The sequence below is a fragment of the Anguilla rostrata genome, chromosome 8 (assembly GCF_018555375.3).
Source record: "Anguilla rostrata isolate EN2019 chromosome 8, ASM1855537v3, whole genome shotgun sequence".
In the NCBI taxonomy this organism is placed as follows: Eukaryota; Metazoa; Chordata; class Actinopteri; order Anguilliformes; family Anguillidae; genus Anguilla; species Anguilla rostrata.
Genome location: NC_057940.1, coordinates 29,068,813 through 29,212,991, shown reverse-complemented (window position 1 = coordinate 29,212,991; position 144,179 = coordinate 29,068,813). Strand labels below are relative to the sequence as shown.

At 44.9% G+C, this 144,179-nt stretch overlaps 5 protein-coding genes and 1 long non-coding RNA gene across 20 annotated transcripts in view; 3 read left to right on the top strand and 3 right to left on the bottom strand.

Annotated features, from left to right (window-relative positions):
- Window positions 1-9,796, bottom strand: part of trit1 (tRNA isopentenyltransferase 1) — a 45,855-nt gene extending 36,059 nt beyond the window's left edge. For 5 of the 6 annotated variants that reach the window (XR_010331883.1, XR_010331884.1, XR_010331886.1 and 2 more), the window contains exon 1: window positions 9,505-9,789. Coding sequence is in view for 2 of the 6 variants with exons in the window: in XM_064347587.1 (XP_064203657.1) it covers window positions 9,505-9,660 (156 nt within the window). In the remaining 4 variants the exon portion in view is untranslated. Of the gene's footprint in view, window positions 1-9,504 lie in introns of all 6 variants that reach the window. The other variant, XM_064347588.1, reaches the window with a different exon arrangement.
- On the top strand, window positions 9,653-39,242 carry LOC135261357 (uncharacterized). Of its 2 annotated transcripts, XR_010331888.1 has the most exons (3): window positions 9,653-9,766; window positions 33,556-33,682; window positions 37,041-39,242. It is a non-coding gene; the product is annotated as an uncharacterized LOC135261357 (long non-coding RNA). The 2 variants fall into 2 exon arrangements; XR_010331887.1 differs by lacking the exon at window positions 9,653-9,766 and having other exon boundaries at window positions 29,782-33,682.
- On the bottom strand, window positions 11,448-17,662 carry myclb (MYCL proto-oncogene, bHLH transcription factor b). 4 transcript variants are annotated; one of them, XM_064347589.1, is made up of 3 exons: window positions 17,145-17,662; window positions 15,842-16,501; window positions 11,448-14,085 (listed from the first exon to the last, which is right to left on the bottom strand). In XM_064347589.1, the coding sequence occupies exons 2-3, from the start codon at window positions 16,449-16,451 to the stop codon at window positions 13,451-13,453; spliced, it is 1,245 nt and encodes a 414-aa protein (XP_064203659.1). In that variant the 5' UTR covers window positions 16,452-16,501; window positions 17,145-17,662; the 3' UTR covers window positions 11,448-13,450. The 4 variants fall into 4 exon arrangements, with proteins under 4 accessions (XP_064203659.1, XP_064203662.1, XP_064203663.1 ...); XM_064347592.1 differs by lacking the exon at window positions 17,145-17,662 and adding an exon at window positions 16,803-16,980; XM_064347593.1 differs by lacking the exon at window positions 17,145-17,662 and adding an exon at window positions 16,721-16,743.
- Window positions 39,243-44,929: 5,687 nt separating the features above from the next.
- mfsd2ab (MFSD2 lysolipid transporter A, lysophospholipid b) lies at window positions 44,930-64,843 on the top strand. The gene is made up of 14 exons (XM_064347586.1): window positions 44,930-45,170; window positions 48,172-48,297; window positions 49,737-49,861; window positions 54,523-54,646; window positions 54,828-54,906; window positions 55,339-55,520; window positions 55,815-55,905; window positions 58,255-58,382; window positions 58,571-58,654; window positions 60,447-60,530; window positions 61,148-61,260; window positions 61,591-61,734; window positions 62,215-62,391; window positions 62,814-64,843. The coding sequence occupies exons 1-14, from the start codon at window positions 45,081-45,083 to the stop codon at window positions 62,866-62,868; spliced, it is 1,602 nt and encodes a 533-aa protein (XP_064203656.1). The 5' UTR covers window positions 44,930-45,080; the 3' UTR covers window positions 62,869-64,843.
- Window positions 64,844-66,185: 1,342 nt separating this feature from the next.
- On the top strand, window positions 66,186-74,447 carry yars1 (tyrosyl-tRNA synthetase 1). The gene is made up of 14 exons (XM_064347582.1): window positions 66,186-66,522; window positions 67,165-67,251; window positions 67,762-67,908; window positions 68,311-68,486; window positions 68,984-69,113; window positions 69,737-69,817; window positions 70,143-70,235; window positions 70,524-70,659; window positions 70,828-70,913; window positions 71,187-71,322; window positions 72,353-72,450; window positions 72,619-72,812; window positions 73,043-73,184; window positions 73,478-74,447. The coding sequence occupies exons 2-14, from the start codon at window positions 67,195-67,197 to the stop codon at window positions 73,586-73,588; spliced, it is 1,587 nt and encodes a 528-aa protein (XP_064203652.1). The 5' UTR covers window positions 66,186-66,522; window positions 67,165-67,194; the 3' UTR covers window positions 73,589-74,447.
- Window positions 74,448-74,783: 336 nt separating this feature from the next.
- Window positions 74,784-134,807, bottom strand: nhsl3 (NHS like 3). Of its 6 annotated transcripts, none has more exons than XM_064347578.1 (10): window positions 134,703-134,807; window positions 129,404-129,537; window positions 128,777-128,903; window positions 127,999-128,263; window positions 82,674-82,829; window positions 82,437-82,480; window positions 82,214-82,352; window positions 81,513-81,620; window positions 77,363-81,238; window positions 74,784-77,132 (listed from the first exon to the last, which is right to left on the bottom strand). In XM_064347578.1, the coding sequence occupies exons 4-10, from the start codon at window positions 128,231-128,233 to the stop codon at window positions 77,089-77,091; spliced, it is 4,602 nt and encodes a 1,533-aa protein (XP_064203648.1). In that variant the 5' UTR covers window positions 128,234-128,263; window positions 128,777-128,903; window positions 129,404-129,537; window positions 134,703-134,807; the 3' UTR covers window positions 74,784-77,088. The 6 variants fall into 6 exon arrangements, with proteins under 6 accessions (XP_064203648.1, XP_064203646.1, XP_064203649.1 ...); XM_064347576.1 differs by having other exon boundaries at window positions 127,999-128,258; XM_064347579.1 differs by lacking the exons at window positions 129,404-129,537; window positions 134,703-134,807 and adding an exon at window positions 129,348-129,371.
- Between the last annotated feature and the right edge of the window lie 9,372 nt (window positions 134,808-144,179).

The following is a 144,179-nucleotide window of genomic DNA, read 5'->3' as shown; positions in this document are numbered from 1 at the left end:
AGCGCAGTGAAGGCTGTGTGTGAAGCCCCTGTGTCAGCGCAGTGAAGGCTGTAAGTCAGGCTGTGTGAAGCCCCTGTGTCAGCGCAGTGAAGGCTGTAAGTCAGGCTGTGTGTGAAGCCCCTGTGTCAGCGCAGTGAAGGCTGTAAGTCAGGCTGTGTGTGAAGCCCCTGTGTCAGCGCAGTGAAGGCTGTAAGTCAGGCTGTGTGTGAAGCCCCTGTGTCAGCGCAGTGAAGGCTGTAGTCAGGCTGTGTGTGCAGCCCCTGTGTCAGCGCAGTGAAGGCTGTAAGTCAGGCTGTGTGTGAAGCCCCTGTGTCAGCGCAGTGAAGGCTGTAAGTCAGGCTGTGTGTGAAGCCCCTGTGTCAGCGCAGTGAAGGCTGTAAGTCAGGCTGTGTGTGAAGCCCCTGTGTCAGCGCAGTGAAGGCTGTAAGTCAGGCTGTGTGAAGCCCCTGTGTCAGCGCAGTGAAGGCTGTAAGTCAGGCTGTGTGTGAAGCCCCTGTGTCAGCGCAGTGAAGGCTGTAAGTCAGGCTGTGTGTGAAGCCCCTGTGTCAGCGCAGTGAAGGCTGTAAGTCAGGCTGTGGGGAAGCCCCTGTGTCAGCGCAGTGAAGGCTGTAAGTCAGGCTGTGTGTGAAGCCCCTGTGTCAGCGCAGTGAAGGCTGTAAGTCAGGCTGTGTGTGCAGCCCCTGTGTCAGCGCAGTGAAGGCTGTAAGTCAGGCTGTGTGTGAAGCCCCTGTGTCAGCGCAGTGAAGGCTGTAAGTCAGGCTGTGTGTGAAGCCCCTGGTCAGCGCAGTGAGGCTGTAAGTCAGGCTGTGTGTGAAGCCCCTGTGTCAGCGCAGTGAAGGCTGTAAGTCAGGCTGTGTGTGAAGCCCCTGTGTCAGCGCAGTGAAGGCTGTAAGTCAGGCTGTGTGTGAAGCCCCTGTGTCAGCGCAGTGAAGGCTGTAAGTCAGGCTGTGTGTGAAGCCCCTGTGTCAGCGCAGTGAAGGCTGTAAGTCAGGCTGTGTGTGAAGCCCCTGTGTCAGCGCAGTGAAGGCTGTAAGTCAGGCTGTGTGTGAAGCCCCTGTGTCAGCGCAGTGAAGGCTGTAAGTCAGGCTGTGTGTGAAGCCCCTGTGTCAGCGCAGTGAAGGCTGTAAGTCAGGCTGTGTGTGAAGCCCCTGTGTCAGCGCAGTGAAGGCTGTAAGTCAGGCTGTGTGTGAAGCCCCTGTGTCAGCGCAGTGAAGGCTGTGAGTCAGGCTGTGTGTGAAGCCCCTGTGTCAGAGCAGCACAGAGGTGGGGTTCCCTCGCATCTAAAGCACCGGATTCATGAGAACACTGCTAATACCGCAACAATACGCGCCATTCTACCGCCCCCGTCCTGGCTGAACCGGTCAGTCATCATCAAAGCAACACGCATGCAAGCTTCCTCAGGCCCCGCTCCGCCCAGCAGACCAGACCCATAACGCTGCAGGGGAAACCCTCAAAACTGTTAGCAAAATGGCCGTGAAGCTTTAGATCAATTCAAATAGAAATGAATGGGCAGAACGGTTGTCTAATAACCGTGTGAGTTATAAGTTTCAGGGTTAAAGTTAGCGGCTGAAGTTTGTAACTGTAAACAGTCCCAAGATGCATTTGAAAGTGGAAAGAGAAATCCTACACGCGCAGTGTCCTACACATTGATTATTATTCGGCATTGCATCACACTACATTCACTTAACAGAAGCCGTCATCCAGAGTGACTCAGAACATAGGAGAAACGGAAGTGCATTCACCCAGCTAATATGAGCAACTGTGCCAGACCTCGCTAACAACGTTCCCAGACTATTGAATGAAGAGGCACCCGCGCTACAAAACGAGTGCAAGTTAACTATGATAACAATGAGCCAAATGCATACAGACCACATCCACAGCAAACCCAGATACCCTACCCCAGGAAAATGAACAGAGGGATTAGTATCAGGCAGAAAGACAGTAACACTGCGCTATGACTTATGCACATAACAGCAACAGCGTTAGGATGCACATTAGCATGGTTAATAAGTGTGGCCAAGTTCAGATGTTGGTATCGTGTTGATAATGGTGGAACCGTAACAGGTTTTCGCCGGATGCCAGGTTGTCAACGGAATGTCAAAGTCGCTGCTGCCTAATTTCAATTAAGAAAGAAGGTCAAAGGTTCAGGCAAAGGAAAAAGGCCTCTGATACTGCAAAGAACGCAGCAAACAGGCGGCGTGTTACCTGGAGCGGTTTGCAGTCCCGACTCGAGCATTCCTGACATGCCCACGGTTGAACAGTAACTTCTGCGTCTGTTACACTGAGACAGTTCCCTCAGAATACAGGCCCCCAGTTACACCAGCCAGGTCACTCTGAGTATTTAACTGGAGAAGTAATGCTTGATCCTGGCGTTTCGCTTCTGTATCAATGAACTGGGACATGAGCATCATTCAGCCTTGAAGATGCATAAAATCACTCACTGATAGAAAACCAAAAAAAACAAACAAGTCGAGAAATAAAACTGCAAACACACAAGTGTATGACCTGAACAGTCATTTCATTAGCACCTGTCCTTCTTAATTATTTACAAAAAAAATCCTGCGAACTGTCAAGCCAATGTTGCTATTAAACAGTGACTTTAAATGAATTTGTTGGCTAGCCCATTTAAGAGTAAAGATACAGCAAAGCTCTGTCTCCACTGCTAATCAAAGAGCACGTTCACAGTGTCTTCTCCTTTCAGCCTGTCCCACTGTTGACATTCCCACGGTAACCGGCATCACCGATCCCCCCCCCCCCCTTCCCCACCTACAGAGCTCATCGTCAACCAGGACAAAGTTGGTGTGAGAACCAGCGGCCAGCCGGGACAAGTGGGCCTGGATTAAAGGCTCCCTCTCCCCCCCCCCGCCCCGACGCGGCCCGGACGAGACGCGCCCTCTCGACGAATTCCTCAGCTGCTTAAAGCCATCCACGTCATTATTCCTGGTGTCTGACCCGTTAAATTGCCCCTGGGAACCTCAGACCCCACGCGAGATTGAGGACACACAACCCAACCCAACCCAGCCCAGCCCAACGCAGCCCCCTCCCCTCTTTTTTAAATTTATTCCATCCTCTCAAGTTCCGCTGAACCGCACGCCATTCCCAGAGTTCCCATGAACCCTCAGCCCCGAAGCCCTCCCCGTCGCTTCCCGCTCTGACCGCGCCACTGCAGAGTGTTCGCGACCCGCTGTCCCGCTTTACGCCCCCCTCTAACTTAACACTGCCCCGGCAGCGCGACCCCCCCCCTCAGTGGCTTCTCTCTGCACGGGGGGGTAATAAAACAGGCGGGCGGTGCAGGGGCGGAAGCACCTTCACCACATTCCCCCACAACCTCAATAATCTGCAGTTCTCTGAGTGTTATTTCGTCCATGAAATGAGACTTTATATCATAATAAATCCATCCAGGAAGTTGCTGTTGCTGTCGATAGCTTGGATGTCACGTCTAATTACGGTGTTGACCGGACCGCGGTGGACGGCTGAACACGTTTTTAAATGAAGAGACGCTGCTTACAGTTACCACAGAAATGATTCTGTCCTCCTCACGGTTTAGTTACTTCCTTGTTGATTGTAATAGTCATCTGGGAAATATCTATAAATAAATATAGCGACAATGGGGCAAGTAGCAGCAAAAGTGTAGCGGCAAGGCTTCGTAAGAGCCAGGCATCCAGTGTTTGGAGGCGGAGCTTCAGCACCCAATACACGAAGCGTGTGCACAGTTGTGCAAGGACCTAGATTTCATCCATCTTTTCCCCTGAGAAGTTTGCTCACCGAAGAGCTGGTGTCACCACTGATTCAGGACGAGACTTCTCGTTTACCGTGCGCTCTAATTAATTACCACAGGGAATTTTTTTAAATGCGCGTTGTTCCCAGTGCAAACACCACCACCCCCAGGCCACACCTCTCATCTGCCCCCGCCCCTCCAAACCACCGCCCAAAATGATCATTTTCTATAGGACACACTGCATAACACTGAACACTCATTCAACACACAATTCTCTCTCCCGTCCGCGCGCACACACACACACATTAAAAGTACAATATGCAAGTGGAGCTGAATGAATGAGCAGCAGACCTAATGTGGCTGCAGGGAGGACTGCGAACGGCGGGAATTTGATTAGCGTAACCTAGTTAGCGGTACCAGGTGACCGGTGGAGGGGGGCCTGCAGAAGGAAACTCTCAATGGGGCAGCGCGTTCTCAAGGACAACAAGGAGACACAGTCAGACAGAGACGCTATTAAACTCCCGTACCAAAGAGGAGCCTGATACTTCTCCGGCACGTGAGAGATATAATAAAAACCTCAAACAGAGGGCGTCCATTTCATGCATAAAGATGAAAAAATACATGGAATGGATGGTATTTCTATATGAAAGCGAATGTGTCATCCTAACATATTTCCCCCCTTAAAGATACAGACACACGAGAGCATCGCCTCTTCGGAATGCCGCATTCCAACATGTCAGTCCTGCTGAGGCAAATGAAACGACCTGCAGAAAATGACACTAAACACACATGAGGTCATAGAAACTGCTGAGCAAGACTGCAGCCACCGTAAAACCAGTTTCCTGGGTTCCATACCTCCCCCCCCAGCACCTCGGTAGAAACTCCCACGCAGCGCCCCTTTTCTTCACTCGGGGTGCTGCCCCTCCCCCTGGAGGGTTCTCAGGCTCCGTTACCGAGGAGGCCCGCCTCACAAAGGCTGCCCCGGCCCATGTGGGTCAGCCGCGAACACAGCCCCGGGTCTCCGGGACAATGGGCCGGGGACGGGGCTTTGATCCACGCCCCCCCCCCCCCCCCCCCCCCGCCCCGCCCCGCCTCGATCCCAGGCGCGGCGGGACTGAAGTGGGGAGAGGGCAGGGGCGAGGAGTATGACATTCACACAGGAGGGTGTGTGCAGGGGCCCTGCAAAGGCCATGCACACAGAGCTAGAGGTTTCACCCTACACAGACACACACAGCACAAGTGCTGCAGCCACCTTAGCCAAGAAACATTCCACCACATTTAGTCTCTGAGTCCACCAAAGCATATACCAAAGAGATGTTCATTTAAGCTAAATGGAATTTCACTCGAGATGGGTCACATTTCTCCAATAGCCGCAAAAGTTCTGGCATATTCTAAATATGAACTTTGTATGTACGTGCATTTGATGTCAATGGCTGACAATACTGACAGTACACACTCTCCCACCCATTGTTAAAAACAGAATTTAAATGCTGAATGTTATCAGACAATGACATTTTTTCGTTTTACCTTTCCAGAAATCCCACAAGGGAAGAAGAAAAGAGAAAGAATGAATCGTATTATTGTTTCTGGTGACAATGTTGTGTTTTCGCTCATGATGGAAGCAGCAGTGGTCTCTACAGGATATGAAAGCCCTTGCTACTCATAGCAATAAATTTACTTGGGTGGCCCACCCAAAAAGATTTTTGGGGCTTTAGTTGCTTATTTCTATACGCTACGCGCTATACTTTTGTAATTCATTATTGTTTCTTTTTAAAATATAGGCCTAGCCAACTGTCATTTCACTGCACGAGCCGCCCCTTCCTCTTGTAGCTGGTGCATGTAGAGCAGAGCAGGGACACGCAAACATAATATGAAGGACAACCGTGCAACCATATCAGTTCCAGGTGGTAAAAATATTTAGTTTTTCAAAATCTGTAAAATTTTGAAAACTCCTCACTCTTGACAGCAGTGAGCATAGAAAAATCCTTCTTTAAAAAAAGAAAGCAAGAGGAGAAGGGAGAAACTGCACCACGGATATTGCAAAGATGAGCAGGTGCGCCGCCGCGTACCCAAACATAAAGAGTACGCAGTGCACTCGCACATCTGGAGCCAGAGGCTCACCAAACGGCAGTACCTCCGGTCACCACTGGAGTCTGTGAGCTTCTGGGGGAAAGTCAATCCCTGGTGCAGCTACTGATTCTACCTGGGTATGACAGAAACCATCAGAGGTATGACAGAAACCATAGCACAGCTGGCCTGTCTGTGCCATACCTGTACCCCTCCTGTGCCCTTCCCACAGGTTTTTATTCCACAAGACTCCCAGCTGTAAATTCCCAGCTGTAGGGAATTACCCATAGGGCTTTGCATTACCGCCAGACTTTAGTGACTGGCCTAATAGGAATGGGTTAGTTTGTGGGTGCAGATGGATAATTTCCCACTGAAAGTCAGACTGACTAAAATAACAGTGTCAGTGTTTCTGTGAAATATTGTTTTCATTTAAAAAATGCGTAGGCTTTTTATCACATCTCACGGTTATCATTCGAGCGGCACCTATCGATAATTAATGCCATAGCTCCACAAATGTACAATGCATCTTTATATCCATAACCAGCCTGTTTAGCTTTCGCTCTGTTTATTTATTTTGCTTTTTGGCAAGCATTAGCCGGACAGAACATTCACCCACACATTCATTACAAACAAATGAGGCTATAATCAAGTACCTGAAACAGTCAGACAGAAAAGTGACACATTTTTATTTACTTTAATTGCATCCATTATAGCTGCATCCAAATACAGTTCAGTCAAGCACATTTCTGTTGCACAGACAACCGTGCATAATGTAAGTTACCATATTCTAAACAAACATGTTCTACTTTTAGTATGACAATTACTTAAATCAAGGCAATTAAAACAAAAAATGTATTGCTAACTACTTCATGCTTCATTCAGAAACCTTTTTCTGTGATTCTGCTCTCTCACAAGATACTTCCACCAGGTAGAACTCACATACCGAAATGGTCTGTTTTTCCAGAAGGGATTCGGTACAACCCTTATGCAGTCACTGATCTTTGCACACCATTTGCACACACTCATAGCTCTCAATGATGATTTGTTGGATACGTGTAATTTATAGACACTGTTCCTCCCTGCACAGCGGCTGCTCAGAACTGGTGTGAGGCCAGTGTGAGAGCCTGCTGCCGAAGAGCCCAAACCTGCCCGGGAGCAGCGGACAGGGCAGCGCTGATCTAAACCAAAACCGACTCAGCTGTGCCCCACAGCAGTGCTTCCTGCACTAGGGTGGCCTCTGTCACTTCTGCTCAGAGAAGCCCATCAGAACACACACGCTACCACAGTCTGCACCTTGTACCAGTGCTCAGCGAAGCCCAACAGAACACACACGCTACCACAGTCTGCACCTTGTACCAGTGCTCAGAGAAGCCCATCAGAACACACACGCTACCACAGTCTGCACCTTGTACCAGTGCTCAGAGAAGCCCAACAGAACACACACGCTATCACAGTCTGCACCTTTTACCAGTGCTCAGTGAAGCCCATCAGAACACACACGCTACCACAGTCTGCGCCTTGTACCAGTGCTCAGTGAAGCCCATGAGAACACACACGCTACCAGTCTGCACCTTGTACCAGTGCTCAGAGAAGCCCATCAGAACACACACGCTACCAGTCTGCACCTTGTATCAGTGCTCAGCAAAGCCCATCAGAACACACACGCTACCACAGTCTGCGCCTTGTACCAGTGCTCAGAGAAGCCCATCAGAACACAGCTACCAGTCTGCACCTTCTACCAGTGCTCAGAGAAGCCCATCAGAACACACACGCTACCACAGTCTGCACCTTGTACCAGTGCTCAGAGAAGCCCATCAGAACACACACGCTACCACAGTCTGCACCTTGTAACAGTGCTCAGCAAAGCCCATGAGAACACACACGCTACCACAGTCTGCACCTTGTACCAGTGCTCAGTGAAGCCCAACAGAACACATGCTACCAGTCTGCACCTTCTACCAGTGCTCATCGAAGCCCATCAGAACACACACGCTACCACAGTCTGCACCTTGTACCAGTGCTCAGCGAAGCCCAACAGAACACATGCTACCAGTCTGCACCTTCTACCAGTGCTCAGCGAAGCCCATGAGAACACACACGCTACCACAGTCTGCACCTTGTAACAGTGCTCAGCGAAGCCCAACAGAACACACACGCTACCACAGTCTGCACCTTGTAACAGTGCTCAGCGAAGCCCAACAGAACACACACGCTACCACAGTCTGCACCTTGTATCAGTGCTCAGCAAAGCCCATGAGAACACACACGCTACCACAGTCTGCACCTTCTACCAGTGCTCAGCGAAGCCCAACAGAACACACACGCTACCACAGTCTGCGCCTTGTACCAGTGCTCAGCAAAGCCCATGAGAACACACACGCTACCAGTCTGCACCTTGTACCAGTGCTCAGCGAAGCCCATGAGAACACACACGCTACCAGTCTGCACCAGCAGTCAGTAAGACGTCACAGAAAACTAGAGATCTTCTACAAAGAAAGCAGAAGACTCTCACAAAGAGATGAATAGTCTGGCTAAGGTCAGGGGGTTCTACCAAACATCACTGAACATGAACAAAACACCTAAGCAGATTTCCTCTTGTTAACAGGTGGACATGAAAAGTTAAAATGTTAGTCTGGTCCCTAAGTAGGCTAGATTTCATTTGGTTGAATATCATAACAGGATCTTTCTCCCTTGAACTTTCCCAAACATTTGGAAAGCCCTGGTCCCCTGTATGTTCAAGCCTCTCAACATTCTCCAATGCAGACACACAGACAGGCTACATTTCCTGACAGGCTGCTGAATGTTTGATGTCCCACCTCTGTGTGTTTCCTATACTAAAATCATGAGAGACCCCTACCACCTAGCACTTAAGAATGCTATGGGATCACTGCAGTGAATAACCTTATTTCCCTATTTAAAAATATGTTTGAAAATGTCACAAATAATAATAATAATAATAATACAATGTATGCACTGTGAAGATCAGGATTCTCTTTGCTCTTCATACAAACGTAAAAGGGACTGGAATTCAGAAAATAATTCAAGAGTAACTGAGGAGTATCCGGGTATAACGTTAACTAAAAGAAAATAATAATAAATAAAAACACACAATAGTGAATTCAGATTCTTTAATTTATGGTTTCAATACAAGACATGGACCGCGTGTACAATAATGGCCATGGCTCCGTTATTACTGCACTAGAGACCAAATCTACCAAAACACAAACAGGAAATTGTTCCATCTGCGAGTTTTCAACAAGTATAACGTTAGAGTAAACTAGCGAATACCTAACTAGCTGACAGCGTATCGCAAACCAAATACTTATGTTAAGTAGCAAACTAACAAGCTTGCTTTGACCATCCTACATTGGGTAGCCAGCTAGATAGACGGTACAATTGGCTAACTACTTAGCTAGTTAGATATCATCACGCTAATAAACTAGCTCGTAAACTTGCTATAAACCATGCAGTTTCAAATATTACCGAAAGTGCAAGTTATTCTTTCGGACTAGGTCGTAGTACCAAAACACAATTAGCGTAAACTTCATTGTGTTCAACAGTTTGTTTCCCTGCGGCTAACAGATCTCGCCGGCTAGCTACACATCGATCCCATGATAGCGAGCCCGGGCCAGGCTACTTCTCCTAACCGAATCTCGGGCTGCACGGGCCTTTCACGTGCGCCGCATTGCGAGCAGGGCTTAGATCGTTGTCCCTCTTACCTGCATGGAATCTGCGCTGATTATTTCGCCTTCAAGACGTTTTCCTATTTCAATTGCCAGTTTGGACTTGCCAGTGCCAGTGGCCCCCAGAATCACGACGAGGGGTGGTAAGATACTTCGCTTCAACTTGCGCATGACGAGAGAGGCTGTCGCCATCACGTCAACCCTGCTATACGGCGAGCATCAAGAAGCATGCGGGGAAGGTCGGAGAACTGGACAGACTTATGATTTAGTAACCCGGCAACGAGAAGCTGTTGCTATGGTAAGTGATGGATGCTTTGGCTAACTTGAGCATGGGTAGTTCTCTTATTATTTTTACACGAAAAGTCCTGACGCGGCCATAGACGTGAGCAATTAATGTTCTAAATTTCATATAAAAGTTATACAATTGGCTTTTGGGTGCATACTGCCTATTTTCGTTGCGCAATGCGCAACGAAAGATGCACAAGATGCGCAATTTGATACGATTGAACATGTATTTGCTCATTAGCACAAACGGTGACGGAGACGTAAAACATGACACAAACCTAATTAAGCAGAATACTTGTTGAATACTCATTGCTTGAAAGTAATGTGCAACTATTCTCAAATAAGCCGATTGTGACTAAATTGGTGAAGTGGCAATGTATACGTGGTATTTTGTTCCAACTAATTACCCTAGTTTAATAGGGACAGTTAAATAATTATGTGACAATGACGCATTTCCAAAAATACACTGCAGTGTAATTAGTACATGGCACGTATGCCATTTTCAGCTGTGACGTTTCCCCAGTAATTTTCATTTAAATGGAGTACCATTTAAATTCGTCTAATTAAAAAATAAGAGCGGAAGTTGGGGCAAAACCCAAAATGTGCACGACCTGGAGGACCTAACATCCCCTACCCTAAGCATTTATTGGCGATAATTTTAACTGATGCTGGCATTTGAAACCACGGGGACTGTTTTACACTTCCCGAAAGAGAAGGTATGAATAGCTCGTGCCCGGTTGTCATAGAAACTGAACGATTCTTTCTTTTGGAAAATGGAGGATGCGCGTTGCTATGGTGAAGAGGTTACGGCGTATCTCAGTGGAAACAGCGTATGGATATGAAAAGCTTGCTATGAGAATGCGCACACTCACACAGGTGCCAATGTAGTGCTACACTACACATAGTGGATGGGAGACGTTATTAAATGCAAACCATTTGATTATTACACAGCCTCATGTCAAACTGAGATATTTTATTTTCTACTGCGTATCTGCAAGCATGTGGTCTTTTGCTGTTCCAAGACACTTGTTTTAACTTGTCCCTGGACACAAATGTGTTCCCACTTTTACAGCTGTCACACAACTGCACATTTTTGTAATGTACAATCTGACGGTTGACTTACCATTTTGTTTCGTTTTTTGGCTGGACCGCAACAGTGGGGCCAGCCCTACAAACGCGAATGTCTGTGACTGAGTGAGTGATGAAGTTACACCATTGGTCGGCCGGATCACGTGTGTTAGGTCCAGCCATACACTAGGTTTTGACCTGGTCTTGTTTCTTATGCGAACAGGGTCATATTTGCACATTCATTCATTAGCAGGTGTAAAATTGAATGTGGCTTTTTACTGATTTCCTCAGTGTCCCTGCAGAAGTGATACAATATTAACTTAGCACACTATACACATTTTTCAGGACATTTTCCATCTATCCCTGACATCTGGTGAATAGGTTTGGGATACTGACTCTTAACTTATTTACATAAGGATACATTTCTGTTTTTAAATAATTGCTATAAAATATAAATTAAACAACCTCTTACCCCATTAAACTGATAAAACACTCATGTTTAAGTGTCATTAATGGTCACTCATTTACAGGTACACTGGCATTATACTATCCATTTCATAAATGTGTCTGTTTTTTGCTCCATAACTCAAATGCACATCAAGCAAAAAGTGGAAATGCAGAACAAATCTTTTTGAAATTGAATTTATTCTTTGTCTGATTTGTTTATAATCTTATGAGGTACTGAACACAAAGTGCTAATTTGAGGTTGCAGCCATTCTACACTCAAACATTCAAGCTGCAAATATAAAACAAGCCAACTGCAAAGACAAATGACAAAACAACACAAAAAAATATGATCAAAACAGTCTTTCCTAAGGGTGTACTCTTCCCACATAGCACAAGGAAAAGAAAACACACTGGTGTGGGGGCATATGCTGGAATAAGAAAGTAGAAGAAACAGGAAGGTGGCCCTCCTTCCAAAATATCAAGCAAGGTTTTGGTGCTCCAAAAGCTAGCTTGTGAGATGGAAATTGGGCTGCACGAACTGTAGACATAGAAAGTGGCATAACCATTGACTTTTGTCAGCTGAAGGAGCCTAAATAAGCCAGGTATTTCATGTATGGAATTAATTTGGAGAAGGATGCTCTGAAACATATTCTTGCTGCACTACAAATAAACCAAAGCTTTAGAAGTGTAGCTGTGGCAAGAGCTATATTACTCCAAATAAACAGCCCTGCCTCCCACCCAAAAACACAAAAACCCTGCCGAAAAAGTGCCATCATCTACATTTCGGTAAAATTTCAAAAGCTTAGGTATCACTATGATAGACGCAATTCAATAATACCTCTGTGTAGACAAGAGGTAGTTTACCTGCATACTGTAAACTGCCAGCACAGAAGTTAGTTACACAAAACCAAAGCAGGCTGAGGTTGTGTGTTAGCAAATAGCTCTTAGATCTTCAAATCCATACTTTTCCTGTGAATGGCTGTGTGACTGGATTGTGCAAAAGTTACATTTTGGAGCATTGTGTGTGAAATGCTTGGGCCCTACAGTCTATTTTCCAGAGGCCTGGCAATGTATTACAGTGCTTTTCTGAATTCTAAGTCTGAGCCAATGAACACAGCATAGCATCGATCCCTCCCACAGCAACCATCAGACCACAACAAATACACAACGACCACAGCCCCTCATACACCACCTGTGAAGCGCTAACATAGCGATGGGCGCAGAATGAGTCTTACTGTTACACACAAAAATGAATGTTGTAGGAAAATATAGTATAAATCTTTCTGCATTTCAAACACTGTATACAAATCAATAAACAACCAAGAAAAGTAAGTACAGGCAGTGAGAAAACAGCATCACAAAGTGGCTAGTGTGATCAAAGTAAAGTACAATAGTGTCATTTTATTTTTATTTTATCTTTTTTTTTAACAAAAATAGAAGCTTTGCAATATTCTTGGGAAACCTGCTGGGCTGACCAACTTTGAGAAAACAAGGGAAACATAGAAAAGAAGTCAACAGTTTTGATTTTGGTTCTTGAAATCTGAAAGAAAAACTATTTACAGAAACTTATATATACAGAGTTTGTCACAGTTATGTACATCTATTTGATAACTTGATGATGTCTATACACACAGCAATGCTGAGTTGTGTCATTCCACTAGTACATAGATGGAATAACACAGGTTTAAAGAAATGTCTTCAAATATAGAATGCTCATGGAATAGATGGCAAAATGCATTTACACACTATTCTCCAAACATGACAAAAGGTACAGAAGAACAACGATGCCAATTCCTCCCGGTCTTAATTACATTCTTGAAATTATTTCCCCATTGGCACATGTGGACTCCTTTCGGACTTTAATTCATAATCATTTCAACAAGTCAGAATCACTTGTGGAATCTGAATGAATTTCATGTCAGCGTCCATTTCTTTTTATACAGAAGCAATGAAATATTAATTGCCCACTGACACACACTGTGGTCCTCCATCCCCATTTGTGTTGGTATCTTCAGATGATCAGAAGCAAATGTGCAAAAAAAAAGAAAACCTTCCCTTCACCCCTTCACACAAAGAAAGTATAGATGTGTAAGTTTCTCCACCTCCCCTCTTGCCCAACAGTGGCGTGTGTGTAAAAGCAGAGTGGGATTCACCCGTTTGAAGTCCCGTGCCTGATCTTTTTTTAGGAACGCTTTAAGTCTGCCAGCTTCCTCAGTAGCTGCAGCTGCCGCGACTTGAGCTGCTTCCTCTCCTGGGCCTTGTGCTTGTCGTTGGCGTGGAGCTGCCGCAGGTACTCCCTGGCCCTGGTCAGGATCACCACCTTGGGCGTCTTGGGGCAGTCCACCAGGCCCGGGATCTCGTCCCGCAGGGCCAGGAAGCGGGAGCGCAGGTCATTGCGCCTCTTCCGCTCCAGGTAGTTGTGGGTCTTGCGCTTGTCCGTGTCTTCGCAGTCCGAGCTCTGCGGGCTGCTCGGCTGGGATTTGGGAGAGTGGACCTGGGGCAGGGGTGAGGAGGGCTCCATGACCGGGGCCGGGGAGGGCTTTTTCTCCGGGGAGGCGGAGGGCGAGCCGGCGGGGTGGTGCTGGGGGTGGGCCGGCTCCTGTCTGGCCCTCTTCCTGGGCGGGTCCGTGTCGGGGTAGCCGTCGGGTGACGGGGCGGCGTAGTTGTGCTGCTGCTGGTGGATGGAGATGTGGAAGCGCTTCATGCAGGGGTCGTGGGGGTCGGCGTGCACGGTTATGGTCACCGGCTTGCGTGCGCTCAGCAGCCGCGACTTGTTCTGCTTGTTCTCCACCGTCACTACATCGATCTCCTCGTCTTCTGCAACGACACCACAAACCAAAAATTAGTCGGTTTTCCCTTCTAGTCTTATTTTACAATTATGCTTAAACATAAATTTAACGGCAAAAACGTAACCCAGTAATTGCAATAACATTGTCAGTGAGACACTATCACTGGTCATACTGCTCTCATAGTCTTTGAAGAGTCCATACAGAAGAACCCATTCAGCACAGCATCACCTTCCCTCAAATTAATTAATGAATGAGTATGGATGTTTTATAAAACACTTCACAAAGTGATGGGCAAGTGCATCCCCATTGCAGTACTCTTTGCCCTTAATGACCATATAGGGTTCTGTTCTTGACCTTAACAACAGGTTCTTTCTGATGATTTAATCCAATTATGTGAAGCATGGGTGCCTCTTTTTAGGTTTATTTTATTTATTTATTTTTTGTGTGAACATTCACTAAACCACTACATTACTGATCCCCTTGATTTTCTATGAATTGGCTAAACCTGAATATAATATGATGAAGAACCATGGCACTTTTCCAAAACCCTGTTTGTTTTACACCAAGAGCTTGCAATGTTTAAAAGGATGTACTCCACCAGTTGTGTGTTCTTTATGGCACTTACATTTTCTGAATGCAATTTTTGGCACCACCCAAGATAAAATTACAATATAAAGCGGATGTGAAAGTGAATTCCACCTGCATAGGAAAGACAAATGCAAGCTCTGGTGCCTTTTACATGAACTTCAAATTTTTCAGCCCTCCTGTTTTGATTGGCCTTCAGACACTTCAATTAAACATTCCCTCATTTAATTGGTCGTCTCTACAACCGACACTACACACCGGTAATGCAACCGCAGTGGTCGTTTCACTAATCAATCACTACGGCAGCGGATGCAAAGACTTCGCGTTAAGTCCTCACTGTGACATTTCACGTTAAAAAGAAAACAACGTGACGAGCCAACAGTAATACACAACGAAGGAATTGTTACTTCAAATATCTGTTCAGTCGATTGTGATCATGATAAGCATGTGCACTTGCATGATGCACCATGTCAAAACAGTCATGTGCATGTGATGTGCGGTATGACTTGCATCCTATCACTAATAGATTTCTAGTATGTACGATTCCCATAGAAAGCACGACGACTTCAGTGACGAGCCAGAGTTTGTTTTGGACTTTTTTGCACTTTTAAGCTCGAGTCGCTGGAACAGTTATGAAGTAAATGTTGAACAACTCTTTACTGACGCTTCAAGCGCTGTGGCGATGTAATACCAAGACCATTTCAAACCATGATTCTAGCAAGACAGTTCTCTGCAGCGACAGATGTGCACATGTCAGCTGACAAGCGGTTACGTACTATTCGTGTAGAACTTCACCACGCATCGATAAAAACAAACCTTTCTGTAGTGCTACGAAGTTACGCACTATATGGGGGAATGGCTAGGAACCCCGTTAACGAGATGCGTAAGCAAGTATTTGCAGAAAGAAGCACGTTTAAATATCCCCAAACACCAATGTAAGCTGACCATTCCTAAAATAAACTGGTAGGTCAATACGTATGGGATGGTGCAGGCCTTTCCACACAAAGCAACGATATCCCTGTGCAGCTAACTACCTTCTAAGCAGATGATATCGTAATGCCAGGAATTTGCTTTTGCTATTGGTAGACCGTCCGGAGTTCTCGTTTTGAGTCAGGAAATTCGCGAGTAACGGCGTGCTTCGAAACAAACTCAGTTAATGCACCTTGCAAGACTACAAATTTTCCCGACCAAATTCTTACCGGAAGAGTCGGTACGAGACTCTGACCCAGATGACGCCTGTTTTTTGCAGCTCCCACTGAATGGGTAGGTGAGAACAGCCGCTGGGTCCACGCAATCTGTAGCCAAAGTGCTAAGAAGGGGCGCGTCCTGGTGAGGGAACTGGGGTTTGTTCGACTGGTTTGTACCAGCCTGGAGCGTGAGGGGTAGTTTCGTAAGCGCCGAACCAGACAAACGCTCACTGACAACTTTCTCCAGCTGATGGCTTGCAGAAAAGCCGCTCCACATGCAGTCTTGAATAATAATGGAACTTAGGTTTCCAAAAATCTCCTCGGTGTCGATTTTGTATTGTCCCTCCTGTTCTTCTTCCTGTCCCAAGACCTGGGTTACCCACTCCAGTTTATCACCTGGCGAAGGATACACGTTGCCGCCGCCACCACCTTCAAGAATTCTGATGGGTGACATGGGCGGGGTTGGTACCAGTTCGAATTTTTTCCAAATGTCCTCGCTTGGTGCAGTGGATTTATAAAAGTCTTCATCCGTCTCGTGGTCATCATAGAAATAATGCTGATAGCGATCGTATTCCATCGCCCAGTTTTCATATCGTTGCGTGTTTGTATTGATCCCCGGCATTTGTGTATTCAGTGCAACTCCAGAGTTTGAACTGGTCACTTTCTCACGATCTAAAAGGAGATTAAACAGAACATTACAAAGCGAAATGCATGATCAGCAGTGCACATATTTTTGTTCTGTGCCTAGAAACGGATTATTGTTATGACGAAAATAATGGAACTACCTAATATTTTGAGAACAATTATCAAAATAAAAAATAATCTAGCTAGTTAGACCGTTAGCGACACAAAAGTAAACCACAAAATACAATTTGTCGTAGTGGGTTATACCTAGCTTCCAACAATTGTCAGAGGCATGCAATCAATTAGCAACCTAGCTAATTACAAAGCTACGTGTGATTTGAGTAATTACCTCCAGATAGCAAACTATATATTGATTGACGTATCTGTTAAGAAAAGCACACTCGAGTGAAGCAGATGTACCCATTTGTTATTATCACAATCGTGTAATCCACACGCACCTAGTAAACTTAAAAGTTTCGCAATACAGAACTATTACATAAGACTGCATTGTAACGCCGCGACAACCGCCTCGGTTTAAACCGGTTCATAGCTAACATTAGGTAGCTAGTCTCTTCCTTTATAGCTAACGTTAGGTAGTTATAGACAGCCGTTAAATATAGGCATTTGCCTGGCTTGCACATCTGAACTATTTTTTTTCCCAGCCAACTTGCTAACTTGCTGAAATACTTACCGGTTTATTGTGCACGCTGATAATATCTGGTAAAGCATTGAGAGATTTTTTTGGAGAAAAAGTATGCTGAAAATGTTGCTAAATGCGAAAAAACGTTGTGTTCTTTTCGTGGCTCCCGGTGTGTTATTATCGTGACTCCTGTCACAAGGAAATTGAAAATAAATCTTTCTTCACTCCCTCCCTCCGGTGGGCAAGAGACAACAAAACAAATGCACATCCAAGACTGGGGAGGAAATTATAAAATGGAAAAGTTTTTCTTTAAAAAATATAGGGATCATCCGTTTATTTCTGCAGGCAGAACTTAAGGAATTTTGTTTATTCCGTTCCCTGGAGCCAGTTTTTCTTGTGGCAAAATGATGCGATGCTTCGCTGTTAGACTTAGCCTTTGCCTCTGACTAAATGCATAATCCTTTAGTGTGTTGCGTCGGGGTGCACAGAGAAGTGATTCGTTTTGACTCGAGATTCTTGCAGCAGCCAGGGTAAGCTGTGATCAGTTTAAAGGACTGCAGCGGTATATGATCCGGGAAAGAGTACAAGTTCATTAGCATAAAAGGCGGGTAATAATCTCGTATCCACGCCCACAATTTAAAGGTACAGGATCCTAGAACTTGCTGTACAGCGAACTATTGGAGTTCAGTCCACAGTAAGTTGAAGTTCAGTATGATTTGAATTCCTTTTATTAATGTCCTTAAATATGTTAAGGTAGACACTTTATTATATAAGAGGCAATGAACTGGAAAATGGCGCTTAATTGAACATTGTCAGCTCGGCCTTTTCTCACATCTTAATTTCATGGATTTTCCTTGCATGTATCAACAACACAAAGGGTTAAGGGTTATTTCCAATTTCCTAGAGAACATCACCAAAATCACCTCTCTCTCTCTCTCTCTCTCTCTCTAACACTCTCACGTTCTCTGTGTGTCTGTGTAGGGAGGTGGGTGGAAAGTGTGAAGTAAGGACAAGTTTTTCACACAATTAATGTGAGAAAGTTGCCTTTGGAAGTGAACACTGAAAACTGACTAATCTCTGCTGGGGCGGCTTTTCTTTAAAGCCTTTTGCTACTTCAGCAGAACCTTAACAACTCTTCATTGCATAGATATTACAGTTGTGAATAATGGCAGCCTGACCTCTTAAAGGATGCAATAACAGCTACGTATCTCAAATCACACATTCACGGTTCAGCAGCAATTTGTCTTTAAATGCAGTGTTTTATATTTCATGGAATTCAGCCCAGCTGATGGCAGTGGGGGTAAAGCAAGCTGCTGGCTATGTAGTGCTAATGTGGTATTAATTCCTGTTTGCATCTGAAAGGAGGAATAGCTGGAGATGTTCTCCAATCTCCGAATCTCTGGGGACAATGGGAGAGGTATGTCAGCTATGGAGCACGCTGGCATCTTTGCAAGCTGTTTGCACTCTGGTGGTGCTAATTAAGAAGTCTGCCTCTAGGCTATTTGCTGTGTCCACAGGGGCTTGCATGGATAAGGGAACACAACATAACAACACAAAGAAATTATTTAACCAGCTTCATAGATATAGCTAATATTCTAGGTCTCGGTGCTTCGGTCAGGGGAGCCCATCCCAATTTCCGAGAATGATGAGAAAAGGAAACTAAATGTTTCAATTGATGAATAAAATTGTCCAGCTGGATAACTTGGAATCCTCCCAATGTGAACCATCCAGTTAAGGAACAAGAGGCAGTAATTTCAGGAATTGAAAAAGAGTATCACTATCACCACCACCACACTCATTTACCTGGATTTTGTGTAGTGCACAGCCCCTTTACTTTGTCAAGTGTAAATGAGGGGACGCATGCTTCATTGCCTGTCTTATGGTTTGGTTGGGGGAAGGGGGCTCTTGGACAGGTTGATTGAGGGGCCAACTGAGGAAAATGAAGGAGACCTGTTAAGGTCAAGCAGAAGTAGTGATGAACAGTCAAGGTCACCTCCAGACCCCATGACCTCCCCACCTCTGTAGTCTGGGAGTCGTCACAGTGATCAATGATCACCGTGTTTTGGGCACGCCCTCCCACCCGCGAATGCATCCTCCTTTAATGAAATCTCTCAGATGAGGCAAGCAGTGACACAACCTTCTCCTCAGTTATGCCCCAGGCGCCTCATAAGTCATTTCATTGATTGGCATCAGGCATCTGTTTGGATATGTAAAGCTGGGTGCTTGACCACCTGCCTGATGATGCTGGAGGTGATTCCTGTTTCCTGAGGTAGTCTAGACTTACATGTCAGCCATAACACAAAGGGCTGGTATCACAAACACAGATTAATCTTAATCGTGGGATAAATTGAGTTCTGTATGGGGAAACTCAATTCCAAATTTAATTTAGTCTAGTACCCTGTTTAATCTGTGCCTGCCAAACTGATTCAAAGAGTTTTGATGGCCTGCTGTATCCTGTATTTTGTCCCTTTGCAGACCTGCTGGATTTTAGAACCAACATATTGAGGATTTAAGCTGGAGTTTTGATTCAGTTTGAGTGATGTCTTATCCATGAATCAGTATTACTTGTAGTCAATTAAATTGCAGGAGGGTCAAAGCCTTAAGTTTCTTCCAATGCTTCTAAATCAATAATGTGCGAAGAAATGGGGGCAGGTGCTGAAATGTCCAAGAAGGTGAATTGTTCAGAAAATGGGTGTAACAAAAAAGTGAAGAAAAATCTGGAAAATTCTCTTAAACCTTATACTACGTTTATTGGGGAACAGCACTAGAAGTTTCAGATCAAATCAGATTGGTTTAAACACATTGGAAGGACACTGAAGTGCTGTTTCTGAACCCGAAAAGTATAACTGAACTAGAAGTTGTATTCATCACTGAATGTGAGGCTTGAGGACACGCATGGGGGCATATTAGCCCAGCCCAGTCAGGAGCCTCTTGGTTTCTCTCATTGGTCAGAGTTTGAACACAGCCTGGCCAATCCTAGCCTACACATCAATGGCTGTGGCCCCTTGCAAATGAGGGGTACGCACGCAAAGGCCGGCCCTCCGCATTGTGTGGCGAGCCTGGCCTTTTCACAGCCAAAGTATTGTGCCTATCAGTCACCAAGCTGGCCAGAGCTTCGCATTGGACGACAGCTCATCTCCCCACTGGGGGACTTTATAAAGGAGCAGGAGGCTGCAGACCAAGTCAAATCAATGCCTCTGTGCCAGACTTAATGCAGCCAAACACACTGGAGTGCATTTGCGCGTTTGTTTCTGAAAAGGCAGATAAGAATTACGTATCATTGCATAATGTGGGCAGAAGCGTGGAGCCGCGGCTAGGGACGCAGGCTGGTAAACAGAACTTGGCAGGCTCCAAGCCTGAGTGACACACTGCTGTGGTACCATAATCCAGTTTTCTGTAGTGAACACCCAGCAATATAAATGCAGCATGGGTGAAATGTTGGCAGCATAACTGAAGCCGGAAAGGGTTATTGGCAAAGAAAATGAATTACTTGATGTAAGGTATCACCGCAAATTAAAGCTCAGATATACAGTGGTATTCGACACTGTACGTGCAAGAAGCAAAAGTGTTTGTTATTGTTCTGCCTCTTTCTGAAGGTTTGCATTTTAACTTCAGCACCCATGCCAGTCTTCTCAATACAAATGAATGCTTGTAATATCCCCTGACTAATCACAATACCATCTTTATATCACACCTTATCTCTGTCATCATCTCCTGGCATCAATCAATCCCCCTCTGTCAATCTTGCTAGCGTTTATAGTGCCAGGCAGGTGGATCATTGGCCTTGATGCACAAAAACGTAATTGTGAAAAGTGGGGCGTCTTCTGTTCAGTCTGCAGCAGTGGCAGCCTGCGACCCATAGCTTTTTCACTGCGTTTTTTTTTTGAAAGACTGAGCTGCGAAAGCGGAGCGGAGCCACGGGTCGCGGGTACGGCGCGTACTTGTTGCGATGCGCCTCTTGGCAGCACAGCGAGCGTGTTCCCTGCTGCCGGGCCTGGGGAAGGGGGAGTCACAGCTTCGCAGCTCCAGCCTGGCGCCGGCTCGCCAGGGAACCGCTTTACATTTTTATTCAACATGAGCTGTGTGTGATCAGAACGCTCGAATTGGCTTTTACCGGCACCTATCAAAGCCGGCCCGCCTTTCAGTGTGGCGCGGTGGAGGGCTGTGCAGGTACTTCATTTGACTGGTGATGGGCTCTGTGAGTGGGCTTAATTATCAGAAACCTGTCTCTCTTTGAAAATGTTTAAAATCTGTGAAATCAGAGCTGAAGTTTAAGATTGCATCACAGTTGAAATGTTGTGCTTGAGTGCACTTTAATAATGTATTTCAGAAACTTTACACATTTTTTGGAATGTGTCGATGGCATGAATCCAGAACATGTTTACAATGTGTTCTGAAAAACATAACTGTTTTTTTTTTTTTTTTTACTGTGTGACGGTTGGACTCGGTTAAGAGCTTCAGATCAGTTCTGCTCAGGCTGCAGTTGAGGGAATGGGTAGCGGTTGCAGTTCTGCTTTGACGCAGGCCGAGCCTTCGATGTGGAAGCGCGACTCCTTCCTCATTTCGGCCACGGCACTTCCATGTAAACGGGGCGAGCCAGGGGGCGTGCGGGCGGGACTGCGGAGGGAGACGGCGAGTGGAGGCGCTCTTTGCTCTGAGAGTGTACTGAGACAGCAATTAGGGCCCAAGCACAGCATGCCCCCTCCCCCCCCCCCAACCGCAACCCCCCCACCTCATCCCCACACCACCACAGCCCTGCTTTGATGCCAGCCCCCTGCGCCTACCCCATGTGTACCAGGACGGGCTTGGTCACATCTGTCACCTTCTCCATCATTATCCCTGAGGTTCCCTCTGATGTCACGATCCTTCAACCGCCCCCCCCCCCCTTCCCCTTCTCGCCCCTGGAAGCCCCCGCAAACAGACAGAAGGGAGACAAATGACTTCATTCTTCCTGTTACTCTTTTTCACTTTTCTGTTCTGCCAATTGTTAATATTGTGTTAATACTGTGTGAAATTACCTTATATATTTACTTATCTGATGACAATAACCCTGGCAACCTCAATAGCCATTATTTTTACATAGCTTGTAAATATTTATTAGCCCATTCATGTGCTGGGGAAATAAAAAGTGCGGCATTATGGGAAAGGAACTGTGCTCAAAACCTAAAATGTATGTTGGAATCCTTGGGGTCACTGCTGTTATACCCTTGAGCAAAGGTCTTCACGGCTTAATGGCTTCAGTAAGTGTCTCGTAATATCATACGCTATGCAAAGTGTGAGAAGTGTAAGTTATCCTGGGAAAGCGTATCTTCTGAGCAGATTAATAATGCATTGTCTTTGTGCGCAGCGTTTATCATAGTCATCGCATCTCAGCTGCTCAAATACTTGTGACAAAGCCACTAATCCCCACCACCGGCTACTGTGGACTCAGGGGTAACTGTGCAAGCGGAAAGATTTGGATGTAAATTATTCAGCCGTGGTGCCCTCCTCCGCTCTCGCAAATGGGCTTTCTTTATGCAGAGACCCCTTGTGGTCAGATACAGTAAGTGCTTCCATCAGTACATCAATAATTAAGCAGGAACAGCTCTTTCTCCGGAAAGAGGAAACTCAGGCACTTGAAACAGATGTCTAACTGACACCTCCGTCTTTCCATGCCATTTTCAGCATACAGTCTTAACGACCCTCACCAGCACAAACTGATTATACTGGTGCTGCTTCTCAGTGACTGCATTTACATTTATCCAAAGCACTTTACAATTGATGCCTCTCATTCACCCATTCACACTCACACTCACACACCAATGGTGAAAGGCTGCCATGCAAGGTACCAATCAGCTCGTTGGGAGCAATTAGGGGTTAGGTGTCCTGCTCAGGGACACTTCGACACGCCCAGGGCAGGGATCGAACCAACAACCCTCCGACTACCAGACAACCGCTCTTACCTCCTGAGCTTACACACACACACACACACACACACTCTTTCTGGAATTTAACCAATAGCCCTTGACGCCTATCTGATCCAGCTACCCGGTAGTCAGTAGCTCAGAGCCCTCAGGATTGCTGTGTTACAGCACATTTCCACATGTTCAGCTCCATACACAGTTGCATGTGCTCTGTAGTGCACAGTCTCGGGTTCACACAGCTGTGATGGGTGTTGTTGAGGACTAAGTGCCACAGTGAGGGCAGGCTGTGGCGGCTGCTGCTGTAGGGTGGTACAGTAGGAAAGGCCTCTGAAAGCCCTGCCCTCCAGCCTCACGCTCCCTGCAAAGGCCCCCTTTTATCCACAGCAACTCAACTGTGAGCATCTGTCGCCTTCCCAATCCCCTCCTCTGCAAGGCCCCCTACGACACACACACATGGACACACACAAACACACGCGCGCGAGCACACGTACGCACACACACAGACACACACACATGGACATACGCAAACACACGCACACACATACACACACACACACATACACACACACATGGACATACACAAACACACGCACACACACACACACGCGCGCGCAGACGTACGCACACACACAGACACACACATGTATGCCCACACACTATATGAGAATTGAGCCCTGGTCTAGATTCTGAAATAAAATAAAAACTATTGTATTTTGGGAAACTGGATTTTGGGGAACTGGATCATTTTTTTTGTAAAATTGTACACTGATAGAATTATGAATTTTAGCTAACGAAATCGGCTATGTTATTGCTGTGTGTGAACATGTCAATGGCAGTGTAACATGATGGGTAAGCTGGTCTTGTAACCTATAGGTCACAGGTTTGATTCCCGGGTGGGACACTGCCATTGTACCCTTGAGCAATGTAATGTATGTTTTGGTGGCTTAGGCCAAAATGAGGTGCCAGCAAAGAAGGATATAGGCAACTGACAATTGAGTAAGAGATTGTTTGCAGTATTGTTACACTCATTATGGAAATGAAATAGATTTTAAAAGTTGTGGAACCTTATTTGTCCTTTCTGCTGACACTGATGGTTGACATCCAAAAACACTGTTCGCTACTGTTTACAGTAGTAAGTAAAAGACTGAATCAGGCGGGCTCTTGTCCCTCACCTCCATTGCCTCCCACTCTCCTTTTCTCTTCCTTCATCTCTCCTCCGTCTCCATATGTCTCCTTTCACTCTCTAAGCATCTCTCTGTCCTCAGCTAACATTTTTGCTTCCCTTTCCTCATTGTTGTCTCCTCTTACCCGCATCTCACCTTTTTGTCCCTTTGACTCTTTTGAATCTCCTCATGTCCTTCATCTGTGAGTAATCCCCAACTGTTTTCTTTTTGTTCTTTCCCTCCCTCTCCCGCCCACCTGAAGATCAGTATTAACAAATGAGGCATTGATATGAGTTTGGTATAAGGGGGGAGGGTAACTGGCCATCTCTGGAATACCACACCATGCATGGAGCTCATCTCACTGCAGTGGGAGTAATAAGGAGATGCAGGAAGAAAGACGGGAGATGGATGGGGTGATGAGATTAGCGGTAAGGACTGAGGACGGATGAGAAAAGAGACTTGGAATGAAGGAAGAAGAGAGAACAAACAAACGGAGTCTGAGGCAACGGCCGGGAGTGTAAGAAGGCATTGCCCAGAACCACATGAAGAAAAGATAACATGAAGATACTTAAAATCATCTCGTATAAAATAGCAAGTTCCACTTAATTGCCATGATTGCTGAAAGGAAAAAAAAAAAGTAATTTATACGGCTCCCCCCTCCCCTGCACAAAAAGAAGGAAATTAGCAGTTGCATTGCCCCAGATACAAAACCATCTGGGGAAATACTGTACCTCAAGAAATGAGAGGAAAGTGGCTGTCCAACTCAGGAAAGAATGCAACAAAAATAGCTACAGACTATGTAATTAACTGCAGCAGATTAAATTGGGTCCAAGATCAGATGGACTGGATCAGAAGCAACAAGTACCTCACATACAAAGAGCGACAATACTTTAAAAGTTCTTTTTATGCATTTGTTCTTCTGATCTATTTTCGGAATTACAAATTCCCATTTGGTTTTGGAAAATGCTATCAGCAAAGAATTCCAGTTCATCCTTTTTGAGAAAACAATTTTACATCCCTTCAGTCCAATTTCATTCCATTTTTGCCTGTCTTGCTAAAATAATGTAACATTTTGAAAATTATGTATCGTGTATTGGTTTATGAAATTAGAAGCACAGTTGGCATTCTAAAGAGCCTCTTCTTTATTTGAGTAAAAGTCATTAGCGCTGAGCACCCTCCTTATAGTTTATCTTTGGGTGGATTCAGCAGTGGAATGGAACCTAAGCGTTCCGTGGGGGAGGGGGCGAGGGGGGTGGTGCCAGGGTAAAAAGGGAAGATCAGAGCTGGAGGGGCAATCAGCTTGGCAGCATAATTGCTCTTAAGCACCCTTAATTGTGCCTCAGGCAACGGGTGGCAGGACCATGCCATGGGCTCGAGGACAGATCAGATCGAGTGGATTTCAACCTGGTGAAAGAGCACAGGCCATCCCTCTCAAAACGCTTCCAGAACCCCCTGTGTTTTAGTCTTCTCAGAACAAGGAAATAATTCATAGGAAACAGGGGGTGGCCAATCCACTCCCTGGAGGGATGCTGTTTAGGGGGAGTTGTCAGTGTTGTATTTCAGTGCTAATAGTCTGGATCGAATTCACCGAGACAAGACCAATCTGATCATATTCGAAAACACTTAAAAACGCTTACTCTATATCCGTGCTTAAGCAAGGCACCCTGAAGGCAAGAAAGTGGGGTTTTAAAAAAATAAAGATCAGGTCACTATTCCCTTTCGAAATATTTTCATGTGTGTCTGCTTTTCAAGACATCTTCCAGGGAAATAAATAAAATCCTACCATGCTGGATGTAAGCCTGGTCATTTACGAATAATGTTCTGGTGCAACCTCGCAGTTCGACCGAGGTGCATGAAACGGAAAGGACAAAAACTACATGCAAAAATTTCAGCCACTCTTGCAGTCGCTGCATTTAGTACTTAGTCTGGTATTTACGCCTGGCATTCTGAGCATTTTTTTTTTGTTGCTATGTTGCAGTCTGCCGTCCTTGTGAGAATTTTATTGGACTTCAGAATAGAAATATTTGTTGTAGTAAATGCATTGCATATTTCAAACTAAGAATCAGACATAAAGGCACTGACGCCAGTCTCAAGGCATGCAGACTGCAAAGCCAAAATGTTGCAACTTTCTTCTTCCATTCTGGGCTTTTGAAATAAGCCATACATGCACAAGGGAATGCATCTCTCAGTTCATATCTAATATATTTTTGTATGAACGCAGCCGTTCCCATTACGAATGCACAAAGTGTTAGTGAAATGCTGGTGTGATGCAATAAAATGTATTTGTCATTTCAGACATTCATTGGTATTGGTGAAAAAAAGAATCCCGCCCTCCACAGATGCTCTGCCCTCCTCCTTTTCCTAAAAAAAAAAAAAAAACCTTCCCTCTTCAGTCATGTTGTTGGTGCAACAATGGTTAACAACAACAATACCCTTTCTCAGGGCAACTCTTCATGTCAACTGGAACTGAAAAGCCTTCAAGTCCTCCAGCCCTCCCCACTGTGTGGCCAGCATATGCTTCTGAAACAAGGTTGGGTGGGGGCGAGGGGGCGTTGGGGGGTGGTGGGTGTGTGTTTGAGGTGGGGTGGGGGTTGGTGGGGGTTGAGGCACCTCGGGAGGGGTCAAGCATCACTTAGCCCGTGAGACCTCAGACATCCTATAGAGCAGATCACCTATTGAGCACTGGGAGGTGGGAGGTGGCGAGGAGGGGAGGGGCGGTCACTGCAGGAATTCAAGTCATTCAGAGAATCCTATTCACGAGGACCCACCCCCACCCCTCTCCCTGGACTGCAAGACCCCCCTCCCCCAAAGGTATAATCTAGAGCACATTGAAAGGTCCAGAGCATCTTATTATACCCTCTGTGGGAGCACATAAGTGGCATTGTAATGTGTGTGGTGGGAGGGCCGATGGGGCAGGGGTCACCGCCCCTGTGGACATGCTGGCAAAAATCTGCTGTCCTACTAATGCGCGCTGGTCTCCCACCTCTTTTTCCTCTATTGCCTTCAAAATGGCTTTCAGTGGGATAAATAAAAACAGTGGCATCACTTTATAGTCACTGGTATACTCCAAACTGCCCTGCTGTCTCTGTGCGGTTTCTCCCTTCGTGCAGTTTAGACAGATTTGCAGGCTGACCCAGGGACACGCCCTGAACCTGCAGGGGAGAGCCGCTCCAGTGTGGAAGCAGGAAGCTGCTCTCCCACCCGTGAGCTTTGTCTGGGAGGCCTGATACAGGAAGTGGAGCTCTTCCTACGAACGCCCGGCGATAAATCCTACAAATCCTGCAGTGGGCTAGCCAGGCCCTGTGGTGATCTGCAGTGGGCTAGCCAGGCCCGGTGGTGATCTGCAGTGGGCTAGCCAGGCCCTATGGTGATCTGTGAGCGTATGGTGCAGCTGGTCATAGCGCCCTCTACAGCGTGTGGGGTAGGGACTCAGCATGCCTCTGTATTATACAGAAAAAGAGCAGAGGGGCTTGCGTCCCCAGTGTGAATGCAGCGCATGCTTGGGGTCCTCCAGAGCCTAATGGAACGTAGGAATTTGGAGAGGAGGCGCATCTCGCCCTACAGACTGCGTGGTCCCTACTCGGCCCCATTATCAGAGCCGGAAGCACACGATGGACCCCTCCATTTCCAGCACTGCTTTCCCATTCAACGCTAGCCGGTTACTGCGCAGGACGGGCTGTGGACTGAGAGCCGCAGTGAGTTGGGACGGGGGTGGGGGCTTTGGTGTTCAGACACCGCTGCACCCCGACACTCCACCGCACCCCACCACTGTATGAGCGCGGTTCAGCTTCAGTTCAGCAGCTTCTGGGCGACTCCCCTTCCACTGTGAAGCCACCCAAAGTGAAACCGGGGGAACGCAGCGTCATGGGCGCCTGTGAGGCAGGGCCGTCCAGCAGGACCGCGCTCCACACGGGCTGAGGGTGCCGGGGAGGCGGGGTCAGCACATCTGTTCTCCTGACGAGATTAAGATGCACCCCTCAGGGGGCAGAACCGAGGGAGCTCTGGGGACAGCCTGCACCCCTTAGGGAATATGGAGCACGGGCACGCAGTAAATCAGAGTGCTCTTTAAATCTATACACGAGGGAGGAGGGGGGCTATTTCTGGGAGTGAGATGGAGGGAAACTTGCAGACTCAGCGGCTGGGCTGGCTCTTCATGAATAAACTGTAACACTAGGATGCTCATATCAAGTGAAGCAGCACAGAGGTCCCTGTCTGCTCCCCCTCTGGAACCAGTTTCAAAGGAGTCTGTGCTTGGACAGAGTCCCCACCCCCCCAACTCCCCACCCCCATTACGGTTGTCAATTGCCATGATTGATCAACTTGCAGCCCCTCCAACCCTCCATCCATCACTGCTTAATTCAGGTCGTTTGTCAGTCCATCACAGTTGTTGGTCTTTCGCTGACCACAGCATTAGCGAGGCTGGTGTTAGGGGCAGAAGAGAGACAACCCCTGTTTACAGGGAAATTACAGTGTGCCGTTCAGTGCTGACACCACACATACGTCACCAGAAATGAACTGAACTGAACCTCCACGGATATCTGCTGTATATCATTAGTTTTCCCTGTGTAAGTTAAAGGACTCTGTAACCCCACATGCACCCATAGTAAGCCATCCACAGGCTAAATGAATGTCATTAACAGATCCACATCCTTATCTATGTCAGACGAGCACGGAAGGATCATTTAAGACAGTTACAATTCAAACAAATCATCGATGTTATGGGGAACTCATGAATGTATGGATGATGAGGTACTACAGGAAAACATGCAACTTGTTCTGGAAATTGGTGGCAAGCTTATTTGAGGAATGTTGTAAAATTTTCAAGCTATGGGTGCATTAATTCTTGTCATCAGTAGGAATGGTTTGCCAATCAGAGGTAACAGAGATGTGAAAAATATAAACACCCTTCCGAAGATTAACTCCTGAAAGAGGAACGGGAGAGTCAGCCCTTAAACTGAATGTGGAATATTTAAAAATATGGATTGAAGGGGATATTTTGGGAGGTTGTGGCGAAGGTGAATATTTCACAGAGGTATGCTACATCTGTTTATGGACGGGTGGGTAGTCAGGACTCGCTGAGTGATTAACCTTTGACCCCTGGCCTGTTAACCTACCTGCTGCTGTGTTAATCCCATGCCCAGACTGGAGCAGAAGGTGCCAGCATCTGTATATGCTGCCAGTGCCAACTGGGGGCGTCGCCGTCTAGGAGACACAAGCTGCAGGGTGGCACAATGGCCCGTCTGCCACACTGAACCACAGGCAGAAAAGCAACTGAGCCCCCTGGGGCCTAAAAGGGGCAACCCAGTATCAGAATTTCATCAGCTTACTCAATCTACAGGGTCCCCTGTTTATCCCATCAAATGAGTGCAAACCACTCACACGTGTGTGCTACTGCCACTTGTAACATCTGATTTATTTTGTTGATGTTTTTTAATCATCCAGATAAGAAGGGAATTTTTCAAACTTTATGAATGTTACTTTCCCATAAACTGTAATTTGTTACCATGAGAAAAATGCTGTGGGGCTGTTTAATCCCACACATATCATATCTGTGAGAGACATAACTCCTCCTCAATGTGTCCAGTTAGCACAGTGCTTCACACCCAAGGACAAAAGATTATTTGCATTGCATTACTTTACGCAAATATGACTGTCAACGACAGGCTGGTCTGACGTGACCGACACTAGCAACCTTACACCACCGCCTAGTGGACGGATTGATGAACGACAAGTATCGCCGCGACAATTTAATCAAACTGCGGCGTGATGCAGGATGCGCACAGCGATAATAACGAATGCAGGTTTGCACGTGTTTTTCTAAGCTTTTCTCCTTATCAATAAGCTTAGTTGTCCTTGAGCAGGTGGATAATTATCACTGGCCTCAGTCTGTGGCAGATTAATGGAAGTGCTGTGCTCGCCACAAACTGCGGTCCCACGGGGTTCATGTGGGCGGTGGTCCTGCGATCTTATAGAGGCTCCACGTCGAGAGTAAAACGTGGCGCCTGACGGACTGTCGGCTCGGTCCCATGAATAATAGAGCAGGGTCGCTAATGTCGGACCGCCTGGACATAAAGTAAGCAAAAATGCACAGGAGGAATTAAATTAATTGATGTCTTTTCTATATTTTAATTTTGAGTTAGCACTACTGTTACTGAGTAGCAGTTTGGCAGTCATTAGATTTGGAAAATGTTAATCCGTCGACAATTATTGATGATTCTAGATGATTATTATGATAACATATTTGCTTACATTTTACATAGGCACCGTTTAATATTAGTTTACCATTTTGCTAAAATGCTACATTCAGACTAGTTGGTCAACCAGAGAGACAGGAAAGGTTAATCAACTTGGAACTAACTACAGTTTCTTTTCAGAATGAAATATCAATATCTGACATCGGTATATAGCCATGCATTACAATGATGTTTCCACTTTATTGTAGAAAAGGGCTTGTCATTAAGAATACAGAAAGGACTGTTCGAGGGAAAAAGAGAAAGATAAAAAAGAGGAGATTCCTTCATCACTGTTTTTGAAGGACAGTAGGTCAAACATGAATTTTTGCCCCTCTCAATTTGATTAGATTTTTTTCATCAGATATGGCACAGCTGTTATAAATCCCATTTTGAGGATGTTTTTATTTATTTCCAAGTCATTTTAGCTTTGTTACTGAACTAGCAATTTGTTTCATTTCACACATTCAGGAATGATAAAGGTGAGGAATTATTGCTTCACATTTCAGACCTGGTGTTGAGTTCCAGCTGCCTCTCCACACCATTTATTAATTTTACCCTTTATCAGTCATCTTATGTTTTCTTGTGTTTTCTTGGACAGTTTTTTCAATTAAATGGACAGTTTTTCAATGAAAAATATACCACATCGTATGCAAAAATACCAAAAATGACCAAACTATTTGGGTAAAAAGTATTACATTTTACTTTTCATGTATATAATTAATTTTCGTTCAAACTCTACTTGCAATCTGTAGGTGGAATGTTGTGCCTTTTTAATTCATCAAGCATTCTGACAATGTTCTTTTAGCACTCCCGTGTCTGTATTGTTTATTAATCAGACTGGCTAGAAATATATATGTGAATGAGGAACAGAATGTCCATATCCATCTGGACTCTAGAGCTCCTAGAACTTCCTGTCCGTCTCGTTCGTCTGGCGAATGTAGTCCGCAGTGCCCCCTTCTGGCGAAGGATGGTACCTTTCGGAGAAGGTGACATTCGCACGCAGTGGGATCCTCATCCTTGCCAGGCTGGCAGATGCTCAGATCGCAGGTGGAGCGCTCACACAGGAGAGGGAGATCCTGCGCTTGTGCCAGCCTACAAACTCACCCACCAGCCTGCCCACATCTCCACCTGCCTGCTGCTTCCCTGACCCCAAGCCGGGTCTCAGTGTTGCGTAAAATCATGCGCGTCCGTAATGAGCTCTTTCTGTCAGCGTCCCCCGCAGATGGCGTAACAGTTTAATGGATTGTATTCAGGCTGACGGACACCTGCATCTTACTTTCTTCCTGCAGTACCATCAAGAGACAATAGATGGCAGTAAACAACTAGGAATCTGCTTAGAGTTCATTGCAGTTGGTCCTGTTTTAGGCAGTATTACATTTTTTTAAGCTCTGTGAGAAAATGTTAAAGTCACTCAAATTCTAAAAACCTGAACTCCAAATTTTCCAACAAGTATTTAGATCACACAGACAATTTGTCATTTTAATGTCTTTTTTGGGGGGGTGTGTCAACCACACTGTACTCGCATAATGCAGTACAGTGTGGTTGACAGTGTCATGGTCCTGTGTTCCTGTCTGCGTGTTTCCTTGTTGGGCCGCCAGATGGCGGCACTTCGGTTTTGTGTCCTGTTTAATTGTATTATTGTTTCCAATTGTCCTGTTAGTGTTTGCTGGTTGTCTCGTTTTCCCCTCCTTCTCTGTGGCCTGATTGTTCATGGTGCCCTCCTGTGTCTCGTCAGTGTCTGTTCTATTTAAGTTTCCCTCTTCCTTGACTCAGGTGCTGGATCCTTGTGGTTATGTCTGGTTGTTTTGTGTGCCCCTACCCAAGTACCTGCTCCATGTGTTCCTGCCCATGTCCTGGTTTCCTGGTGTTTTTTGGATTTCCTGCATTTACTTTGTTCCTGTCTTTTGAAGTTTTCCTTGTTTGTTGAAGGTTGCCATGTGAGGCAACCTTTTTTTTTGTTCCCTTTTGTTTCAAGTAAAGTCTTTTTGTTCTTTCATTTGGAGTTTTGTATTTTTCCACCCTCTGCGTTTGGGTCCAAACCCCCCACGCATCCTGACAGACAGCTCAATTGTATTATCTTTGAATAACTGTGACATACTGTTATTCATACATGTTAGGCTAGGTATTTTTCTTTGGGCAATTATGTATGCTTGAAAAAACACTGCAGGTGTTCATTATTTTAATTCAACCTTCTTTGCTCATCATAATTGTGGAGGGCACCATATATGTTATAATACTTTGATTCGGAGACATCTTTAATGGGCACTGACTTTTCTTCTTCAGATCAGTGATTGTTTTGATATCATCTTCAAGAGCTGTTTCAGATAGTGTAGTGACCCAGAGTGCCACAAATGGGTGAAGTGTATGCGCTTACACATACAGTATAGCTGACATACACTCACCGGCCACTTTATTAGGTACACCTTGCTAGGACCGGGTTGTCTTCTGCTGCTGTAGCCCATCTGCTTCAAGGTTCGAGGTGTTGTGCATCCAGAGATGCTCTTCTGCATACCTTGGTTGTAACGAGTGATTATTTGAGTTACTGCTGCCTTTCTATCAGCTCAAACCAGTCTGGCCATTCTCCTCTGACCTCTGCCATCAACAATGCATTTTTGCCTTGTTTTGAGAACTGCCGCTAACTTGATATTTTTTCTTTTTGGGACCATTCTCTGTAAACCCTTGAGATGGTTGTGCAAGAAAATCCCAGTAGATCAGCAGTTTCTGAAACACTCAAACCAGCCCTTCTGGCACCAGCAACCGTGCCACGTTCAAAGTCACTTAAATCACCTTTCTTCCCCATTCTGACGGTTGGTTGATGTCTACATGCCTAAATGCATTGAGTTGCTGCCACGTGATTTGCTGATTAGATTTCTGCGTTAATGTGCAGTTGAACAGGCGTACCTAATAAAGTGGCCGGTCAGTGTACATGTTAAATAGTTGGACTTAAACTGCAGCCCTACCCTGCTTCACACCCCTGCTTGAAGCTCTCTCTTCTTTTGTTGCCAATTTTGATGTTGGACATTTGTCTTAATAATGTCATTTATAACTCTGCCTGCGTTGTGAGCTTCTTATGCAAGCGCAGAGGATGGTGCATGTTCAAAAATAGCAGCTTCCAACTCTCTCTCTCTCTCGGTATGTGCTTGTCCATACGCACGAGGAACAGGTCATTCAGGACACCCGGGAGAGCTCCGTGGCTATGGATCCCTTCCAGAGACCTTTTCTCACATCAGGCCATGGAGTAACCTGACAGAGGCTCCGCCCCACGCTGATTGATGTCTCTCCCTTGGCATGTGAGTGTTCCTGGCACTAGTTGGATACCCGTATTAGGGCTAAGGTGTCAGGAAGTCCAGAAAGGTGCTAACTTTACTGACAACGTCAACAGCGGCACAGTCCCACGGCTCAAAGTTTGCAGTCTAGTCACGCTAACATGGTGGCAGGATATCACTGCAGCAGGTATTCTTACATACTTACATAGGCATATATTTAGAGCAAAGGCCTATTATTATTATTATTATTATTGTTATTATTATTATTATTATTATTATTATTGTTATTGTTATTATCATTATTGCTGTTGTTATTGTTATAATACATCTTATGAAGCATTTTATAATGTATGTGACAAGCACATAAATAATTATCGGTAATTATAAGTAATTGGTTCATTACTCAACTTAATTGCCGTTTTTGCACAAGAGAAACACACAGAAACTCCTTAAATACACTTTTCACTTTCTTATGGGAAGTTCAATCGGCTCATTGTTCATGCACATTAAATTCATTTCAGCGGATGACCGTGCATGGCGATACACACATCCTGCATGACTGTTGGCCAACTACAGACAAATGTAAATTCCGATCAAAATAACAACACAGACACACATGCACATGTGCATATGCGCCCAAACACCCGGAAATACACAGTGCCGTATGCATGCCTCTGTTTATATGGTGACGTGTTTTAAAGACCTGACACGGAAACTATCCAAAGGTGGGGGTGTACTAATCTGTTCCCCTGGGACATGTGCTTGGCCTGGAGAGAAAATAGTCTGGACAAAAATAGGACAGGCAACAATTGGAAGCGCGTGGTCTGATCTTGAGTAACACTTGCCTCATACCTCAGTCTGGACGTCTGAAAAACTATTTATGCTCATCAAAATGCGCATGCTATCAGCCCGAATGATGGACTGGTTTTAGATCCTTTCCTTGGTTTGGTTTGCCTTTCCAAAACAGTATTATTTTTGTGGTAATAATGTGACTTCACCAAACAATTTTTTTTTTTGTTCAAAGGAAACAATTTAGCAGTTGAGCTAGCATGTGCATGTACAACATAGTGCTATTTATTACAATCTTCTTCTCTTGATGTTAAAATCCAAATGCACCTATTTGCCAGAAGCCAGGGGGCAGGACTAGACACCAGATGGACAGAGGAACTTGTGTGCCGATCCTCTGTGTGTATTAAATGGAGACTGTAATAGAGTGCTCAACTCCGGATACTGCGGACCACAGCGTCAGCAAATATTTGCTCCAACCATGGACTACACCGCCTGATTTCACTGATTACTGTACCTCCTTGGTTCATGAAGCAGGTTTATTAGTGAAATCAGGTGGTGTCGCGCATGGTTGGAGCAAATATTTGCTGATGTTCTGGCACTCAGGACCTGGAGTTCAGTAGCCCTGCTCCAGCACTTCCTTTGTTCACATAAGGGTGCGCAACTCCAGTCCCACAGGGCTGATGTGTGTACTGGTTTTTGTTCCAACCAGTTACCCTGACTTAGCTTTCTGGTTGGCTTTTTCAGCATAGCTTTTTTCTTAGCACTGGTTTACTCTTTTGCCAAAACAACAGTAAAAAGTTTAGGCCCTGTTCATATGATTAACCAAATTAAATAATTAATAACAGAAGTTGGCTCCATGTCCTGAAATGGATCACCCATTGTTGTTCAACCCTGGATAATTCTGAATGTTGAGCAAGTAAATTGCCTTTGTATACAACAAACTTTGTATCATATTGTACAGTGATTGTGGCAGTTTTTCAAGACCATTTATAACCTCCAGCAAGCTGCAAGACTGGCTGCCAAATCACAGGGACTGGACCCTCAGAAATGGGCCGATGTGATTGGAAGCAGCCTACAGTGCCTGCCCTTTATGGAGGTGTTACCAACGGATACGCCTTATTTCTTTCTGCGACTGAAACAAGCCCGCTCGCTGAATCTGCCCTGCTACAATTGTTCAGTCCGTCTCTAGCATGAGCCTGACTGCAGTGCAGGTTACGGTATGAACTCTGTTTAGATATCTGACAGTTTAAATGAATTATAGGCAATGGTCATTCTGGAAAAAAGTGCTTATTACGAGGTAGAGGTGCCTCCCCCTTGGGTGAAACAAAATGAGACAATTTTTTTGGGGAAGTGTAATGTCTGAGAGATAATTATTATAGTTATAATTATATATATATATATATAATTATAAAAGTAATAGTTCATCGTCATTTTGTATGTGTTATCTTCTAGAATTTTATTTCTGTCCTCTGGATTTTATGTGTTCTGTTTATTGTAGTTAAATTGTTATTGCCTATCTGTTATGTTTGTCAGGTCAGTGTATGCTTTGACAATGTAAGTGTACCCTTACCATGCCAATAAAGCTTATTTGAATTTGAATTTGATAAGCTTTTAAAATGGAAGCACATCTGAGCTATAGTGAACTATATATATTTAGTCACCGTATACAGAATGCCGCTGCCACCTAAATAAATCACCATGACCATCGTTTTCCAACTTCTCAAACAAAAGTTTTGAAAAAAATATTGATTTCATTTTGTTATACCAGGGGGAGGGGTAGCTGACCACTTTCCACCTTTGACTTTGACCAATCATAGCAAAGCAGATTCAGTGAGGGGGCATGTATTGGACGGAAGCAGGGGCAAAAAAAAAATAACATGACAAATACAGCAAAAGAAGGAGAAGGAGGGTGGAGAGGGACAGAGAGGGTACACACCACGCCCTTGGGGAATCCGGTCTCCACAGATTTGAGGAAGCTCGATGGGTGGGCCCGCATCTGTAATTGCCGTGTTCCGTCCCTGGTGGATCAACGAATGAGCCCAACAACCTCTAGTGACTCATAATTAAATCAAAATACGGAGAAGAGCAGCTAAAGAGAAGGGCAAGCTGCAGCAAGCAACAAGTGGTTGCATGCCCATGTGGGAAATGCAAGATAAAGAGGGACAGGTTTATGGAAATATGCTTACGTAATTATATTACGATTCCCATAGTATTGACAAATGAGCTTTTCCCTTTTCCAGAATGATTCACAAGGCCACCAGTGCAAGACACACATAACACATTATAATAAATGTAAGAACAAAAAAAAAGTTATAGAAAAATCCCTGGTCATAAAAAATGAAAATGAAATAAAAGTATTTGCCAAGATAAACACACAAACATTCCAATATACACACACATAAAAAGGTAAAAAAGATACACAGTGACTGGCCTCTACTGCCTTTTATACTGTGATTGTTGTTGTTGCAGTTTATTGCCTTCTGTGTTCATTTGTTACATTTTATTACTGTTAATTTACATTTTGCAGTGAACAGCGTGTAGGCCTACTGTTTTCTGCTACAAAGTCCGTCTTTACTCTTTGTTTATGTTGCAGTATTTGTGGGGCTCTCAGAAACCTCTTAGCGAAAGATACTTCAAGACGTATTGCTTGTTTCCAGTTACAGCCACCTTGTCATCTGAAGCAGACCCTGTTCATGGCCATGTGAGGCAGCTGGCTTTGGTGGGTGGGACACTGGGGAGGTGGGCTGAAACCACGCCCATCGGGCGTTTCCCATGAGCCCTCCAGTTACGTGCAGGGTCTGCCATATCTGCAGACTGGCTGTTCCATTGGTGTAAATACGCCAGTGACATCATCACGGTCGTGCCACAAACCTCCAGGTGTGAGGGCAGCCAGTGCTATCAGAGTCCATGTCTACTTGACCCTCATCCACATTGACAGAAGGGATGGACTTTGAAGTCATCAGCTGAACAGCTGCACAGACAGCTCTTTTTTCTGTTTGGGTTTTTGTGCATGTGCACGTATTCATGTGTGTACTTGTGGAGAGAGACTGAAAAGGCACCCTTTCAGAAAGCAGAACTTTTTATTTTATGTTTTATCGAAACAATGTTTCAACGTTTTATGTGACAAATGGTAAATTTACAGTGAGGAGGTACAAACATTGTAATAGCTTGTCACAATGGCAGTGTACAGTAGATAAACACGTGATGCTTTAAAACCATTGTGCAATGTGTAACACATAACTAGATAAGGAAGTGTATGGTTGTCAAGGCAGTTATATGGTCTATTTTAGCATCGTCCCATACAAAAAATATGATAAATGATTCAATGTCTACTTTTCCAAATAAGTAATGTTTACGTGCCACGGGGCGAAAACGTTATAAAAATATAAAGCTGACCCTCTGACACCAGAAACATGTAGCATGCATGAACACCAAGCTTTGGAGTCTTTGAACATTTTTTGAAAGTAAATATTTTTTCAATTTTTAAATTGAATTTAAAGCATCTTATCTAACAATACAAATACCTAACAATACCTAACAGTAAAATTACATAATAGAATTATATTATTTGCAAATATCTAAATTACAATGCATGTGTATCAAGTTCCTCTTGCGCCAGAGTTTTTGACCAGACATTAAGTCAACATCTGATTACTTACAAATGAAAATAATATTGACATTGCTCCACAGTTTTATTTAAAGTTCACAGGCTTCACCTTTCGGTTGTAAAAGAGAGGTTTACTCCAGAGCAAAAGCCAGAATCTACATGTCTAGAGGGGTGGAAATCTAGCCTGAGAGACACCTTGATATAAGCAGACTTGGTTAACCGCAATATAGCTCAGGTTTTACCTGCATATAGCTTGGCTATGTCGTAGTAAGCTAGAAAACTTTCACTTTTCGACCAAATGCAGCCGGGTTTTCACCTAGACTCCATTTCATCAAAATTTTCACTGAAAAGATAACTTTCAACCAGCAGGCTGAGAAAATGAAGGACTTGAGGCAATGGAAATAGGAAGACAAGAACACAATGGATTTGTGGATGTATTGAAAACCGTTGCTGCCCAATGATGAAAATTTACTTTGGTCAAGACCAGGACAAATTAGACAATTTATTTAGCGCATCCAGAATTGTGCATTACCATACAATGCATCGTCAGAAAACACTGTATGCATTTCTCTTTGCTGTTCTAGGTATGTGGATTGTTATGGCAACAGCCGGCCTCTTCCGGTTGGGTTGAATAACCTGTTCAACAGGTAACAATGGCATACTCCAGTTCCTTATGTGAGCCTGTTCATTATGCTGATGCAATCTCAATTCATTGAATTCAGTGGGCATGACCATAACTACAACTGGGGGCATGTCATGTCCAGCAACTCCACATTGTTTTAAACTGCTGTTTAATTCTGCCATCACTGAGAATGAGTACTAACTGTAACCTCATTATGAAACAATACAAATCTTTAATTAAAATAATGATCCGGATTTGTAATTCTTAGTCTTTTCTTGTTAAATGAGTATTGAGCTAGAGATACAGTAAATAGCTTTGTTGTTTGTGTGAACAGGTGAGAAAGAGTGAGATGTCCAAAGATGAAAAATAACTCATTTTGTTCTTTTTTTGTTCTTTTATATACAGAATTTTGTCACAATGTCTATAAATGAATTGAAAACACGGATTGGCAAAAATGACCACAGCAATGTACTTTGGGTAGATGGATGCACTGACAACAGAGAGATCTGAAATCATCGCAGTATGAACATTGGAATTAATAATAACATTTGCAATACCTTGGAAAATGTATGGATTTATTTATTTAGGAGTGCTGTTATAAAATATGTACAGTATGAAGTGGCATGCAATGACTTGCTCTGTCCTGCTTTCAGTTTTATATGACGTGTGCATCAACATGTACTCATGTACCAGTGACGCACAGCTCTAATCTTTGATCAGACTGATGCTACTGTCACAGACGTCTCAGAATCTAAACAGAATTTTGTTGAGGCCTTAATTCTAGTCTGTGGGAGTTTTCTCTCTCTGTCTTTCTCTCTCAATCTTTCTCTCCTTCTTTCTTCTCCAGGATGGTCCATTCATCCTTGTCTGTCATGAGCAAGAGGATAAAAAAGAAACTGGAATGAAGGCAGTTTGTCTGTGAAAGAGATGTGTGGGTGTGTGTGTGTGTGTGTGTGAGAGAGAGAGAGAGAGGTTACAGAATTTACTCTCTGTGAAGAATTTAAAAAAGACTACTTCATGGCCTGACACAAATTCCTTGGTGTTCCCACACATTTCACATGGAGAAATGGTGCTGTCCTCTGGCAAAGCAGGCAGTACAACAGTATAATAGGTGGACTGCAACCTCCTAAATAAATGAGACCAGACTTCACCAGGCCCTGCTGTAGCTTTGTCTTGGAGTCACTGGGCAGTATCTGGAGATAATAGCCAGAGACATAAATCGACTATTTTGCCCCAGACACATGAAATCCCACTGTGATAATACTAATACTGTGATAATGAAGATGGCTATGATCAGCACAGGAAATAAAAGAGTAAACAAGAAAAAAAGACAGGGCCCACACATTTTGAGTTTCTTGTGTATTGGGTTGAATTGATTTTTTGTATTGAAGCAAAAGTTTATTTTGTTATGGATGTAAATTATTAAAATTATTTACATGAGTTGGAAAAGAAGCTTATTGATCTCAACTCTCAAACTTAAGGGACTTAATGAGTATCTGTGTGTACATAATGTATAAATGCATACATACAGTACATACAGTACATACATACACATGCTATATATCAATGCGCACCAATGCCATTCTTGTCATCTGTAATATTATGTATGTTGATAGTCCCATAAACAGTGAAGGTTCTCAATAAATTATGGATTACCCAAAACATAATGCTACAGTTAGAGACCTAGTTCATCTCTTGTACCTGTATCTAAGTGATAAAGCTACATAACAATTCTCACTGTGGTCATAGCAACATTTGAAAAGGTTTTGATTCTATGGCAGCCACATTCTTGATGAGCAAATATAATTTTTGAAGGGCACGACACATAGCCATTGAGCATATAATTTATGTCTTCAAAGTAAGTGGCAAAGGATACAACTCTAAATGTTGTGATTTAGTAGAATTTTGAACACGAATCACACGTTATTTTACAACCAGGGCTGTAAAGAATACAACCATAAGGCAATGTAACTAATTACGTGGTTCCATAAAATTTCAGGTTCAAACTTGAACAGGAAACTTAACCTGAACTGCAGCTGTAATATATACAGTTTTACAAAACTATATGTAAAAATGTCATACTCTATAGGGTCCTCGGTTTATGGTTCCTGAGTATGATATAAATGACAGACAGATACAGTACAGGCCACACATGCTGCATCTCAAGCCCTTATCCAAAGGCAGGGTGGCAGGAACAGTTCATACCCAAACAACAACGCAGAACCCTACGTTCCCCCGCGTGAGTTTCCACCGTATGCATTTCTATGTATAGCAGCGGCAGTGTTTTCATTATGCACAATCGCTGGCTCCCTTCTGCGTGGCATGTACAGCACTTCCCCGTGTTTGCCAACAAGTCACACGTGGACACAAATAACAGCTGCTGCCAAAGTCCAAGTGCGTGATCTTGATGAATTTGGAGGAGGGCGTACATGTGTTGCAATAAAACTGGAAGGTCTGGGATGAATTTCATGCAGGAACGAGATCACAGAGAAAGGAAAAGGTAGTTGAATTAAGACCAGAAGGGGGGTGGTTGTTGTGTTTTCATACATTTCTGTGGGGGGGGGGGGGGGGGGGGGGGCAGGGGAACATTCTGGCAGTGTTGTGAGATTTGACCAATGACAGTGTGATTTCTTGCTAAACAGAACAATTCAGGATTGAGAATTGGCTGAATGTGATATCACTGATCTTGATTTTTTGTGTTTTACATGAATGCAACAGGGGTGTCGCCATTTTGTGTCATTTACTGTATAACAGCTGTCATAATCAAAAACAAATGATCATCAAAAAGAACCTGTGATTTCATCACAAGTGAATGAGAAATATACCCCTGAGGTGGGGAAGGGCGATGTCTGGGGTAATGGTCTTTTCTGTTGAAATTGTAAATTGGGTCAACTAATTCAGAAACCAGAGGGAGCATTTCAGAGCCTTAATGGTTTCCACATTTGTGAGGTCTCCAAACTTGGAAAGAGAAAGGTTTCCAAATGGAAAATTTTTTTTTATTTTCCCCAGATTGTCCCAAATGCAAACTGGTCAACAGTTTCTGGTTGCTTCTGAGAACCGCCAAGGCCTCAGATTGGGTCTGGTAAATCACCTAGCCAACGTTACCCGGGTTTCATCTGGGCATGGGCTCTAAAAGGGCCGATTCACTTCACTTCCCCACCATACCCCCAGGTCCACCCCACATGTTGCAACTGATGGTAGGGGTTGGCATGATCTAACATTTTTTTTCCTCTCAAAAGCTATATGACAGCAAGGACCCTGAGACACAGATTTCGCCACTGTCGCTCGTTGTAGACAGTTTTAATCAAACAGGATGGGTGGTCACTTGCCAGTCAGTGAGTGGACTGCTACTGTGAGAATTCCGCAGGACTTTGTGTTGCCTTGAATGCTGCACAGTGCTGCACGGTAAAGCGCACTGTACAGACGATTTATGGGTGCATTTCTGCACAGGGCTTTACATTTTAGCTTTGAAACAAGACATCACTGGCACTGAAAACTGCTTTTGTCTCTTTTTTCTTGTTTGAAATGTCAGAAGTGTAAATCACCCTTTAAACACTTCCTTATTTGAACTTGGCCCTGTCTGTCTGTGCATAGATATTCCAGATGGTCAGGTCTTGGTCTTTTTGAGTGGACCCCCCCCCCCCCCCCCCAAGGACAAAGTACATCAGGTAATGTTTGGTCCTTGCTTTCCTTTTGCCTTAAAGCTCTCTCTACTTGATCCATTTTGAAAAGCAGTGACTCAGGGGGTCAGTCTTAAGATGCTGATGGGTGGTTTCTTCAGGTGCTCTAGCCATGCCCCTTTCCCTCCAACTTATTTGTAAGTCAGCAAGACACTTGGTCTAGGCAAGGTTGTTCTTCACATGCTGTAGTCTGTACTTACAAGATGTTGTGTTCTTCTAAATTGTAAGCTACCCTAGATAAGAGCATTTGGTAAATCAATGTAATGCAACATAATGTTGGGAAATGGTCTCCTGAGATGCATTTGCAGTGTGAAAGTTCATTGTGAGACTGGTCTCCGCCTCCTCTGTGCGTAGAGGTCAACTGTTTTAACACGTCTGTGCTGTCTGATATGTTGGAGAATGCCCAAGCTGGCTTCAGGTTTGAGAAAGCAGCTCTCTAGCCTTTCCAAATTTGGCATTAGCACCCTTGATTTCTTGTCTCTCCTTGTCAATTTTGTTACTCAGTTCTGTGAGGTCTTTCAGTGCGCTGGATGGTCTGTTTTGTCGTTATTCATGAGGCAAACCGTAAAACCATGATGTGGAAGTGCTGATGGCTTTGTGACAGCGCTGCAGTGTCCTATACCAAACCTTTGTCTTTCTGTTGACCTTTTTGTGATCCAGTGCATTGTGGGAAGAATGGAATGCAGTTGGCAGAGGGGGCCACCCTGTCCAAAATCTGTCTCCACATCAGACTGGTGCTCATCGTGAGTGACCCGTCCAGGTGCTGTGGTCTGTGGGTTTTTCTTCCCTGCACTTTTCCATGAGTGTACTGTATGTCATCAATTTGACAGCTTCCTTAGGGAGGTACTCCTGTTAAATATTTCTGAACACATGGAGGACCTGTCCTGGTACATTGTGGTATATTTATCAGAATCATGGTATGTTCTGTCCTGCCTGAGGTCTGTGTTTCCCCTTAGATTAGAATTGCTCGGGCAAGATTCAATTAAGCCATTTTCCCCTTATGAACACAGGCGGATGGTCTTGTCAGTTATTTCTCATCTTCAGATCCCTGTTCTTGGCCAGTCAGATAAGATATTCCTCTTGGAGACCTCACAATTCCCCCCCTTTTGAATACTTTTCATTACCATCGTCTCTCATGAACTGCACCATCTTCGTTGCCCCCCTTTTTTTTAAACTCACACAACCACACGGTTATCTTATCTACTATTGACACACTTTAGTTGGAATAGTCAGTTTGAACTTGACCGTTGAAAGTTAAATGGACTTAGTGAAGACATGGGGATTTTAGCAGCATCCTATTGCTTATCTGTGTGTACATGTATCAAACGCCACGTGGCTGACCCTGAGACCTGGACTGACAGCAGTGTCTCTTCAGAACACTGCTCTGTTTGTAAATGAGCATCACCTGACCGTACCGTAAGAAGGACTTCGTTAGTTCTTTTCTTCTTGCTCATTTAAGGCATTCAGCATTTAACGTATTTAATGGCGTCACTAATGAATAAAATGATGCACCTTTTCCAGCCATGCATAAACATAAGTAATATTTCTTGTGCAGCACCGCCAGATAAGTAGCCTACAGTTACCTTTACGTTATCATTTTTAATAATGATTTATTCCATTGAATAACCGTTAACTATTGGTGATTTCTTATACATTTGCATTAATAATTCATCCAAAATATTTTTATTATCATATATTGGTTACATATATAGAGTAGCCTACTAAGGAGCAGAGCGCGCAAGACAGTCAGCGAGTGGATGTTAACATCACCTCCTGGAGCCAATCAGAGTCTAGTCTTTCAAGTAATGTTCTAAGTGAGCAAAATGTATTGTTTTTTCCTTCCACAAACTAATGAAGGTTTTCACCATTATATTCAAACGGCTGAAATCGTTATTTGTCATTTATTCAACTGCGTTCAGTGCCCTAGCTTAGCAGCTCCGATCGCATAGCCTTTAAAAATGTGTGACTGGTGTTTTTGTAATTTCCTTACATGCCTTGGTAGCATTGGCAATAGTTAAAATGTAACACAATCATCTTTCGAAAATTATTATTTACTGCTAATATCTCATAGGCGTGTCTTAACCCCCGAAAATTAACTGGCGAAGAAATTTGACTATTTCACGACCTAATTTGAACACCGAAACTCGGGAGTAGACCTATGCCACTGATTCGTGGATAGTAATATAACTAGGTAGCCTATATTTCAATGCAGAACTTGAATCTTACATATAAATATAGTAGTTTAACAACCTATATAACACTATACGAAGGAAGATGGTAGAGAACCACAACAGCGATGTCAGCTGCTTTGGTGGATTTTACAGCGCGTATCTAGGCTGCTAGGCCTAGGCCTATAGAATTGCCAAATTCTTAAAGACGTAGCCTAATATTTATATTTAAAAAAACCCGTGGCTGGAAAGTCAAAAAGACTATATTTTTGAGAAACATTAGTCATGGCAGCTTCTGCCGTGTAGTGGAGGAATGAAGGGGCGGGGTGGTCTTGTGTGTTCAGAATGAATGACTCAATGAAGGGGCGTGGAGGCGGACCGAACGCTACTACTACATTAACAGTGACACTACCCGATCACATTCATTTCAAACAGGGTCCACGTCACACATTGTTCGGTGTGCTGCTAATTCGTTGTGGTTAAATTAGTATATAAAGTAACAGACGTGATACGGGAATATTTGAGTCAATAACAGTAGCCTAAAGAAAATAATAATATGGCGAAAGGAGAAGGAGCGGAACAATTTTCTGCTACAAGTTTATTACAAAATCGACCAACGAGCCCCGATGGGGTTCGATTAGCGAAGGTAAGCTGGCATTTTCCTTTGATTCATTATTGTTGGCTATTATATTATGGACGTAGGCGGTTTGTTTGTTCCTGGCGAAAAAGTTCAATGTAACGATTAGTAATCAGTCACACTTTGAAGACGAAAAATACTGTCGTAGAATAGTCTTGTGCGAACGCGGCGAGAGTGGATGATATAGCCTAGCCTGTGTCGTCTTTTAAACATTTAATTTCAAAGATTTTTTTCTTGAAATGTTTCTTGAAACGCTGGCCAACGAGGTGGATTCTCATCACACGTATTACTGATAAACCAGTAGGATGGAAATCCACATTCATTTTTCTCACACAGTCATGCAGCCTATATTGAAAACCAGCAGTGGCGTGCATTTTTAACATAGCAATGTGCCGGCTTTAAAGCTATAGTTTTGAATTGCGCTCCAAAAAAGGAAATGTACGACCTTACCAATACACATAGAAATCAGTGTTGCAATATATCATTAAAATTAAAAATGTGCTTCGTTGCTTTTGTTTATTGCATTTGGAAAGTAGCCCATGCTACGCTCCTCTTTCCACGTTGAACGGCTACGTGTCATTTACATCATGAGGGGGGTTGCTTGTCCAGGGGGAATTCTCGATTAAATACGCTTTTCAGTTCATACCCTGCGCTTGGAAACCACCGAACTGGACGTTATTGCGTGGTAACAATAGGGTAGTATTAATTACTGTTGGCTACCTACAATGCTTTATATAGTACTGGCCGTTCTTCTGGAAGTGGCTTAAAGAGTCCCTCCAAATAAATTCGCTCACATTTTCAACCATCACGCCGGGTTTGGAACTAAAATCTTACGGCATTCCTCATTTGTCAGTACATTATTTTGCAGCAAAATGTCCTAATTTTAGGCTAGTGCCGAACGTTTCGTCAGATTTACTTGATATGCAATTACATGGTTATTTGTTTATACACAGTTCGTATATTTCAGTTCTTTATAAATTAACCTGTGCACGTTGATGTCTTGGTTAGAATGAATTTACGTTGATGATAATGTAGAATTGCACACAGCATTGACCTTCATTATCTCGTTTGTAAATGATACATTTTTTCCTCTGAGGTGGAAGTCCTGTAGCCTACTGAAATAATATTCAATGAGTAAATGTTTGAAATGGACATTGGTTTTAACACCTGCAGTGCCTCGACATTTCTTATGGATCGGTCTGATCTATATTGTGTGAAAGATAACTGAATGCTTATGTGTCAGCACACCATATTTGCCACGCAATATATCAAGAATCAAACTCTGAAGCAAACAAAAGAAAGCAGACACTGCAAAGCTTGGATGTTCCTGAAGATGGTATCTTAGTTGCTTTACTGCTCACTTCAGGTGACATCTTCAGTGATTGGCAACTGTATATCAAGGAGAAAACATAAAGCAATTGCTGCCTAAGGCTTAAATATACATCATGGTCCATAAATAGCCTGAAGTACAGAATGAGCAGAAAGGTTAATTATACAGTGTGTCTGCTACTTTGTGGTTTGTATGAAAGTGGCTGTGTCTTCCAGTTTGTAGGTGTCTGTCTTGCTGGTCACTGTAAAAGCTGTTAAAGTTGTGGATGAAATTTGAGACCGTGTGGCCTGTCAAACATTCAAACTGGCAGTGCCAGAAGGCCTCATAGGATTGTAGGGTTGGTTGCTTGGTTGGGAGGTGCCACTTTTTTTATGCTGTTAAATGCCAACTATCCCGGTTAGCACAATCTCAGTTGCTGAGAAGTGAAAAAACCATCTGTCTGCTCGTAAAGCAAAATGTCCTGTTTCCATTTCTTTTAATATGCTAACAACTCAACCTTGTCTGCCACAAGTTTCTTATAGCCCTAGAACACAAGGCAGTAGACTTCCCCGTCACCACAGCAATTTTGTGTGGTGGTTGTTTAACTCTAAGAGCCAAGTTAAAAAAAATTAAAAATATATATATTTATTGAATTATTTTTTGGTTCTACTGCAGGGTACTTTATATCTGATGTCATCATTGTTAACATAACATTGTTTGTAGTGATCAGTTTGTACTGTTGTATATGGGGTGCTTTTTGAGCTCTGTCAAATTAAGTTTGCAACTTTGTCTCATAACTTAGTTTTATCCGTCAAGAAATTAAATGAGAGGTCTTGTAAGATACACCAGCACTGGGTAGAGGCATCTCTAGTTTGTCTGAGGTGGAGGGCGTGCATCCACATCTTTGTGTCGATTTGGGTATACATGTGTGAGAGTGTATGCTCCTGACTGCCATCTGATTTTGGGCTGGGCTGGAATGTTGAACTGACTAACATCCCACTTTTTCGGCCAATCAGTGTCTTAGCTGGGAGGAGCTTGCAGTACTCTGAGGATATGAACAGTAACCTCATTTATTTGCATGCTGCTTTCAGCTTGTAACAAGTCAAACTAGAATACCGTAGTGGATGCCATATGAACTGACATCTTTTAGGTGGGGAATCTCTTTTATAGTTTTTCCAGTTCCCCAGTCTGGTGCATTGAAATGTAGGCTACTGCTATGCCTGAAACCGTGGCTCGATTGTTGTCCAGCAAAGGATAAAGATGATGAGATTATGTCTTGAAACTTGTAGACACACTTACGCTGAATGTCATGGGCTTAGTCTTTAACCTTATGTATTGTGCTGTCTTACCAAATGTGAGACAAACAACTGTTGCATCTTTTACCAGAAAGTTTAGGTGCTTCCCAACTCTTCCAAAATTCTATATGATTTAAAAAGGGTTTAAAATATCTCATATTGGGCCTGAGTGGCTGCTTGTCGTGAACTCAAGAGTAATGGAGTTTTAACATTTAGAATTTGTTGCTGTCTAGTGGATAAATGGATTCATGTAAAAAATGTACATGAAATAAAATGTAATTGGAAAAGTCCTATGAATGCGAGCAATGCATTTCCCAACCCCAAAGTTGTGTCCCCCGCCCCCCCCCCCCAGCTTCTGGAACCTCATGAAAATCACCTCTTCTGATGATTTAATCTTTATTTGCAGGATGAGAAGAAGGGCCGGTTGTCCGTGTGCAATAAGCTGTGCTACGCTGTCGGGGGGGCTCCCTACCAGATCACGGGATGCGCGCTCGGCTTCTTCCTGCAGATATACCTGCTGGATGTGGCTCAGGTGAGTCCTCTCTGAAGCTGCCTGCAGCCTGTCACGCCTCCCGCTGGCTGACTGAGAACAGTGCACGCGCTGTTACGGTACGGGCTGTCCCAGGGGATAGCGAGGCTAGCTCCCTTTGGATGGAGTTAGCGTATCACTGCCTGCCCCCGGGGAGTACAGCCACAGCTTGGGGTGACTGTCGGTGCGAGTTAACAATGGGGGCCTTACTGTGGAAGGATGAATCAGCGGCTCAAGTCTATTGATGTTGAACTCCCAGCGTGCGAGTGTACAGTGTCATTAAGGGGCTACAGAAACTGGAGTTAATGGAGTTGGGCCTTGTTTTAATACCTCTTGACGTTTATCACAATGCCAAGGACCAGAGGGCGTGCTGCCCTTGGCCTCCCACAGTTTGATCTGTAGTAACTTGTGATTCCCTAATTTAATGTTCAGTGTACTGTGCGGTAAGTCAAACATTCTCACTGTTAAGAACAAAGGCTTTTTTTTTGCCCCTGGTGAGAGTGACAAAATGTTCATTTGAAGATCATGTGACTTTATTTAGGCTATGTAATGAAATGCATTGGTGTATTTTGAGGTCTATTTTAAGCCATATATCAGTCAAAAATGCTTGAAGTGTTCAGACTGCATGAACTTTGTGACCTTGGAGTTGTGGCCCCCTAGAGTTACTGTTTGTGAAAGTGCAGATGAGCTGTAAAAGGTTCCAGTTTCATGTTTTATGTTTCGGCAACATTGTTTTGGGAAATTACCAAACAGTCCTGATGTTTTGTAATAGATTTTAACTGTCTATGTTAGATGTGTTTAACCACACTGCTTTTGGGAAATTGGGAAGTAATCATTAGAAGAAAGCAATGACTCAGAACATCGAAATGAAAACCATTTCTGTTCTGCATTTTTCAGCATTATAAACAAAACTTCTGTTTTGGAATGCAACTCACTGGAATCATTGAATGGCGGCCCTCATAGGTGCACAGAAGTAGCCCTAGCTCCTTCTCTAAGTACAGGGCGTGCCTTGCATTACCTTACTGTTTATCCACTGTAGCATTTATTCTGCAGTTGCATTATCGTATCACAAAACTCCATACTCGCGGACATTGTGAGCATTAAAAGCAATATTGACCTCTTATTTACTGTATTTTAATATAACTTAATATAATATAATGTCTAGGGGAGAAATGAAGTAAAGCTGGTTTAAATAGTTATTCAGAATTTCCTTGATCAGCCTTGAGCAATGACAGTATCATGCGTCATGCACAAAGTGGCATCCTGGTTGTCAAACCTTATACTTACTCCACTCTCACTACTTTCACCATGAAAGAGCTGTGTGAACGCCACGTCATGTTACAGTATATTTGCATAGGTGATGTTCAGTTTAGCGGTCTTCAATGTAAACACAGTAACATTTTCAGTGTTAAGGTCTGTAACTGTATTATATACACTGTCAGGTGGACCCCTTCTATGCCTCCATAATCCTGTTCATAGGCCGGGCCTGGGATGCCGTGACGGATCCCACCATCGGGTTCCTCGTCAGCCGAAGCCCCTGGACCCGCTTTGGGAGGATGCTGCCCTGGTAAGTCACCCTTTAGCCTAGCATTGTCTTTTGGACCTGTGCCGCTCGTGTTCTTCCCTTCAAAAGCTGGATGGCAGCCATTTCAAAGGACTTAGAAGGCAGCTTTGGCAGATTTGATTTGGAGGATAAATTGGCAAATGATGCAAATTTGTGTCTCATCACCATTTTCGTAAGGGGTATGCTTAATGCTTCCATTAGGCTTTCTGTCCTGCAGCCATGAATTCCAGCTTGCCAACATTCTCTTTTTGTTGCTATTTTTGTTGGTGGGGGCTGGGACATTGTTGACCCCAGTTGGCTTGGTGATGACACTAATGCGTTTTTGGCCAGGTTGAATTCCTTAGCTGCCGCATTGGTTTCGTCTCACTTTTTGACATCACAGCGAGTTTTTAGCTGTGGCTGGGGTCACAGGCCAGTGCATGTGTTGCCTGTTCAGTGATCTCAGAGCAGTTTCCCTTCCCTGTACTGGTTTATGTTGACCTATAAATCAGGCGAAAATGAGCCGTTAATGAAATATCTGTGTTTCTTTAACAGATATGATATTTTTCCACTTTTGTGGGAGTTTTGCTTAAACTTTGGTTAAATGATTGCGTTTAGGCCTCATTGAACAACCAAATGAACTTACTGATGCTCAATGCCAATGTTAGAACCTCTCTATTAGAACAGTCTTTATGCCATATATGAGATTATAGGAGAGCCAAGACATTTTTATTCTCAATACAAAATAATATTTATCTCTTTAAAAAACTTGTCAAGTAGCTCCCAAATCTCTTTTATTTAAAATTTACGGAGATTTAAAAGGCCAGGAGTTTGCCATTTCCTTAACTGCTTACTAAGAAACTTTGACGTGGACTTGCCAAATACCACGCCTTAATGATAAATGCAGTTCTATTGTGGCGTGGTTTCTTACGAACAGAACCTACAGTTCCTCTTTTTTTTTGTTTCCTCTTCGGGAACTGGGTACCTAGTTTTTACTCTTTGACTATTACACTTGGAGATATAATTTGGAGTGACAAAGTGCCCAGGGAAACAAGATTCCTGGTATTGGGGATTTGGGATACAGCATCACAAACTAAACCAGGGAGCTGACCTCAGCTTTTTAATAACAGGGCATTGGGTAGAGACAAAAGGGACGTCTGTTTCTGATGCTGCTGTTTTGGTTAAGGGCATTTATCCCAGAGATCATGAAAGTATGTCCTGCCTTCTACCACACAACCCCCCACACCCCCCCACCCCCGGTCCCCTCTCACACACAAGAGCATGTCTGTCAAAGAGGTTTTCCCTCATTCTTAATGTGAAACGATTGTATTCTCAACTGAAAATTCAGTCATCTGCTACTTGTGCAATGACTGTATGTCCGGTCACTGGGTTGTATTTGACAAACCAATACTGTGTGTCGCCAGAGCAGTACTGCAATTGGTGAGCAGAATTCTGGGACATGTCTATTTGTACATTTCAACATCTATAGCTCATTGAACCCACATATGACTTTGTGAGGGAAAACTACTGTAAAGTCACTGTGGTGCCACTGTCTTAGTGCAAGTACAGTAGACTGAGTCGTTGGGAAGCGATAAACAATAACTTAAATATTGAGCTCTTATCCACGGCATTATCACAGACTACATTATGGAGAAATGTGTTTTAAATGGTGTAACAAAGTGAAGAAACAACCACAACAAAGCAATCAATCACCTAGAACCATGATGGTTTGTCAGTAAAGAGATGACCCAATGCAACAGCCCTGTGACTTCTGTATAGCGGTGTAGTGTTATAGATCATAAGTCTATGTGAGGATTGCACTTGAGAGAATGGAAGAACCAAACCAAGGTGAACCAAAACAACTCTTTGTGTGTACAGTAAGCATCTCGAGGACCTTTCTTGAGCTGACCCCATTTAAGGAGTCCCCCCTCATTGTTTTCATTGTTCTATGGGAATTGGGGGCAGCGCGTGCGATTATCTCCCCAAACAATCCCCCTCCCTTTTGCCGCATTAGGAAGTGTGCTAATTTTGAATTAATGAACAGTGTTGTTTGGCATCCGTTACATTTTTTTTAAATCCTTGATTGGCTGTATTTAGAAAGGCCGACTGGATGTCAGTGACATGTTTGGAAGAGGCACCACCAATCCTCTCCCCTCTCCAGCTATCTGTAACTCTTAGAATAAATTCTTAGACGTTGGAATGTTCAAATTGAATATTCCTCAGTAGAATTCCAAAATCAGCCAGGAAGGATGTTCAAGAAGAACAAAGTACTTGTATATCAGTTCCTAAAAAAAGAGGACCAAAATATGAGAAGTATGGTTTTACTGGCACCGGAAAAGGTATGAAATCAGGGGAGGGGGGGTGTGGCTTGGGGTGTGGCTTTTGCCGAAGGCGGTGGAGGAGCATGCACGTGGGGGGAGGGGTAGGGGAGGGCTTTGTGTGTGCTCTACATGCGTGAATGCCAGTTGGTGCAGCCCACAACACACCACCGTTTTCTTCCAATGAGAGCGAGCGCTCTTTCAGAACTGGAGTGTGGAATCTGTGGGGTTACTTCAGTTCACTTGCATAGCTCAGCGTAGCGCTACCTAAACCGCCATGGAAAACTTTAACTGGGCTGCTGAAGTTGTTTTTTTTTTTTTTTTAATTTCAGAATAACTGCACTCATTCTTATTTTTATATTCTGAAATTGTTTTTATTTTAAGCGGTGTTCTTCTGTGCTGATATCTGTAGACTGACGGGATCTCTTATGCACATTCACCTTCACTTCTTTTCATTTTAAATTGCAAATTCTGTATCAGCCTGCTAAAGTTAGGGCATGTACAGACATTACAAAGAATGATAAGCTGCTTGATTTTCCTTCTGGGGAACATAAACAATAAACCGAAAAGTTTTTTTTATTAAGTAACAATGAGCAAGCCCTTTGTGTGTGTGTGTGTGTGTGTGTGAGTGTGTGTGTGTGTGTGTGTGTGTGTGTGTGTGTGTGTGTGTGTGTGTGTGTGTGTGAGAGTGTGTTGTGTGTGAGTGTGTGAGTGTGAGTGTGAGTGTGAGTGTGAGTGTGAGTGTGACAGAAATAAATGGCTGTGTGAAAACAGTTTCTAGCCTTTTGAGCTAAAACAATACAAACGTCCTGCAAGGACTGTTCTCTAGATAACCAAGTTTCAGAGAACTAAAATCAAACCTGGGTTTGAAACGTGATCTGTGACACCTTAAGGGGCAGCTGTTGATGCATACAGTACGGTAACTACAGAACCTAACATCCCATTAAAGGGAATGGTGGAGGGCATGTTGGCTGCCAAGTCATTTTGGACAGATTCTAAATTTGTGATCGGAGCTTTGGTATAATTAGAGGTTCTAGAATACCACGTTCCCTGCTTGTACATTCATTCAGGTCGTCAGTTTAGGCAGGGGCTTCATTTCTACATCTAGTAATTTTATATCTTTGCGCTTTTGGCAACACCACACCTACCACCTATTCATTGCTTAGGCATGCGAAGTGGGGGATCATTACAGTCTTAAGAGTCTTCATTACAGACTCTAAACGCAACAGGAATAATAGGCTTAATCAGACCAGGTTCAACTAAAACCCATGGGAAGTGCTTGGTCCGAAAGTGCAAAAGATTGAAAGATTACCTTGTATAGACCAAGCCGTTAGATTATGTGCTTTATTTTTCTTAATGACCACACTGCTACCAAAAAGTTTCACAACCATGTGATCTTGACCAGCTCCACAAGATAAATAAAAGTACTTGTTAAAATCAGCGCAGTTCTGGGCACATCGAATGTGACTTGTAATAATAGCCCATTGTGCCCGTACATTTCCAGACCTTATTTGGGAGTAGATGCAGTAACACGTTTGCATATCTTGGTATTGTTAAATTTGGCAATATAAAGTGCGTGCGTGTTGAGTCATGCAATGAATATGTGCACATATTTCACATTGCTTAATGTTCCGTGGTGAAGAAGGAAGTGGCGGATCTCAAAAAGTGCGGTGCTGTGGGGAGAACTTCCTCGGTCGTCATCACTTCCAGGGTCTCCCATAACTCTCCACTGACGTCATGGCCAGCCAGAGCACTACTGCTCTGCGCGTGTGTGGGTTTGCGTGTGTGGGGGAAGACCTACTCCAAACGCTGCGTGCCGGTGTCAGAACTTTCAGCGTCAGTGTTTTAAAAAGAGATAGCGCCAGCCTAAAATGATAATGCCACTTTTTAAAAATCTATTACTTTTTCTTGGTGTTCTTTATTAGGAAATAGATTACCCTCTACAGCAGTCTTGATTTTGTTGCTGGTTGTTGGTTCTCTTTGGTCACATGACTGCGCTGAATAATGTATTGAAAAAAGGCTGCAATTATGGCAAAGCAAAAGGAGAAAAATGTGATTCTATGTAGGAATGTCCCCTAATGCCCTTTATTTTTTTTACTTAATTCTCCTGTGTGTGACTGCTTTGCCATGTCTGTTACTGTGCAGTCATTTTGAGTGCCAGCATGGTGCTGGAGCAAGGTTATGCTTGTGGTACAAGTTAAGCAGCTTTGTGGGATACTGGATAAATATGCTGCAAACGTTGACTGTAATAGTCTGTGTATATTGCACATTAATTACACATGTTTATTCAAAAATGTTTCAATATTTTGCTGTTTTGAGCGCATGAAGCACCATTACTTAATTTTACGTCTTTTGCAAATCCTGCAGGATTGTGCTGTCCACCCCATTTGCGGTGCTATGCTACTTCCTGATCTGGTACGTCCCTCCTTTCGAGCAAGGCAAGGTCATCTGGTATCTGGTCTTCTACTGCCTCTTCCAGACCCTTCAAACGGTAAGTCCCTGTCGCTGTGAAACAGCCACTCTGCACATTGTCCTCCACACAAGAGTCTGCCTAAAGAACCTCCATAAAGCGCGTGCTTGCTGCTCAGTGTTAATCTGCGCTCAGTGCAGGCACGGCCGGTCTCTCCACTGTGACGCTCACTTGCTCTGTGTGTCCGTGTCCTCCTCCACAGTGTTTCCACGTGCCTTACTCCGCCCTCACCATGTTCATCAGCTCCGAGCAGAAGGAGCGGGACTCCGCCACTGCCTACAGTAAGTGACAGAGAAGAGTTTTAATTCAGACGCCATGGAAACCGCTTAGACGTGGGCTTCTTTCCCAAGGCCAAGATTCAGGGTTGTCTCTCAGGGGCCCAGCGTATGTGTGTGGTGTATAAATGAAAGGGGTCACCAACAGGACCACAGTGCTGGACACATTGATGATTGATGGTCCACTGCTACTGAAGTCTATTCAGTAGCTTACTAAAATGTTTAATGTTTGTGTGAGTGAACCTGGAAAACCCTGAACTAGGTCCAGAAAAAGTCAATTGGATTATTAAAAATGTCAGGTAATTAGACCATATGCATGGAAAATGAAAACCTCTGGTTTTACCTGGGAAGATGCCTGAGATCTGCACATTTTTTTGTGTTGTCACCATGTTCTGGCTGTTGGCATTAAAAGTAACTGACCACTTCTTCTCCTCTCAGGAATGACGGTGGAGGTGCTGGGCACGGTCATCGGCACAGCCGTCCAGGGCCAGATCGTGGGCGGGGCAAACGCACCCTGTAACCCAGGCGATTTAGCGCTTCTGAATGGGTCCAATTCCTCACTTCCGCAGACGGGACCCGATGTCAACATCACCCAGCCACACATTTCTCTGACTCAAACGGTACTGCTCTCCAGCTTGATATGGGTTCTACTAATTACTAGGCTAAAAAGATATAAAAGAAATCATATCGTCATAGTATGTCAGTCACTTATATGCAATAGGCGAAATTCTGTAAACATTTAACCATTCAGTCTTAAATGTTTCTGACGTTGGCTTTGTTTGTTTGTCAAAGCACAACTGCCATTCTGGGAAATGGAGTTTCCCGGTTCCCATGTTTCAACTGAGTTTCAAGTTACGTGTCTCTGCCGTTGTTGTAGTTGGCCAACTGTTTCCTATGCGCTTGTTTCCCGGCAGAGAGAAGCGTACATGATTGCATCAGGTGTCATCTGCATCATCTACATCCTGTGCGCAGTCATCCTGTTCTTTGGGGTGAGGGAACAGAAAGGTGAGGAACTGGCTTGATAGTGAAGTGAATTCACTTTATTAGCAATGGATGCATGTATTACGTAGAGATTCTGACATACAGGGACTGTAATGTTTTGCATAATAGAAGTTACAAACTCAGCCATCAATCATAATTATTGAAGGAGTAGAATTTTTCTCAGCAAAAATAATAGTCTTATTCATACCAATGAAATGGTATGATTTGAGTGGGAGGCATTTTGCCAGACAGAAAATTCCACAGGACCAGGTTAATTAGTGCTGACATAGGGTGGGAAGGGGTGTGGAGTGGCAACAGGCCTACTATTGGTTCAGTTTACTGCCCAGACGGAACCCCCCCCTGCCTCATTGGCCACCCCGCGTTTGCATATTTATGAAGGTAACTTGGTGCCGAGGACCTCAACAGGCCCGGCTTTGTGGACTTTGAGAAACGATTCATTGCCAAAGGGGTGGGGGGGGGGTGGAAATACGCATCTGATTCGGTCTGCAGTGAGAGCTCTCTCTATAGCCGCGTTTCCACCACAGGAACTTTCCCCAGGAACTAGGAACCTTTTGAGGAACTCAGTGCGTTTCGACCGCAGGGACCTGGGTCTAAATTAAGTTCTGGGGACTTTATTTTACCCCAAAAAAAGTCCCTGCTCGGGGGGTAGTACTTTCCAAAAGTACCGGAACCTTTGGGGTGGGGCGCAACACTGAATATTTCTGATTGGTCGACTACTCGCAGTATTTTATTTCAACCGCCATTTAAAAAAATCTGCAGCCGCAAACCGATTTATTTTCATAATAATAACTTGAATTCAAACGTGTATGTTATGCGGCACAGTAGCCTACTTTTGGCTATAGCCTGCCAATGTCTTGGAACAGATGAGAAATTAAGATCGAGGATTATAACGTGTGCTCTTCTGTTCTTTTCTTGCTTTAGTATTCGTTTTATAAAATGCTAAGCATTCGTGCTGGGACAGCATATTACGGACCAAAACATTCAAACGGTTTAATTCGGTTGCTGAATATTTTCTTCCGCATTTTCTTTGTTAGCCCGTTATAATTGACTCAAAACATTTGATACAGTTGTATGAGGTATGCGGTAGTTCTGCGTAATTTACATTGGTGATACAGTAAAAACAAACTGGAAATCACCATCCACAGTTTTTGTCAGGGTAAAATAACAGGTTCATTCTAGTAATCGTCCCTTTTGATTTTTCAGACTGCCACAATTTTACGCTGCGATTCTTCAATTCCACAAAAAGACCAGACTATGGACTAATTTATGGTGCATGGTTCGCATCTGGAGGGCACACTGCTGCTCCGCTAGCAGTAACTTTGAAGGAAAGCAAACGGTGGCTGTACCACTGCAATATTAAAATTTTCACGCAAGTCCGAGTTTTCATTCTATTTATCATTGTCATTTTGCGATTAGCCTATATGGAATTGACGAGAGATAAGTAATAAAACAGCAAATTGTTTACACGTGTGCATGTTTTCTGCTGTTATGAAGTGTTTGGAGGAATCATGAACCTCATTCAAGACAAAAGTAAGTCCATAAAATAGTCATGTGTTGGTATAAACCGTGTATATCATTGTGATAAACCTCGGCTGTCCCAAGTATTAGAACTAATGAGGTACTTCGTGGTAATGGGTACAAAGAATCATATGACGGTGAGACAATTCAATTTCAGGTGGGCTAATGTCAATCTTCAAGTATAACCTACGTGGAAAGAGAACCATTGTGAAGGAACCTTTGTTCGGTAAAGTGTTAAGTGGAATGAAAGCCTCCGATTGGAACGTCGGTTTTAGAAAATAATGTAGGCTACTTCGGTGGTAGTATGGGGTTACAGAAGAAATCATGTGACAGATGGACCGACGACGACGTCGCTTTTTCATACGTCAGCGGGCTAATTTGCCTAATCTCTGCGGGACTTTAGACCGCGGTGAAAACGCAGACAACCATTGGCTGAAGGAACCTTTTAGTTCCTTGAAAAGTAGTTCCTGGGATGAAAAGTTCTGGGTACTTTGGGTGAAAACGCGGCCTATGAGAGCCGTCTGCACAGCACTAATGAGTCCTGTGTTGCGCCTGAGAGAGTTCCCCTCCCTGTCTGGCTGTACCGCCCCTTCCAGTTAACAGCATTACTAATTGTATTTACATTAAGCCTACGCCAGCCACGCCTCGCGCGTCCAGGAAACGCCCTCTGCTGACCGCCGTGTGACTAAATGGCGACGGCGTCGTTTCTGTTGAAATTGCGTGACCGCAGTGGAAGCGCCTCACGCCCTTCTCCAGCCCACAGGCCTGGCACCACAGCGCTGTGTTCTCATCCCGCTCCCCCCTCTCTCTCTCTCTCTCTCTCTCTGCCTCCAGAGGCCGGACGCCCGAGCCACAAGTCCGAGCGGCCCATGTCGTTCTTCCAGGGCATGCGGCTGGTGATGGGCCACGGGCCGTACGTCAAGCTGGTGATGGGCTTCCTCTTCACCTCGCTGGCCTTCATGGTGGGTGCCCCGCAGGCTCCCGGACTGTTTTTCCCGGTCCTTGTGGTTTCTCCCGTTCCTCCCCGAGCGTGAGATGTTGGTTTTTCCGCCTCTGGCACCCGTGCGCCGGGGACGGTTAAGCCTGCCGGTAGCTGGCGCGTGCCGTGTGTTCCGAGGTTGCTTATTGGCTTTCCTGTTTCCCCTCACAGCTCCTGGAAGGGAACTTTGCGCTGTTCTGCAGCTACACCTTGGGCTTCAGAAACGACTTCCAGAACATCCTGCTGGTCATTATGGTAAGGTGTTATTCATTAAATATACTTTCTCTTTTGTGTGCTGCCTTGCAGATGAATAAAATAGAAGAAGGCCACACCTAAGGCTTAGTCCAACCGGAGCCTGCCTTGAGGGTTGAGGGAGTTTGTAGGGTATTAAGCCCTAATTTTTTTTTCTTACTGTTCTTTGAGATCACTTATTATTTTGACAGAGACATGGTGTACTTATGAAAGCCCTATGATCCTTCACTTTATGGTTATTGCAGTTTATCCTTGTGTGGCGTTTCTGAGAACCCCACCTATTCAAGACGTTGTCAGATTATAGAAAAAGCAGGATTACTTTACCAAATCCAAGAAAGAATTTCACATATAAGACGTTTTTCCCATAACCTCAAAACCTCCTTGTCCTACATTAAAAACATTATATAAATCCCAAAAGAATGACTTCTGCAGAGAACACATCTTTCCACTGCACTTCCTCCACCCGTTATCCCACTTCCCCTCGATGGCGTGGGTTGCCCTGTGTAGAAAAAAGGAACCTGTACAACACAACAACACTTCAAAAAATAAGAAAAGATCAAGGAGCTGGTGTGCGAAATGTTCAATAAGGTTCCTTTTTGGAGTGCAACTGGCTGCAGGAGTTGACAGTACAGAGTTACCGCCCACAGGATGTATAGCAGCCGATTATCAGCAGATCCCCAGATATCGGGTTAGCTCCGCCAGATGCCCGGCTATGCATAATTTAGTTAATCTGATTGGTTAGGTCTATCGCTCAAATTGTTGAGTCAGATTTTTAGAAAGCGGCGATTTTCCCGCCGTCTGTGGCCGAGTCGAGGGGCTCGGCTCCCCGGGCAACTGAACCTGCAGCCCAGCGAGATTTTAGGGGTGAGAGGACGCTCTATTGTTGCTTATGGGAACGCCGCAGTCCGCTGCTGATAAAAGGAAGAAAAGGCCGAGCTGCAGGGAACAGAGCGGGCTTTGTGTCAGAGCCTATCCATCACCGAAACCATGGGAAACCATCCCCACCCTGCCCCCTCTGTGCCCCACCCCTCCCACTTCTTTACCTCTCTTTTTTTTTCTTCTTTTTTTACTGTTCTAGATTTCTGAGCTGAGTTGTTATGTACAGGTGTTGCGATGAGTGAATGTAAGGAAGTAGTCGGGTTTCACAGTTGAATAGAAACACTTGAATAGTGATATGATTTACCAGCGCTAGGTAGGGGCTTTACCTTGTGAAGAAAATCTTGGGGTTGACGTAACATGACTTTATTTGGACAAGTGAGAAGGGCAGATTGGCGTGTGATTAGCACGCTGTGGCTACGTGCTCTTCCTCGCGGTGTCTGCAGAGACTGGAAGTGTGGGTCGTGTCTGGCGTATGTTGATGCACGCAACAGAGGTTATCTGATCCTGCCACACTGGAAGACGTAATGTCTGCCTCGGCTGCGTGCGATGGCCCATATTGTCTCTCGCCTCAGCCTGAAGCCTGGAGCCCGTTGTCTCAGGCGCTCACTGGCAGTGCTTTGATGTCATTTAGGGATCCTCTTTGTGCTCCGGGGGACTTGGGTAACGACCCCTGTGGAATTTTGACGACTCGGTTGGAATTTGGGAGGGATCCCCCCTCTTGATCATTGTCCCCCACTGAATCTGGGGTTTTGTTCTGCATTGTAGCCCCAGGCACCAATGTTATCAATGAACCCTACCCTCTGAAAAACTCATGATGATGGCATTGATGATCTGCTGAATTTGCTCATTTTTACCGCTCTGAAAGAGGAACCGACTCTAAACATTTCTGCCTTTTTTCCCCCCATTTCCCCTCCAGCTTTCTGCCACGCTCACCATTCCGTTTTGGCAGTGGTTCCTCAGCCGCTTTGGGAAGAAGACGGCCGTTTACTGTGGAATCTCAGTGAGTGCATTCAATTTGAATTTGGCAGTTGGAGTGTCACATATCAGGCCACTAAATGAAAGAAAGAAATCGGAAAACAAACTGAAATATAGTTTGTTTTGGCAGTTTGCCACAAAATAGTCACTGATGTGATTATCGCAATGAAGTTGCTCATAATCTTATGATCTTATCCGGTCTGACACGTAAGCATTACCTTCAGAGAATAACAGCACTACCTGCTGGCTGTTCGTAGGAAACCTAGATGATAAACCGGCTTTCATTCTCGTTTAGTTAGTAAGAAATTCTACGAATGCTATTCTCGTCTGACAATTGAGGCCCTGGGCACACTTCAAAATGGCTGTCATTTACATAGCAGTTACATTGCCTGTTGCCCAGTAATGGTGGCTGTGTTGCCTTGATAGAATTTCTTTTCTTCCAACTTTTTCAGCATGTGAAAATTGCTAATATTAGCTAATATTTACTCCGAGCTTTAACTCCCTTTGGTGAACCAGGTTTAAGTACTGGGTGGGCCCCATTCTGAACCCTCGGGGAAAGGTGTACAAATGAACCTGCTTTTGATATGATGTATGCCATGTTCATTGAGCAAACAAACGATGCAGATAATCTTCTCCCCGCAGTCAGTCATACCTTTCATGATTCTGATCGTCTGCGTCAAGAGCAACCTGGTGGTGACGTACGTGGTGTCCTTCGCTGCGGGGGTCAGTGTGGCCGCTGCCTTCCTCCTGCCCTGGTGAGCCAAGCCGCTGACCACGCCCTCTCTGGGCTCAATGCCCTCATACACCGACTGCTTCCTTCATGGTCCTTCAGCAGGTTACCTTTGAATAGGGTGACAGATCAGAACAGTGTTACTCTGTTTGGCCTGCTGGTTGGATGAGGTTTTGCATTTATTTTTGTCTGAAAACCCTTTCGATCTGAATAGTTTCTGAAAGGACAGATGAAGCATGTGAGCCTTGCATTGTGTATTTGTGAATTATTGGTGCACCCAACCAAAAGCTTTTGGGGCTTCTCTTTGTGGGGTTTGTGGCCGTCCCTGATGGAGTCTGTGCCTTTCTCATGGCAGGTCCATGCTCCCTGATGTCGTGGATGATTTCAAGGTGAAGAACCCGGACTCTCATGGGCACGAGGCCATCTTTTACTCCTTTTATGTCTTCTTCACCAAGTTCGCCTCTGGCGTGTCTCTGGGCATCTCCACCCTGAGCCTCGAGTAAGTAAATCCTTCACCCCCAACACACACACTCACAACACAGACAGCATAACACAACACACACACACACACAGACACACACATGCGCACATGCAACACACACACATCTTGTCCTGAATCTGTACAGCACAAAATGAAATGTATGTGGGTGCTTGATTAGCATGTGAGAAACTCCAGGCTTTGATGTGAGATTTAGAACTGAAGTGCTAGATGGCCTTACTGTCCTTAATGTAACTGCTCAAGAGCATTACGTTTCATTGCCTTTTGGCCTGCTTTGACTTTTCTGCAGGAATTGGATATCAATGGAGGTTTAGTCCAGTAAGCTTAACACATGATTTAAACACATGATTTAATGGCTCCTTTAGGTCACTGGGCTTTGTGTGACACTTTAACTACTCGTTTACTGTGGCTGATCACGCGGTTAGTGGACACGATGTCCATTTGAATTCCCTTGCCTAAACTCCCTCTCTGTGTAAACAGTTTTGCAGGGTACATCACAAGGGGCTGCTCGCAACCTGCAGCTGTGGACTTAACCCTGAAAATGCTGGTCTCCCCGGCTCCCATTGTGCTCATCATCCTGGGCCTGATCATATTTAAGACCTACCCCATCGACGAGGTGACGCGACAGGGCAATCGCAAGCTGCTACAGGAGATGAGGTGAGGACCTTGGTCGTACTGTACTGTACTCACACGGGCCACGTATGCTTTCCTTTGAGGCCGCCCAGGCCCTCGTGAAGCTTATTCTCATTGTGCTGTAGTCAAACATAAGCACTAGAGGATCCCTATAAGAGAATGCGAATAAGTGCGCTTCTGAGTATGCACATCGACAGGAGCCTGATCCCTGGTTTCATTAATGGCTCATTAGGTCACTGAGTGCATTTGGCGTTCTGTTTTCAAGAAAGCCTGTAATAATATCAGTGTGTACTGGGCACTCTTTAAGCTTCCTGTACTTCTCCTGCGCGTCGGCTCCATTGGCCTCTGCGGGTTGAGCGCCCCGCGTAGTCGCTGAGCCACAGAAGCAGCCCTCCCGTCGTCGCTGTTGGTCCTTTGTAACACCAGGCGGCGCTCTCTTTCCACAGGGACAGCGAGCAGGACTCGGAGACGGACTCCACCGAGCTGGGCAACATGGCGTAGGAGCCGCGGCGGCGGACGTGAGCCTCCGGGCGCTTGCGCTGCGTGAGCGAGCGCAGGGTAGGGCCGCGGAGGAGCGAGGAAGACTCCGGAGCCGCGGTGCTGCCCATGAACAAGCCCTGCAGGCCTTCGCGGGAGACGCCTTCCAGGCCCGTCACCTCCGGGAGCCCTCGGACCGTTCATGGCCGAGGCCACTGGAGGCTCCGTCTTTTTGTCGTTTCTTGATTTCGTTGCACAAAACTTCGTATTGTGATACTGCTTTTGTATTGTTTGTTCTTGTGTGTGTTTTCTGTCGCCAATCATGGTGGCAAGGTATCTGAAGTCTATTGGACCCCTGGGCACCCAAACCATGAATTGGGTAAACTTGAAATTACACTAAAGTTGTAGCTTTGTGTTGGTGTCGAGTCTGTGTCATCCACAGTAAGAGAACTCGGCCTCCCTTAGACTTCAGTTTCGCGGGTGCATGTTCATTTTGCGAGTGATCCAGACGTACTTAAAGGTACAATGTGGTACTTAAAAGCGTCAGTGAAGTTGAGGACCATTCTACAACCAGAAACAGTGGTTAAAGCGATGCATGCCATCGTGGGCAGAAGCACCACACCCAGCACAAGCCTGTGAATGAACAGGTAGCTCTGGAAATAAGCAATCAATTATGTTTTTGTTGTCGGTGGAAGCAAAACAAAATGTGTTTGCTCAGGTCAAAACTGGTTTTTAATGAAAGTGAAAGTGGAGCGAGTCTTCTACTAATCATCCAGTAAGAAAACCTCCTTACTGATGGAGAAAAATCTCTCTTCAGAATTCTCCATTCTTGCCACGGAGGATGACACATCTAACATAAAGACCAACACTGTAAAGCACGCTTTTGCACAGCCCACACCAGAATCATGGGCTTTATTTTATGGGACATAAAAGAAACTACATACAGTTGAACCTACATAATGTAACCTTTTGGGTGACCAATTCCGATAATGTCTGAAAAAGTCTGACATTATTTAAATATTTATTTAAAATAAGTATTTAATTTTTAAAAATTGAGATGATTACGTTTGATGTACAGTTGTACTCTTGTAATTGTTGCAATTCCCTGTTTTCCTATTTATTTAGTGTACGATAGGCTGTGTTCTCTGATGGAACTGTAAAATTTTTGGGATGAAACTGCTTGGATGCGGGTGGGGGGGGGGTACCTGCTTAAATAACAAAAAAAAGTATTTGCATACTGTATCAGTGTCTAGGAGGGTGTCAAAGAGCTTTAAATGTAATCAAAGAAAGGATCTGTATTTATACACACACACACATCACAAATGCCTGTTTATTTTAGCACCCGTACGTGCACAGCCATCTCGTGTCGGTATAGCTGTGTTTTCTGAGGAAAAGCACAGTCGTCAAACCGTGAGATGTGAGAGTTGGACAACTTAATGTGTCATGTAGTCTCCCATTTTGTGGAGGAATTCCTATGAGATCTCATATTGGAGAATGTCACCTTTTATTGGCCCTTTAGTGAGGCATTTTGTAGTTTACGATAATCCAATATTGGATTATAATCCGATATTGAACAACATACAACTGCATCTTTAAACTGTGAATATAAATAACAAATCATAAATAACATATGTCATACACTAGTATTGTCAAACACATTAATAAACTCATTAGTATTGTGTTTTGAATAAAAACATTTATTTTGGAGGAGGAAAAAGGAGAAAACTTTTGGGAATAAAGCCTTTTATTTTAATAAACCTTATTAAACTCTTTTGCTTTGTTGTGAAGACCTTTTGCCAAATGTACCCGGTGCTCTACAAATGGGAATCCACTAGAATTCGCAGTGATTCATGGTGTACAGCTGCTGTGTATATGTACTGTAAATATTGTAAGAAATATGTAAATATGTCACTTTTTGAAAAATGTGTGGTGACTAATTGGTATGTACATTTGTGATTTAATTTATAACTACATGTTAATAAATACTAATTGGTATAAATGTGTTTCTGTGACTTAATTCTAATTTACGGATATTATCAGAAAATTAAAGAAATCTAGTTTACACTTCAATCACTTGGGGGTGCACAGTTCAGTAGTACAGGCCGTGATCCTACAAAGATCAGGGGACTGCCAAAAAGTTCAGCATCTTTTGGCTCTGGACGTATGTAGTTTGGACGGGGGAGGGAGGGGAGCAACCTAATTAGCTAATATTGCTAGTAATTTCTGTATGATGAATTTAGATTAGATTAGGGTAGCATTGGTGGTGCAGTGGGTAGCACTGTTGCCTCACAGCAAGAAGGTGTGAGTGAATGATGTGTGTGCCCTGCAATGGACAGCCTCTTGCCCAATGAATGCTGGGATCCAGCACCTCCCGCAACCCTGACCAGGAATAAGCAGGTATAGATAATGGATGGATGGAAGAATTTAGATTGACTGTACATTGGTAAGCGTGAATAACCGACTGCGCAAACCTCTGATCAGTATCACTCCCAGACAGGAAACAGCAGCTTTCAAGACCCAAGTGCTGTTTGTTTTTAAAGCAATACTTAGTAGAAATGAGACAACTCATTTTTTGAGAACTGATTGAGGGTGTAGTTTCCGACGGTATCTTTCACATACATATTGTAAGTCGCTCTGGATAAGAGCGTCAGCTAAATGCCTATAATGTAATGTAATGTATATTGGAACTTCCGGAGCAATGGAATGACTATATCGCCATCTAGCGGTTGTCATGGGACACAACAAAGGTTAATACAGAATGTTTTCCTTTATCTCATTCCACCTTCATGATCATGATTTGTTCAAATTAAAAATTGCTGAGGGCCACATTTCCTATTTAATAGAAAATAAAATATAGGCTAAATATAGGCTTTTGCTATAACTGTAAGTTTATACAGTGCCATCCAAAATTATTTGCACCCATGATAAAGATGAGCAAAAAAGTAATGATACAGATTAGCTAAATGTATGTTCACTAAATGGGATAACTATATTTTTTGTGCAAGTATAATTGCTCAGAGAATTTTTTTTTCAAAAAAGATTAAATTAATCAAATCCATAATCATTATTTTAAACAAAATCCAACAAAAACATAGGTATTAATATTCCACTTTCTTTAAATTAATCTCAATTTTATGGACCAGTATTGTAGCCTCTCATACCTGTTTTGAAGGCTCTTTCAAATTCCAGGACAACAGATCTACAAAACATGGTTGCAGCACGGGCCACCAAGGCCATGCCCCGAACAGCTCACGTGCCTACCATTGAGCAGCGTACAAGTTGTACGTATACATCTTGAATACTCAATAGTAGGCAAGTAAGCTGTTTTGGAAACGGCCCGAGGATCTAAACAAATCTGCAGTTCGATGCTTTCCAGAAAAAAAGCTTCAGTTAAAGACAATCAACAAAAATAAGCATATGGATTTTGCTGAAAAGTAAAACAGGGGAATTTAGGGTTAGATTGGAATCGGATGTTATGGGTTGATGTAATCAAAATTGACAACTGATCATTCTTCTGGTACTCGATAGCTTTCCCTTCCAGACTTTGCAGTCGAACACAGCTATTTGCACATCGCTGATGCAACACATTGGCTGGCACAGTGAAGGAGCCATTACCACCGGCACGTTGAAGTCAGCTTTCTGTTTTAAGAAGGCTTCACCGGCGATTCAACTGTATATGTAAGTGTTCTGCTATATAGGCTCTGAGACACTAACTTTCACACATATAGGGAGCTAGTTGGTATTGAGTTAGATAGGTGTCTATAGCGTTTTGTAGTATCTGTCAGATATTGTTCGTGTGGTTCAGTTGGCTAGCTAGCCGGTTAGCTAACATTAGACAGGCTAATTCAGCGTGTAAACTGCTACGTAGCACTATACGGTTTCCAGCTCCTGGAAATTTGTAATTTTATTGATGGTATGAAATAACGATAATGGGATATTACTCAGTGGATTAAACTTTCAGTTTCGATTCACATCGCCTAACTAATTGGTGATTACAGTGCATGGACCTAGAATTACATCAGCCTAATGATGCATCATGCTGTTGCTGAGTGACAGAACAGGTTTGTTTAATGTTTGTGGTGGTATGGCACATTTAATTGATTATGTGTTTGAGAATGATATAAATACGTTTGTATTACATACGTTACACTTTGCTCTTAAATAACTCAAACACGTTTGAGCGAATTATCGGCATGTGTGCATAAGATTCATTCAATGAAATTTATCGTAACATTTCAGTGAAACGCTGTTGAACACAAAGGTACGGAAGTTTAGCGTTCACGAGCCATACTGCAGTAATAACCGCGGATTCTTCCTCAGTTTCTGCTGCGACTGGACGGGAAAGCGACCATGGGGGATCAGTTGAGTCCAGAGGAGAAGTTCCATCTCATCACCAGGAATTTGCAGGTGCTACGCCTTTCTCTCCCAGATGGGCTTCGTTCCGTGTGTTACCTGTAGTAATGCACCTTTGAGCCAGGGTGGAAATAGCCCTGTAGAAACCCAGACGAGTGGATGGAAAATGACTGTACTCAAGTAATGAATTTGACGCAGCAGATGATCTCTAATGTAATATTCACATGCACAGCAGGCATGGTTATTGTCGTGTGGATCTGTGTAGGTGTGTAAAAATTTATGTTGAAAACTTCTGTAATTTAGACAGATTTTTTTGGTTGTAGCCGATCTGGAACACCCACCCATTTTACAGGCTGCATATCAGATGAGTAAACTGGAAGAGCAGGAGGTAGCAAGGTCAGAATCGGCTAGGAATTACTGGATATGGTGGGAATAACTGGATGTGTTGGTAGTTCCATAAAGTACAGAAGCAGCCTTTCAGGAGCAGACCCTCAATTTTCTGCTGTTGGTGTCTGATGTTCTAACTATTTTTGTTTGTTTTTTGCTTCTTCCTCCTGTCCGCAGGAGGTTCTGGGTGAGGACAAGCTGAAAACGGTCTTGAAGGAGAGAGAGCTGAAGGTGTACTGGGGCACCGCCACCACAGGGAAGCCCCATGTGGCCTATTTCGTGCCCATGTCCAAGATCGCTGACTTCCTGAAGGCCGGGTGTGAGGTGAGTGCCCTCTTGTGGAGATTTTTTACAGAAAGGACTTGAGTAAACTGAGCTGGCTCTTTCCTGTTCAGAGGCCAGATTGACCAGTGAGGCTCTAGGACACCGTGCGGATGAATAGCTGTCAAGCAACGTTTGAGCAAAAAGCAGTCTCCTTGTGACCAGTGCTGAACAAATGTGGGTTTGAAGTTCGCCCAGATTGTGGCAGGCTTTTTAGGTCAGGTTTCTTTGCCAGTGTGCTCTAGTTGTGTCTTGCATCTGAGCTTGTGTGCGCCTCCTGTAAGTGTGTAAGTGTCTTATCTGTTGTCAGGTTTTTGTGTTTTGCGTGGACCCCAGGATGAGTAGCTGATGTTCTGCATGAGCTAATGGGGATCCTAATAAAATCCTAAATCCTAATCCCTGCAGGTGACCATTCTGTTTGCTGACCTGCATGCCTACCTGGACAACATGAAGGCTCCATGGGAGCTGCTGGAGCTCAGGACGCAGTACTATGAGCATGTGATCAAGGCTATGCTGGAGAGTATCGGTGTGCCACTAGAAAAGCTGAAATTTGTCAAGGGGACAGACTTCCAGCTGAGCAGGTCAGGACTCTTTGGCCCCTGGGATCACCAGCTTTGAATTTAGGTCATTTATGAATTTGGTTATTTCTTGTTGCAAGATTCTAATTGCTATTGGAAATTTAGATTTTATATTGGAAAATACCAAATAATTCTGTGTAGCTCCTTGGAGATTTTGCTTGTGCACACATTGACTGCTCCTTGGTGAATTAAGAAATACAGATATTCAATATCCAGACCAAGCCCTTCCCCACCCAAGCAGAAACTTTGCAATACTGGTCAAGCCCATGTTTTTATTTCTGTACAGGTGTGTGTAGTTGGTGTGTAGTTATCATGAAATTTCTCAGAGTACTACAGATAAGATAACCTCCATTACTGTTCCTATTTGCCTTATTTGTAGATAACCTTGATGATAAGGTTCATTGTGGCGTTGTGGTGGGGCAAAACAGTGGCTGCTGAGCATAGTGACATAAGAATTGTGTGAAGTGAAAGCTACTTGAAGGTCCTGTCCTCGCTTGCAGAGAATACACCCTGGATGTGTACAGGCTCTCCTCCGTGGTCACGGAGCACGACGCCAAGAAGGCTGGGGCAGAAGTGGTGAAGCAGGTGGAGCACCCCCTGTTGAGTGGGCTTCTGTACCCCGGGCTGCAGGTACTGACCTATACCTTCAGTCAGACAAGCAGGGGTTCCATTCATTCATTTAATGCACCGAAGTGAGTGATGTTCGGGCACGCAGGCCCTTCATCACACTTAAAATGGCATATAACGATGGCATCTTAAATACCTTTCCTGATTCAGTCATATGATTTGTCTGAACAGTCACATGATTAGTAAGTTAAATTCCTCATGTAAAGAGATTTCACATGTTAATATACTGGCCAATATCTGCGCTACATCTGAATGAACTTTGCTATACCTTTTTTTTATTGGAAGTGACATGCTTAGACATTTAGTACATTTACAAGTACTGACACAGGGACATCTTCATTGCTTGAAGACTATGGTTATTGATATAACTATAGAATGTTTTCACTTTCACAGATGTTGACACGTATTCCTTCACAACTGGCAAATGAACAGGTTCACTGTCTTTACGTGTACTGACATCTGAGGTATCGCCATTGTGACAAGTACTGTCAACTGGCACTGTGCCAGTTTCCCTTTGTTTAAAGTCACTTTCACACATGCAGCTCTGAATTGGTTTTCCCGCAGGTAACATTTTGGGTTAATGAATGAATGACATTTAATTGATCACATTCTTCACCTCGTCCCAGGCTCTGGATGAGGAGTACCTGAAAGTGGATGCCCAGTTTGGGGGTGTAGACCAGAGGAAGATCTTCACGCTGGCAGAGAAGGTAGCCTGTCTTTTGGCTTCTCCGTGTAGTTATCTGTGTTGGTGCAACATTACTATTGACTAGTTGTTTGACTGATGTTTACTTGAACCATACTTTATTTTATAGTATCGGTGCCAAATGTGAGCCTAGCCGTTATGTTTGTTTTTGCTCATTGGCCTGGTGGTGCCGAACTCTGAGCACTGAAATAAGACTTTTGTCCACCAAATTATGTCAATGCAGTAGTTCTCAGGATCTCAGATATCACAGATTTTTAGCCTTGAGTAGAAATTGGTAAATGATTCTGGGATTTTGATTGGTTAATGACTGTGCTGTCTCCCATGCTTAGTATCTCCCCTCACTGGGCTATGCCAAGAGGATCCATATGATGAACCCCATGGTCCCAGGACTCACAGGGGGGAAGATGAGCTCTTCGGAAGAGGTGAGTCAGAGACACTAAGATGTCTGATTGCAAGGTATTCTTTTGGGACATTCATCACAAAGATTGACAGAATTCAAATACCCTTCTCACTTCTTTGATGTGACCTGATCAAAGATCTAATGTTATAGCAGATGAAATGTTTGACATATACAGAACTTTTCTTAATTTACTGTGTAGAAGCCATTGGTTTTTTCTGTGATGCGCAGTGTGATTAGGTCAGACACAGTCAACACAGTCCATGAAATTAATTCTCCATAACCTTCTCTATCCATGTCACACGGCCTTCAGGAGTCAAAGATCGACCTCCTGGACAATAAAGTGGAAGTGAAGAAGAAGCTGAAGAAGGCTTTTTGCGAACCCGGCAACGTGCAGAACAACGGGGTCCTGTCTTTCGTCAAACACGTCCTCTTCCCCCTGCATGCAGGTGAGCCTTCTGCTCTCTGCCAGTTCTGTCACAGTGAGGGCTGTGGGAGCCATTACAATCTGTGGACAAAATGAGCTTCTCTCCTCCACTGTGTTACATCATTGTCTCACAAATTGCCATATCCATTTGCAACTTATATCCTGTGGCACTTTCCTTCCCCCTTTACAGAGTTTGTCGTCAAGAGGGATGAGAAGTGGGGCGGAGACAAAACCTATACAGTTTATGAGGAAGTGGAGCAGGACTTTTCAGTAGAGGTACTATGTATATAAAATATTGTTTCACTCTTGGGGTTGTTTTCAGAATAAATAAAAAAATGTTTGGAGATCTGTGCAATTAAACAGTGCATTGGCCTGGATATGATTGATACGTAAATTAATTTAAGAGAATTTACCTACAGGTAACTTAAAGATGGATGAGAGCCACTGTTTTAAATGGTGGCACTTCTTTTTAAAAATGTAATATTCACGAAAGCATGGGCTTTCTTCTCTTGACCACTGACCTTTGAATTCTCTTGCCCTGGCTTGCAGCACATTCACCCAGGTGACCTCAAAGCCTCTGTGGAGGTGGCCCTGAACAAGCTGCTGGATCCCATCAGGAAGAAGTTTGAGAGCCCGGAACTGAAGAAGCTCACCAATGCTGCCTACTCTGACCCCTCCAAAAAGAGTGAGTGTCTGGCTCGACTCTGACCCCCTCACAAAAAAATGTGAGTCATCTGGCTCTCCTCTGACCGCCTAAGCAGACAAGTCTATTTTGAAATCTACTCTCCCCTCCAAAGGTTGGTTTCTGTTGTCTATTGTACTTAAAAAATGAGTGTCTGGCTCTCTCTGCACCCATCCAAAATGGAAGAGTGTTCTCTCCTGACTCCCTCCAAAAAGAGGATGTGTGGCTCTACTCTGCCCTCCCAAGAGTGAGTGTATGGTTGAACCAGAGCGTTGCTCAAAAGAGCATCCGTGTCTGGCCTACTCTGGGAAAGTCAAAAAAATGAATTTCTGGTCCACCAGGACCCCCCTAAAAAGAGGAGGTGTCTGTCTCACGGCTGACTCCTTGGAAAAGAGTGAGTGTCTGGTCTCATTCCTACTGATGATCTGTTAGTGTGGCATTTCCAAAAAGAGTGAGTGTCTGGCTCTACTCTGACCCCTCCAAAAAGAGTGAGTGTCTGGCTCTACTCTGACCCCTCCAAAAAGAGTGAGTGTCTGGCTCTACTCTGACCCCTCCAAAAAGAGTGAGTGTCTGGCTCTACTCTGACCCCTCCAAAAAGAGTGAGTGAAGGGCTCTACTCTGACCCCCCCCCCCCCAAAAAAAAAATGTGTGGAGTCATTCTGGCTTACACGTTTGGTGTCGCCTGAAGGCTAGCACAAGTCTATGTTTGAAATTAATATCTCAGGGAATTTTTTTGGTCTTGGTTTCTAAGTATTGTACATTTTATTGTATTTAATGAAATCCCAGATCTGCCTCTCGCAAAAACTTGCCACCTAATCATCCCCTGATTTAAATTGGCTAAAAAAATGTTCTCTCCCCAGTGGAGCTGCTCAGTGGCCAACAATAGAGGATTGTGGTTGTACTGGGCAGCTCCCAGGTGTGAATGTGTATGAGTGTGAACCAGGGCGTTGCTGCAAAAGAGCATCCGTGCTCAGTGAACCTACTCTGGGTAAATAAAGGTTAAATAAAAATAAAAATGTTCTTTGTCCAACAGAGGGAGCACCAAAAGGAAACCCTAAAAACTCAGAGGAGGATGACATCGTTCCCTCACGGCTGGACATCCGTGTGGGAAAAGTGGTCAGTGTGGAAAAGGTGAGGGAGAACTTCATGGTCTCATTCCTGGACTGATGATCTGTTTAGTGTGGGCATTTTGTATCTTGTAAGCAACTCCTACTGTGTCCTACTCTCTTGACCTTATTGGTTGCAGTCTTGTACTGACTCTCTCGACCTCTGCCCTGATTGGCTACATTCTGCCCTCAGCACCCGGACGCTGACTCGCTGTACTTGGAGAAGATTGACGTGGGGGAGGCCGCGCCCAGGACGGTGGTGAGCGGGCTGGTGGCCTACATTACCCAGGAGCAGCTGCAGGATCGGCTGGTGGTGTTGCTGTGCAACCTCAAACCACAGAAGATGAGGGGTGTAGAGTCCCAGGCCATGCTGCTGTGTGCCTCTGTGTGGGTCTCCTCCCCCTCTCCACCTCTCTGTCCCCCAACTTCCTGCTCTTCGTCCTTTATATATCCTTTCCCCATTCTTACCTCCTCTCTTCACCCTTCCTGTTCATTCTATTTCACTGCTTGCTCTGTTCCATTAAAAATTGTCTCACCTACTCCAATAAACATTCCCCCCACCGTATTGTGTGTTGGGAACTGACTCTCCTTCTCTGATTGGTTCGTTTGGGGCTCAGCGAGGGGGAGCCTAGGAGGGTAGAGCCACTGGACCCCCCAGAGGGCTCATCGCCAGGGGAACGCGTCTTCGTGGAAGGCTACGAGGCGGGCAAACCAGATGATGAACTGAAGCCAAAGAAGAAGGTGTTCGAGAAGCTGCAGGTATGCCTGCACAGACAGTTTGGCAAAGTGAGATGAGACAAGAAGGTGGATCTGGACTGAGCATCATGCTGTCAGTGCTAATCTATAACTATTTTATTAAAGATTTGATTTGTGAGTATTCACAAGCATTTACCATGAATTGGTTCATTGGTTTGTTCCATTTGTAATGCTTCTGATCTCTGACCATATTTTTCTGATTGCTAATCATGCACTTTTGACCTGGTGTGTGGTTCTGACTGTGTGGTGGTTCTTGTGTTCGTGTTCTCAACCCAATCGTCTAATTCTGACCTCAGGTGGACATGAAGATCTCAGGCGAGTGTGTGGCTCAGTGGAACGAGAAGGATCTCATGACCAAACTTGGACAGATCACCTGCAAAACACTGAAGGGAGGGAACATCAGCTAAACCCCTCCATCTACCAGCCTGATGGATTTTCCGGTCTCCATGACAACTGGGCTTACACAGGCAGGAAGGACCATTTATGAAAGGTGGCGGCTAGAGGGGGAGGGGAATTGGTGCGAAAACCTATAATTAATGTATACAGTTGAACATGACTTCCTGTGCTATTAAATGACTTTAGGGCCAATTTCTGTCCTTGAGGTTTACCATGGTATTACCTCTCCAATCATTATTTCCTATTGAAAATAATATACAAAACAAAACACAGAATAGTTTAATCAGACTATGTACACTTCAATACCATTGTGCATAAGGATCTTATGTACATTCAGGGCTCGTGTAACTGGCATGTTTATTCTTATTATATTTGAATTGGTGGGAATTGTAGTCCATTAACTCTACCTGTTTCTTATGGAGCAGTTCATGCAAGCCTGGAGCTAGTCCCCTCAGAAGCACTTAGCATATTTGAATCACTGGGAATTGTAGTCCATGTACCATCTGTACCCCACCAAAGAGTCTTGTGTCCTGAAGCATTCCAGTAAAGCTGAACACATTTTGGATGATTTGTATGCTGCTGGTCTAACAGGAACCCAAGCTTTGGTGTGTCTTCATTTCCATCGACTCAAAGATCGGGCATTCAGTGTTTTTCAGTTATTGGATTATCTAGTTATCTGGAATTGAAGGTTATGACGGCACATGTCTGTGTATGGAAGGTTGTACCGGAAGTCTACAGAATTCAGTTTTAAAATACAAATTAATAATTTTCGATGGGTATATCATTGTTGTGTAACCAATTGCAGGGCTTCACTGTAACTATCACTTCCATAAAACATGATTTGTACATTATTAAACAGCTGTAATACACTGTTTGTTTCTCTGTTTTGCTTAATACATTGAAGATTATCATGCAATTAGCACTTGACTGCATATCAAAGAAAACTCCATTCTAAAAGCTTTATGAATATGTAATCTCTAAATAGGCTTTGGAATTGTTGCTTTAAACCCCCCCAAACAAACTAAGCTTGGCCCAGAGGTCACATGGGCATCTAGACCAATCAGTGGAGATTATTGTGGATAGAAAAAAGGTCAGTGATTGATCACAAAGCAAGGAATATACAGAAAACTTATATTTCCTGAAGTTGCATGAATCTCTTAAAACACCACATAATTATTTAATGCTTCACAACAAAACTACAAGACATGAGTTCTAAAGAATTTTATTTATACTCTCTTTTTTCTTAACAAAGACATAGCAACTGTACATTATCATTGTATATTTTTCAATATTAAATTTATATTTCCAAGGCAGAAGGTATTGCAATTTTAGCCTTGGAAGACAAGATCAAAGCTAACATGTTTTCATTTAAATGATTTTTGCCAGGACAGTTGTGCAATACTGCATCAAAGAAAGACAGTTCTCCAGTGGATATACAGTAGAAAAGAAACAGAATTTAATACTTGTTGCAAGGAGCAAAACTGGACAAACGGTTCTCTGCATGCTACTCTGGCCCTTCCATATGTCACAACCTTTTGGGAATTCCCCTTTCTACAGCAAATTCGAACCACCATCCCTGTTTTTTTCTCTGGCAGTTAGTGAAATTATGGGCTTATGACACCACAATATAATGTTCTTGTAGAAGTGATGGAAATTGCAATGGGATGCTAATCTTGTGCGTGGGACCTGTTTGGAACAGGTTTACCCTGGGGTGTGGCATTCCAGATCATTAAGAACTGAGAGTTTTCACACTGTATCTCTGGTCCTAATAGGTTAGTGAGGCTGAACCATTTCTACACCACCTGTTTGCGACATTTGAATGATCTATTGCTTGCTGATTGAAACCTACAAATCTTGCATATACTTGGTCATTAGGGAATAGAAAGGACTGGACTTCTACATCTATGGCCAGGGCCACCAGTTTGTCTCCCCTGGTTTCTCTCATGGTGGGACAAACTTGCCACAGACCGATGGTACGCCTCTGTGCTGCAGCCCTGTCCAAATACCCAGATGAGTGCAGTCAGGGACAGTTGAATCCCATAATGCATCTGTACATTTGAAGCAAACAAGACTCTTTAAAATGACCGTGTGCTTTAACAGTGAAACAAACAAACTAAAAGAACCATATAAAAGTACAAAGTTCATACAAGTGCACAGAAGCACGCAGGTTTGATATGAACGTCTGCATATTATCCTCAAGAGAAAAGTTCTGCATGCACTTACATGTGGTCAGGGGCACCTGATTTCTAAGAGGCAGGCCTTTTACAGCTCTAGCTACATGTCCATCCCAGACCAAGCGCTGTCCAAAGCCAGCATGCACAGTGGTGAAGACCTGCTACAGGAATGGAGTTTTTAGGAAACACTGAATCAAAATAATATATCAAGCTCATTGCCTGATATCGACATACTGAAAAAGTAGTCTCATTAATTTCATGGACAAAATACTCAAAATAGAACATACAAATATAAAATGAGAAAGTCAAAAAATGTGTGAATATCCCAAGCACTGTCATTTGTGTTGTCAGTGGTAACAGTGTTACAATGCTTTGTACACTCCTGCCCTGGAGTTAAACTATGAAGCAGCTAATTCAATTTTAATATTAGTCTCTGAACCATAATATCATCTCAACTGAAACACTGCCATGCCGATTCCAGCATACGTGGTGCAGCTTATTTACCTTACAAAGTGCTTTTCTTGATTGACAGCTCAAATATTTGATTTTTTCTTCCAAAAAATATGCATTATCCCTTTTTGTTAAGTCTTAAAAGAGTGATATAAAAATGTGTAATATATAACTACTTATTTCACTACAAATAAAGGAATAAGCTACGAAATAGCTAAGTATTTAGCTATTTCACTAACCATACGATAGAAATAAATTATGGAAATGGAATGGATAAAATTTTGGAACAATATACTTGCTTTTCAGGGTAGATAATAGGAAAGAAACTAAACAAAAATTTATGTGATTAGCATTATTTCAGCTACACTCCAAAAAGGAATAGTGCATGTTTTTCAGGTGATATTTTATTTAGGAAAAAAATACAGTTTTAGGTATATACAAGAACATAACGACAAAGCACGCAGACTTAGCCCTCTCTCTTTCTGAACTTGGCAGAAGTGGTTACCTCCCATTACAGCCACAAGATGGCGACCTAATCTTGCAGTCAAATATGGAATGGGGAATTTATAAAATCCAACTGGAGTACACCTACTCAATAGCATACTTCTTGCTGTGTTTCCAGAGCAGAAAGATTCTACAGTTTAGAAAAATACTTCAAAATAAAGCTATAATATTAAAGAATTTAAAGACCAACACCATTTGTTGTATAAATATGAAGGCCATTTTAAGGCTAAGGCTTTTAATAAGACTTCTTCCATTGAGGTCTTTCAGTTGCCTCCTTTTTCGGTGTGTATCTTGATCTCTGTCTCTCTGTGTGCATTTGTGAGTCCTCTTGAGTATTCCTGATTTTCTGATTGGTCATTCCCCATGGGATGGACACTGATTCACTAGCCAAGTGTCACTTTTACGGTGTTCGCTGTTTCTTGATGACCTGTAGAGGATATAGGGGAAAAGTATTAACACTTAGTTGCTAGTGTTTGGTCCAATTCCCCAACGGGGCCCTGTGGTTGTACTCTTTAAATGTAACTTTAAAGGATATGACATAGCTGGAAAATATGCTAAAACAGCTGCTAAACAAAAAACTAAAATACAATCTAACCAAAGATTGAACTAGATAAAAATAAAACTGGAATGTGGAATAGAAATATGGCAAATTCTCACTTGTTGTGTTTTGGACCTCCTCAGATTGTGCTTGCTGGCCAGCAGGTTGCACTCCTTCAGTTTGTCCGTTGGCTTCAGTCCCCGGGGGAGAGGAACTGCTCAGCTCGCACCGGGAGTTCCCTGTGTTTTCAGTGGAGTGCACTGCTTTATCAGAAAGGTTTGGTCCATGCACTGGCTTCTTGGCGACAGGCGGAGGCACTTTTCCCGGCTTCTTCATCTGGATGCTGGGCTTGCCATTGGCGGATACTAATTTGGTTTGGTCGGAGACCTGCATGAGCTCGGCCACAAGGCTCTGTTTGAGGTTGGATTGGGCCTCGGCTGTTGAAGGCGTCTCAATGACGACCTTCTTTGTACTCCTGGAGAAGATAAAGCTGGCAGTAGAGGCTGGGGATTTCTGAAGATCTCCTTCTTCTTGTAACTTTGGGGAGCGCGCCCCCATCTCCCCGCTGCTGGCTGAAGACACGGGGGAGCGCAGGCTGAGCCTGGCTGGGAGCCCACCTCTGGAAGACATAGCTGCTGTCTTCATACGAATGGCCTCCTGCAGACGCATTGAGGGGGAGGCGGCAGTGCCAGTTGGGGACTTCACCGACAGGGACTTGCGGATGGGCTTCTGGGGCACACTCTGGCTGAAAGCCTGGCCTTGGTTTTGGTCTGGACTGGGACTGGTTCCATCGCCGGGTTTGCCATTGTCACATGGAGCTAAAACCTGTTCGTCGCCAACATTGACGGAACGTAGGCGAACCATCTGGAGAAGGGAAGGTGTGACCAGGGGAATGTTAGCATCCTCCTTGGGCATGGGTACACTCTTAGTCCGCGACAGTTGGTCTTTGCTTGCTCGGTTTGCAAAACTTGAATGTCTTCTAAAGTTCACAGAAGTCTGGTTTTCAACAGGCAAAGGGGGTGCATAGGGGACATTCATAGAGGATTGAGGAGGAAGGGTTATAGAGGGTTCAAGGGTTGAATTTACAGGTGGAGCAGATGGGGTCATCTCAGGTTCTGTAGGTGGTAGAGGTGGAGCGTCTTGTGGTGGGGGTGGGATGTATTCCTGGAGTGTGGGAACAGGCTTTCCTTGGAGATGGTGTACATCCTGTGGTGGAGGTAGGACTTTCTTTTGGAGAAGAGAGCCTTCCTGTGCTGGATGAGAGAGTTCATTTTGCAGAAGAGGGTCTTTCTGCGAAGAACAGTCATTATTCTCATAAGACTGAGGTGGGGAAGGACATTTTTGAACATATACAGAAGTATCTGAATGGGATGAATTGATCAAGGTTGGGTTGCTAGTAGCTTCTGGGGTTGATTCTTCTGTTTTAATAGATCCTTCAGAGGTCACAGAGAACTCATGAATCTCAGTAATAACAGGACAGCCCTCCACACTCTCAAGCAGAGGGTCTTGTAAAATAGGGGGTGGGGGTGGGGGGAAGTCTAGATCATCCTGCTCCTCAAAGAGTACTCCAGATGACTCCACCATTGGAGGAGGGGGAGGAGGCCAAGAGCTCTCTGCTGTTGGGGTTTCCATGTTGTCCTCCAGCATGGAACGGGACACTGAAGTGTTAGTGGTCTTTTTTGCAGGAGGTGGTGGAGGATGGTGGGCAGGGGGTGGGGAAGGAGGTGGAGAAACCCCACTTAGTTTGGGAGCATCTACTGAAAGAGTTTGCATGGATGATTGAAGACTAGATGTCTGCTCTGTAATGAGACTCTTGCCTGTATCATTAGGGGTAGTTTCTTCCTTCTGTACAGCAAACATCTCCTCCTGAAGGGGAGTGTGGATCTTCACCTCTATGGAAGTCTCTGTTGGCTGCACACACAGGCTTTCCAGAACCTTCTCTGGTTCCTTTATATGTACCACTGGAATAGTTTTTCTCATGACAGGAGGAGGTTCCTTCTTCAATACTACTGGGCTTTCTTTTTCCTTCTGCTGGGTGACTGGACCTTCATCTTCCAGTCTCTGCATCACTAAACTTGCTTTTTCCTTCTCTTCAACTACAGAACTTTTATCCTCTTTCATCTGGACTTCCAGACTTGCCTCAGTCCGTGGCAGTGACTCACTGGCACATTCCACTGAATGATCAGGTTTTTGTGCTGACATAGGCCCCTCTTTGCTTAGCAACGGGCACTCCTCCTGTCCAGACAGTACCGCTGTCTCTTCCTGCTCTTGGGGTTGTGTACCAACTAAGCTAAGCTCCTTACTTTGTGCTTTGGGAGCATCTGGATTTTGTACCTGAAGGGGTTCCTTTCTCTGCGGTTGGTTTTGCAGTGCAGCAATCCTGGCGACGAAGGCATTTGAACCACATAACAACTCAAATGTGCGTTTGTTCTGCATCCAAGTCTCGGGGGGCGGGGGAGAAGGTGCTTTGACTTTCGGGGGTGGCGGAATGTCAAGCATATCCCTGAGCATGACTGCTGCAGGCGCAGGGGTTACTTTGGTGCTCACTGCAACAGCAGGAGGGGAAGGCTTGGGAATCTGTCCGGGCAGGTGGTTAGCTGGCGTCTCCTGGTGAGTGGGATCAGATGCACCAGAAGACAGGGATGTCAATGAGGATGAGATGGATGGAGCAGGGGATGACCGGGCGCCTGCTCTCTCTGGTTTAACAGGCTGAGCCTTCTTTTTCTCCGGGGAGGGAGGGCAGATGTCTTTGGCAGAGAGCGTGGGGGTGCCGCTCTGACTGGAGTAGCCACTGGAGGGCGACATGGTCCTTTCAAACCTGTTTTGTGGAGAGGGCAGTTTCTGGGGGGATGAGTCACTGGAGAGTGGAGGCGCTGCTGGTGTACCCTTGCTATTGGCTGCCTGGTCAGCACTCAGTGGACTGCTGGCCGCAGAAGACCTGGAGTTTTCCAAAGAGCTGGAGTCTGCAGAGTAGGCAGGGCTTCCAGCACTACCAGGAGTAACCGGTGAGAGAGCTTCCTCCACTGCATTGCGGCTACTCCCTCCCTTAGCCCGGGGCATATTCCCATCAGCACCCTTGGAATCAGAAATGCCCTTGGTAACCATGAACTCTCGGGAGCGCCGCTTGATCTTTTCGTGGTGCAGGGAGTACGTCCTCCTGGGTGGTGCTGGTGGCATTTTGGTTTTTACTATGGACATGCTGCGCACAAAGGATCTGTCATTGTGGAGCTTCTCTGCATCGTCTGCCTCCCTAGAGCTGGGCACCCCTGCCTCGGCCCTGTGCTTGGCTGTGCTGTCGGAGCTGACCCAGCTGATGGAGCTGCTGATGCTCGCCTGGTCTGTGCCTGTCTGCTGAGAGGGCTCCCCGGCCTCCTCTGTGTCATTAGAGGCATGGGCACTGCCCTTTGAGGAGATGGTGGAGGAGTTGGAGATGATGGTCTCAGAAGACTGCGAGTGGCTCCAGTTGGAGCTGGCAGAAGAGAGGCCGTGCGGGGCGCTGGAACGCGAAGAGGCCGGACTGGCCGTCGCCAGGCTGCTCTTGCTGACCGTACGCACACTGCTCCGGCTGCGACTGCGGCTGATCTCGATCACATCCACCGCCGCCGGCATGACGGCATTGGGGATGATCTTGGACAGGTACGTGGCCTGGGGTGAGATGGACATGACGGGGCCCTGGGGCTCCTGTAGGGAGTTGCTGGTGGTCAGGCCCGGCACGGCCAGAGATTTGGGCCTCTGTATGGGCGACAGGCCCGGGTTCTTGTGATTGAGCGCCAGGTCGTCCCTGTAAACCGCCTGGATGTGATGCTTCAGGAGTTCCTCCTCTCTGGAAGACTGCAGGGCCTCAAGGTCTTGGAGGTGCACTCGTGCCCCTTCGTGATTAGCCACCGGGACCTCTCCATCGATTGTTGGGATGACTACAATGCCAGGGATACCTTCACCTCCATTCCGTAGCTGTCCATCTACATTTTGTCTAAACAAGTGTCCTCTCTCCAGTCCTACGATGTAAAAATATGAATTCATAATACAATAAGCATATGAACAAAACAGGTTTTCTTTTCATTGAAATATGCAATAAATCACATTTTCCTTTCCTTTGAATTACATCCTCAAAATTCTACCAGATTAAATTAAGTTGACCGCTGTGATTTTTGTTCCTCCATAAACAAAAACTTCCAGTTATATAAGCTGTCTGAGGTCTAACCAGTTCTAAATTAATTCAGCGAGCAGAATATGAATACTCAGTTGATTTCCTGGAGGTCTCGGACATACCCAGCTCTTTCTGGACATGGTGCGGTATTCCCATTATCGTGGTCCTCCTGCTCCTCTTTCTGCTCTTATCCAGCCTCTTCACAGGGTTGAGCGGCTTGAATGTGGAACCTGTCCAGAGTGGTGATATATGGAGAGAAATGAAGGGAAACAGTCAAGTCCACTGCTGCCCCTCAGCAGTGATGTTTCAGCCTTGGAATGGCATGTAAGCACAGATATGCAGCAGTAAACTGCAGCTGTCTGTTATTACGAATGTCTGCCTTTCATTACATCTGAACCCCACAGAAAATGAAAGTCTTAACTTTGAGCAGAGTGCAATGCACAGGGGATTCCTGTTAGTAAAACAATAGAATAAGAGCCAGTGGGAAAGTTCTAATACCAAGGCTAAATATAGCTCTGTGTAGTGTCATGTTCCACATCTCATTCTGTGAGTGGTATTTCATAGAGTCCAGCACCTCATTTTCACAAAATGCAAGGCATTACATTTGCTCTTTTCACTGTTAAAGCTGCTGTTTTTAGCATTTAGAAGCTTTATTAACTGAATCATAAGCTGCCTAATCATAGGGTAGAGAAGGAGAAAAGGTTGTGGTACAGCAGGTCCCACAGTGAGTTCCACAAGCACTGCAGGAGTGGAATACTACAGACCTGCACCCACGATCACTGCGATTGGGCTAGACAGGATTGAGCGTGCAGGCTCAGCGTACCTTGTCGTGTCAGCGCTGATCGTGTAGGCGCGGTCGACCCGGTCGATACCGTCTCAGCAGCAGTGCTACCCGACTCCAGGGAACCTTTTCTTTCCTGGGCGTCGGCATCCTCCTCTGGCTGCAGACGTGCCGCAGCCGACTGTAAAAAGCAGGCTCGCATTACCGGCATGTTCCAGCAAACTGCAGCGATGCGAATAAGGTGGACATGCAAACACTCACGTACACTTATACTTTGGTCGTCCCCATAATCGGCGCCATTATTGTGTCCTGTAGATAGAGGGAGAAATTGGGCACAAGTTAGTTTTAAATGAGTGACACATTTAAACAAGCAACAGATCGAAAAACTGAAGAACTGTGCAGCAGATTAAAATGAGTTTCCTAGTGTACAAGGCATGACCAATCGAAGGCAGATCTCAGCATGTTCACAGGGGCGGTGAAGAAGGGTGAGATTTGTGCTCACCTTCCTGCTGCAGGATCTTCAGACCCTCCTGGGCCTCAGTGTGCAGGTCCTCCAGGTACTGAGGCCGGCTCCCCTCAATGAAGACGTTCTCCTGGTAGTGCTGGGAGGCCGTGTAGTGGACCGTGAGCTTCCTCTCATCCTCCTGCTTCGATACAGCTGCAGGGTGACAAGAAATGGTAGAATCATGTTTAAGAGAGCCCAAGGTCATTACATGAAATCTATATGAACAGCAGGAAGTGAGGTACACTTTAACAAGGGACTTCATGACATTTCACAGCTGGAAAATGAACCGAAGCGAGGGAAGTCAGAAAGTGGTTTCACCAAAGACTTGTTAACCTGCAGCTTGCGAGACTTTTTTCTCGTAACCCGAACACCACCAGTAAATGCATGTCAGCATAAAAGGAGAGTGGAAAATTCAAATTATGCGAGTTGTCTTAGAGACAGGTGTCTCCTTTAGAACCTACACAATGAGACGTAATGATGCATTAAGTATAAATAAACTAAATGTGCTCTACGGTACCAGTTACTCATTTTCAATTCATTTCCATCCCCATACCTGTGGGCAAACAGCTGTAAAACGAATAGGGCCATACACTGTGAATAGACATGAGAGGACTGTGATTAGGAGTCCTGGGATGTGTGGTTGATTTTATAAGAGAACAGACAGTAAGGGCATAGTGTGCATGGTCCCTGCTCATGCCGTGCGTCCCTCCTGTCAGAGGTGAGTCCACATCTAATGGAGTAAGGACAGGGCGTTTGCTCCGAAGCGCCATTTTTGCTTCGCTGTTGAATGAAAGGGAATATAATATTTCTGGGATGTGTGATGCGGAATGTCTTTGGCAGAGAGAAGCTGCATAAATTAGAGAGAGATTAAAGGGAACTGAAGCAGAAGGCTGATGGCACTCTGGAGTGGATCAGGCTGTGCCACAGCAGAACAGCTTTCACAGTCACACAGCAATTCAAGTAGAAACACGCACACACACACACACACACGTGCACACACACACACACACACACACACACGTGCACACACACAGATGCAAGCACATCCACTTTTGCACAAAAGCGTGTAAGAGCCAGAATATTGTAGGGAAATTATAACATTGTGGGAACAGAAGGATCTCTGACATATAGGGAAAACAGAACTGTGACTTGGCAAATTAAATCAGTAAAATGTAAAAAGAATAAATAGGCGGTAGTGTTGCTTTACCTACTTAACCAATTTACTTTTACCAATGAAACACCATGCCTAGTTATTTTCCACATTAAATAAACTGCTTTATACGTGAACTTACAACATAAAGTAAAACGTCTTGAATTTTGCACTAGACCGTATAACCAATTACATGGCCAATGATATGTAAATTGCACTGCAAGACAAAATAAATAATACAGTAAGTTTACAAATGAACAATCAAAGCAGATTATCGCCATGGGGACGGATCATGAAACGCGCTGCACATTTAGCTTTTTTGTCATTTATTTGACATCACTGGAAGAGGCTCACTCAGGCATGGTGCCCAGGGCAAATGACTGGTCTGAGGATCTATCCCTGGGTCAACCCTCCCTCAAAGCCAAAAGCTCACCAGCCATCTGTCAGCCACAGTCAATCCAAACACCTCCTAAATAAGAACATAGCTGTGCTTAGATCAGTTCAAACACACATTCATACAGACGGTCACTCCAAGTCTGTAAAATAAAAACCTTCAACGTTTCATTTAATAGAGAAAATGGGGAAGAGAAGCCTTAAGGTCCATCTTTGCCCCATGCCAATGAGCACTGTTATTAGGAACATCACTCAGAGAAGAGCAAAGAGGTTCACAGAAAGTTACTTAAATCTGAAGGAATGGAATCCTGGGGAGTCCCCTTGTTGCACAAGCAGTATAGTCACAAAACCAAGATGCCTTGCAGTACAGGGACATAGGCACTGCAGTATATATCTGCCGGGATACATTTTAAGGACATATCTGTGACAAAACACAATCAGGAGAGCACAAGACTTCCATATACTCTACACTGTTTTTGTAAAAAGTTATAATGTTTAGTGGAGGAAACAGCAGAAAAGTAACAGCTATATGGATAGACGTGCTTGCGGTGAATGCGTCAGCGCTGCCTCCCTACTGAGCCGATGAATGGCGCCGGGGGCATGTGGTTCTGCACCTCTAACACAAGGACAAGAGCAGACGCATCAGCAGCTCGCGGTCCCACGGAAACCGCCGAGGCGCGCATGGTCACCGGGGCGACAAGATTCCCAAAGGTCTCTCGCCCTTACTCGCACAGCGTGGGTGAACATGCAGCAGCGAAGAGAGGGCCGCAGATCTCATATTCAAATTCACTAATGCAGTGATGAAGGACAGACACAATCAAGAGCTGCCAACAAGCAAGATATTCAGCGCTGATATTCAGAGTTAAATTTTTATATTTGCATTTGTGAATCTCTGGCACCTGCACTCTACACTACCAGACATGTAAGCACTATTTTCCTTATATGCAGCACTGTTTTGCATACCAGTAAATTCTTAGTTACAATTTCCATTTTGGGTAGTTACTTGGTCAGAACGTGACTAATCACATTTTAAGTGTCTGTAAAAGCACAAAGTGAGAGCACATGTTGAAGACAAGCCACCTGTGTGCTGACCACAGTAACCATGCCACTTTTGACATGGTCACATATCGCACAATTTAAACTCGGATCTCTGCTGATTAAAGACTAGCCCTTGTTTCTTTCACCCACAAATCTCAGTCTCAGCAAGGGATTTAAGTGCTGGTGATTTTTATGATGAAAATAAACTAAAAAGTATTTTGACTTTTAACTTGCCGTAATGTTGACTGGTTTTCACAGCCAAACTGTGGATAAAGGCTGTTCAATACAGCATGTGCTGTAAACACAGACATGCTCTTTTTCACAGAATCCAGGAGCTCCCCTGGTAATCTCAGCAGTTAATCTTAATGGAAACAAATTCCTGACCTTTAACCCACCCAGAACCAGCTTCTGTCCCCTCCCCACCTCACCCTCAGTGAGCATTTGGTAGGGCCCTCCATGACACATCTTTTTAATAATTCAACAGAACTTCTCTCAGCAGAGAAAAGCTCAGCTCATCCAGCAGTCTGCCATAACTCCATTTGTTCCTACATTTTTTTAAACAAATACTGCTTTTCAGCTGGCCAGCATTGTCTGTGTGTGTGTGTGTGTGTGTGTGTGTGCATATGTGTGTATGCATGTTAGTGTGTGTGTGTACAGTATGTGTGTTTGCATGCAAGTGTGTGTGTATGTGTATGCGTGTATGTGTTATGTGTGTGTGTATGCATGCTTGTGTGTGTGTGTGTGTGTGTGTGTGTGCGTGTGTACGAGTGTGTGTATGCGTGTGTGTGTATGTGCGTGTGTGTATGTGTATGCATGCAAGTGTGTGTGTTTGTCAGGAGTAATACCCATATTATCTGCTGACCGGTGGCATGTGCCAAACTACATGCCCACCTCCTACTGTGCATGCACCTGCGGGCAGTTACCCTGGTTACTGCACAGCCAGAGAGCTCTGACCCAGTGTTCCATGAACTGCACAGCGACGCACGTGACGTGGCACAAGTCCCCAGTCCCAGCACAGCAGACGGGCCAGAGGGCACACCATGGCATATGTGCTGAGGTAACACCAGGCCAGTCAATACCCCCACCCCCCCAAGGACAATATTTAAACCCTCCCACATGAGGAGATTAGCAGGGTTGGCTCACTCATGAAGGCCTTGGATCAACATGTTAAGATACTGGTGTCAACTGCCTTAAAGGTAAAAGATTCTTTTTCTCTCAGCAGAAAAATTCTATTCTACGTAGTATTTCTGTGGTGAAACAATGGGCTTGGTATATCAGTTATTGTCTGTATCAGACTGGAGTCGTACGTTACTGCATTTCCCCAAAGGTTTAAGAGGGGATTGAATTGAGGATTGAGATTGTGTGGGACCGTTTCTAACAAAAATAAAATGAAAAGTAACATAAGACTCAAGTCACCTTCAGCCAACCAATAACCTGCCCGAACAGAACAGGCACTCTATTACCCCCACTCCTCTGTAAAGAGTGAAATCTCATCCACCACGTCCCTAACGTCTCGCACACAATGGCACAGCCAACTGAAAGGATAAAAGGTTTCGGTACAAAGAGGAAACCAAGTACACCATTAGCAAAGCTTTCCTTCGGCATCAACTTTTAACCTATGGGACTATATCCCTCCCTTTGGGGGCATTAAGTAACACGGGGGTACTGTAATTACGGTAGCAGCAATGCACAATCAAGCTCGTTTGGAGAGACGGGGAAGTCAAACGGCAAGAAAATGCATGTTGGTCAGAAAGAGTATGAGTGAGCGGGAAAAAGACCCCATTAACAGACAGAGTTAGTGTTTTGAGTTTATAGTATTATTGGTTCTGATAGAATGATATCACTGACAAAGGCAACCTATCAGGGCAGTGTGTGTAAGCCTTTTTCTGAGATTCACGCAGGACCTTGAGACAGGCACAGTCTGTACACCCCGGAGTTAGGAGACCTTGGTAAATCATATTGTGTTTATCTATAAATCATGATTGCATTGGACAATGAAATGAACAAAACCAACACAAAAAATACATACATGCATTAATTATGGATTGAATCTGTTGCTGAACATTAAAAACAAAAAACAAGAGTGATTTGAATGTATCTGGTCTGTGATGCAGTGAATATGTACTGCACTGGTGCAGCATGAAATGACTTCAAATCAGTCTCATTCAGATGTGTATCATCTCTTACTCTGAAACAAACCAGTTAACCAGAAGACAAATTATTCTGATCTATTATATTAGCATTGATGCCTGGTACCCATTAGTCCTAAATGTTTATAACTTTCCCCTTGCACGTGAACATATTTACATTGCTGGGTAAATTACCTTGAGAACAAACAGAGGAAGAAAATACGCTTATGCACTTAGACTCCCTAATGTAATGAGAGAGAGAGAGAGAGAGAGAGAGAGATGGAGTATGGTTTGGAATCCTTAACAAGACTCCATAAAGCATGCACATGTCACACAGTTCTGTCTCAATTCCCCCTTGACGGAAGATTTGTGTGCACTGAGGAGTTCAGTCCAATCCACTCACACAGAGAGTGCCTGTCTGTGAGAGCTTTGAGCTCCTCAATCACCCTCAAGCCCACTGATACGCATTTAAAAGGCTGGGATTGGGGTCTTAGCTCTAGTACGCCTTCAGCCCCTTTTTCTTAATGAGCAGAACGCTGGCATCCGAACACAGCCTGCCTGGTTTGGAATCACAATTACGCAAGAGTGGAAAAATCGGGATCAGATCAGACGCCCCTCTCTTCCTACCTATGAGACATCATATATCCTGAAGTCATTCTGGATCCACGTATCTGGGCGACAGAGTGTCAGGGTCGATTTACATAACGTGCCACTTTAGAACAAGGGTATCCTGTCACCCTCGATCAAATGAAGATGCCTTCCAGGTAGCTGTAGTCTGTCGTGTACAGACAATGTTGGCTCAAACCTCAATGGGCTACATGGCATAATCTCTTTAATCAGATTACACAGTCAGTCTAAAAGCCATTTTTGGATCATTGAATTTATTTACACCAGAAATGTTCAGTCAGTTACACATACGCCATACTCTGTTTTGTTCTCGATGCACGTACAAGTAAACTGTGAAACTTTGAAAACTGTTGCGAGCTGTAGTATAGCACGTCTGAAGTTCACAGTGACCTCGATGAAAGGTTTTCCTAAATCACAGAAAACACTGGCAGAAATATGACACTGCCTATCAAAGCGCCCTAACAACTTCAAACAAAGCTAAAAGCTGAAGCTGCGCCTGCTCTGCCGCAGCCCGCAGATACCTGAGGGGCATTACGAGCAGCGTCTGAGCAGCGGTGGAGCAGCGGAAAGGGTCGTGAACTCACCCCTCTTCTTGAAGACGGACAGCAGAGAGCGAATGTTTTTACTCAAGAAGACCACCATGTCTGCCCGGGGCCGGAGGCTGGGACCATGGCAGGAGGGAAGCCAGCGATGGGAAGGAGTGGGAGGCAGCGGAGAGGAGAGAGAGGAGGAAGAAGGAGGTTCTCCAAACAAACGCAGCGAGGAGCGGAGGTGACGGGGCTGCTCTGCCGTCTCCCGGCAGACCTCTGAGGGATAAGCAGCCGGACACAATGCGAGCCTCTGTGCGCCGCTAATCCCAGCTGCCCGCTCCCCGCCGCCTCCCTCCCCCTCTCAGCTGCCCCGCCTCCCCATTGTCCGCCCGTCCCCGTCCCCGTCCCCCATCCCCGTCCCCCCCCATGTTCCTGTCCCAAGTCTGGGATGCACAGGTCAGACAGCGGGGTACGCACGTTCCTCTAGTCTACAGCCCCCTTCGAGATGGGAGACCTAAAGACCAGAATCAAAGAAAATGTGCCAGCCCTGGAGGATGGCATCTGTGCCAACTCACACGCGACCTGCAGGTGGTTCTCCTCAACTCTCTCTCTCTCTCTCTCTCTCTCTATTTCTCCCACATGCCTTCCACATGCCTTTCTTGTTTCAGACAACACTTCAGAAAAGACTTTATTCATTCTCTGATGAAAAGGTTTCGAAATTAGGTCCACATTTGTCCTCAGCTCCCCCAACCTGTTTTTCTCATATCCCCATTACTATACAGATACTTCATTAGAAGTTACTGTTCATTCCAGCTTTGGGGGGCAGGGGTCCAAAACAAGAGCACAGACTGAAGACTGAAAAACAAAACTCAATACGAGTGGCTAATCCTCTATTAACCCCCGGGTCGCCCCTTTTCCACATGGGCCGCGAGCACAGCATGGGAGGACCCTGAGAGCCGCCCTGCCCCCCCAAAACGATGCCCCCACGCTCCCGTCACCAGTCCCTCAGGAAAAAGGGCGTACCCCTGAAAAGCGCCGGGCCTGTGGCTCCCTGCTGTGATCAAACGGGCGCTCTCGGGCAGTGCAACCAGGCGTCTCACTCCCATTGGTGACAGAGACACTCGTCTTGCGCGTGTTAATGAGAGACACGCCGTCCTCATCCCAAATCTGGGCACTGAGAGACCAGGCCTCAGGTCACATGCTGACGGAGGAAACTAAAATACGTGTCATCATTCAACAACTCATCCTCTACAAAATGTTTCTCGAAAGCGGCCATGTTGACAGAATTCTTTTTTTAATCTACTCAGACAGCCACAAGGACCGGCGGGTGGGCACATTTGGAATTTTAACCAGAAGGTTGTGGGTTCAACCCCCGCGTGGAATGCAGCTGCTGAACCCTTGAGCATGCGACTTAACCAGAACTATGTTAAGCGCACAGAGACCAAGAGCTCCAAAGAGAACTGTAGTGAATGTGAGCCATGTTGTGCTGAATGAGAGCGTCTTCCATAATAAATAACCCCGCGCGAACAGGCGCATCAGGCACAGAACAATGGGAGGAAACCTGAGAGACACACAGATGAGACTGAATGCTTCCCCTCCTCCTGTCAGCAGATGCTTTCCCAGGGGGCTGGAAGCTGGGGTTATAAATAGTGTCTGTCCATCACCCCTCTGCCCTCCCTCCTCCCTCTCTCTCACTGTGTCTGTCTCCACGTCAGACTGCTCAACCCACGTCTCTATGCAGCTTCCTATGGACAGCTCCTACTGTGTGTCTATGCGCCACTGAAGTCTGTGCGTGTGTGAGAGAGAGAGAGAGCAAGAGAGCGAGTGAGAGAGCATGCCTGGGAAGTGGTCACAGCTGTTACTACAATGAAAATCCCCAGATACAGGTGCAATAGTCTATAAAGGAAAGGAAAACAAACAAGATGATGCACCTGATGCAACATGTCACTGATACACAGTTCTCAGAGAATCCTGTCATTCCTGGCACTTTAATAGTATAAGAAACATTACTTCCACAGCAGGGTTCGATGCTGCCCCAGTAGAACTGTTGTTCGTCCTAAACTAAAGCGTCCTGGCTGGCAGGGCCCCGGGGTGGGGGGCGGCTGTACCCTGCCCTGTCCCAGCTGGGGAGACACGCTCTTCAAAGCCTTATCCCCTTGCTCGCTGCGTCCGGGCCAGAGCTGGAGGCTGGCAGCCGGGCGTAGAGCAGAACCGGGAGGACCTGGCCATGTGTGAAAGAGCCCCAGCAGCGGAGCCATTGTGGAGCAAGCGGGGGGACCCGCTCCACAGACAAGGGGGATTAATCCCCTATTTCTTTCTGACTTCTTTAAAAACACTCCAGCTGGAGGGCCGAATTAGCACCCGGCGCTCGCCACAAACACCGACAACGCACCGGCGAAACGCTCCGCGCTCAGCGCAGAGCGACAAACATGGAAACATCCACCTGCACCGTGGTGCGAAAGGCCGCGTGTTTTCTGTGCCGCTGCATAATGGATGGATCAATTAAAATTCAGGGAAAGGCTGTGAAAACGGAGTGGCCATTTAGATCTGCTCTCCAGCCACCGAACCCTGACTTTGAAAACCTTTGTGCCGGACATAAAGACAAAAGCTCCCTGCAAGAATCAATGGCTACTTTCCGGGGGTAATGTGCATTGACCTTTGACAGTACAGAGAAAAGAACCTAATCAGCCCCTCGTTTATTGTATCGACCAATTTTATTGTTCCTATTGACCGACAAAGCAACAGGTTTGCCACAGATATGATTAACTCTACAGACCCCAAAGATATATTCATATTACAGACCTGTCAGAGGAAAATTACTGTTCATTCCATGAGACAAGACAAGCATTAGCTACAGAGCCACAACAGACTCAAGAAAACTGCACTGCCTCTCCATGCAATGACACAAGCACACCCGAGCAGGCACGCAAATACAAAAACACAAAACTTAATCAGAAGTCCTCATCTCCAGGACAACGGTGAGGGGATCCCCAAAATGGGCCGTGGGCCCCCTGTTGTCCCCACTTGTGACACGCATGAATATTCAGCAGCAGGTCAGCAGAGACGCCATCTGGCACACGTGAGAGCAGGGCACCGGGCCGTAGAGGGGTGAGGGGCAGGGGGCATGACTGCAGGAGCCCAAACTCATGTGTGTACAAACGCAGCGCTCCCCCGCACACGCAAAACACGCTCCAGCAAAAAACACGCGATGCCCTGCTGAATCTTCCTTGGAAATGAGAACTACTGCAACGATTCCCCCGGTGTTCGGTCAGCTTTCACAAATGATTCAGACAACGACTGGGGAAAAACCAAAAGCTTCCATGATTTGTTAATACGACCACAAGCAAAGCAGTTTCTATGGTAACAAAGGCTTGAAGAGTTGCTCTTCCAATAGTGAGACAAATAGACCCGCTAATGAAAGAAACAAAGATGTCTGCCTCTTTCTGCCATAATGTTCCAAGATCTAATTTCTGTAGACTGAAGATAAGTCACTCGGTGACAAGGTCAAGCCTGCAATCACACAGTAATCAGAGCTGAGTCAGAGTTCACCCACCCATAAATTCCCTCTCACAAAGGGTTAAAGGGCCTTCGGACTTCCTCAAAAGATGAAAGGTCATGGTCTGACTAGGGTTGCAAATGGTCTGAAAATTCCCGGAAACTTTCGTTGGGAAGTTTGGAAATTCTGTCCAATTCCAATGTGAAATCTGAGCTGATACTAGTGAATAATTTTTGGAGGAAAATACATTTAAAGGCCATTCTAAATATTTTGGCATGTTTTAATAAGATATCCCTACTTAATGGAAATTCAGTTGAATTATAACCTTGCACTTTGCATCCTTCCATCCCACGTGCAGTGCACTTTTGCATCTCATGCACAGATAATTCTAAGCATCCCATTTAATGGGAATTAAATAGAAGTGCAACCATCTGCATACACAATGCATTCCCCCGGAAGGATTATTACTATTAGTAGGTTTAGCAATTATGTCTGCTTGTTATAAAGCAAAAGGTCTATGTTTCTATATGCATACAACATGGTGCATGCAGCCTGTGCAAATAACTCCCACAATTTCCCTTTTATTCCCGTTTCCCATATATTCCTGTGAATTCCCACATATTCCCCTTCATTCCCATGGGAAGCTTCCACCCGTGAATATTCCCTAGATTTTGCAACCCCAGGTCTCACCATTTCTAGCTTCCTTTCTCTGAAATGTTTGTTTCATACCAGCTTCTGTTTGGGTTGGAGCAGAAAGCATATGTGGAAGTGTTCAAGACTCATGACATTTTTGAAGTCTTAATAATCATAAATAATCTGACCTAAAACCAAACATTTCAGTGACCCTTCTTAACTAGTTTATTGATTTAATACTGTAGCTCTAATGGGCCATAAAGAATGCCTGAAGCAGTGGACATTTTCAGATGTTGGCTAAACTCATAAGGGACCAAAGCTGTTATACGTTATAAGTTCAATAAACAGAAGGAGAATGTCTGTGATATGGATGGCTTCAATTATTGTTGCTTTAGTGTTTCTACTCATATAAACTGCACTTGCATGCACAATGTTAGTGAAGAGTAGTATACTCTACAACAACAGTTTCCTTCTGAAACCGACCACTCCACAACTCTAGGCATTTTTAAGGACAGTAATGACTGTGATGCCACAAACAACACAAGACCAGGAGATTACAGAACATGCTTATTTTGACATGCTGCAAGGTTTATTCTGTGGAGTGGCCACCTGGGGTTGCTAGATCACTCTTGACACTAACGCCTGCTGGAATGAAAGCAAACTAAATTAAAACACTGACTAAACATTGACATTGACTGGAGTCAAGAGCTTGGAGCCACTTCACAGAACTGCAGGCCTGAAGTCAGTACGCACCCACACACGCACCCACACACACACACACACAGAAGCACAAGCCTGAAGATTCCCTGTATTGTGATCTGTCTGTCAAACAAACAAATACCTCAGAGGACGGAGAGACTCGAGGAGTAAACAGAACTTTCAGAATTATTCAGGAGCCGACAGTTCTTGTTTTCTAGAAAGTGAACCTGGGATTTATGACAAGCTGAGGATGTGCAATAAAAACAGCCACTCCTGCCTAACCTACATACTGTAGCAACCACAAACTCTTTCCTCACCCTTTTCGTTTCCTTACTGCAGTGCAAGTTCTCCCCAACCAGTAAAACGACTACAGTCACCCTCCATGGGACCATGCTGTGCTCACCATGTCCTAACAGGTCAACAGCGTACAGGCCAAGAGGTCCTAAAATTCCATCACACACTGCATCACAGCGCATGAGCCAGAAGCGGTTGAGATGGTTGCTATGGAAACAGAGGTAAAACAAAGACAATGATTTTTACAGCTGTGTCACTCAGTGGTCTGTAATGTGTTACACAATCCTGTGTAATTCCTTGTCTGTGACATGGATGATGTATCACGCTGGGAGGGCGGTTGTACTGGGACATGATGTCATTTTGGAAACCCCTTCTCCACCCTGTGGAAAACTACAGGGAAATATTTTTATTTATTTATTTATTTATTTTGGTAGCTACTCAACAAGAGCAAGAAAATAACAACAGAACTCCCAGTAACATAGTACATAAACCTCTTTACTATAGTTAATATAGTTTCTTGAAATGCATAATTGGGTATTTAATAAGTTATTTAATCAGTTCTGTGCTGTTCAGCAACAACTGCAGCAATGCTAACATCTCTAAGCACAACTGGGCTGATGCACATATGAGCGGCATGAATGACAGATAATGTGAGGGTGGTTGATCTGAGGGTGACCTGGGAAGGGGGAGGGGTGGAAGAAGCTTATAATAGGAGGTCAGAGATTCAACACTTCAAAACAAGCGCAACACGTCTGTGCTCTCCAGTTCCCCTACAGTACACTAACCTTCCAGAACCCTGGAGGAACCCCATTTGGGCATTAAGAGGAACAGCACACAGCCCATAATCCCACCTCTACAGCCCCAATATCATCACACTATAGAATGCACATGCAGCATCCACGTTAGCAGAGCAGCCAACGCCCTGACAAAGCACACATCTGTCAGCTGTGTGCGTTGCCTAGGCTTGATGCGCTCAGCTGCCTGCGTACAGTCTGGAGGAGGGTGAATTAACATCTCGTAATTAAATAATGGATTAACAGAGCCCTCCCAGCCTTTAGCTTCCTATAAAAAGGGTCACCACTCTTACTGGTAATTGGAAAATATGAAACCGCGAGCACATGATTCTGTTTGAGCCAACGGCCTGACCTCACCTTCCCACAGATCGTGAGCCTCGCTGAGAGACGAGCCACGCCCCGGCTTGTCTCCCGCGTGTCACCCACGGCAGCTCCGCGCTTTCGTTGCCAGATGCCTCGGATTTCACTCACCCCAAATAGTCCCCAATCTTCGATGAACTCCATGAATTTAATTGCATCTTGTAATTTTGTCTCCCATAAATTTTAACCCTGAAACTTCCTCTTATTGATTTTTCAATAAACCCCTGCGGTCCCCCAGCCCTGAAAAGCACTACTGGTATAAACAAGGATCAATATTTTAACTCTGTCATTTCGGGGATCCTTCACCCTCCTGTGCACTTAGATACTCTCTATTAGAAAACATCTGATACATAGAAAACACACGTTAGTAATTTATCCATTAGTGTGCCACTAATCCATAATACTTTAATTGCATCCTAACATTGAAAGTTGTAAGTCTACCCACAATCCCTTGCTCCTCAGTCCTGGGGTCTAGGGGCCACAGTCACTGTACCTCGCTGCATTTGTGTGTTTACAATTTGCAGTAAAAATGTATGAAATGAAGGTACCACAGTCATTTATTTATTTTCCAGGACATCCCAACACTATAACCAAATGAGGTTCAGCCTTCCCACAATCCCCTGCAAATTATTGGGAAATTAAAGTTATTATGTAGAACAGGAAACAGCAGGAGCTAGCAAACCATGAAAACCATAGATCCAGGTCATTTTCCCCCCATGTCATGCCTGAAAGATCAACACTGTAACACTAGACTGGCTCCATAGGGACATGATTTGGTGAACTGGGTGTGTAGCAAGAGGTAGGGATGCCCATTGCGTTCTAGTATGGATATGGACATATTTTCATAAACATGTCACATAAGATCTTAGAGCAGCTCTCTGTCCCTGCTCTTACACACAAACATGCACACATGCACACACACACACACACACACACACACACACACAAACACAATTTTTAGAATTACAAATCAGCACTTTACAGCAAACCATCTCCAGTAGTTTCCAGTGCTAATAAACACTTATTTTCCCACACTTTTGCAGTGCATTGTGGGTGCAAACATTCCAAACTGGTTGAGAATATCAAACTCTCTGAGCTTGTAAAGTATCTCAGCTTGTTTTTGCACACAAAAATAACCTTAAAGCTACAAAGCCGCTGCATAAACAAACCAAATATACACTGTCTCAGTGCTGTTATCATTTTGCCAGGACTAGCAAAGCACGTTTACTGGTGTTGTGACACTTTAAAGATTCACATCCCAGCAGTCGTTTCTCATTACAACTTGCTGTTGCTATTCCTGCTGCTGCTGCTGGTGCTCATGTGATGATGACTACGATACTGACTATCGTGGAGGTGCATTAAGTGTTCTAAAGTTTATTTGGATCATGGGTAGGAAAATCTGCCCAATATGAAAAGGAACAATATGAGAAGTGTTCTCTGATATACAACACATGCACATGACCCCTGCCATGAAAGTCTAAAGGGCTCTGTGGTCCTGAAGGATGTGTAAGAACATCATATTCCATTTGTGCAGCAAGAAAATAAGGTACAGACTAGAGTTTAATAAACAAGTCAGTCTTTCTGTTAAACATAATTACAATTTGTTTTGGTATAGCACCATTTTTGTGATGAGACAAACAGCATGAGTTTTTAAAGAATACCTTGAAGAGATAAATAATAATACATTGGATGCCTAGATGTCAAAGAAATGAAAATTCAAAGACGAACACAACTGATAAAATGGCAAAAAGAAAAAAATACAAATACCCTTGATGGGACAAAAGCTGAATAAAAGCAGAACACTAAAGAGGGTGTAAGTCCAAATGCTAATAATTTTCATATTTACATAATGAAAGGAAGTGGCTTCCTTAAGGAAGATGGATCTCCCCTTTTCTCTGCAATGGATTGCTACTGTCTCTTTTAGAGTAGTGCAGTATGTCAGAGCAGGGCTTACAGTGCAGGAGTGATACTATGCTTTCCTCCCATTATCTGAAACTGTTCACTGCCAGCATCCTCCTCCTGAGCCAAAGATCATAAAGCAGACGAAGGATGAACTGGAACGCAGCCGCATCTCATTAAGCGTAGCTGCCAGTAAAACATAGCGCAGCGACAGCTCTGGAACATCACTCCTCTTAATATTCCGACACTGCTCGAGCGGAAGTGTTTCGCTCATAAACTTGTCCGATAAAGATCAATGGCCTGGTATTTCCCACCAAGCTGTTCTAGGGAAGGATATTTGAATTCCATTGCATTATTCATTTGCGTAGCCAACAGCCTTATCCGGGGCAACGGAGACGGTTTGCATTTTATACATTACCCATTTACACAGATGGGAAGTTACTGAAGCCGAATGTGCTGCCTAGCCCATCATGAGTAGCGCAGCAGCACTCAAACGTAGTTATAATACTGAAGCCGAATGTGCTGCCTAGCCCATCATGAGTAGCGCAGCAGCACTCAAACGTAGTTATAATACTGAAGCCGAATGTGCTGCCTAGCCCATCATGAGTAGCGCAGCAGCACTCAAACGTAGTTATAATACTGAAGCCGAATGTGCTGCCTAGCCCATCATGAGTAGTGTAGCAGCACTCAAACGTAGTTATAACACTAAAGCCAAATGTGCTGCCTAGCTCATCATAAGTACTAATGTAAGCACTAATGTAATTCCAAAAATACACAAATGAATGGCAATGAGTATGAAAGAGTATTCTCATTCCAGTCATAGCAACTGTCTTTGAAACTGGGCATGTGCATGCGGCGGCACCGATTGCTGCACTGAATGGGCGTCGGGCCTGTGGCTCTTTCACACCGCCCCTGGGGTACTGGGGTGAGGTCAGAGGTCATGTACATCAGCTCACGCTCCGCTGCACGAGCCACGGACACTTCCTGTTTGCGGACCACCAGCAGAATGCCAATGAGGAGAGCGGAGTGCTCGTAAAAAAAAAATCTGCCAGTCACTCCATATTCATTCAGGCCCTCGAGGGGGGTGCTGTAAAATTAAGGAATCTTAATTAAATTGCCTCTGAAGGTGAAGCGATGGGAATGGGTCACGGTACAGTGATTTTAACTGAACAAGAGCAACGGCGCGGTCACATATTCCTGATGCTGTGCTGTATAAAGTCAACGGCATTCATTTATGAGCAAGATTCATTATCAGCTCCATGAAAAGCTTTCACATAGAGCAACACATCATAACAGTGCTTTAGAAATCACCTTTCTGTCCCTAAATATTACATTTTATGAACTGTGTCTTTCCACACAAACAGTCTCAACTCTTTCGAGCCATTTGGACCGTTTTCCTGCATAGGAGTGCCACTGAGATCAGTTAATGTCATGAAAAAAGTTTTTTTTTCATGTAGCAACATGAACTTAGTGCTGGTATATTCATTTGCCCAACACACTTGTGTGTAGTCCGGTAACGTTACAAAATTGTATTTTGTAATGTTGTAAAATGTGTAATATGGTCAATTCCTGTCTGCACAAAAACTACCCTCATTTCATCCACCCAAGTTATTTGCATAACTTTCGTACAAGACCCAGGAAGTGTTGTAGTTCATAATTTCTGTAAGAATAACTGCACGTATGCAGGAGCTTAAGGCTCATCTTGTCCTAATTTACACACTCAGACATGCAACACAGTGACAGTGTGTACTGCACATACATACAACCTTCATCCACTGCCTGCCTGGAAGAAGGGCTGCCCAAGGAGTGAAACACCTACAGACATAACACTGCCACAGCTGTGACCTCAGCCAGGGAAGACTGCGATGGACTCCTCTCTCACCAGCCATCAATTTATGCAACCTGACAATGCCTACTCAGTCATTTGTGATGGCTATGGTCTGTCAGAATTAAACCACATTAGCATGCTCCATTATTCTGCAGTCACATTTGGGGACAACCTGTTTTCAAGTATTTGCTAAATTAATTGGAAAGAAATTCATGAACTGAAAAATCGTCAGAACATTATGGGTCTTTTTCAATTCATGACTTTAAATTCAATTTATTTTGTGAATTGGTTTGAAAACAGAATTGACCCCAAACCTGACTGTGGCTTGAACTATGCAGGGTTCCCACAGCGCTCGGGAGAATCTCTAATGTAAGTGATACGGATGGAAACCATCCAGAGAAGCACAAGTCATTTCAGTAAATCAGTCTCCCTCACTCTCAGGCTGTTTTATCGTCCCCTGCAGAGCTATCCTCCTCCTCCCTGTCTCACACTAAAGCAAGCAGAGGAATGTGGGGATCCATGATTTACTCCACCCCTGTAATAAGATCATACAGAGGCAGGCATAATTTGCAGTGTGGAATCATGAAATACAGAGATATTGGGAACATAGTCATCTGAGATGTCCATGCAGAAAGAATTTCCAAAAACAATCCCATAAATATGATAATTTCTGATCTGGACATCTAACATGCCTGAATTAGCCAGGCATAAATGATTGCAGTCCAAACGCACAACATCAAACCCCTTTCCAGTAAAAAAAAAAGAGAGACTGCCAACAAATTAAGCAAAGATTGTGTCTAATATATATTTTGTTTTGATCGTGAAGCTGTTTTTGGCACACACAAAAAAAGGCATAGCTAATCAAAAAGAGCAGCTAATCAAAGCTTTGTTGAAAGCAAAAAATTGCACTCTAGAGGCTAACCGTAATACTGTCAGAGACAAGGCTGAGCTATGGCTTTAACTTGGGGGCAGGCTTTGTGTCTTACTGGCACACCCACGCTAATATGGGCGGGTGTGGTGTGGTGTAGACTGAAGACCACTGGTATTTAAAAGCTTCTTTTTAAAACCACCGAACGTTCTGAAAGGCCACACGTCTCTTTTGGCTCAGTCTCATTTGTGAACGCTCGCTGGTAGAGCAAGCAAAGCCAGCCTGCTTCCTGGCTGCATCACAAACAAGGCAGGAACACAGAAACAAAAGGAAACAAAAGGAAAACAGGCTGTTCTTAACAGAAACTGTAGCTCTTCTTCATGAGCAGCAATTGGCTGACTGACTGGGGGGGCAGTCTTGACAGGGCTTAGTTTACTGTATAATGCAGGTCCTAGAGAGCGCATAATCCCTAGATTTCCACACTGAGCAAGGAACTATTGCAGAAGACCAGCCTGTTTATTCGTCCTCAGTGACCTGTGTCAGGTTGTTTTTTACTATCGCTGGCAGGCAGCAGAATGAGTGATGTGAAAGGAACCTGATTACAAAACCTGAAAATAAAGCATCCACACAGACAGATAAATAACTGACACACAACAGTAACACTACCAAAGACATACAGACACCCCACAGCCCGCACACCCATGTGAACACACACACACACGCACACACACACGCACACACAAATGTGAATTATGTGTCATACAGGAAGTACACATTGATTGGACTGCACGGTCCATTGCAGCTGTTCGGATGATATACATGCTGCTACAGGCACAGAGACCTTTGCACGCGTATGCTCAGGCTGAATATAGTCGTTTGTATAAAATACCATGCCTTTATGCAAACTGCCAAATATAAGGAAGGAAAGATTATTCCCACTCATGTAATCAACATCACACCGGCGAACGAAAAAGTAAGTTAATATTTTGACACAATTCACTGCAATTTCTCAACAGGAGAAGGCTTAGGGCCAACAACATAGCCAGATTATGTATGGATCTCACAAATCACCTTCCATTCAGTATAAACACTGTGAAAACAGGCTCTTCATATCTGAAAAATGTTCAGAAACTATTAATAATCGAATAGATGCTAAAAGCAATAATTTGATCACTACACATAGAAAATTATCAAAAAAGCTTATTTTTATAAAGATTTCTAGCGTTACATGAGGACCTCTTTATGGACACAGCGATGTACTTTATCAGAATCCCTTCCAATACCAGTGTAAAAAAACACCTATTTATAGGGTGTCAAGGGTTGACAAAACAGGGGTTGATAAAATTCCATGTAACTTCAGTTTCCCTTAAGTTGGAACCTTATCATAAAGTCATATCCCTCTGTTGAATCCACTTAAAAGGTGGACTGAAGAATGTAAGGAATTTAGAGCTCTAGTGGCATAGTCTTCATAATCTACGAAGCCCTTTTGGACCATGGACAGTCAAACTCTGAGTGGAGGTTTAGGATTCAGCATCTCTGAACCTCTGATCTACACAGCAGGAGCTTACAGCAAGCACAGCACAGTTCTTAAGGCAGAAGACCAACGCATGAAAGCAAAGTCCTCTTTTGTGTGACGTATTACGACACGCATACAAGAGCAATGATCTGAGACGCTGTGAGACAGTGTGAATCATAAGGCCTGTACTGCAGGTCATTTAACTGTGGGAAGTTTCAGATAAAGATCAATGTAGAGACTTAAGGACACAGCAGTACAAAGATAGGTTTCACAGCATGTCCCGACAAGCAGTGCTATGGGCGAAGTAATGTTATAAACCTCAGATTTCTTTGTTTCTTTGGAAAATGGGTAAACAGGTCTTTGAGAAAACCAGCAGATAATCTATAATAATAATCTATTTAACAGGTAGAACAAAAAAACATAATGCCTCCATAAGCACCACATTGCCAACTGACGCAAAATATCATGAGGTCTGCTATGTCACCATCCGTGTATAAAGTGACATTAACATGACATATTAAAACAGATCTTTGGGTAAAGCTCAATGCGGGGCTCAGTTAAATCAAATCTATTCAGAGGCAGGCCTACCTACACCAGAGAGAACAATCGAATTCCGTGAGTGCAGTGATTTTGTGATTTTCAAACAATACAGAGGAACTAAGGTAGTCACTTCCACATGGAACGTGTTATGAACATCGATAGAGGGGACAGACACAATGACACCTAAGTCAAGGTTTATTTCAAATTTATTTCCATTATAGTTTGTGGCCAGTGGGAGTTGGGGTATTGCTGAGAAAAGCATGTATTTGAGCCACTGGTCCTCATTCCTGGTCCTGGAGAGCCACAGGGTCTGTTGGCTTTTGTTGTTACTCAGCACTTGAATAGCACAGTAATTTATCAGTTAAAGCAGTTAATTACACAGTCAACTCAGGTCACCTGATTTCTTGGGTCTGAATTTGTCGCTGATCTTAAGGAAAACAGAAAAACCAGCAGACTATGTGCCTCTCCAGGACCAGGAGAAAGTATCACTGCAGTAAAAAGAAAAATGCCTTTTTGTGCAAATTAAATGTTATATAACTGCTCTCATTTAAATAAATAAAAAATACTGCATGTGCACGGTAGTAAGCAATCAAACCAAATTTACCATCTGAGTGTTGCTTGTAAACATTGCATCATCTGTGCTTAATTAGTGGCAAATACTTTATTAACTTAAAATATTGAGGTGGTGCAAATGGGATAATTGTTTGAGAAAGGGCACAATAAAGAGGCTATCATGACCTCTAGCTGGTGGAGGACTGAAGTACCATGTGAGAAAACAAGGGCAGACAAAATGGTGGCCCTAGTTACGTATGTATATATTTTCTCAGAAAGACTATGGCCGTGCTGTACACTCCCAAATGCAAGGAAAACAAATTACAGTACTTGTAAAATGTGGATTTTATATTAAATGAGCCACAGTCATAAAACACCCAAATTAGCAAGTCCAAAATAATTGTCTTTAATGAGTCACATTTTGGTTCTAGCCTTTAGTTCTTGCATTGGCTAAAGATTAAAGAAAATTCCAGAATTTCAGCTGTGGTTTTTGCTTGCTAGAAAAATCGTGGAGAATTATTCCTTCAGCTAATTACAGTCTCATCACCGAAGTCTTTTACTACTTCCATTTGAGCACCAGAGTCGCCCTCAGCTGACCTCTTAAAGTATAATTACAACACACAGATATGAAGGAATAACAAGCTGTGGAGGGGGGGTAGTTATAATAAAGAATGTTTTCTGTTTAATAGGAATCATTGGCTTACTTCTGGTAGATCATAGCTTTTCTCCATCATGTATATTTCTCAGTGCTTGAAGTTAGTTATTATAAGCCCAGCACCTGGAGGCACTGGAGTTCTGGATCATGGTTGATACCCTCACCCCAGGAACATTCGCTCCCACACAATCCTCTCTTGTTTTAAATATTTTCAAAACACTGCTGGATGTTCCACAACTCATGTGACATCATAGGCGTGGCTGGGACTAATCTATCACAGACTATCTGACGAAGAGACAAAGCAATAGTCTTTAACCCATCCAGGGTTTGAATCCATACCCTACTAAACCAATACTCCTGCTACAGCCTTGGCAGAAAAGCAAATGAAATGTGACCTGTTGTTTTAAAACATAACTACATGGCAGCATGCAGCACAGGGCTAAGAGATATGACACCATTTGCTCCAAGTTGACCCTATTTCATCTACCCAGGTCCACCACATACTCCTAAAGGAAATCTACTCTGCTGAACCCAGACACCATCACAACACGATAAACCATCAGTTCAGGGGAGATCAGAGAGGAACGAAGACTAAACAGAAGCTTGATATGATCACATAATTCATATGTCACTGGTCTTAACACCTGGCAGGTTATTTCAACAAGATTTATCTGTAGTCTCACAGCCATTTTTTAAAAGTGGGTTGGGCTCAAAATAAATGGAGTTTGTTGGCATGACAGGTTGATTGCACAATGCTGAAGACATAAAATTCAATGGATCACACCAAAAAAAAAAAAAAATCCATAGGGAACATTCAGACATGGTTTATTCTCCATGGAGTAAGCCCAACGACTGAGTAATCCAAACATTTTGGGTCTCTGAACCAGTAGGGAATATGAATGACCCAACACTGGAAACATTAGGAACAGACGCGGCAATGACTTTAAAAATGGGAAAAACAAACTGTCCCTTCTTTGTGACTGTGACATTGGAGGCAGCCCAATCGCTGCCCCAATCCCAACTAAGAAAAGACCGCTTGTCATCTATGTTTGAGCAGAACAATGACTTTCAGAGAGAACAGAATAGAGGATAGAGGGGTAAGGGAAACATGCTGATGATCAACACAGTAAAGGTTTCCTGGAGACACAAACAGCCCCACTGTCTCGATCTGCCATGAGATTAAGTCCATAAATATATTTACTTGGAATAAGTGTGGACATTTGGGGACTTGAAATGAAACTGCTGCTCTCAAAATAACAAGAGTACAGTGTGCTCACAGTTTTACACAGCGAGCACGTCACAGAGAACTTAATCACATCCTTAAGTCTGACACATCACAGCAGTCACACTACAATCTCCAGAAACTACCTCTAGCAGATGCACAGACCAATCTTTTCAAACTGCTTCCACTGCCCATATACAGGCTCTGAGAATGCCTATTTTTGTTGTAGTTCTAAATGTCAAGGAAATTAGCTGCATAAACACTACCAACATCTATCCATGGAGCGTTGACACAATTTTAACATAAAGATTTAATGTACAGTGTAGAATATAACAAGGAATATGTCGTGCCCCAAGGAGTCCTGTCTTGTATCCAGTTAAGGCATTACTGTAGACACTTAATAGTCCAGGATTAATTCCTGACCATACCAGGACCCTTGGATACATACAGTGTCTGAAACTGATGGAGAATACTGTACCTATGACACAAAAAAGGAAAATAAAGGAGAAAACACACAATTAAAATGTAAACACAGCCACACATAGTAAAATTCAGGGTCTGAGCACAAGGTAGCTGTCAGCATTACATTTTATTTTGATGAAAAGATTTTAAAAAAATAGAGATTGATACATACAATCAATCAATTAGGCTAAACAGGAATTAATTAAATTCACAGCCATCATTTAAAATGTTATTTAAAAAACAGACTGTAGGAACACTTCACTCAGTAACGGAAATCCTTGAGAAGAAGTGACAAAAGGTGCAAGGCCCTGACAAAGCAACCCTCTTCATATAGGACCTGAATCTGTTCCCTGCCCAGACTCATAGACAGATTAAGTTTAAAAAGCATTCTGCCCACAACAAGCCATTGCCAGATTTCTCATATCTAGCATATTTCAGAAATTACAGTGAGTCAGTCTAATCTTAAACTGAGTCAGTCTAATCCTTTAAATACTCGTTGGTCAATTCATTGTAATTCTAGAGCACCATAACTATAGCCGGAATTTGAGGAGACCTTGAAGCACTTAGAATTTAAAAGGTTTAAAAAAAATGAGTGGGATTAGGGTACTGTACATCCCTCCCAAAACATGCATAAACAATGCATGGCTGAAGCTATGCCTGGCGTGTAAACAATCCCTTTGTAAGTGTGTTTTAATGCTGTATTTTTTGAAGCGGGGAGTATGAGTGTATGTGTGTGTCTGTGTGTGTGTGTGAGCGTGCATATGTGTGTGGTGGTGGGGGGCCTTTTTTATTTTAAACTTTACATTCAGCAAGTTGCCTGTGCAGGAGAAACAAGGGAAAAGGGGAGGGTGCTGTAAAGAGCAAAGGTCAAGGGTAGGTAAGGGTCAAGACAGCTTTGTAGTGTGAAGAAGACGGTAAGGAGGAAACTGACTGGACAGTCAGCCTTTTGGGATGTGAAAAAACCTGACCATTGTGGCAGGGTAACAGTGTCTTAGGATTGTTACCATTAATATGTGTATAAGAAGAGGCCTTTGTAGAATCTCCAGTCTCTAATGGTCTAATTCAGTTTCTGCTAATGCAGGAAATGGTTGCATTGAGGTGAATTAGCGTGACACGGGTAGTCTGCATTGCATTTTAACTCTGCCCATTGCACTTTTCCCTGGTTAGGATGGTTATAGAGATCTTTGAGAGCCTTTTAAAGTGAGCTTGGGGATCTCATTTAATTTAAATGTGCAAAAACAAGTCTAGTCTAGCAAGTAGCAAAGCAAGTATTTTGCAACATAAACTACCACATTGAGAACTAAGGAGAAAAGCAAATTTCTTCATCGACAAAGGAAAATATCCATAGTGATGTATGGTGAACTGCGTACACAATGCAAGGTTAATATGATATTAATACAGGCTGGTGCAACATATTTCTGTAAGAAAATTATGTAAAACTACAAATTCTCAACAATCTTACACAATCAGAACAAATTCTGGAGTCTGAATGTGAATGTGTGGATTTATGGAGGTTCTAATTATACTGCATATAATGCATGGAAATTTTCCTTGGAAAGTCTCTGTGCAGCCATATATGCTAAAGACAAAGTGCTTTATAATTATGAAATAAAAATAAAAGTAGCCAAAAAAGGTTCTCTTTGCAAATGAATGCTGTTGAGATAACAATCAAATTCTCCCATTAAATCAGTTAGATTTTCTCCATGGAAATTCAAGAGGGGAAGGAAGCTCTGTCATCCAAATATACAGTGTATTGTCCAACTCATCATTTTTTTTATATAGTAAAGAATGTAAGAGACTCTACCTTCCCAGAACATGAGCTGGTGAGCTGCTATGAATATACCCAGATATCCAACATTCCTGAGTACAGCGGCACATCTTTCAATATCGAAAAAATGCGGGGGTAATGTGAGCCACCTGTCCCGCACGGACAGGATTTACAGAGCTATGTGAAGGCCGACGGTTCAGTCTGCAGGTACGGAGAAAGCCTTTCTCCTCAGAACGGGATGTCCTGCTAACAAGCTGGAAAGAGGAGCGCACGGTCTTTCAGGGAAAAATCGATCCCCTTTTTACGAAGGAGAGAGCCAGTGCTCAAGGTCAGGTGAAACGACACCACTGGATGAGCAGGCAAAACGACACAAAGCCCTTACTCAGACGTTTGCTCCCGCTGCCATTCACCTTGCTGAAAGGTCCGCCACTTCCCCCGGCATCCTGTCTCTTTACTGACCCAAGCCTGTGTCCCATGGAAAAAGGACACAGGATTTATGAACTCGTCAGCTGTTCGCAAACATGTCAGGAAGAACAGGGAGGTTTGCCTAACAAAATAAGTGGCTTTAACTGAGCCTGTCTCTATAGCCGCGTTTCCACCGCAGGAACTATACCCCGGAACTAGGAACCTTTTGAGGAACTCAGTGCGTTTCCACCGCAGGAACTAGGGTCTAAATTTAGTTCTGGGGGCTTTGTTTTACCCCCCAAAACGTTCCTGCTCGGGGGGTAGTACTTTCCGAAAGTACAGGAACCTTTTGGGTGGAGCTTGCAGCGCTGAACATTTCTGATTGGTCGAGTACTCGTAGCATTTGTGTTGTATTTATTTTCCGCCATTACCCGCCATGTTTGAAAATATGCAGCGGCAAACCAATTTATTTTCATAATAACTTCAAATCAAACTTGTATGTTATGCGGCGCAGTAGCCTACTTTTGGTTATAACCTGTCAACGTCTTGGAATTATAACGTGTGCTCTTCTGTTCTTTTCTTGCTTTAGTATTCGTTTTATAAAATGCTAAGCATTCGTGCTGGGACAGCATATTACGTAGGCTACCAAAACATTCAAACGGATTAATTCGGTTGCTGAATATTTTCTTCCGGATTTTCTTTGTTAGCCCGTTGTAATTGACTCAAAACGTTTGATACAGTTATGTGAGGTATGCGGTAGTTCTGCATAATTAACATTGGTGATACAGTACAAGCAAACTGGAAATCACCTTCCGCACTTTTTATCCGGGTAAAATAACAGGTTAATTCTAGTAATCTTCGCTTTAGCTTTTTCAGACTGCTGTAATTTTACTCAATTTTACTGCCATTGAGTAACAGCAAACGGTGGCTGTACCACTACTAATTTACATTTTCACGCAAGTCCGAGTTTTCGTTCTATTCTTGTCATTTTGCGATTAGCCTATATGGAATTGACGACGAGAAAGTAATAAAACAGCAAATTGTTTACAACGTGTGCATGTTTTCTGCTGTTAATGAATGTGTTTGAGAGAATATATGAAAATCAATAAATACAAAAGTAACCATATATAGTCATTGTTGGTAACCCGTTGTATATAAGTGGAATAAACCCCTCCGGGCTGTCCCGGTTATTAGAAAATAATGTAGGCTACTTCGGTGGTAGTATGGGGTTACAGAAGAAATCATATGACAGATGGACCGACGACAACGTCAGTGGGCTAATTTGCCTAATCTTCGCGGTACTTTAGACCCCGGTGGAAACGCAGACAACCATTGGCTGAAGGAACCTTTTAGTTCCTGGTAAAGTAGTTCCTGGGACTGAAAGTTCCGGGTAATTTTGGTGGAAACGCGGCTTAAGAAACAAACTATAAAAGGTTGCTTGTTTTTTCGCAGTCTCCAGGAACCTGAGGTGGTCCCACCGCTTTGGCCAAAGCAGATTAAATCATCACAGGTGTCTCTGTGTTTTTTGTCACCAGCAAAGCAAAGCAACATCAAAGCAGACAAATTCCCAGGTGGGCATCTACTTGTTACCTGAAGTTCCTTTACTTTTTCTATTTGTTTGACCCAGTGGTACAAACATATTTGAAAGTTAAGGGAGAAATCTGGTTGGACACACACTATTGGTTAAACTATGTTTAAAAGCAGTAGCCAGGCAGTGAGCATCCAGGGGAAGGTCTATATTTATTTTAGAGGGGTGATCCACACTTTAAAAAAACCTCAGCTAAAATACATTTCCTGATGAATGGTTAACAAATGGCAATAACTCTTGCAAAATGTACAAAGCACTTTGTGCTTGGATTTCTCGCAGTCACCTGAAGACTCCACAACCATGGACCCCAACTGTCCTCTTCCCATATTCTCCATCCTTACTTGCCAAAATCATATGGTCCTCTGAATCCACCCCTCCGGCATCCTCCAATCCCTGCCCTCCATGCCCCAATGTCATTTTGTGTTCTGGTGAAAACAGAGGATTGTCTGTTGCTATCAAAGCATCGAGTCTGTCAGGCGTGGTTCTGCAGTGTGTGTGTGTGTGTGTGTGTAAGAGAGAGAGCAAGAGAGAGAAAGGGAGAGAAAATGGGAGAGAGAGAGATGAGAGAAAGAGGAAGAGATGGGAGAGAGATGGGAGAGGGAAAATACACGATAATAGCACTCTTATGGGAACACAAACCAGTGAGATTAGGCGAACTCAAACGATCATCAATTTCATGGCCCATTACCCATCATGCTTTGATTTAATGTTGAAAAGTGCCAGGCAGTTAATATGAGTAGAGTCATGCTCATTCTTGCTGAGAGATCACATATGTTTCTCACAGCCCCAAAATCAATGTTGGCCCGATTGTACAGTAATCCCCTATCTCTCCCCCATCACCCAAAATGGTGCCTCGTCAGTGAAAGTGACACTAATGATGGAGCTGGAGTAATTAGCCATCTGAACAAATGGCTTGCAGGCTTCCCCTTTAAAGCTCTTGGCTCTCGCTATTCCAGAACTGACACACCTGCAATATGTTTTATAGTTGCAAGACAATACTGTATACTACGTGTACTCCACTATTAGCTTTGGATACTGTTGCACCAAATGTTCCTTTGCTAGAATTCCTTAACTCCATGGCAACTTTAATAGCAACCGCAGCTTCCCAGCTGAACCAGGAAGGAATGGAGAGTGGGCAATGGGCCGTTATTAAGCCTCTGACCCAGCACTAGCATACACTCACCTGTACAGTATGGGAGAATCTTCTCTATTTCATCCAGAAACGGGTACAACACTAAGCTGCTCAATAACCTGACGCATCTGCTGCCACGTTGTGGAACATTAAATGGCCGCTGCGCTGGTACAAATTGGACGGCGCAGTCAAAGAATGCCCGCCTGTTCCTGAGATAAAAGACGGAAAAAGCTATTAATCTTGCTTTTGCAGTGGCCAGCCAGACTGCCAGGATGGGACCTGTGCGAAACGGCCATTATTATGCCAGTGTATGCGCTGGGTCTCACTTCAGAGGAGGGTGCCCTGAGACTGCCGCTTACTCTGAAAGGGGAAAAATACATTAGGCATGCTTTGCTGCTATAAATACATATGCCATTCTCACTAATTAGATGGCAGTAAAAAGGTCAGGCTGAATCTTATGACAACAATGCAGCACACTGTAGTACTGCTGAGCACGTCATTACGAGGAAGTCATGCAAATACTGTTGCAACTGCATCGTAAATACCAAAAATCATTACTGCAAATCAAATCCATGTCGTTATTTTCCAAAACTAAAAGGTAAGTTGAATTTATACACAGGCACAAGGCAAAGCATTACAGGAAGGGCTTTGCCCCTGTGAGCAGATTGACGTCCTGACAAAAGGGAAATAGCTCTCTGCCACAGCATCGCGAGCTAAATTTGGATATTCAATGCGTGCCCGAGATCGAATTAGAGCACGGAGCTCAGAGGCCATCGGAAAAGGGGTAGCGCGTTCCCGGATCCAGCTGCCTCTCGAACAGGCGGGATAATGAGCCCCCTCTCGCACCCATTATCCCCGCAGCTGTTTACCCGTCAGAAACACAGGTCTCCTCTCCTCCCGACAATCTCCCTCCTACCGAGCGTTCGGCTTCGGATACACCGCCTTTCCCTCACCGGCACGGGGCACGAAGCAACACAGGCACCATTTCAAAACTCAATTTCCCAGACTAACGTGATCCTCCACGATTTAACAGGAGGGAGAAGAGGAACCGGCAACATCGCTCTGTCACCACTCAGCAGCCCCTGTGGTCAGAAGGCACCGTTAAGAGCTCTCATACCCTTTCCACAAGCACTCCAAGTGCACCTCCTGTTATGACTATATAGTGATCCATTACAATCCGTGGAGATGTGTACAATATGTATGTGGACATTTCTGAAAAAAAAGGTCCTCCCTGTACACGTGGAAACATGAGGATGGCAGCTGAATTTGGAATGTAAAACGTTTACCCAGCACTTTACTTTCCTCTTCTGATCTGAACAGTGGACTGGAAGCTGCTGAGTGCTGTACAAAATTATCTTTTTCATGAAGCTAACTATCTAAGAAGAAAAACACAAAATCCAACCCTTTGTTGTGAGTAAAAGTGGTTGTGTAAACATGGGTGAGTGAACAAGGACTGAATCTGTTGAAAACGTTCAAATGCTGAACTCTGCACTGGCTAAAATCCTCCAAATGTTGTTGAAACCAAATGGTTTCTTGAAAGTGTAGCAGAATGTGTTACAGAAATGAAACAGCTAGTGTCTGTGTTAATTAAATGATCAGATTATCTGGAATTAGACTCCAGCATACACAAATGTGAAAAATTACTATGAGAAGAGACCAAGGGTGGTTTGGCATCACATATCACATGTTATGATACTATCTGACCATTCCAAGCATGCAGCGTCTGAGAGTATGGTGGTGCACTTCAATTTGTGGTGAATTGTAATACGTAATGCAAGTGCGTCACGGTAATATTCTCACCAGCAAGACTCATCGCCTACAAACCATGTTACTTATCTCCAGCCCCCCGGGGGCAGCAGTGATGAACCTGCCTTTTTCCTGCCTTGGTAAAAACAGTCTGAAGAGAACAAGCTGAGTCCTTTACCATAAATAGTGAGAGACGTGACGAGGACACCAACAGCACCTTAACTTTCACACAGAGGCAATATGCAGTCATCCACACTGTGGTTATTTCACAAAGTCTAGCTCCTAACGGAGATTTATGCATGAGGTTTTTGGTCATGTACATAACAGGCACAAGCTTTAGATTACAAAATGTGTGACTATAGTTTACTCTTGTAACGTGTGTTTACTGAGGAAAAGTGTTGATGTGACTGATCCACGGCATACTGTACCAAACCGATCGCACGCAACGGTTGCTTCCAGACAAGACACAACAAGCTAGCAGTGAAAATGGCCTGAGTCTGTCCCACAAGGGACTAATTGAGGTGATACGACAGGCTCCAGGGCATGACATCACCGTCTCTGACAGACGCATTTCCTCAGCAAGCTCCACTCCACTGGCTCCAGTGAAAGCCTGTAACCCTATAACCCTATCACCCAAGACTCCTATTACCCTCCGGCCTTGGCATGGCCTCAACTTTAGCTTCTTCCTATTCTTCCTACACATACAACATGGCTGCAGATGCGTTCTCTGTGCACCTATGCTCACGCTTAACTGGAACTGAAGGATTCACTGCAGAGTACAGAGGGTGGTGGATCTTGATTAGAGGAGTCCTGAGTGTTTTTTTAATGGGAACCTGAAGGGTTAGTCAATTGTTTGTGATGGAAACTTAGCAATGTACAGCAGCAGATGCAGGACAAGGAGCTCAGTCAAGGTAAAAGCTTGGCGGACAGAGGACAGCTCTGGGAGCAGGACTGGAGGACACGCCCCCGTTTGACACCGCCGGGGCAGGCCCTGTTGTCCCGGGTGTGCAGTCATGCGAGATGGGATGGGCTGGAACGACGGGAATTCCTTCGATTCAGGATTCCTGAATAAAACTCCGCCGTGAATGGCGGACACTATGCGCGGGGGGCGACCCCAGAAAACAAGCGCACAAATACTCAAAAAATTCCAACTCTAAACAAATGTGTAAGATTAGAAGCACCCCCAGAATGCCCCAACCACCCCCCTCCCTGCCCCTATGCCCCTGGCCTGGGCCTGCGGTTGTGGTGGACCTACGGTGGCTTTCTCTCCATTCTTGCAGTGTCTGTCACATTCAGGACACTCTGCAGATCCACACCGCTTCACAGAATGATGTGCTGGTGGATGCAGGAGTGATACAGGAAGTCTGGCATGGCACTTCCTGTGAGGCATTAGTAAAACTTCTCACTAGTAAGTCTCACAAGATGTCAATGGGGACTGTTCAGATTGCTAAGCCCCATTCCATTGTAATGATCATGACTAAGCAACACCAGTGGTTCTTAAAAACTGCTGTTGCAGTTCACAGAGTAAGTGGCACATTTTATTTAATTTCATTTAAGATAAATTTATTTAATTTTGGTTCTACCTCAGCACTCGATTGCTTCACTGAAGTTACTGATATCAGACAGGAAGTTAACCACCTGGTACAGACATGAATCAGAAACACCCTTGACAGGAACTGCCTGAGATGGGATCAGTTTATAAGCTCATGTAGCAAGCCTCCCTCTGTGATTAAAAACAAATCATTTGTTTGGGCAGATTCTTAAAACTGTTCCCTTTGGGGGGTTCCCAGTGTGGGTTCCCTTCATTCTCTTCTCGTGATTGGCCAGTGAGCTGTAAAAAGAGGGAGCTTATCTTCTGAACCTGTTTTTGATTATTCTGAATCATAACACTATAAATTTTAATAAGCCATTTTAAGAGCCCATAAGCATTAGCCCTCGTTAGCAGCCAATTCATTTTGATGTTACTTCTGACAAAACAATCAAATAAAACACATGGTTTTAAGTTAAAGCCGATGGCTGGTCTCTTTGTTGCAGAAATCATTTACTATAACCGGATATGCTTGCTCTGACTGAACTGATTTCATTTGAACAAAAAGGGACATTTCTACAGATCATGACCCAAGCCAATAGAAAGGTCCATGGCCCACATCTGTGACATCACTGGTGATATACGGATGATCGAAAAGCCACTGTAAATCACAGCATGCAAACTGAGCTGGCCTGGTGCATAAAAGGAATGGAAATTATGCAAACTGGAGTATGACAGGCGGTGAGCAAACAGTGAAACCGCGTCCGAAACTCGCCGGTCCGCTTCCACACGCCTCGGGGCGACAGGGCAGAGCCTGAGCGACCAGGTTAGCGTGATTTTCTCCGCCCCGGGCCAGCACCCCCGCTCCCCTCGCACAGATAAACACGGCGCCCGGAGCACACAAGCGCCGCCTCTACCTGCGCGATCAGGTAACCTGCGACCAGGGTAAACACAGAGGCGTTTACTTCCCCGTACGCGCAACAGAGGTGTGTGAGGTCTCGTACCCGCGCGAACACGAGGTCCATTTCTCCCCCGCTTCGTATAAGTGCTGGGTGGTCCTCTGTTAGCACGGTCACTCTCTCAACCCGAAGGCACGTGCTTTTAGCCAACCGCAAACGTCTGCATATCTATGGCTGCTTTGTCCAGGCGGTCGGGCATTTGTAACTGGTTACTCTTTCCCCCTGTACTTCGCATCCAGTCAAAGGTGAGCAGAGAAAGCGCTACATCACAGGACACTTCTCCTCCCACGATCCCAACCACCCTCCGCCCTCAGCTGTACACAAAGCCCAGCCTGGGTCCTACCTGCTTTGTGCTTGTCTGCCCGCCCGAAGCGCCAGGGGTTGCGGGCTTTCCCTTGGCCAGGGTGCGCCTGCCCTTTCCTCTTCCTCTGGATGGCATTGCCCATGATGCAGCTGGCCCCAGGGGCTTAGAGTCCCATGCCCCGATCGTCCCCCTGTGCGGGGGCAGCCGGATCCACCCCGGCACCCTGAGTCAGCGCCGGCTCCCGGGCTGCAGCTGCGAGGGACGGCGGTGTCCGCTCACACTGGGAGAGACTGCGCGTGCCTGTGTGTCTGCGTGCGACTGTGTGTGTGTGTGTGGGTGTGTGTGAGTGTGTGTGAGTGAGTGAGTGTCCCTCCCTCTCACTCTCTCTCTCTCTGATCTCACTGCTCCCAGGCTGAGATCAGTCACGGCTCGCCCTGACCAGTAGGAATGTGAGGAAGGAGGGACTTCAGCTGCCAATAGCCCTCCTTAGACACACATAAACATGCACACGGACACACAAGCACACGCACACACACACACACACGCACACACACGCACACACATGCACACACACACAAGCGCATGCACACACACACGCACACACACACACACACACACAAGCGCATGCACACACACACGCACACACAAGCACATACACACACACACAAGCGCACGCACACACAGGTATATACATACATGCTCACACACATACACACACACACATGCACACACACACATGCACACGCAAACACACACACAGATGTACACACACGCAAACACACAGACACACACAAGCACACACACACACTTCAATACTGCCTATATACATTTACCTTTGGGAATTTAGTAGCCATTCTCGTCCACAGTGGCTTAAATAAATTATCTCCTATTCTCTCTGAGCTGTGAGGTTTAGCAAGGGACTCGTCCAATCAGAATTCAGTTTTTTCTGCCTTTGTTTGAAAGAACAGGCCTTGAGCATTCTGCCTTTCAGTTCTCACTGATTTATGTTTCTATTTTTATTTGGATTCCCACCCCAACAGAGCGCCTGGAAAACACAATCAACAAGCACTGTATTTGCATGGTCAAAGCAGACTAAGGGGAAAGCAGACTTTACAGAAGCAGAGTTTCTGCTGAAATTTACCCAGGAGCACCTGCTACTCATCAAAGTATCCATGAACTTCAAAAAAGCCAAAAAGTGATTCCAGATATATGCAGACACCACCGAACAAAATGCAACCTGTTGGCAAGAGTTTGCCCAGAAATGAACCGCAACTTATTTTTTCTATTGTTTTAGAACAAAACAAGTTGCAATCGGAAAGCATATTTTGTTTTTGGAGCAAACCACTGCAAAATTACATATTCAGTCTTAGATGATTGATGATTTCTGTTGACAAATTATGGACCGGAATCCCATTCCAGGCCCATGGAAACAAAGATGGGTCATTTCTCTTTGGCCCAACATGAATGGCTCGAGCAGTTTACAGCTTTCCTATGGAAACTCTGCTATTGTTGCTTCAAAGGAGGTTTGGCAGGAGAGCAGTAATATAGTAAAGCAGCCCAGTCCACAGAGCTGGCATGACACGTGCTAACCCGGTTTCCCAGAAGAGGCGCGGTTCATCTCACGGTCAGGTCTGTCTTCTAGTTCCCCTCGCAGAGAGGCGCGGTCACCAGGAGGCGAGTCAGAGACACTGGAGGGCAGGAAGGGCATTAGGCCCACTGGAGGGGAGCAGCATGTCACAATGTGGGGGCAGTGGCAGCTGACCTTGCTTGCCGGAGCCACAGCGGTATCGGTCTCAATAAATTCCAGCAAACGAAAACACAGGATTTCTGAGCATTTGAATATTAGCTTGCCTGATCCACATACTACAGCAGAACTAAACTGTATTCTCTTCCTCAAAACCTGTTCCTCAAAATGAAATTAAAAGCACTAACTGGCCTCTATCCACTGAGAACCAAAGAGGTTTGAAGGATACTGAATGGAACATTTTTGGCCAATAAAAACAAAACACACAACAGGTCTAAAGATAAACCCATAGGCATAAAATGCCTTTGGCTGAATACTTTGACCGGGACCAACAGAACATTTCAACTGCAAAAAAAATGCAAGTAAAAAAAATGTGTACTTTTCTAATCACTTTTTTTTGAGCAAATGAATAGATGCTCAGGACAGAGGTCTTTTATTCCAGTCTCCAGCACCACCAGTATCAGAGTCCGCTGGGCTGTGCCACTCCCTATTGGAAGAAAACAACAACTGCAAGTCATCTCCTTGCCACTCCCCCCGGCGCATCACCAATAGGATACGTGCTTGCTGCGGGAAACCTGGCACTGCTCCGATGAGTCAGGGAATGGGTCTGATCAGATCAGCTACAGAATTCCAGCATCTCTGCTGATTGGCTGTCAATGGCGAGCCATCAGATCGGGTGAACAAGTGGAGGGGGGTAATCACACGAACACGCCATTTTGATTTGCATCGGCATTTTCCAGACGTGAAATGTGATATCGCTGACCAAAACTCCCTGACTGCAGTCTATAATAATAATACCCGTGAGTAATCATTACATACATTACATTACATTTAGTTGGCAGATGCTTTTATCCAAAGCAACGTACAATAAGTGCATATTGAAGATCATTGGAACAACTACAAAGCACAGGTCCGATGAGGTACAATACTCATTATGTAACTCATTATTCATAGCCATGAACACATTTAGTCCAGTTCACACAGTAATCCCCAATGAAAAATGAAGTTTCTATAAATCAATGCTGATGTGCCAGAATCATTAGTCTGGAACTTGACAGATACCTGCTGTGCATAGGTAACATAAGAGAATTACACGGCATCGAGAGAGAAGCTTTGCTCTGAATAATACTCTCGGCACTCCATCCTGCTCATCCACATTCAAAGCTCTGCTCAGGAAACACTGCCAAGCAAAAACTAATCAATGACTCACACTTGCTGGATTTCCTTATCCTTTTTTGTGACTATTCTGGTGTTTAGTCATAATAAATACTTGTGATTTACAAAAACAATTAGATAGAGCTGGAAAAATTGATCATTCAAACATAACTCATTGTTTTCTACAGGGTTCTCTCTCTCTCTCTCTCTCTTCTATGTTTTCAGTGATGGCTACACAACAACAACAGACAATAGCGAAGTCCCTCCCCTTTCCCTTTGAAAAGGTGGTGAAATATTAATAGTGTTCAGATTATTGGAAAGCAATGGTACAGGAGTCAGTCAGGGGCCTTAGTTCAGTATTCAAGTCATATGTGGGATGCCAGACTGCTGCTCCCACCCCCCTACACATAAAACTGCTATTCTGTTTTTTTACTGGACTGTCATCCTATACTAACCATGCTGTACCAATCGAATGTCGCCATGGAAATGTTTATATAGGAAAGGGGTTACAGCTCCCCCTCTCGTTAAGTTCCGGCAACACATTTGAAAGACATCCAATCAGTGTAAACTGAAAACCAGAAAAATAAACAATAGCTAAATTCCTCCAGGCTTCAAGGCTTTTAAACTGGCAACAGGAATAAAAAATAATTATTAAAATGGTCCAAGTAAAATTAGAGGCAATCTACTTAAAGACTCTACAAACTCAGTTTAAATGAAGCAACAACATGCATTAAAGAAAATAAGTTGGCCAAGCATCATAAAGGCTCAAACTCACAGGCCCCATGGCTTGTCAACTAAATTTTGAGTCTAGATCAGCTAAATGGCCCGTTCGCATCATTGCACATGCGAAAGCACCCTTCTGGGTACTATGGTAAATTCTAATTGTGAGGAGAAATTAATAATTTGAAGGTGTATGCAAACACTACACAGGCCTTGCATTTTATATCCAGGAGGGTCAGTGTAATAACCTAATTTGCTAATTCATATCAATCAGTATAAAGCCAATACAATTCACACTGTGTACAGTAATACATGAACGCAACTTTCCCTACTGTATGCCCTGCTTCTCAAATATTACGTGTGTGCGTGTGTGTGTGTTGGGGAGGAGGGTTGGTGTAGTCAGTTTCCAAAAATGCAAAATGCAAAAATTGTTCCTGTTCATTGGACTCTAGTCTCAGAACTTCCCCATGACCCATATGGACTGAGATGGCTGGGTTTGTTACCTGAGAGCACCTACTTGCTTGGGGAACATAAACAGTGTATAAAACCTGCCTCTCGCTTAAACTCTTACCCAGACCTTGCCCCTCAGCTCTCTGGAGCTCTGGGAATGTGGTTGTCAGGACGATCAGCAGCAAGACCGTCCCCCCATGGGGAACCAGATTAAGCTTCCTGCTAGTGTCAGATGCAAGGTGGGGAGCCTTGACAGGGCCCCATGACTGCACCTTTTCCAGTCCGTTGCCGCGGTGAATCTCAGGCGACTAAATTACCCTGACGACCGGGCTGTCGATCCCCCACAGTGGAAAAAGTCCAATTAAAGTGTCTGGGCTAGTTAATGCAAAGGTTAGAAATATCAGTAATGTTCATAAAACAATACGTGATGCAAGTACAATGTAAACCATGTATGCTGTGTACTGTATGTCACACAGCAACATGAAAGAAAACTATAAAATTTATAGTCTCTTGGGTCCCAAAGCAGTACTCAAGTAGAACTTGGTTTTACATTTAATGACATTACATTACATTACATTACATACAGCCAGAGCAACTTATAATGTAAGTCTATGTTTGACTCGACAACCATAGTAACCAAGCATACTTGCTGCTATTGTGTGCTATTTTAGCCACACAAGCACTTGAGAGGAGTGAAGATGCTACCAGCATGAACAGAAACAGAGCCCCAATGAGAAAAAATATTTCCTGTGTTTTTATAGATCCTGATGCAGTTCTGCTAATCATTACCCTCTAGTGGTCAGAACAAGCCAGTGCTGTAGAGGGGGATACACAGTATCCCCCCCTCCCCTTACAGTAAACCCATACAGCAGTGCCTGTATTTACAACCTGAAACTGCTGTAGTAACAACGGTAGCTACAACAGTAAACTGGGGGTGATTTTTGTGGAATAAACGCATCGCTGCCTCGCAGTGTGTGGCTGAAATTATTTTGAGCACGGCCATTTTGTGTCTCCCAGGGAGACCGGTAAGGTGTGGCCAGTCCAGCGCAGATCAGACTTTCCATGCCCACAATGCAGCGGCCAGCGCAGGGCCCAGACGGCCCCACTACCTGCTCACATTCTCCACCTCGCACGCGGCGCAGAACCTGTTTCTGATTCTCGAGAAGTTCTGCACATTCTGCCGCAGCGCTATGACACAGCGAGGTGATTTATGCTGGAAGTCCGTTTACTGGCAGTCTGAGTGCAGGAACAAAGTGTGTAAATTAGGGATTGAACTCCAAACCTAAAAATACAAAGTGTGGTAGGAAATGTGTATAAGCCTCTTCCATTTCCCTGCTGGAAAGATGACGTGCCCCTTTCATGACCCCTACGCTTCCTCACAAACTGCACATCTGCCCACAATAATCAAATCAAGTTAGCTTTACACTAAATCACTGCAAAATGCTACAGGTAGCAGTAGGGGGTGGTGTTTGTAGACCCAATTTGATGGATTTAACACTATTGGAACACAATAATAAATGAAGTTATAAGCCTACCCTCTCCTACTCCTCGCCTACTCATAATAAAAGTGCTTAGTAGAGAAAAGCACTATTACAGGCCAGGAGCTGGGATCTGACTCCAGACATGATCCTTTCACATCAGAGGGGCGGACATGCCGAACTCCGCCCCATCTGTCCCACCCTCCGTGAAGTTTCCACTTTCAAGTGAAGGAGAAGTGGTGGAAGAGCAAGATCAACCGTGGAGAAGAGAGAGCTGCAGAAAAACGCAGCCTTTTATAAGCAGCTGTGACGGCCTTCTCTCCAGCCGCAGAGGAGCTGAGCGCAGTTTGTAAAAACGAGCGGCACCGAGCCGCTCAGCACAGACGACCGCTGCTCAGGACAGGCGGCCGCCGCTCAGCGTAAGCGCGATCAGGGCCCCGGAGGGCCCGGGGCCCAAAAATAGCAGCTGTTTGATCGCAGCGCAGCTCATCTCCGTGAGCTCCACCCCAGCCCCACACAAACCGGCCGAGTGTATATAATGGGGCCCTTATGCTCCGGGCCCGGTGTATAAACAGTGGCCCTCAGCCAGCGGGGAAATGCGAAGTGTCCGACAGGGACGAGATTAGCCGCAGCTGTGTAAATGAGCGCTAGCTCTGTGAGCGGGGCCATCTAGTGGTACAGGCACAGCTCAACACATCAAAGAGAAACACATCAGTCCAACAGCTGAAGAAAAGTCCTGAGAAAAGTTTTAAGACTGGATTTTCTCCTGCTGGTATCTGTGATATGACACAGGAGACTGAATGCCGGTGAAGGAGGTAGGGTTCTAAGAGCAAAGGCAGAGAAAATGTCCAGTGTGCTCACCTTCATGAGCATGACGTGTATTACACAATATCTCAACAGAAAAATGTGCCTCTGGTCTAGTGTTGCAATTTACACAATTACTCACTGTGGGGTTTTGCTTTTGAAACAGGCTATTGAATTGCTAAATCTATCAAGCTACTCTAGCCAACTCCTTGTTTCTACTATCTTAACGTACATAAGAAAATATCACCTTAAACTCCTCTGTCAAGCTCAGTAATGTTTACATGATGTCACATATGTTATTCTGGTGCTAGTATGACACTAGTACAGAACTCTGGCCTAGGTTTACTTTGCTTACATATGCCATTCTGGCGTACGTTGTTATACTGTTACAAACACTGCTATTAGATCAAACGTATAATTTGTGGGTACAATTGTAATGTCTCACCTTACAGGTGTACCTACTGGAACCCACAACCCTGCGGAGGCCAGAGTGAAGAATGTGTCCCTTCACAATACCCTGACCAGCAGGTTCAAAATCATTTCACTGAGGTAACAGGAGAACAGCACGTGCTCCAAAACCCAACTGCTGTGCCCGCCTCTTACCAGCATACTGCTACTGTATCACCTGCAGTAATGCTCGCGCACACACAGCTTCTGGAACATTCCGAAAGACTCAACCCTTTGTTCTCCCGCAAATCAGAGCCGTCTGCGGAATGCAGGAATTCTGTCTTCTGGAACTGGGACCGAAACCCAACCGCGGCGTTAAGTCAAATCCCGCCTCCTTCGCTGATTAACGGCTCGACGGAGCACAGCGCGTCCGGCAGGTCCCCGCTGGTGAAACAGGACACCCGAGCTCGCGGTCGCCACCTTCACCAGGAGCCAACCGGAGACGCACTGCACTTCCTCCCTCAGTCTGAGAGAGCGCCGCGCCGCTCGGGGGACAGCGAGAGAGCTTTTAGGACCCGGCCGCCCGCATTCATCGCGTCGCGCCTCGGCGGACGTGTAAGAGCCAGCGAGGGAAGCGCGGACAGGGACAGGAAAGCCCCGACCCGCATGTTCGCTTCCTTCTCGATCACACGCTGCCCACATGTTCGCTCTCCGGGGCCTTCATTCCTGGCGTGGTCTGCGCGCGGCGCGGACGCGCAGGGCGAACGGGAGAGAGCGGTCATGTGACGCCTCTTAAGCGACTGGGAGGCTGAATCGCCTCAACGTGCTGTGAAAAGGAGAGGGGCGCCATCGATAAACACGGGCGCAGAAAGGAGGGGAGAGTTACGGGTTCAGGAGGAGGTGAACACTGCGGACACGCCCACTCAACTGTCAAAAGACTGGAAAAGGGGCCAAGCCCTCACCACTTTGCTCTCTGTTCTCTGGGGCCCTTTAAATTAACAAAGTAACACTCCCCTCGCCAAACCTGCTGAAGAGTCTGAAACACACAGCAGTATAGTTGTTTTGTTTACTAAAGAAATAACCAGGAAACAGAGCCAAATGTAAGATATTCAAAATATGTCAAATAACTAGCATTTAAACAAAGGGATTAGCCACATTTTGTAAAACTGCAAATATGGCATCTACTCTATGAGTTCAGATGGTGCATATGAACAACAGACCATAGAAAATAAATCTGGGATAAAAGTATTTTTTCTATGCTCATTGCTTAAATGGTTTCTTCTGCACAATGTCAGTGAGCTGCATATGATCATCATTACCAGTTTTAAGGACATGTGCTGACCACTAGACAACGCCTGAGATACTTCTGTTATGTGAATGGGTTTGCGCAAATGGGTTTGTGTGTGTGTGTGTTTCTGTGTGTGTGTGTGTGTGTGTATATATACAGTATGTGTGTGTGTGTGTGTGTGTGTATATGTACAGTATGTGTGTGTGTGTGTGAGTGTATGTGTGGATGTGTCCCAGTGTCATCTATGAAAGTGCTTCCACAGCACACACACAGTGTGCAGAAACAGCCCCACAGTGTTAGGACGATCTGAAAACATCAGGGTCACGGCCAATTTGAAGCTAAAGTCCATCCCCCCTACGGAAATGGGAGATTACAGCTGAATCTTTTCACAAGGACAGATGGAGAAGAAAACAGTTTAGTCTAGAAAGCCAACAGCTACGACTAAAATGAATGAAAGAGGGAGAAAAAAAGTTGCTCTTAAACAAGTGTAAAATCTACAGGAACGGTTACTACATTCACATGCCCCTTGTGGTTCGGGCAAGGATCAATGGTTGGAGGTCATGGGGTCAAATCCATGGACTCGCAATGCCTATTTTTCGGGGAGATGGGTTATGTTGTAGCCACGCAGTACACATTTGCACATGCTGTGTATCCGCAGCTGTCTGCGGTAAGTGAGGGCCAGCTGAATGAATAATGCCCTGCACCGCTCGCTCACAGGGCTGGACAGAGCCGCAGGGCTGTGGCCGGACTGCCATGGCAACGGGAGGTTTACTGTTTCTGTTATGATTTAGTGTGCCCCTGTTATCTCTGCAGGAGACAGGAGATGCGGGACTCCGCCCTGAGTTCTGGGACAAGCAGTCACATGACCAGCCGGGACAGAGAGCCGTGCTCACCGCAGAGGAGCCCCAGCACACTGCCCACATGAAAGACGAGACAAACCAAGAACAAAATGTCTCTGTCTTCGGTTCCATCACTCCAGTTCTTCTTTCAAAAGAGTTGTTAACAACAAACAGGCTTTAGAATTTCATTCGATCCCCTAAACATTACTGAAAACAGGACAAACTATTTTTTCTAATCTAGAGTGCTAAAGATATCCTGTTGTGGCATCCTGCTTCACCGCTTTGTGCGGGCATGAAATATTCAAGCTGGTGATTTTGTCGGTCACCTGACAGGTCACATGACATGGAAAAAAGCAGGGGTGAACAAAGTTTTAATGTCACCAGGTGTATCCATTACATGAGTTCTACAATACAGCACACACACACACACACACACAGGAATAAGATGCTTTTCAATGACAAAACGACGCTTAAATAATAAAATCAGCTTAAGCTATGATTACTGCTTAGCCTGGTTTTCAGCTACATCGTAAGACAGTAGCTGAACCATGATAACCTAACAACAAAAGACGATGTGGTAAACGCCCCTAAAGAACAACATAGTATCGCCACCAGTTACTGCGTCTGCACGCCTGACTGCAGGACAAAAAATCAAAGGAAGATTCCTCTCAAAGAAGCTCAAATATGTCCGAGCGAAGCCTGGTAAAGACGTTGGCGCGGCTTAAGAACCTCCAGCCGCGGAGTCTGTTTCCACTTAGCTGTGCAGGTGCGCTGCGTAACTCAGCTCGCGCAGTTAAGTGCAGGCTGCGGAAAGACGGAGCGGGGGGAGAGCGCAGTCCTCTCCCTCCCACAGACGAGCTCTCGTCCCTCCCGCTCTCACATGGGGCAAATTACTCATTCAGACACCGCACATTCAGAGCATCAAAAGCGCGGCTGCTCTAAATCTGGAGCGTATGCTTTTCACATCATTCCATGCTTTTGGAGAAAAAGTGTGACTTCCACGCAGAGGGGGTTTAATGACATTTCAGTCACCCGTAGTACTCCAGCGACACTGCTGCTTCCTGGAACATCTGTCCTTCCTGTCAGGAACTCGCACTGTCAACTCAGGGTCACGTGCAGCCGCTCTGACGCAGACGCCCAAGGATACCGCGCGCCCGTCGCAATGCGAGTATCACTCAGGTGCCAGTCCTCCAGGTTTTCAGAACATTGCGCATCATATGTCTCTTGGGTCATGGAATTCAGAACAGTAGCAGAGTGGCAGGTGATGTGCCTAGCTTCCTCTGTCCAAAGCAAGGCTGTCTATTTTTTAACAATTCAAACATCCCAATTAGCACTGTCAGAGATGGGCGTGGTCGACCCCAGCCATGTCAGAAGAAGACCAAAAGTAAACTAACACGGCTGTGTATGTCAGCGAGTGTATCAGGTTCATGTACTGCATGTAAAGATGCAGGCTCATTTCACTCTCGCAGGGCTGTTGCTGTAGGCCGCCGGTGTGTCCGCGCTCTCCCCTCCACGGAAACACGCACACGCAGACCCTCGTGTAAACAGCCAGGCTGCATGTTTGTTTTTAAGTAAAACTGCAGAACAATTCCACTGTTGCGCAACCGGCCGTGGCGTGCCAGATCCGTCCAAAAATCCACCTCACTCTAAACAGCTACAATGACTTCCAGCCCCGATCCCCCATCTCCCCTTGCCCCACAGGTCTGTCTCCGCGCGTTCCCACACCGGCCGAACATGACACACCGTGGCCAGGAGCGCGCTGTGCCAGCCGTGCCAACTCTGGTGCGCACGAAGGCGTGGGCGGCCTCCTTTCCGCCCGTCCCCCCCCGGGGGCTGCCGGATGGGGTCTCGGCTGCGGCTCTCCCTCCGTTCCCCGAAGCTACGCGGGGGGCCGCCCAGCTGCAGGGACAGCGAGCGAGGGGGGGCGGAGGTAGAGAAGGCGGGATTTGAACTGCAGTCGCATAATGACCTCGCAGAGCCAAATCCCCCGTCCGGAAGGTCGCTCCGGCCAAGGGGGGCCGCGGCGAGGTGCCCCCCCCCCCCCACAAAGGTGACGCAATCTGTTAGTGCAGGCCGGTCGCCGCGGTAAGCCCAGAATGTGCCCGTGTAGGCCCGATTCAGAATCGCATGGTGTCTCTCAACTCAACTGGAAGTGTGACTGCGTGGGGGGGGTCACTAAGGGCTGATGTGCTGGGTGCGCGTACGCACCGGTCCCCCCCCCCGCCCCCCCGCGCCGCTATCATCGCATTCCCCGGTCTGCACAGCGTGCGGCCCGAGCGCCAGCTGACTCTGCACATCTCTCTCCCCCTGTAATGCCTCTCTGTAATTCCCTCTCCCTGTGGCATGTGCTACACGGCCTTTGTCTGGCTGACACCACAACACAGATCTCCCAGATACAGTACCGAAGTGTGATGAGATCACTCCTGACCCCGATGGGAGGATTAACATGTTGTTATTGACCTGGTCCAGAGACAGAAAGGCTGCGGGTTTGAATCCCAGCTGCAACAGGGCTGTTACCCGCTTAAGCAATACACTACTGATGAATCCAGCCGAATAAACTAATTATTTACGTGATTCAGCCTGGGCGAAGGTGTCTGGCAAGCGAACGATAGTGATGTAATAGGTGACAATAGTGCTAAATGTGAATTCTCCACTAAATGTGCCTCTGTACCACATGAAATCTTTCAGGCAGACTTCGGAAGTCAAACACATGAGGGAGTAGGAACCAGGAACCTCAGCTGCCTCTCAATGAGCATGTATCTCTCTCTTCATGATCTACATCTTTAATGCCCCACAACTGAAATATAAAATATGACACAGATAAATAAAAAAACAATGTCTTATATTGCCACAAAGCAATGTCTGGACACTGAGGAGCAGTATTTGTACAGACACAAACGAACGCACGCATATGCGCACACACAAGCGAGCACGACCGCTGAAATGGATGCATGTGCACGTGGGGCCACAGAAACGAACACACATGGTCTATGACTCAGGCATTTTGAACAATCATTGCCTTATGGAGGTTTCTTATCCAAACAGCTCAGCGAGAGGGCAGCAGCAGTAATCGGCAGGCAGCCTCAGGGAATCCACCGACCCGCGAGGTCCGTCAGAGCGGAGGGGCGGTCGGCAAAGAAGCCGCTCTAATTAAAAGAGCATTTGGACAGAGTTGGCAGCCATCGCTCGGGCTCAATAAAGCATTGTGTCTCCGTAATCTTCTCCCCGGATCGCAGGGCCCCGAGAGTGGTGCTCGTAGCGCTGAGCACCTCAACCCAACAGAGCCAAAGAGTCAAGCCTCAGCTTTCAGGGAAGAGAAACCAAAAAAAAACTATGATTCACTACAGACTCCACGATGAAGAAAAAACAATGGACCGTATCCAAGGGAGCAGAAAATATACTTCTCCCTCTCTCTTTCTCTTTCGCTCTCCCTCTCACAATCTCTCGCTCTCTTTCTCTCTCTCTCTTGACCTTGTGATATGGCCTCCAGGAGACAGGCAAAATCACACACTCCTTTGTGAGAGGAAACCGCACATGGGGCGGGGCGAGGAGCAGAACCCCCCCGGTCCAGCCAGCCTCTTCTGAAGGCTATATTTGTGAGCTCCTTGGGGCCAGCGAGAAAGTGACCCAGCAAGTTTACAAGAATGTGCGGCAGGAACTCCTGGTTTCCTTCAGCACTCAGCCATTAGCCTGCAGTGAACGTCTCTTTTCTACTTTCACATTGTTTCAGGAAAAACCGAAAGGAAACTTCCCCCATGCACACAAATGACAGGGTGAGTGTTTGTAATTAGGAAAATATAAGCAGAGTGGAGAATGCTTGCCATATTTTGTCATCCCTCTATGACATGGAGAGGTTAGAGGTTACATTTTAAGACCAAGGTCTGAGTCACCTGCAGGGCCGACAGCTCTCTCTGCTGTAAACATGTTTTTAAAGTTTATGACCACAGTGTTTCAAGATCATGACATGATGTAGCACCATCTCATAGATGAATAGATGAGGCCTCCGTGGGACAGAATGCAGTTGTATAAGTTGTTTTTTTTTTAGTACGGAAGCCACAGATGATATGGAGGCAAAGTTCTCCACTTTGCGATAGTAGTAGGACACATATACATGGCAAATGATATCTTTTCACCACTATGACCCTCACTCCATCTGAGTAAACCATCAAGGTACTCAGAGCAGTGTGCCACATAAAAATATCCAAAAGGACTCTTTCCCTTCCAGAGCCAACAGCTGGACAGTTCCTTTTCAAAAGTTTCAATATAAAAGAAACTTCGCCTCTGAAGTTCTGCTGCTCTGTACAGAACGTTTAGAGGGGGACCAGTCTCGTTTCAATGGACAGACCCCCCACAGAAGAATGAACAGCCCCTCCCAATCACCCAACCCGCCCCCTGCCCACAAACCATCACCCCAGCTCAAGAAGCAAGTAGAGCTGCTGAGCTGGCCCATTCAGAAAGCACACCTCAGACATTCTGGTGACAACAGTGCAAACCCCCACACTACCGGAGCAGAACCGCACACAGTAAACACAGCACGTCATAGGAGCACAGAGGCCAAGCGAGGCAAACTGGGGCCTATAATTGAGGCCTCCTGCCCAGCGTCCAGCGCCCACGGCCACCGGCAGGTTCAGCCACGCGTGACCTCACCCACACGGGCACTCAAGTGCCTCAGACTTCAGCACGAGGAGGACTTATCTGCTCTTTAAACTGGGACGCTGTGCTGGAACTGAACGGCAGTACATGAAACACGCAGAGCATATAACCATGCAATGTGACGATGGCAGTGAAGACTGGAACACTGGAAGGATCTCGACTGGACTGAGAAACAGGACCCATGAAAGGGAGCTAACCTTGTGGTCAAATACATTTTCAGCACAAAAATGCAGAGGTAAACAAATGATTAGCTGCGCAAGACCATACCTGCCCAGCCCATGGGATGGAGATCTTGATTTTTTCTGACAGATCAACTCAGGAAAAAGAACTGCTGTTTTTATTCCATTATATATCTTCACACTGAGCATCAAGGTCATCATTTTACAACCAAATCACATGGGCATTCCTCTTAAAATGATTGCCAACTCAACCAATTTTATTCTTGAACTTGGAATCAGTTTAAAAAACACTGTCGAGTCCTCTCAGTGTTTGGTAGGGGCTTAAAGTTGTTTTTCACATGGTTGACACCAACCAAAAACTTTCCCAGTGTTTCACCTTTAATGAGTTCTGATATAAATCTGCCTGTGCAATTGGAACAGCCCCAGCCTATGAGGGCTGGCACTGCCCGCCCCTCCCTACGCCCGGTAGACCAGCACCGCCCGCCCCGCGCCCGGGAGACCAGGCCTTACCTTTAGCGGAGCCGTGGTCCTGCGGGCTCTGCTTGCCCGCCCTGCCCTCGCCCGCGCGGCCGCCCCGGCTCTGCCCGTTGCCGCCGCCCTTCCTCTTGGTGCCCCTGAGCCAGCTGAAGGCCCGGCTGAAGGGCGCCCCCTGCTTCCTCTTGCTCTTGTTGGCCTTGCTCTCCCGCGCCAGGATCTCTGTGATGTCCCTGGGCACCAGGTCCCCCACCGAACTCCGCCGGGACATCGCGAGGCGCGTCCCGCCCTCTGTCCTGCTCTTGTGGGTCCCAATAAAGACACAAGGGAGAGAAAAGAGAGAGAGAGAGAGAGAGAGAATGAGAGTGAGAGAGGCAGAGAGAGATGTTTTAATGCACTCCCACAAGAACACACAGCAACAGTACCATCAATAACAAAGTACGAGGACGCTGGGACTGCCCGTAAAATGTGGAGGGGTTCCTCGCTCTCTCTTTTTTGCTCTTTTTCTAATTATATCCGAAGGAGGAGGGAATATCTTGGAGGAAAGCAGCTCTCACAGTGCATGATTCACACATGTTTTTCATCAAGCTTCCTAGCGGTTGTCATGCAGACCGATTCCCCGATGCTCCGTTTTCACGTGCGAGACACGGTGCGGCGGAAACCGCGGCGAAGCGAAGGTTCAGCAGAGCTGTTTAAGCCAGTTCACGAAGGTCGGAGCAGAACACGCGCAGAAACGGACCACGGGAAACTAAAACGATTTCCGCGCGCAGCAGAGGTAAAGAAAGCTAAATAGTAAAAAAAAATGGAACCAAACCTCTTTTGTTTGGCTGTTTTGTCAGAAGTAATCCGGCCAGCCGTTGTCTCAGCGCCCCATTTCCCCTGCGTAGGAGCGCCGCCGCTTCGGTCTCAACGCTGAGGGGAGGGACACTGGCTCCAGCGCGCTGTGATTCAGACAGCGGAGAAATCCCTCAGAGCTGACAGAGCGAGTAATGCCCTCTCTCTCTCTCACACACGCACACACACTCTCTCTCTCTCTCTCTCTCACACACACACACGCATACACACCCTCTCTCTCTCTCTCTCGCTCTTTCTCTCTCTCTCTCAGCGCTCTCTCTCAGCGCTCTGTTGTGTTTGTCCGTCCCCACGCTGGCTGACTCTCATCCTCTGAGCTCCCAACAAAATTCAGATCAGCTAGAGCTGGCGATTCTCTGCTCATTCCAGCACATGAAGTCATGTTCTACACTGGAACCCCCCCCCCCCCCTCCCAGCGCACACACGCCCACACGCCCACACACAGGACACAGAAACGCTCACACACGCAGCACTATACACACTCATACAAACGCACGTATAACACACCCATGCATAGGCATTATAACGCTTACATAAACATAAACACACACGGTACCACGATCCCCTCTGGGCTTCACAAGAGACTTACAAAGACACACTTCCCGCTCCTCCTCCTCCTCCTCCTCCCTCCACGCGATTCTGCTCCGCACTCTTGTGTTTCACATTCCCCCTCTTCTCCTCCTCAGCGAGGCGCGGCTGCAAACATTCCTAACTGCAGGCATGCTGGCCCCACAGAAAAAGCACAGAAATGGCACTGAGCCCCCAAAACAAACAGCAGAGAGGAAGTCACCTCTGCGTGGGGGGTGGGGGGGTACAGGGGAGGGGCGGTACCGGGTGGCCTGGTGACAGCAGAGGACCTGTGGGACAGGGTCGAGGAGGAGGTGGACAGGTAGATATGGGTACGCACTGAAGACCGCCAAAAAAGGGTCTGAACAGCTCCTGAGCTGCAGGTGAGCTATGCAGCCCGTAACCTGATCTTCAGTTTGACAGACACACGGTAACAGGCAGACCCACAAACACACACACACACACACACTCACACACGCACACATAATGGAGGGGGGGAGGGAGAGGAAAAAAGTGGCGAGACAAAAGTTAAACCCCTCCCACTCCTTTTGTTGCCTCTGAGCTGACAACACTGTACGGACCGTCGGCTGTCCGCACCTCGCCGGGACCTGGTCACCAACGGCAACAAGCGTGCGTGCGCGGGAGGCGGGGGGCATCACATGGCCCGCTTAACCCCTCGGTTGCCGAGAGCACTTCCTGGGGAAATTTCCTTCGGCTCGGTGGGGCCTGGACCACACGTTATCCCATGTCTCCTGTTTCGTAACGGAGCAGTCACAGAGCTCGACGAAGAACAGAGGATGTTACATCAGTCTGTGCGGGAGGCAGCCATTGGAAACTGGAGACCGCTCATCTGGTTTCAATGCGGATATGATTTATGCAAGACAGGCCAGGATCACCACTGCCACACCCTGGTAATTAAGGCTGGTGCCAAACTAGTCATTACATCTGCATGTAGGATCCCTTGCAAATGCAAACTGCCTACAAGGATTTCATCCAGATCCTCATGGCAACTGACTGTAACCAACAAAATACACCGTCCAAATTTAGTTTGTAATATGTCAAGTGACTCCATTTCAGCCCACTGTTAACTAGGGGCCCAGAAAACAGTTAATTTCCAATGCCCTTTTAGTTGATTTAGCTATCCACATTGACGTATAACATTTTTTAACTTCTGAGCTAAACCCACAGCTCTCTTCACGATTAATATTTAACCAGGAAATACAGTCTGCATCGGGGCATTCCTCTGCAACTGAAAGTACCGTACGCAACAGATCATTGTCTGGATCCTTTTTTTGTCACGTATTATCTGATGGTAAAGGAACAGAATAGTGCAGAATTCCAGAACTGATGTGCAGTGATTGCCCACGCACAAGTCGTAAATAAAGTGCTAATGGCTCTGCCCTCTTTAAATTGTCGGTGTATCCTCCACTGTTGCAGCGCTAGTATTTACAATGTTGTCAACCAACCGCAGACATCGTGACCGGGTCAGCTATGCTGCTATCTCTCTATCCCAGGGTCCCTCAGGGAAACAATGACAAACGTTACACAGATGTAACTCCATACTAGCCGATGGACGGCCTACCTTACGTCACCAAATAACCTGGTGAAAATAAATCTGAAACTTCCGGCACGACGGGTAGTTATTTAAGATTTTAGGTCTAACTAAAGGCTATAGTGCTCTTTGGTGGACAAAAGCTATATATAGAATCTTTGTTGATGGAGAGCATGCTGAGTTCAGAAACAGATGCGCATTGTAAAGATCATCATCAGGCACAGCAAAAATAGAGATTGATAATGGTTATTAAGTTAATTACAAGCCAGAAAGCAAATTTGTATTTAAAGTGCCTCATGACATCCTGTGAGCACAAGGCCTTTTAGCTGAGCGTGTTTGCGTTTCTCCTGCTTTGGGTGACGCAGACAGATCTCCTCGGCTTTGCCTGTCTTCTCCGGGCGACAGGTCCGCCCGCCCTGCTTTTCAGCAGGCATAAATAACTACAATTTGGGCTGAGCCCATCTGTGGGGGACATGAGCCCATGTGATCTAGTAATTAATGCTTTCTCAGTTCCCAGAGAAGTCTGGATGTCAGAAAGTGGGAAAGCCATGTTGTGTGCATTTTTCTCTCGCTTTTTAAGTTGCGAGAGGGCTGAACTCTGCATCATCAGGAGGAGTTTGGGACATGACTCACCAAAGCCCGCTTTTGCCTCCTACCTAGCAACAGGCATAACAACGGGTCCCGGGGTTCCATATACATAAACAAATGGAATGTCTGATTCCTGCTTTGCTATGCCATTTGTTCTAAGCAACACTCAAGCAAAAAAGGACCACTAAACAAGAACTTACACCAGCGCTGGCAAAAAAATGGGGTTTAACTCAACACTTCACTGGAATAGACTTTCACAGATCAAGACTGACACAGCACTTTATGTCCTGATGAAGACCCCTTTCAGGTCAGAACACTGTCCACCCATACATAAAATTAATAGGAAATAATTTTTTTTTTTTTTTTAAACGCTTGACAGCTCACTAACTTAGCTGGCTACGCAGTTAGGCTACTTCAGTAAAAATGGTTTAATGGCATTTTTTTCCGCTGTCTTCGTTCACAAGAGAATCCGAGAATATGAGCTAATCTCACATTAATTATGATTGCTTATGCTTTTTTGATATCTGCTTTCTTCCTTGCAAGATAACTTTAATTAAAGCCACATTATACACAGTAGATTTTCAGTCTCATTGGATATGCTACCAAGATAGCAACCTGTATAGAGCCACACTACTGGCAGATCATTTGCAGACTCCAACTATGTGAAACTGTTAAGACAGAAGAAAGGTTAAAACATTATTTTGGAGTCAGATAATCGAGATACCATTAAATGAATCCTGTTCCAGTAGCACCAGGTAAGACTACATTACCCTTCGCCACTCAGACACTTCCACTGTTCAGTGGATCTGAGGGGATTCTTACAGTAACTTTAACCAATATTCAATCAATTTTGTAGGTTTTCAAAAACAATACTATAATACACCAAGGACATTGCATTTATCAGATTAACACTGGTAAATTCAGATGGTAAATAGCTGACTTGAATTAATTGTTCAATGACTCCTTCATTGCTGATTAAATCACACAGGAAACACATTTAGAGAACAAGAATTGGTTCACGAGAGAGGAAAGGGCAAATCTTGCCAAATTTTTCCTATCACTGAAACATTCTTGTCGAACATTTTTATTTTTACTGTCCTAATACAGTTTTAACACATTTTGAAAGAATATTGAGCAACAGTATTGTCACAGCATTGCCTCGTGGGGAAAAAATAATACAGAGTTCATGAGACCAGTGCTTTGACCACAAAATCAGGGTAGATCAAAACAGAGGGGAGTCACAGTGCATCATGGGAAGGGAAATCTATAGTATGCCCACAGCAGACAGGTTCTCCAAACAAGCATGGTTACCTTTACACCCCACCCCCACCTACCGACATCATCCTAGGTCTCCACCATCCCTATATCTTCAGCACTAATTATAGTGCTGCCCAATGGTAATTACAGCCCAGTGCATAAAGGACTGGCATCAACAACCGCCCACCCCCCTCACACACACACACACACACACACACACACACACACACACACACACACACACACACACACACACACACACACACACACACACACACACACACACACACTCACACTCACACTCACACACACGCACACACACACTCTCACACACACACACACAAACACACACACACACACACACACATTAAGACTGTACTTTTTTCCCATCGTAAATAAATCCTGTTATAAGCAGCCCTCTGTGCTAGGTTCTTTGTGCGACTGGACGGAAGAGAGCAGAGGCAGCAGATAGGAAATCCCACCTGTCCAGTGGGATAAACTCGCTCTCTGAGGGAAAACCTTCTCTGCCTGTTTCACAAAAGCCTCCACTGCACAGTGCATTTCCCCCCTCGCTAGCTTTTTGTTTTCTCTTGTCTGGATTTCCTTGTCTGCCGCTGAATTTCTCTCTGTGACACATACGCACGCTCTTAGCACTTGCATGGTCACAAATGCTAGCCTTTGTCCCAGTTAAACACCCCTTTTTGGAACGGAGCCCGCGTGGAAACAACTAAATTACATTTTAGGATCCCTGCTGAGAATGAGCGAGAGGCCATTTTTAAACCATGATTCACAGGTCATCTATGCAGTCACTACATACAAACGATTCTTACAGCAATGTTCTGCATATTATTGCATTTCTTCTCAATCATACACCTAATATGCAGCTACTATGTACTAAAGCAGTAGTGATCTCACTTGATTACCATATACCTCAGATATTGCAGTAATATCTGGATTTGGATGGAATGAGTAAAACTGCACAGATTAAGATTTACCCAGGTCAGATATACCTGTCCTGGCACATCCCATGTGCCTGGCTGTCCCAGTTACGATACATCACAAAAGAAATATCTAGTGTGGGTGGGTGGCACTTTGTCAAACCTTCATCCAGGGGCATTTACTAGCCTAGGAGACACACATTTTTCCAGAAGACCAGTAGTAGTTCATTCTATCTCGCTATCATGAATCATTTGGTCCTTTTTCCTGGGGTAAGGCCAATAAAATGTACCCCAAGGGGAGAGAGACAGGGCCCTGCCCAGGAGCTGAATAAACAAAATAAAAGTTATTTCGGCCACAGGTTCAGAGCCTCGTCCTGACAACCATGCAACCCAGACGGATCATTCGCTTTCAGAATGCACTCAAACAAGCAGAAAAGTCACTGACAATGTTCTCAACGTGAGAGCACAGCTTGCAGTAGGGCTCAGTCCATCACAACAGCTTCAGTCAACACTTGGCTGTCTTCCTCATTTCATTAAACTACATGCATTTGGGTTCCAGGAATGGAACACAAGGGGATTTGGATTGGAGATTAGTCAGGGCGACAGTGGGAGAAACTGCCATTTAAAAATATACTGGGTCCTGTGTGATTCAGGATCCCTCTGCTGTGCCGTAGTATAATAAAAAGAAACAGAGCTAATTCCATTACTTAGAAGTAAATATAAACAGTAGCCCCACCTCGCTTAGGCAAAAAAAATTGAATAAAAATGGCGTACCAGTGGACTTTGATTTGCTCATACACAGCCATAGGATGGGTTGTATTATGATTCAAAAACATATCATAATGACAGTATTATTACGTTAGAAAATACATTTTGAGCGATTAAACAAGCTTATTGTTTCAACTTTTAGCCAGTTTGGATACAAGTGAAATGTATTCCCAAACACAGAAAGATAACCAAAGTGTAACGATGACGGTAACACCCACCTGGCTACTAAGCTCTACGTTCACAGCAGGGTCAGGCCACTATCGTGGACACATCTGGTTCTGGCCGCCCGCGCTGCGATTTTGCTGTTCAGAAATGTACTGCTAACCAGATCCGGACGCAGGAGCTGCGGAAACAAAAGCGTGCTTTTCTCCATGAACGCAAAACATTCTTCCAACATCTATTTATAAAAAGTGCCAGAAAAGGACCGTTATAGTAATTATGAACGGTGAAACGCGAAGCCAAAGGGGAAACGCCTTCGAGTACTGTTTAATTATAAATGCGTCATTTACGGAGGGGCACTGAAGATGCTATAGCATATAGCATGGGAAATGTGGTCGGTCGTGACCTCAGCATCAACTATAACTTGTGTCTGACTGGCCAGTGTGCTTAAGTGCAGTAAGTACACAAAAAGTTATTATTAGATTTTAAGCATGGGCTGTAGCAAAGTACAATGCCGTATACAATGTAGTGTGAAGTCCTGCAGGAATTAAAAAAAAAAAAACGGCATTTTAATTTCATTAAAAGAGCCTGGCTTTATCAACAGAAAAGACTGGCAACTATAAGACGCAGCATTTCTTAACCTGGCTACATTTTAGCTGCTCAATGAATAATTTAAAATATGTTATCTGCTGCTATTTTTTCTTCCCTTTGAACCTGCGAAAGAAGATGCAGTGTGCAAATGTTGGGAGATTGGGATTCTGTTAGCACTTCAACCCACAGTTCAGTTATGAACTTTGCAGATGGGGATTGTGTACACAGTGGAAGTACTTTTTCCTGGGAAAGTGCAGCCTCTTGCCTGAGGCTGGGCCTGACAGTTCTCCAGTCCAGGTGTGGCACACACATGTGAAATTTTAAAGATTCCCAGGATTTTGCTGGGCAGAGGAGGTAGTGCCCTCACATTCAACACTCCTCTCTTCTTCTGTTTATTTCTTTTTTAAAAAGCTGAATTCCTCTTTTAATAGATGGTGTTTCAAAACATCGAGCATTGGAAAAAGCTTCCCATGGATTTCTCTGGGCATGAGGCCTATGCTTTTTATAAGACCACAATCACGACATGAAAGCCATGTGCAGGACAAATCAGAGGGCAAATGTTCTCGTAACAAAGAGAGAGAGACGGGGGGGTGGGTGGGGGAAGAAACAGAGAGTGGGAGGGAAGGAGGGGGAGAGAGAGTGAGAGGGAAGGAAGGAAGAAGAGAGGGGGGGGGGGAGAGAGAGCAAAATCATCGCCTACTCTCATTGTACCCATCATATTCTATTACGTTTGAGTTAAGAGGAGGGCCTGGAATTGAGAAACTTCAAAGATACAGGCTTTAATACTGGAGCAATGGTGAATATGCGTTCCTGTTCATCTGCCATGAATAATTCTAACACAAGAATGATGGTGTCTGGAAACTGGAATGAGAACAGAAACAGTACATCTTCCAGGAAAGCCAGTCTGACTCTGATCTGAGTCCCAGCCGTGCGTAACGGGCAACAGAGCAGTCTGCAGAATGCAGCTGAATGAGAGCGCGAGGCGATTGGCCAGCCTTTCTTCTTACGCTCGTCTGTATTCGATATTCCCTGGGCCTGACCAGAGTCATGCCTTCGCATGCATTGCCTCTCCAGCCTTGCTGATTTTACAAAAAAAAATGTGGCTTTGGGTCACGTAGTAATGCCTAAGAACTTTACCACAACTTTGCCTCAAGGATGGATTTCTTGCATCCCTTAAAGATGTTTAGCATTGTGAGTGTGCTGATTTGATTGATTTGATCATTAAAAAAATATATATCCACAGCATTTACCTTACCAGCATTTATATACCTGATTTACTCGAAGATGGCTCAAAGATTAAACTACATACAATAAAATATAAATGATAAAGAATAAACATTTTTAAAAATTAAAACTATTTCTGCTTTGGTTCTCTTCAGATCTTCCTGTGCATCATCATATAAATATTGCATTGACACGTAACCCCACGCAATATTCATGCGGCTGGTGACAGGACAAAACCATGAACTTAAAATGAACATAAATTTTGAGTGTACCACTCACTTAATTGAAACACTGGGAAAACATACTGCGGACTATATCTTAGCTGATTTTATTTCTGCTGTCACCATCTTTTCAGGTGCTTCTGTTCTAAATTAGAACTCACAAAGGATCTCATTCATGGAGGAGAGGCAGGTCTGGATAATATGAGGTGTTTTCCTGATGGAACGAGCCCAGTGCATTCCTCACATATTGTCCAGCAATGCCCTTCAGTCAGGTGCAGAGACTGGTACGCCATCGCACAGTACGTGCACTGCACCCCAGACCGGCACACAATGTTTATAACTGATCACAGACAGTGAGCCCAAAGCCCAACAGCTATACTCTTTATGTTGCCCAGCTGGACCTTCAAAAACTATCCCTTCATATTTCTAGCCCCACAAAAAGCTCACCCTTCTGTCATAGTTCTGAAAAGTATGTGTGTACTTTGTTCATAATTACAGCTCCTTGTAAAACCTTCCATTTCAGTTCTCCAAAGAATATACAATATGAATATTATTAATTAATTTCTTTATATCTCTAGTTACAGTGTAATACAGTGTATCTCAGTTGTAATATATGTTGACATATGTATTTATTCACTTAAGTGAACACAATGCACGTATTTGACCATAAATTATTTTATTCCACTTCTTGAAATGTAACATAAGTACGGTGTAATGTTAGACGCATTAAATCTACTTCAACACATTCTAAAATTGCACATATCTAAGTGACAATAAGTCATAAAGCACAGCTCAGTAAATAGGCATGCACAGAAGCGCCAGAGGAAGTATACTGTAGCACACTAAAACGCTGACCTTCCTGGCCTTTACTTTGAGAGATATAGCCTGGCATTTCGTATCTGAAAATTCTGTCCTCAACAGCAGCTAGAGCTCCTCATCCAGAGCAGGAATGGAGCATGCAGTGTGTGGTCTCCCTACTGATGAACAGGCCTCAGGCCCATACACGTGGGTCATACACGGAAGCATTTTAGCTCCGAAATGTTCGTCACACACCAGTTTGAGGTGCAAGGACACGATTTACAGTGAATGTTGTAGACCTTGCTGTCAGTAATGGGATAATAATGAGGCACCTCTGCAGTCATACTGAAAATGGCACATCTGCACTGTGCAAATGTCTATGCAGAACCGTACGCTCCCCTGTAATTTCACCTCAGAAGTGTGCAATTAAGGAGAGGAGGCCCGGACGCGTAACTCCCGAGTGTTTGAGTCTGTCGTCTCAGACCTCCGCCAGAACGCCACAGCAGTCAGGGTATTCATGATAAGTGTTGCCTTTGCTATATGCATGTCCTTGCCCTGATGAAGTCTATGTGTTTGCTAACTGAAATTGCACCCTGTCCCCCATATCTTCCAGCCCAGAACAGTGTCCGTGTTTTACTTCCCCATACAGCTGCATCCCTACTGCTGCCACTCAGTGACAAGTGCTTTCCTTAGGACCACAGTGGCAGTGCCATGTGCTGGTTTCATGCCCATAACTATATGAGCCCTCCACCCCCAACCAATGGCGCACTCTGCTGGGCAGACACAACAACTGCACTCAGTTACAGACAGTGGGGAGTAGGATGGAAGGGGTGGGATTTATGCTGTCAGAGGGAGGAGCCTTTTTTTCTCAGGTTTTACGCAAACAATTCCATTTAGAGTCACTGTCTAACCATGCACCACAGGATGTAAACACAGCCGGCAACAGTTAGTGGAAGGGGTTGGGGGGATGCGGGGGTGGAGTGGATTACAAGCCTGTCTACCTGCCACACACCCAACTCTGTTATTTTGTTATTTTCCACCACAACAACACCCCACCCTCTCCCCTTCACCCCAGACAGTACCACCTACAGCCCACCCATGACTGATTAACCGACCCTTGCCCTCAGAAACTCAGACCAGGAAGCAAACAGCCTGGTCCTGCCCTCCACCTCAATAAAGTACCAGCATGTGGAAAATGGATATCGATCCACACATTCAAGAAGAACGCACCCTTACTGCATGTTGCTATTAGTTACCAGAATCAAATGTAACAATGAGCTGGCTGCTGGTGACCAACTCTCTGACTTCATCAGATTAAAACATCTCCCACGTGCGTGCGTGTGTAAAAAAAAAAAGAGCGCGCTCAGCAGAATTCCGGGAAGGGAGCGGTCCCGTTTCTCCCGCCTGCGTGCTCCGTAGGGGACGCTCAGCCGCACATCCAGGTGGAAGACATTTCCTGCCGTCACAGAGAGAACGTGAGCGAGGCTCGCTGATTTCCTGTGGGAAGCCATGCTGGCTCCGCCGGTTCGCGGCGCTGCGGTCGCACCTGCGATCCCAGCCTGCAGCCAGCACGACAGCAGGCCAGCTGCAGGCTTCCCCGCGCGCGCGCAGGCCAGGCGGCCAACAGCTCGTATGTAAAAAGGGATCGTTTCTGTGGGCAAAATCTGTATTTCACCCTTACTGCTGAAGATCATATTAAAGCGGTATGTAAAAACCTGCTGTCCCCTTCATCCGCAGGTGTAATACGATCTGGGTATGTCGCGCTGTACCCAGTCAACACGTAAAGCAAATGGATCCAGTAGTGCAGACGGAGGCCAGCCTTATCCCTCAAGGCAAATCCTCCCCACTTGCAACTCTAATGTGGGAAAGGATCTTGACTAAGTGCAGAGGAATGCATGTTTCAAACTGGATTTTAGGATTCGGAACGCAAAGCGGGTCCTCTCGCTCGTCTCCACTGCCTCATCCGATATTCCCAGCACATTATCCGAGCCGGACACGAATCCAGCGCTCTGCAATGATTAATCTCAATCCCAGTCACCTCCTTTGGGATCTGACTGTGGAGTAATAATGGAAGAATTGTCTGGGTTGGCTTTTTCGTGCCTGTGCAGAGCGTGGGCTTGATGATATCTCCATGTCCACATCCCACAACCCCTTAGGCGTGCCTCGACAAGCGCGGGACGCTCATGACAGAGTGCACCATGGGTAAAGTGATGCGTTCCTCATTACAGGAATGGAGCAGCACATCCCAGGGCCCCTCAGTCTCACTGTCCCATCGCCCCTTCCCTCCCACACAAGCTCTCTCTGCTGCTGGATAAGGATCACAGCAGAAGCCCCATTCCATTAGAAGGCCAATCAACCTGGGAGCCATTTGAACTTGAGCTGCAGAACAGAACCAGAACACATTTCCGGTGGCAGTCATTGGGTTGTCTCACAGTCTGCCTCCCGCCCCACCCCAACCCTGTCCTGAACACGGTGCCTGTTTACCACTCCCGGGATACACCTCAGTGGACAGTTAAAGACTGACAGGTCGGCCTTTATACGAGACAGGGAGGAATTCTGGCCTATGATGACCTCTCAGAGATTAGTTCTGTGAGAGAAGAGATTTACCATGAAATGTGATGGGGATCAGATTTATGTTCGATAGCGGTTTCCAGATTAGTCAGGCACATGGTTCTTGACTGCAGACATGTCAAGATAAAGTCCTACAGCACAGGTCAGATAGAGTATCTACTCTAAGCTGAGGCTCCTCCAGCGTTCGGAAGCGACTGTGCAATACGGAGGATATTCGGCGCGAGGGCTTCTGCGAGCTCTTATCTGGTTACCTTCCTCTGGCTCCAGCTTTGATGAATGGCCGTGTTTTCGGAGAGCGCCACAATGCAAAGGTTAGCGGCGCAGACTGGAGCTGGAGGGCACTCAGATTAATGAGTGCACAAAAGTCAATAAAGCAGGCCTTCCAGCCGGGCTGCTCGCTCTGAGAAGGCGGGAATGAGAGCGGGAGCGAGAGACCGCTCACCCCCGCTGCCATATTTAACTCAGACAGTGGAAATATTATGACAGACCCGAGGCCATCGAACGGCACCTCGTCCCCAGACAAATTGATCCCTCGTGGCTCGAAGCCCAGCTTTGCACAAACAGCGGACAGAGAAAAGATGGGAAAATATGATGGTGTATAAACAGCCATTGTGCCCGTGCGGGCAACGTGTGACCCTGCCCGTGCTTGAGGACCCTAAGACTGTAAGCGGCACAGACAGACATTTTTAAACACCGTGCATCTACTGCACCCAGTAAAAACCCCAAAAGGCACAAGAGACTTGCTTTTCCATTTCAAAGCGGACCATTAATGAGTCCACATAAAACACTCTTTTCTGGGGTTTCCACAGAGAGCAGCAAAGGATTGGGCGAGGAAGAGTCTACGGAGAGCAGAGCTCTGATTGGCTGACCGCAAGAATGCTCTCTGTGCTGCCAGGGATCCTGATTTATTAGGAATATCCAGGGGAGTAAAGCACTTTTTTTTTAGATGGGAGAAAAGCAAGGGAAGTGCTTAAGAGGCCTCAAATAAATGTTTGCTTTTCCAAATGTTCAGAGCACCCCCAGGGACAAGTGATTTATCAGCGGAGAGAAAACAAAGACAGAATTAAAAGTGAATACTGAGCAGGTGAAAAGACTGAGTGTCTCACACCATCGGGCAGTCAGGGCTCCATCTGGGAAAAAAGAAATGCCTCAAAGTGTTTGCAGAGTCTATGTAGCTGACAACATGAAAGCTGTTCCCAGTCCACATGATACTGCATGTACTTTGTTTATTTTCTGCGTACCATACACTGTGTCTCTCTGGCTCACCTGGTATGATAGCTGATAAGAATATGTTTGCGCGTGTGTTTACGGGAGATGTTTTCGTTACTGGAAACAGGGTTGTGTCATTTAATTCCAGTAATTGAACTAAATTAAATATCATTCAGTTACAGAATTTCTAATAATCTGAGAGACAAATCAATCTAACATGTGGTTTAAGTGTTACTGTTCACTGCAGCATAAAATATGAAATGTTATTTAATATTTGTTAGGGATAAACTGAGTGGTTAACCCAGGTGAAATAAAAAAAAAGTGCATAGTGCACATTTCGGTTTGATTAAACAGAACTGAATTCCTGTAAAAACACAAAGATAACACAGCGAGACCGTAGTTGACCTGCCAAATTGTTCTTACCTGCAGGCATGAGTTGCACCAACTTATTTTACAGAGAAGGGGCTTCACGATTCTGTCTGTTCATCATCAGTCACTTTTCAGAAAGGGAAAGAAACAAGGAGGGATGTCTTCCCCAGAACCTGCAGAGGGTTCACAAGCAAGAAAAGTCTGTCTCAACAAGTGTTTGTCTTTTAATGAGACTTAAAAACTTTTTTTTTCTCTCAAGTTCAAAATATTAACTTGCTTTAAGTTACTTTTTGCTTGAAATTTAAATTATCTTACCCCATCGGCCAAGCTTGAAATTAGTTAGTCTCACCTTGCTGGCAGTCTGTCTTTATTTTAGCAAAGATGTAACAGAAATATGATTTTAAGTCTAAATATAAGACTAAAATCCTAGTTAAGATTGACTTGTTTTTTATTTTTGCGGCGTGGGTGGTGAATAGACGGCCCTGTTACCACCAGGAGCACCAGCACGGATGGGACCCCGCCTCTTCAATTAAGGTCCTGCATTCTTGGGAAGGGACAAAAAGAAATGCAAATGAGCTGCATTGAGCAAGCCCTTGTGTTCCGCCAGTATCCATGGAGATGAGGATTACAGGAGGGAAGAAGAAGGGTGGAGCTGGATGTGTGGGTTGGGGGGAGAACTAAGAAGGGAACGGAGACTGGATGTGGACACAAGGCCTTTCATCAGCACCTGTCATCAGACAGGGGTACTCTGGTACATTGACTCTGTACATGGAAGGCAACCAACACTAAAGAAAAAATAGTATGTGTGCATCAAACATGGAGCGTTCCATCTCCACCCCTCCTCGTCATGGGGACGGACAGACTCCTGCAATAGCCTGAAATATTCAGGTGACTGCAATCAGATAATGGTTTCTGCGCCGAAGTCAGGAGATCCTGGATCGCACAACTGACAAACAGGCATGTCAGTTCAAGTCCTGTTCCTGGAAGACTGCTGTGTCCCATGAAATCACAACACCCAATTTATCTAATTAGCATCTTGACAGAGCCAATTAAATCTTCTCCAGATTTGGAAGCACAAGTGGTCTTTAGGACGCCATACTCACTGGCCAGCTTCCAGGACTGAATGGCCAAACCCACTGAGAAAGGCACAACATAACATTACAGCTGCTGTTCCATTGGGAACCACACTGCTGAATCTCAGCTGAAAACGTACTTCCCTTTACTGCTGGTAGATGACTGACAAATCAAAGCATTGCCTGCCTTGAAATTTTTTTGTTTCTTTTACTTCCATGATACAAGCCTTTCTTGCATTGGCTTTTGCCCACTAAGAAAGCCAGACTGGGGTGAGTTTACCCCAATCCCCCATCCCCTCACTGGCTGTAATTCCCATAGAGCCACACTCTCACAGAAGAATGGGTTCCAAAAGGCTCCTCTGTGTCTCTATAGAGAAACCCTACCTAGTTCCACCAAGGAGTCTAGTACTTGGACAAAATGGTCCAAACTGGGAGATTCCATACTTTTACCACCGACAAAAGAGTTCCATAAAGAACTAAAAGGGTTCCCCTGTGAAGACAATCAAAACAACCCTTTTTCAGAGAGTGCATGGGGAGTGAGAACACTTTGACACCGCCCTTCTCCTACAGGACTGGGTCACACAAGGAATGCGTCTCACTGATAATTCCTTAATAGTTTCAAATGAGCGCTCGATGCCAACTATTTGCTCAAGCAGAATTATTCCGCAGCAACAGACTGGCACGCAGGCAAAGACTGGGCCGTTCAAGGGTTCCTCCGAACCATACTTCATTAAAATAATTAAAACTTCTTCAGGAGACGGGCGCACAGTGACAACTGGTACACCCAGCTGCGAACCCCATTCTCCATTGTAGATGGTTACAGTACATCTGCCATATTTTATGCCTGACTAACAGTACAGCAGTGTTAGCAACGGCCTCGCCCTTGGACATGTCCATACCCAACTCGGGTCACAGAGATGAGAGGGAACCCTGCTCCCCCTCTATCTCTTCCCCTGAAGAGGTGGCCCTTTGAGTTTACTGGCTCTCTAGGCTTGACTCCTATGTTCGCTGATTGAAGGACCCTGCTGTCAGGATCAAGCTGGCACTTTCAGGCCCAAGCAAAGATGTGCAAGTAAGGCTTTACGCAATCAAGACTGATTACAAGAGACGTACCAGCCTTTTCAAGCAGCACCTCTTTAATCTAGAAAACACATCGCTTGTGCCAGCTTCTCTCTCTTTCTCTCTGACATTTCCAAAACACAAACATTTTAAAGCACACTTTGACCCTTTTACTAGACCGACTCTTTTCTAAGTCCATCCTCGTCCATGGCATGCTATAAACAAAGCGATGTTTCAGCGATTGACCTGACAAAGTAAATCCCTGCTTTGCTGCCTGATTTGTAGTGAAAGTTCTGGCACAGAAACAAAGAAAAATATGAATCATTCCTGCGGTCATTGGTAGACTGGCAAACAACTTAGGCTGTTACAGGCCTTATTTAACCCACAGAGAAATCCCACTGTCTGTCAGAGCAGCAGAGGA

Bases quoted from the DNA above. Each gene is read 5' to 3' on its own strand.
- nhsl3 (XM_064347578.1), bottom strand. From the start codon at position 128,233: ATGTCCCGGCGGAGTTCGGTGGGGGACCTGGTGCCCAGGGACATCACA. The intron at 82,830-127,998 runs GTAAGGCCTGGT...GTCACCCTGCAG, and splicing joins GGACCACGGCTCCGCTAAAG to CTGTATCGAAGCAGGAGGAT. The intron at 81,621-82,213 runs GTACGCTGAGCC...CACTCTGGACAG, and splicing joins ATCAGCGCTGACACGACAAG to GTTCCACATTCAAGCCGCTC.
- mfsd2ab (XM_064347586.1), top strand. From the start codon at position 45,081: ATGGCGAAAGGAGAAGGAGCGGAACAATTTTCTGCTACAAGTTTATTA. The intron at 54,907-55,338 runs GTAAGTGACAGA...TTCTCCTCTCAG, and splicing joins GGACTCCGCCACTGCCTACA to GAATGACGGTGGAGGTGCTG. The intron at 61,261-61,590 runs GTGAGCCAAGCC...TTCTCATGGCAG, and splicing joins GCTGCCTTCCTCCTGCCCTG to GTCCATGCTCCCTGATGTCG.
- myclb (XM_064347589.1), bottom strand. From the start codon at position 16,451: ATGCCGGGGATCAATACAAACACGCAACGATATGAAAACTGGGCGATG. The intron at 14,086-15,841 runs GTAAGAATTTGG...GTGTCGTTGCAG, and splicing joins GTCTCGTACCGACTCTTCCG to AAGACGAGGAGATCGATGTA.
- yars1 (XM_064347582.1), top strand. From the start codon at position 67,195: ATGGGGGATCAGTTGAGTCCAGAGGAGAAGTTCCATCTCATCACCAGG. The intron at 68,487-68,983 runs GTCAGGACTCTT...CCTCGCTTGCAG, and splicing joins ACAGACTTCCAGCTGAGCAG to AGAATACACCCTGGATGTGT. The intron at 70,914-71,186 runs GTACTATGTATA...CCTGGCTTGCAG, and splicing joins AGCAGGACTTTTCAGTAGAG to CACATTCACCCAGGTGACCT.